The 121,896-nt window shown below is 37.2% G+C and overlaps 2 protein-coding genes across 7 annotated transcripts; both read left to right on the forward strand.

Moving 5' to 3' along the window:
* Window positions 1-35,080: 35,080 nt before the first annotated feature.
* LOC135167885 (uncharacterized) lies at window positions 35,081-38,186 on the forward strand. 2 transcript variants are annotated; one of them, XM_064131543.1, is made up of 6 exons: window positions 35,081-35,379; window positions 35,501-35,669; window positions 36,013-36,076; window positions 36,186-36,448; window positions 36,633-36,757; window positions 37,004-38,186. In XM_064131543.1, exons 1-4 carry the CDS (start codon window positions 35,309-35,311, stop codon window positions 36,212-36,214), a joined length of 333 nt encoding a protein of 110 aa, XP_063987613.1. In that variant the 5' UTR covers window positions 35,081-35,308; the 3' UTR covers window positions 36,215-36,448; window positions 36,633-36,757; window positions 37,004-38,186. The 2 variants fall into 2 exon arrangements, with proteins under 2 accessions (XP_063987613.1, XP_063987612.1); XM_064131542.1 differs by lacking the exon at window positions 36,013-36,076 and having other exon boundaries at window positions 37,004-38,182.
* A 4,205-nt stretch (window positions 38,187-42,391) lies between these two features.
* On the forward strand, window positions 42,392-121,333 carry LOC135168165 (optomotor-blind protein). 5 transcript variants are annotated; one of them, XM_064132104.1, is made up of 7 exons: window positions 42,392-44,553; window positions 52,083-52,410; window positions 73,947-74,060; window positions 75,003-75,156; window positions 103,885-104,031; window positions 106,995-107,071; window positions 118,102-121,333. In XM_064132104.1, exons 1-7 carry the CDS (start codon window positions 43,812-43,814, stop codon window positions 118,919-118,921), a joined length of 2,382 nt encoding a protein of 793 aa, XP_063988174.1. In that variant the 5' UTR covers window positions 42,392-43,811; the 3' UTR covers window positions 118,922-121,333. The 5 variants fall into 5 exon arrangements, with proteins under 5 accessions (XP_063988174.1, XP_063988173.1, XP_063988171.1 ...); XM_064132103.1 differs by lacking the exon at window positions 73,947-74,060 and adding an exon at window positions 73,600-73,713 and having other exon boundaries at window positions 42,393-44,553; XM_064132101.1 differs by having other exon boundaries at window positions 42,393-44,553; window positions 75,003-75,165.
* The last annotated feature ends 563 nt before the right edge of the window (window positions 121,334-121,896 follow it).

The following is a 121,896-nucleotide window of genomic DNA, read 5'->3' on the forward strand; positions in this document are numbered from 1 at the left end:
TAGCTTTCCTAAAAACATCATATATTTACATTTTACGATGGTCTACATAATTTCCAGACGAAATGACACGATTGCAAAAATCATCGGTGATAATGCTTCAATTGAGAAGTAAAGAAAGAATTTGAAAATGTTTGTTAATCCTAAATCTGGGAGATAAATCCGTTTAATCTGGCGAATTTTGAACTTGGAGCGCACAAATGGGTGACATTCCGCAACTAAATAGGGAGATGTTTGAATATACGGCTGTTCCATGTACTCCCTGCATCGCCTTGTAGTCAAGAACAAATTTAAAATTCAAATTTTATTTGATTATATTTGAATTCAATTTGATTCTGCTATTTGTACCAAGTGCGGTTAGGGCACAGCAAGAGGGATGAGTGGGGAATGGGAATGAAAAATTCAAGGGTGGGTCATGCTAACTTACCGTCGCCCTCAGTATCATCCTCCCTAACACAGTGGAATTGCTAACCGAGCCAACCAGGATGTATTTCATTCTCGTACTTTCTTATTTTTATCACTGTATACATATACAAAACTGGAAAAAGGTATGGCCAACTTCCCAACCAATTGTCTTTTTCCGACCATAGGCTATGTCAACGAGAAGCACTAATGGGGCATTCCAGGTGAACTCAACGTCACCGAAACGTTTATTATCGACGATCATATTGTCAATAATTATTTCTATCATTATAGCTATGAGATGTCTTGTGAAATTTATTCAAATGTATTTGCTCGTTTTTTTTTAGGTTTTATTTTCAAATACCTGTAAATTCTGAAAAAAATCAATTTACTTAATTTTTCTTCTCAATTGACATTGAGTACGTATACATTGAGTGGTGATGAGTGGGAAGTGGTACAATTTTACTATTTACTGCTACAGATTAACTAGCACTCCCTAGGAGTCAGAGCCTAGATTTTCGCTTTGGATTTCTCTGAGACTCCTAAATAGGGTGTACCGAGGGGATTTATCTTGCTCCTAAGATTTTGCTTATAATAGAACTCCTGAATATTATATGGTTTACTTTGGAATTTTGTATTGAAAAGATTGCGCAGGGGCTTCTTTTTATCAGGGTCTTTCTTTCAACTATACCTATTATTTGTTTAATTCCGAGCCTGGAGTGAAAACATCTTGTAAAAGTTTTAATGATATTGCATTCACGCGAAATGTCCTTAATGTCCTCTCATCCAGTACAATATTATATGTATATTAATAGTATAGCTAGTTAATATAGATTTGCTTGTTTTTGTACAGAACGCTCCGTAAATAGTACGAAGCGAGTTGCGTTTTCACTTGACAATCACGGAACTTTGGCGTAATTTTTATTGAATTTGTTCTCTTGATCTTTTCGTTACGCTCAAATAGTAATTATGGCTATTGTATAAAAATAATTATCAAAATTTAAAATACAGCAGAAATCTTGGACATTTTTTCATACGATTGAGAGAAGGTGATAAAGTATTGAACTACACCAGACAGTAAATGCATTGCTATTATGAGTGAAAGTAATTAGCCGGTCATTTATTTACTTTGCTGATAAAAGCTCACTAGAAATATCGTACGAGAGAATAAAAAAATTATCAATAATTCATTATGCCAAATGAGTTTAAGCTACTGAACTAGTTTTCCTTGAAGAGAACACGGTTACCGTCTTCTCATAGCAATAATTCATCATTCGTGTCAAGAAATTATTTCAAGATATCAAATCGCCATTGATTGCAAAACCTTCCAAAAATCAGCGGCAAAAATGAATAATGGCACTAATTAATTTCATCATTTCTTTACTGATAATTCAAGGAATCCTATTTTTTTTTTTTTTTGGATACTTGGTAAAGCTGGAATGAAAATGTGATTGCAGAATGAAGAACTAAATCGAGTGGGCTATATATCCCATAGTATCGATGTTGAAGGGTCGACAGAGTGAATGTCGTTTGTATGTCGATCTTTAGAACTACCGTTGTGTTTGTTGGGGTATTCGGTATCCTATAAAAAAGGGGGGCACATGCGAGACGTGAAAGATAGAGAAGTGAATTGGGGTAGCGGATCTGTGTTTATTGACACAGGAAGTGATTGCTGAAGTCGAGGGGAGGAAGGCCCAGTGGTTTCACGGTCTTTCTATCTCTTTCTTTTTCCTAGGCTACATGGTACGTTCGGTTCCCTAGTCCCGTTGAGAGACATGAACACTTATTCGGGGTCGTATTTGCAGCGTAATCCCATGATAAATTATCCAACTAACGTCGAGGGATAGGCTCTATTAATTCGGAATTATAATGTGCTCGTGGCCATTAGAAATTGATTGTTCAGCCACATCCATGACTTGTGCTCTCTACTGTATGGATAAAAAAGCTTGATAAAAATTACTCTTCTCTTGTATTTTTTTAAACGTTCCGTTGAAATGATTTCCTGGACTTGTCAATTGTAAATTATTTTATGATGTTATCAATTGTACTAGTGAAACGATACAAACTAGATGGAAAACATATGAAGCGACAAGAGTTATTAAGAGAGTCCCTTGGTCTTCTCGGTCCGCTCTCAATTTTTCTAATGCTAATTTAATTATAGAGATAGAAAGGCAGAAAGAAATCTTTTGATTTTCGAGGTGATAAGGAAAGATCTTGCTCTGGTACTTCGTTGCGAGACAAAACATGAGAATGCTTTCCGATGATAAGACGCGACAAGAGGATGCATCTCAACTCGCTGTATCACTGAATTTTCCAAGCTCTCTCATAACCTGTGCGTATTAAAACTTTTGGACTAGTCTAATTTATACTTGTATTAGGTTGAACACTTTTCCACGATTTAGGGATAAATCAATCAGTCTCGCCAGATTTAAAATTTAAAAAAATTATAAACAGTTTCGATAAATAACTCTCTTCGTGATAGTGAATTCAACCATAACTATATGGCAAGCCTACTGCTAACATAGAATTATGGAATCCTAAGTCTGGAAAATATTTTTATTTCGTTCCATTATACGTTCAGGATAGTATCATTTCCAATCGAAACTTACAATAACAGAAAATAATAATAAATAATAGAAAGGAATTTCCTACTTTTATATTTCCAAGGGGATGGAAGATTTCTACTCACCTATATGTATGTTTTTACAATTAGCATTAACAATAAGTACGGTTAATACTTATTTCGAAAGGGAATCCGTAATATTTTTAACGTTCTCATTTTTGAAAAATTAATATAGAATGACCAAGACTTACGACAGCTACCGGTCGTGTGGTAGACGCACGCGATTAGCACTCACTGCTCGACATTATCTATCATTCCTGCTGGTGAATTACAATGACAATGACCGCAATAATGATACTCGAAGTGAGTTGGTGAATCCAATGTTCACACATAGATACTCACAATTACATACATCTACAGGAAAAGCACGGCACGTGTCATTCTTCAATGGGAGCGATTTATACGTGCTGACAGCTTGGAAAATTGCAAACAAATAATTATGTAAATAGGGGTGTACAAAAAGAAGAGAGAAGATCCTGATTATTTACGGTGATTTTTTTTTTCCTACCCAATGGAAACTTTATATTTTGTCGATTTTCTGATTTCCTAACATATGGATGATCTAAGCATCCCTTTTACTGCTAATTCTTCTATGAAATTAGTAAGGTAACTTCTGTGTGTATGAATGTACCGGCTTGGATTTTTGGTGATTTTTTTTTTATTTTAGAAATACTCAACATAAAAATGCTGAAATACTCAATGTTCAGTGATGATAAGCAATAAATATTTGAATTCAACTAGAGGATTAAACGGTCGGGATGTTAATTCTATCTTAGATAGTCTTTCCAAGTTCTCTTTGCAGGATTATTAACATCTTTGACCAAGGAGTATATGTGCAAAAAATTACCTAGCTTGCATTTTATGCCGAATTTCTCAGGATTCCTTCACTAAAATTCTCGTAATGATGTAGAGCGCTAAGCATTTTTTAAAGTAAATTACCGGAATCAAGAAAAAGCACCTAGCTCTCTCTCTCTCTCTCTCCATTAAATTATTGTGAACTATGATGAAAAGCGAAGCTTCAAATGCGCAAAGTAAACTAAGAAAGTTTGAGTACAGAAAAAAAAATTTCATATTGATTGATAATGGTAGGGCTCTATTAAGTTAGTCATTCACAGAAAAAAAATTCGGAGCAATGTTTGTAACACCCCCATCATTATGATTTTTTCACTAGTGTACTTTTACAGTTTGATGTTTCCAGCTTTTAGAAGTCGACTATGACTCTAGTAGAAATTCGGAAGAATGGGGTGAGATTGAAGGTTGTGACGAGATTCGTACCGCGACTATACATATGTATACTGCGGCAAATGCGCCGCGGGGTCTCTGGATCCGTTATATTAAATTTGACTTATGTATGACGGTGTGAGTGACAAATCGCTTAGAAGGAGCCTATCAATGTTTGCAAGAGAGGTTCTATCAGTGAAAGTTGCAAATGTGTTTCTTTATTTTTATTATTATTTTACATCTCTTCGATCCACTAAGAGTATGCTGTGATCTAGCTCGATTCGAAATTGTTAGTTGGCACTATTCTAAAATTGTACGTTTCTCTCACCTTCACGTGAAAAATGTGTGAAAAATGTTGGATTAAGAGAAAGTTTTTAATTTTCATTTAACAAATAACCATATGAGAAAGGAAAACGTAGTTATTTTTTAATACAAAACCTTCATGCAATTGTGAACTTAAATGAAATTATAAGAGGTTAGCGACGATCCTTGTAGACGATTATCCTGAAGCGAGAATACGAATTAGATGGCATTTAACATAAATCGAGATTCGGTAACTATCAACGGGTGCTCGCTTACATTGACCCATTCGATCTGTTCGTCCAAACAAGTGGGGAAATGGATTTTATTGGATTAACAAGATTTATTGTTACCTATGATGACGACAATGTAGTTCATCTAAATGAATTGGAAAAACAGATTCCACTGAAGTCATTGGACAACATAGACCGAATTCTTCTATCAGCGCATTGGCTCCTCTTAGTAGAAATTCAATTTTAGATTTGTCTCGCCGCTCGTTTGCCCTGCGAGATTACCCTTCGCGGCATTACTCATTTTAAGTGGCGCAGCAGAGCCGCAGTCTATAGGCGGTGCGCACTCGTGGGGAGAAAGCGCAGTCGGATACACATCTGTGGGATTTACAATTGGAATTAAATATCTGAACCCATATCCTAAAATCACTATTATAAAAATCCCTTCGCCCCTGTTGCTGATGTGTAATAATGATGAAAAAATAGGGGAATGGCGAAAATTGCGAAAGTGAAGAAGAAAGGAAACGGGTAATTATAGAAAAAATCCATTTTAGGAAAAAGTATTTTTTCAACATCTTCAAAAGTTCATTTAAAAACGTTTATCTCAGTGGCTTTGGACCGTACATTTACCTCCTTAAATGTGAAAAATGGCGGGTTCGAAGCCAGGCTAGTTATACGATCGTAATAAATATCCAAATTATTGCAACTGCAAAATCAGTCCCTGCTCTCTGTTAGGCAAACAGAAATTTCCGACTGACAAGAGGATGGCTATGCTTTATTATGCCACACAATTGCGTATCGGTTATAAGCCACGTGACCGGGCTCCTTCCGGCCGACGTTCGGGTTCCGCTTTGGTGACATCGCATCTTCCCTGCCTCATTTGGACCCCCCTCCCCCATCCCTCCCACGCTAGCTGCTCTCTTCATTGCAGCTTTGTTAGGGTGTGCATTTGGGGATGAACTTTTGTTGAGTTTTATTCTCATTCTCAACAATTTTTAATTCCATCCTGTTAGTGTTTTCCTCATTCAGTGAAGTTCGATTGTTTCCGGATACCATGATACTCCCATAAGAATACTGAAGATAGCAATGACGGGGATTTATTAGAAATTTTTTATATCTAACGATTACTATCATACATTGAATGAGTTCTGAAGTGGGGCGATGTGAAAAGGAAACATTAATTGGATAATTTTCAAGTGTATGAGAGAAAAATGAATTCATTTATCGCATCTTCTAAGCGGGAGGTATTAGCAACATTAAACAAACACAAATGTTATTTCTGACCCAAGATTTAATCCGATTTTGTTTTACCATGCTATCGAAGAGACGTCAGAACGTAGAAAATTCAGTGTGGTTTTTCTGGTAGACAAATTTGTGTTGAATCAAAACGGTATTTGGATATGAGCGCATATGGTTCAGTATAATTTTCAATAGCGTTCATTAGCGATACATCAACAGTCGTGGTGACTTTTCAATATACCCATATTGCATATCGCCAGAACACCAATTTATTCTTAGTATATCGGATCACCAAAAGAAACCTGTACCGATCAATTCGAAAATCTGCATCTGATACGGTAGAAAGAGAAATACAACCTCTCTTTCACTATTTATTACGAGATAAGGATGATTCGAAAAATTTTAGTGCTTCGATAAGAAGAAATGATAATATTGCTAGTGAAAATCTCACACCGCCCCGATATTTTGATGTATAGCTGTTAATATTAATCAGTATTTTCTAAACAACCGTATAAACAATAGCATTTCTTGTAAAAAAAATCATTATTGCAATTTTTTAGTGTGCAAAGTTATAGATCTTGTCCATTGAGAAGCAAACAAGCAAATACAAAATGTCTCTATTTTGTCCTTTGGAATCTGCCGACAGGATCAATACGAAAATCTCCGATTGAGTTAGTTTGTGTTCCACGAGGCGTAACAACCGTTTCACTTATATATTCACCATTTTGAAGAAGAAGAAGAATAAGGGAGACACAGACAGTCGTCATGAGATGCCGACAATGGGTAATGGATACGTTTAATCCAATTGGAGTTTGTAAGAGTAACAATAATGAAAGAAGTAGAGGGTATTGGGTCGTTTCTACTAGCGATAACTAGGGAGAAAATCCGTCATTGTCCACAAGAGAGGTACGTACCTGGCGTACGTCGACAATGCTGAAATATATTGGATAAGCGTGACGAATGAGGAAGGGCTCTCGCCAGGTAGGTGAACCACGACACGCTTAACCAATTTCAAGAGGAGTTTCTCTCCGCAAATTTGCTCAAAATTAGGCTTCTTTAGATCTATTCTCTTCTTCAAGTGTTTCGCCCTTGAGCTTGTTCGACTCATCGAGTCTTACCGCAAACAAAAATATTGAGAGGAATGAAAACATACAAATAAAGCTCGAGATAGGTGAGAACACTTGGAGGATTTATTGGAAAATAGCTATCATCATCTATCCACTAAGTATTTTATAACAACTCCAAAAAGTTGGTGAAAGCACATAATGTAAGGATCCGTAAATATTTCGCCCTTTTGTAGCAATAGTGTACACATTTTCTTCTATTTTGTTTTTCAATGTAAATTTTTAACCCGCTTGACCATTGGAACAAAATCTATGCTCGCTGCATGAGCGTGATTTCATGCCAATGAAAGACCGTTCTTTGACCCTCGGCCCAATATTTGGCCATTTTATATGACCCTATATGTATATGTATAACAAGCTTCATACCTTTTATTCTTCCGCCTAAAATAGTTGAGTGGGAGCGCTTATTCCTCTTCGGCTATCGATATTTCATTAATAACTAGTCTTTTCTTCGCAAAATCTTTGCAAGTATTCTATCTTGAATACTCATTTTTCTCAGTGATTTGGAGCATTTTATTAAAGTGCCTTCTTCCCACGGAGGGAATGGATAAGAGGACTAACAGGAAATTCCAGCATTGACTTATCACTGAGTATCTTTGGAGATTACTCATACATTATTCATCATACTTATGTATTTTTGAATATTATTAATAAGGATTGCGCGGTAAAAAGTAGTGACGTGTTTTAACAAAAAGATATCATAATTCTTACAAATCATTCATTACTATTTATTTTTCAAATTTCACTTGACCCTTTATTTCGTATCTATGTATGAATATATGAATATATGTTCGTCAGGATTAGCAGGCATATTCCAAATTTCAAGTGCTTAATAGTTATCCATTGATATCATGATTTGGGGCCCAATTCTATGATGATCCATTGAGAGATTATTAAATAATATTGTACATATCTTACGGCATCAAGCCAATGCAATGTGGGAAGCATAGCGCCGGCGTGTGTGGTCCGTTGGGGTTTCCTCCTCTTCCTCCTCATCGTCGTCGTCGTCGTCGTCCTCCTCCTCCTCCTCCTCCTCCTCCTCTTCGCATACCAATCCGTATAATACGAAAACGACTAACCAACAGCGGTGGCGCTGACGGGGAATTTTACCTGGCCGATAGGACAACGGTGGAGATGTCTTAACCAGATTTGTTGAAACACTGCGCATGCGTTCAGGAAGGGAATTTTCATTTACTTTTTATTTATTTTACACAGTTCACCAGTATCACACATATTTATGTAATTCTTTTTCGTCTCTTATGACGTGACGAATGGTAGACTTATATACATTTATATTCGCGAGTGATTCACTAGCAGGGGCAATTGTGACGGACGATTGTAAAAATGAAATAACGCTAAAAAAATAGAAAATTAATGCTTGCGCAATTCACAAAACATATTGAAAGAAAATCAAGAGGTAAATTTTGGTTTCTTCATTAGTAATGTATTTTTTAATAAACATTAGAAAAATTCATTAAAAAACAATAATACTGTTGATCAGTAGAAAAAATACTACTATTCTGTCCCAAGGAGTGCTGATCTTATTCGTCGATTATTGGAGGAAAAGACCACATTAAGAAGTATATTAAAGTTGTCATGCTACATAGGCGAAACTTTGGAAACTTGTTTAGATTTGAGTTAATTTTTTTTATATACTAGAACTTTAATAAAATACCATCGTCGATGTACCTAAAAAAAGTCTTTGCCGTCGCTACTATTTATGGCAAATTTTTTGTTTTTTCTTTGTCAATAACCCTCCGATCATTGTACTAATTGCATTTCATCTTGCACTTTCATTGTTTGTAGTTATGCGATAGAAATGAAATTGGACACAACCAATGGCACTGGATTCGCATGTATAAGAACGCATAATTTCACACTTATGGATAAACTCGTTCACCTATGATCGCCTCGATGGCTGAAATTGCCCAGCCACGCAAAATTCCTATAGGGCACTCTTACTTTGCAGCTCACTAATGATGCTATTGCTGGATATGCCGCCGGGAGGCTTGGTAAAATGGTAGTTATTAAATTAGCCTCACAATACAATGTATGTCCACGACTCAACATTGATGGCTAGCGAATATCAGTCAACTCATTTTCAGATTTGATATTATTGCTTTGGAATTTCGCGTTGAACAAGTGCTCTCTCTCTCTCTCTCTCTCTCTCTCGTTCATCTGAAGAGGGCTAAAGTCATCAGCTATTGTTAGTATAGAAAAGGTATACATATTTACCTACTGTAGCATACTCAAGCCGTTCAGAGGAATCCCTTGCATAAGATTTCCTCGTCTTTTTCTCTCGTATTCCTGAGAATATCCTCATGTTCTGTATCATGACCATGGCGTGTCCGACACGTGATGACAGCCTGTGGCGCCGGCAACCCCCCGCAGTTACCCAGTCGCGACGGGCGGGCCTATTGCGGAGGGTTATATACCCATTTTTCGGGGCTGTGTGTGCAGGAGAGAGATGAGGATAAACGAAATTCTTTTGTTTCAAGGCTCATTAACGTGTTGCCAAACCCCCGTAGGCCGCGACTGAGTTTATATATGTACAACTTAAGCGTTGGCCCGACTTCATTCTTCAATGCCCAAAAAGGTTAATCAATTTAAAAAATTATTAAATCTAGAGCCAATCATTGCATTTTTGTCACTTCACCTTATACCTCAGTGCCAAGTAATTATGATTTCAAAATACTGGATAACAGAAAAAGGAAAAAAAATATATCATAATTTGTGAATATATCTATAGCTGTTACAAGTACCGTCTGTTGAATGATATTACTATTTTCCATATTCTTCTTCTATAGAGTTTATTATAAACGGTGAGAACAGACAGATACTTCCATCTGCCAACTCAGAACAACACTTAGGGAATAACATAGTTTTATCAATGAAATATTCATTTGACAAGAATTTAAGGCAGGTTTTCGAATGGAAATCCCGTTCTCCCGTATCATTATGATTGGCCAAATTGACAGATTGGTACATTAGTAATTCCTAATAAACAAATTAGTCAATCCCGGGAGAGCAGAATTCCGCTGCCGGTAATTCCCCTCTCCTGGGCACGGGGTGTCAGTAATGTAAACCAATTGGATTTTTATTTTTGAAATCAGAATTGTGTTCATTTCTAAACTTATTACTTGTGAGATTGGATATTTATTGAACAATGAAGAAAATTTTAATAACCCACAAAGTAACGGACATATGGCTTTTGTCGAATGAATTCTATCCAAATTTCATCAGCGAGAGAGGATTTAGAATTAATCTCACTCTGTGTTTTTGTACATTGAAGACATAAAAATTACCATCTTACTTAGAATGGTTTAATTTTTTATGATTACGCGGTAAATTACAGGGATATATGTGTTGTCTTTAACATAATTATTTTGTTATTAGCAAATAAAACCTTCTGACAAAATATATATGGGGCTCTGAGGCACTTTATGATATAATTTTAGGCTGAACTTTCATGTATGTGTGGGCTATCCATCTTTTTTATTTTTGCTCAGTATTCATTTATTAATTACATAATATAAATGTATATTCTTGGGTTCTTTGCTCCTTCGTAGAGGCTCCCATTACTCACGTACTTAATTACGTCTTCAATTCTCTACAGCAATTAAGGCAACTAGTGTGAAAAGGTGTTTTTGATACTTGAGATATGTCTTTTCAGTTTTTCCAAGTTGGATATTTATATGTCGCGTTTTCACCTATTTTTCTAGTACGATACATAACCACGGTTTTATGTACACTATTTACCGCGATTATTCAATTTTGTTGTCACTTCATTCATAATTAATGAATGAAGTGATAATTAATGAATTATTAGACACAATGATTGTAATAAAATACTTGTATATTTTTCATCTCTCATAAATAAGTTTTCCAAAGTATTTTGAACCTTTGCGAGTCGCTTAGGATTTTACAGATCAGTTCGATTTAACATTTGTAACGGGCATTTCTCACTCATCCATCTACAGTCTAGACGTTAAATTTTATCGTATAAACTATCGATAGGTTTTACTCGGAAAATCTATATTGTCCAGTAAATGATCCTCCCATCTTCATTTTTATTGTACCCTATATTCTCCAATATTTACGTTCCATATAGTCTATTGAAGAAAAGGCCCAATGTCCTTTCATCTCTCCCTTTCAACGTCATTCAGGACCTTTCGAATTTTCTACTGTACTTTACCAATCAGATTATAGACCCTCCCATCTTAAATATTTTCCTCCAATCATTGTGCACTTTGAATTTCTACTTTCGTTCAAACCATTCCCATCCCCTCTAATTATCGAACCCCTATATAAGAATACCATCAACGATTATTTATCAGTATCGAAGAAAGACTTGGTCATACGGAGATGATACTACAGAATAGATATACAATAATTAATTCTACGTGCAGGATGAAATTTCAAATATTGCTCTGTGCTGGGAAGATTTCTAGAACTTATAGAAAGTGTAAAATTAAAACTCTACATTTTTGCAGTGTAATTCATTTAGTGTTTAGTACATACGTATTTTTCTAAAAAAAATTGCGGAGATGTACGAAGTTGCTATAAATAAATAATTTTTAGACAATTGACGGAGCTTAAGACTCATCAAGAACGCACTAAAATATTGTGAAAAATCTATCTCAATACATAAATTTTGATATTCCTTATTGTTCCCTAATATTATCCAACTTGTATAATTGTAACTGCACATAGGGTTTTAGCAGTGCCCATAGATTCAACATTATCTCAATTGGAATCATGTGATACGTCATTCTTAATTTCATTAAAAAAACTAATTCAGTCAATTCCATTCGTCCGGGGATTTAAATTGAAGACATTTCGATCGTTTTTTCGTCTTACTATCCCGATTCGATGCAGAATCGATAAATCTTGACTGGTCAATCTACATATCCCTTTCAGAGATTGTTCTCCAAATCTCTACCCCAACTACCTTTGAGATTTGTGATACTTTTCTGTCGTGACATATTCAAAACAGAAACAGAAAAAAATGAAAGGAGAAACGAATACGAATTCCCAGAGTCCTTTCCAAAAAGAATATACTGAGAACCTTTTGATTCATCATTCTTCATTTCGATGAGTGCAAAAAGATAATACCAGAGGTTTCCACTGAAGAATAAATATAAAAGGATGCTCTAATGCCCGGTCGAGCATGACAGTCCCAGAAATCATTTAACCGAAATGTCTGATAAAAAAAAAACTTGGGAAGAAAATAGACAGAGACGACTCCCATCGGGTGTAAGAAAAACTAAAGTGAAGAATATTGTTTGACAGAGGCATATTGGTGGCAAGGAAAACTCCTACTGAAGGACTGAGAGCCTCGGGATCCGTTTAACGAGATGATCTTCCAGTTGAGAATCGAGAGAAAGATGATCTTCCTCGCATTTTAGGGCTAATTTCATTTGCACAATGGGCTCGTGGGTTGCTTTACCCCTCCGATGTTCAGGCTTGCCGTAAGCCGTTTCTTTTTTTCTTTTGTTCATTGTAATATTTCTTGGTTTTTTCTAACGTTTTGTGTAGAGTAGATAAATTCGTGTCTTTTTTTATATCTTCTTCCTGAGCCGGCCGTACACGGTGAGAAATATTTGATGACAAAGTGTCCTGCCCTTTTATAAAAGTGTGTCATACGTCATCGATCCTTACCTTATCTCAATCCCGATACTTGATAAAGACCATTATTTGATAATTAATGGTTATACTAGATTAAGGAAATTATTCTCTAATTTATAGTAACATGCTGGTAGTGGTCCTATGAGATATTTTCTGAAATTCCTTCTCCATTACTTTCAGGCCTCTGCCTTGATAATTACATCCTATCAAATCGTCCTTATCCCAATAAAAATTGAATTCGTATTTTTCAAAAGGTACCAGCTAATCGCCTGCATGTTCTCAATGATCTGATAGAACTGGACGAGTAAAGTTTTCACGCGGGAATAACATCAAAGGGGAAATGCTAAACACAAGCCATCTCGAAAAAATTGGTTAAAAAAACACATTAATATGGTGTATTTACGTACTCAAATTTTATTTATATATATATATATATATATATACAGGTCAGATTGAGTGTTAAGAAACAGATCAAGCTCAAGGTGGAAGAGAAGCAAGTGGGAAAGACATAACTTGCAGCATTGCTGACACCTGTAATACTCTCGATGCCGACACATTCTCGGATTAAATTATTATCACTTTATTCCTAAGAGACTTTGGCGAATTCCATAATGCCCGGAAAATAGCTCAATGGCCGATGAGGGATAGACGAAAATATGGTAAAAGGTAAGAAGAGAAAGCGCCAATATCTAAAGAGGTAGAAGAAATTTACGTCAAACCTCAACGTATTCATTCATGATAAAAAATTTAAAAAAATAGGAAGATATCTGCAATATCGTTTGAAGACGGTTAAAGGTTTTAATGGTTAGAGACGGAAAAACATCCATACCGATTTATGCGTGGAGAATTATGTATATCCGGTAAAGAAGATTGTAATGTGCAAAATTCAATTTATTAATGTTGGGATGTTGTTTTAATAAGTGAAAACTTTGATGGTACCTTAGGGAATGTTCACTACCGAGCTTACGAATACCGCACATGAAGACGACCACTGTCAACGTCAAAATATGTTCTCCGTATAACAACGCATCAAGGTTGCACGTTCAGTGTTTTGATCAACCGAAAATCATCGCTGCGGCGCTTTGTCTCGACGCGAGGAACATAAGAATTTTCAGTCACCGGTGAATTACGAATGCATCCACGTAAGGAACACTATAGGAGCTCTTCTTGGATAGTTAAAACGCATCTGCAGTTGGTGAAATGTAAAAGATCTGCTCAAATATCAACTTTTGCAGGTAGTTTAAAAAATGGACATTAAAATGCTACAGTCGGCAGCGGAAAAAATTGGACGAGGTACTTTATGAGAAGAAGTTATTTAATGGTCAGGGGAGGCGGCAAGTTATGCTGTTCTCTGATAACGGGTGAAATTATTTTGCTTGCACAACATAACTTCCTTCTTTATACATATAGCTTATTCACTATACTTGGCTAGTTCGACACGTCGAAGATTAGTCTACTATTTAAATATCTTATAATACGGAATGTTTTCTCATGAAAAATGGGTCAAAATTAGATATAACTCTTAATAGAATTATTCAGAAAGATGGCAACACGCAAGGAGCCATTCTATCACCACGTCAGATCTGGTGACTATGGTTCTCCCTTGAGTGCACAATTGAATAATTAAGTTTATATTGTTGATATAAGAAGAGGTTCAATGATATCTTCTTCATCACTTTTTGGTCCTTCGTTATATTAAATAAAATCATTTACATGGCAGTACTTGTCACCAATGTCCACTTCCTGTCACTATTTTGTCGTATTTATCGAATTTTGTATTTGAAAGGATTTCAAGGGTGAAGTGATTGTTTTGCTACAGTAGTGTAGGAAAAATGAAGAAGCTCCAATTTTCGAACTCCAAGTTCACAGAGCACAAACTCGTAAATATGGCGTATGATACATACAAATAATTGCTCTATATACAGGAAGCCGTTTTGTAATGTCAACTATCAAAAGAGACATAAAAAAAATCTGGAACTTGACTCTCTAATAATACATAATTTTGACATAGGCAAAAATTTCATTTATACCTCCTCGCTGAACACAATATGCTATTTGGTGAGACTTACTGAGTCTACTTTTCCGACCGGTTACGGGAGGAACACTTCTTGTTTTTCCACACGCCGTGCGTATTAATGATTTAATATCCTGTGAACGCTTCGACAAAGGGCGCAGGTATTTTACAGGCAGGTGACGGAAAAAAAAAAATATATTTAATGGAGACAAAAACTATTTATCTAATGGCGGCATTTTATTACTTTCTCAACTCCAGCAGTTAAACGGTCCTGACATCCCTTGGAAGTGAATAGAAAATTTCCACAACCCACGTATTGTAATAGAGACCCTGGTCGCGCTTCTGCATATGACAGAAAGTTAACCCGCTGTTGGCGGCAGTGGACGATAGTAGACAGAAGAGAGGGAGAGAGAAGTTCGGATTTTCGTGCGTTGGAATCATAGAGTCGGTTGGCTGGGCTTTCTCACCCGTCGGGGGTTTCGGTTTCCACTAGGAACTGTCGTGGTTATTACACGCTTGAAAAGATCCTTGCTCTCTGGCCCTTAATAATTACTCCAATGTCTCTCGACATTGAGGAAGATTGTTAAAAAAAAAATAAGACAATGTGGAAAAGGGACAAAAATTGAGATAGATGCCAGCATCTTGTGGTAAGCCCTATAAGGATCGAGTTGGAAAAATTGAGGAGTAAAAAAAAAGAAGCAGCGGGCCACGAGCCTATGATAGTGAAGATGTCACGGAGGGTTTTTTATGGTGTTCGAGATGTTCTCTATCTGATATCTGGTGAATGGTGTCACAAAGCATTTCCATGTATGGACAACAATGTTCCTTATTGGTGCCTTGCGGCAAGTGATTGATCGATGATGTTTTGCCACATTTTTTGTATGGGAAACGCTATTGTTTGGTGCTCGATGAGTGATATCTGTTGTATACTTGGCAAACTTAAGTTAAAAGTTTGTACTGAGATTGAGGGCCAATGAGATACTTGAGGAGTTGCATCCTAATATATTACCTCGTCATTTTTCTTCCGTTGATTTTCAAAATTTTTGGCCAATCTCTTGATAGTTGAATTTTTATAAACAATAGTTACACAAAAGAATTGAGAAAAAAATATCCGATGACTTGTCCCTCCTCAGAATAAAAGCTAAAAATGATTTTCCTCCTCTCCCTTATTCATTCTCTATGGGGAGTAGAAACGTGCTGTTATAAGAGGGATGAGGAAATTCGTTTCCTCCTCTCCACTAGCCCTAGATTACATTCAACCAACAAGAAAGTCGGAAAAATTCGTTGAGCGTCACGAAGGTGGATGAAAGAAGATGAAGAGAAATGAAAGAGGGTGTTGGGGTGGGAGTTGATGGACGACGCGTGAGGCGTCTTGGAAGGACGCCTAACATCTTCCATCCCTATTTTCAACTACTTCTCCATCTAACTGTTGAGGGTATATATGTGAAGAGAAAAGATTTTCGCGTGAATGCGCATTTACCGAGGACAACACTCCCACGCGCTCAACAAATGCACATAAAAACTATGTACTTTTTTTTTATTTCCTTTCTTTTTTTCTTCTTTGCTCTACATGCTATATGTATTCACCCGTGGCACATCTATTTTCTCTCCCTGAGGGAGATACGTGGGACTCATCGTATCGTCTTTTATCAGCCTGTTCCAACCTTACCATTTGACATATGCGAATACATCTATGTGTATTTCTTGATGCTTCAACGGAAAATTCACCGCTCAGAGAGGGTATGTCAGTATATGAAAAGCAGGGGTAAAGGAAAAGGCCAGGGAATTTTGGTGTGTGGTGATTTCACATAACTCTGGAGATTCAATAAGTCATGGTGTCGTTTGCAGGACAATCACTCTTTTGTTGGAAGCATTTATGAGAACGTGATTTTTTAACATGGACAATAGTTTGGGAGAGGAATATTTTGCAGATCCTTACAGTTTGGAATATTTATTGTCTAAAATCAACATTTGCCGAATGGTATTTTATTCACTATACATATATATGATATATGTAGATGAAATTAGATTGTTTGAGAATTTGGTAAAAGAGAGCCGAGATGATAAGGAAAAACTCATCTCTCACCGTAATTTCATACTTACGTATACTTCGTTCTCCAAATGGTCGGAAAAAAATGTCATTCTTCAGAATGACAAAGCTAATATCAAGTGTAAGTTGTACAAGTTTATTGGTGATAAGAGAATAAAGTGATAATGAAATCTCAAAATACGGCTAATTTGAAAATCAACGCCGAATCAAATGGTCATTTTATATAGATTAAAGAATAGAAAAGAATTCTTTATGCAATTGAAATTAGTAAATAAAGGACCAACGTTATATTCGCATGGAGTTTTTTCCCGGTCTTTCTAGTACCAATGATATGCTGCATTTTGTGGTAAAGATCAAGCAATCTGAATGAATAACAACTTTTCATAATTAACCAAGTCATATAAAAAAGAAAGAGTTGCCTCCTAAGCATCACTAGGTGAAGCTTTCGACTATGCTGTACCTCGCAATTGCATACCAGCATTTGTTTTGTCTCATTCATCGGCGTGCTTTTTCTGCTGTTTCATGTTCCCACATACATACTGTTAATAGTTTGGCTATGGTGTTTATTTATCCTCGCATCCTCGTGTGAGAACACGAGTGGACCTACATTTTTTAAGTGGGTTCCGAACCACTGAAACCCAGTCATATAATTTGTTGTTCGTTTTAATACGAACGTTTAGCATGATTTTATTAGTCTTTTTATTGATATTTTATTATCCAGTTCAATGGAATGGACCAGTCAAGGGCTTTCAATTGACACAGAGATGACTGTTCAAGGATATGGGCGTCTTTTAGGTTGTGTCTGCAGTAAAGGCAGCAGTGAGGTGTGTAGACGTGTGGTGGCAGTTTTGTTTGAAGATGGGCGTGGGTGCGTTGGATGGTTTTCTCCGTGTGCAGTGCAATACACGTAACTTCGTCATACGTATATAATGTAAGGAGTGGGAGGGCGAGAGGAGGCAGGGCAATTCGCATGAGGATTAGGTGGGTCGGTTGTGTCCAGTCCACTCAACTGGAGCCCAGGGCAGCTCTCGGACATTCGATCGATAGAGGGTACAGACTATGGGTTCTATAAGAGGTGGACACTAACGCCACCAACTTGTATTTCATTACTTGGTACATAGTTTGATTTTAAGGATTACTTTTAATCGCCTTTCTTCAATATTCGTTATTTTCTGATTTTGAAAAATTAATTTTTCCCCACAATTTCACATAGGTGGTCGAATTACCCCCCTAAAACATTTGTCACTAAATAATGAAAACAAAAACCAGAAAAGTAATTCATAGATAATCTCTTTTAAAGAAGCTGATCTGATCATGATTGCCTGTGGTTAGAAGTCTAATCTTATATCTATTCAGGAGTTTTTGGATGGTCTTGAATTGTCGCTCTCTAAATTAATGCGCAGGAAATTAAACAATGGAGGGAAACATATGTATAATAAGAAGCTGGCTGAATAAAATGACGATAAAAATTGAAGGAAAGAGCAGAGTAATGGATAGTAACCGATAACCATTTCTTGAAATAGTAACTGCTCAACGATCGCTCAAATTGGATACTGACTAGGCGGATTTGATGGTAAACGGGTTAGGAAGTTCCGAGCTAGTATTGAACAAATAAATCGGATCCACAAATCCGAACAAGACACCAGCTCACACAAGCGTTACAAATCTGATCCAAAACCGATTAGAACTATGTTCTTTACTGATCGTTTCGCTAATCCAAGCTGACGTGAATTTCTACGAGGGCAATGTGGCCAGCTCATTGTTTAAATCGACTGCTTTGCAGAATCATCAAATACTAAGAGGGAATCCGCGGAGAAAAACCCAATTAACGACATACGACGCTTTGTCAGTATACAATTCCATCTTTTATATAATCTCGCATAATATTTCAATACGAGCAAGTCCTTGGAATATTATTTTTAAATGGATGATACAATATTCTAAATCCCTGAATATTATGGTGGAATTGAGAATGACGTTTCCAGAATGCAAAATGTAATATACCACATTTTCTTTTAATACCATTATGTAAGGATTCTGCCATGTTCTAAGTTAATACTTTGATAATTTGATTAGCAGCGACACTCCAGTAATAAAAAAAAAACTTTTTACAAATGGAAGTTTAATGTAGAACTGATCCTTATAACTAATTTACTCGTAGATTGTCACGCATGAGAGTGAAAATTTTTTTCAAATGTTAGATAAATTTGATTGATTTGGTAAAAGTGAAAAATCTTTCCCTCAAAAGTCTATCCACAGCATCCCTTGGTACCTTCTTAAAAATCGATCTTTCCACTTGTTTTTATTCTTCAATTCCGCGTTTTTCCTCTTTGGCTCCTCGGGACAAGTCGCCCGGTTGGGTTCTTGATCCAATTATCTCATGTCCCTTGTCGGGTATCGGGGCGTGCTACGCCATTGGTCCTTGCCGCCCGTTGAACGCCGGGCCGTTTGTTTTGTAAGTCTAATCGCAGGAACTGCCTCACCGGTGGTCCTTTTCTCTTTCCAAGTTTATCCCGAGCGCTCTCTTGTATTATACGAAACTCCCCCAATAATTCTGTCTTCATTCGACTAACACGTTTTACCTTATATCGCTCTTTGTACTCATCCTGTATATACACCCGGTTCTTTTAGTCTGTCTTTTCCTTTCACATACGTATCTTTCAGCTCTCAACTCTCTCTGAACGGCGTCCAACTGCCGCCATTTTATTTTCGAAAAATAAATCAACAATAAAAATTATATATGCACTTTGTATGTGTAGGCAAGTGAAAGGATTAACGGAGTTTTTCTAATACAAGCTTTCTTTCGTTGCACAATGTTCTGTACGAAGGGATGGCTAGAAAAACAAGTTGCGCGGAAGCAAAAATACGTAGATTGTAGCAATGTTGGTGCCATGAGAATAACCAAAGATTCATATACTTTAAATAAATGTGTAACAAAGCTAAAAATAAAGTGTAAAAATGGCCTGTTTAATTTGACAATGTCTTCACCGTGGTATTCCGCAACGGAACTACCCATAAGCCTATTCAATAAATAGGATAATTGAGCATTATCGGAGATCCATACATTTGCCTTAAATTTTCTGGACCTAACTACACGAATAATCATTTCTTCCGCTTCCAGCTTTGGGATAGAAGATTCCTCTATATTTGCAATGAGAGTAATCTCATCGAAATCCCGCTTATGACCATAATTCAAAGGTTATTACACATTTACCCCAAAGTTAACACTCAATTTGAAAACTCAAAGAACTGTGTGGAAAGGAGCAGAAAAAAATGGAAAAAAATTGAAAATCTCTGGTCGTTGAGCTCATCCCGCTCGAGTAATATACCTCAAGGAAGAGTTTGGCGATGGTTATATGTGTACCCTGGCGCCAGGTCTGAGGAGCGTGCCCGACCCGTTTGAAACAAGGATGGATTAATAGAGATTTTGTGAAAGAGTGGCAGAGACGGGAGATGAAGAATGAAGAGGGGAAGGTTGGCAGCGGGACAGAATAAAAGGATGTACACGGCACGCCGTCACGAAGATGAGCAACTCCTGATAGGTGGGCCTCTACGAAGAAAATCACTGGCTCGCATAATGATATTGCTTCGTCGTGGGGGCACTAATCACAGTTATGAAAATTAATCATCCACTGTGGTCTCGTTGTTGCCTCGCATACAGTGCCAAAGCTCACAGACTCCTTGCCACTTTCTTTCTTTTTCCTCTTCTTTAAGTTTTGGCGACAAAAATTGCAACAACCTTCGTCAATTGTTTATTTTGTTATGATGATCGATAAATATTTACAATGCTCGACGTTTTTCTAGTGTAGGTATGTGTAAATACAAAAAGCACAATAGCACACACAGACACCCCTAAAAATGGATTAATTTAATTTTGGCTTTCAAATGGTATTGTGCATTTCCTGGGATTTTTTTTATTGAAAATCCGCTGCAAAGGATCTTCCTGATAATTTCTTCAGATATGCTACTTGAAAATTAAGAAGTGTCATGTTGATGAATATATCCCATTTATGGTTCATTAATGTCCTGCAATGGATAAAGAGATTTGCTCATTCCATCTATGTATAGGGAAGCATCAGAAGACGCAGGTTTCTTGAATGTGTGCTGAGTTTTTAATCTTCCATTTCCACTGATGAAGGAGACGAAATAGGAATTGGAATATATGAAAGTTACGGATTTTACCAGAAACAGAAAACTAAATAGAAGACTTCATCCCCTTTTAGGTCGGACATTCCACAATCCCCGAATGTTCATCGACGCGAATCGCTGTATGTGTCAGATGAAGATAGAGCCAAACGACAAAGTGAAACGAAACATGGGGTCGTTGATGATGGAGTGAGAGGAAGGAGGGTTGAGTTAGCGTGTGGAGTGTGCAAGAGAGCCCCTAGGATCGATGTTTCTCTTCATTCCTCTGCGTATCGGATGTGGTTCGTGCGTAAAAGCCACCCCCGCTTGAAACTACCCCTCGCATTAACTCGCAGCTCCTTATGCTTCTTTTTCTTATTCCTTACGCTCTCGTCATTTCTGACAATTCGTCTTCCTTTATAACAAAATAGTGTCTGGAATAGTGAAAATAAAAACAACTACTTCATTTATTCCTGTCCTTGTTTGTCATTTAAGATAGTACTTACCAACCAAGGCATGGAAATGATCAGTAAAAACTTGGGTCCAAGTTGGGCCTATTCTCACATCAGGGTTTTCCTCAACGATGAAATTACGTCTGAAGCAGTGCTCACTATTCTTGCTAGATGGAGAATGAGATAACGGAGAGGCAAAACGTGCTAATATTCAACATTTTTAGAGTTTTCGAGGGGAAGATTGTGCGTTGTAAAATTTCATATGTTGTGGTCCATAAATTAAAAAAATCTTTCAACAAAACAAAATATTATTTTCTTGATTTTTCATTTTAACTTTTGTTCTCTTATTTCCATCTCAAATATCATTGAAAATTTAAGATATTTGATATTCCAACTAAAAAACATAGAGAACAACCACAGTGGGTTTAGGTAACTCCGGGAAAACACTTGGTCGAATCCTTAACAAAAGTTTCACAGCCGAGAAGCTGTCGACAATAGAAAGGGAATAGTTGGAAGCCCAAACCCATGGACAAAGTGAGCGAGAGAGAGAGAGAGAAAAGGAAAAGGACAAAAAGGAACAGTCTTATGATGATTATGTAGGGACGGGGGAGGAGTCGGGGGAACAATTTAGTGGCCAACGCGGATGTGACTAATTTTCTGGGTTGTCCACGCAACCGTTTCGCGGGCTAACCCACGGATATTTACATCCGGAATGGTTTAAGTTCATCTGTTTCCTCCGAAAGAAGATGAAAAAACTGGAGCATTGCTAGAGGATAACAACAATGACAAATTTTAAATATTAAGATTAAAAAAACAAATTAATAATGGTAAATCTCTAATTTTTTTCTGCCATCTTTAATAGCTTAAGCTAGTTATCATTCAATTAGTTGTGCTTACGGTTCTGATGAAATAGGAGTCGTAGATACAACATATTACGCAACTCCCTCCTGTGCTATTAACACCTCTCATTTGTCATTTTATAATTTCGCATAAAGTCACATGTTTTTTATTTTTATTAAAAGATGGAACATTGATGTCGTTCTGCATATTATATAATTACTGTGGCTAATAAATTTGCGGTATCATTTCGAATCGTTATTGTGCATATTTTTCGATTCCGCCACTTGGATTTCATGAAGAAACTTCATTCGTCAATGGGTATATTCAAATTTTGTTCATTCGGTGGAATTTTGTATATAAGTTATGGTTCGGCAATTCCATGGTCATTTCATTCCGCACTAATATTTATAGGAATTTTCAGTTTTCAGTTATTACAAGTAATCGGGGTGGTGAGGGATTATAAAATTACAATGATATATTGTTGAAATGTAGTCGGCCCTATTTGTGGAGCATTTCGATTTTTACTTCATTGCCAATTATTTTTTAGCAGTTTTCGCAAAACTAGCTTCATGAGAGTCTGTGATGATGACACATCTTCACCTCAGATTTTTGGCTGAAAAATCTTCGTGATTTATCGTTTTGTAATTTCGGAAGGATAATTATTATCGTGTGACGAATATATATTTTCTAACCCACGATTTTTTAGTTTAATTCTTTCTGTTCCCATAATGTTGCTGAAGAGATTTCTTAAATGAAAAAAAACTTTTGTTCAAATTTACAACCTAGTTGAATGTTTTCATAAATCAAAGAACATAAAATAATGAAACAATTTAGATAGAAAACAGGCAAAGCAATGCTCATTTCGATAGGAGTTGATTATTCAGGGTTAGTAATACAATACGGGTTATCTGGTGATGGTGGTGGCGGTACATATTTTGCTTCCTTACTATCTTTTCTCCGAACCATTGGAGGAAAAAAGGATCTTCTGTGACATGGGCGCGCATCACATAAACTTTATAATGGCGACTGTCTAGCTCTCATCTGCTATTCTAATAAAGAAAACCCGGTAGTATAGTTATTTTTTGATGCTACACCCAACTCAGACATTGTCGTGCACTATCACATCTGATTGAGCTTATTGTCTTATCTAGTAATGGTACTTGACATTTTTTCCTTCATCAGTATTGAAGGAATAGCTCGTGAAGTATGTGCATACCGGTCTTTGGGGAAGGTGTGAAAGAGAATGACAATTGATTGATAAGAATGATATTGATAATTTCCAGTGAAGTACGTGTTTCCAAAGCTATGTTACGTGTTTCTATGTCATTTACCTAAAATAGTTCCAAAGTCTGGTATAGAGGGCCTGAAAAACGTACTTCGGGAAACTAGGCTCAATTACAATCGTGATACGAACGACACTCTCGTTCTGGATGGACTACCGTTTCGTGTTTAGCTCGGGCGTCAGCAATACGGGGCGGGGGCGGAGGAGGAGAGCAGGGAATGTTAGCCAGCCAACATGCTCCTCTCACCACTTCAACGTATGGGTTGCAAACACAGTATATATAGACTGGTCGTTTTATACCAACCAGTATACATCCACTACCAACCATAAATGATCTCCGTGTCTGTTAAGTATTGACCTTGACCAGTGATAAAATATTTTTTAACGCTTAGAACAAACGATGAATCTCTTGGAAAAGCTGTGAAAATTTTGAGCAATCATTCAGTGAAGTGGCAACATTTTTTGAAGGGAAACTTTGATTGAAGTTATGCACAGGAAAAGTTGGTATGTGGAGAAGTGGACTATTGTTTTTAGGCGATCCATAGTGTGGACATACAAGTGCATGGTTAGTTGAAATGGCGCGGGTGTATTCCCGTGTATACGTTATCGACTCCGAGGGTTCCTCTCTCACTCTCCCCTCTGGGTTTATCGAACGTGACCGTAGTAGTTGGACTACGTACGTGCCTGTACTCCTTCGTAGATTGGCCACGAGTCAAGTCGATCGTTGAATCGAATGAGACAAAGCCAAATGGAAAGGATTGCAGTGGGTGCAACGAATTATAGATTGCGGTTATTTCAGGTCTTTTTTTAAGTCTACTTTTTTTCATTTTTTACAGAAAATAATTGATGATTTTACGGAACCTGTGAATCAATGCTAAAGGGATGAGAAAATACAAACTTGCTATATCTAGTGAAGAACCAAACCCAAATTCTACACAGAATTTTCTAACGGAAGTCGTTAGTTATCTGAAAAGCAAAACGGAATTTTCGTTTCCGGGTATTTGTGTACATATTGCCTTCAAGCATAAAGAAAATTTTCACTTACTATGAAGGAACTCAAAATGCAATTAAGCCAATTAATAAAATCAAAGTATGGTCAATGTACCTGTGCACCATTATGTAGCAAACTAATATATTTCCTAGCCAGGGCAGAAAAGTATTTTTTGGTTTATGAGGGATTTAAAGAACGAGCTGAAGACGAATTATATAATGCCGCAAACCAAAAACTATTTTTCTGCCGAACATGAAAGATTTTTTTTCATCAAAATGTGTGGGAAAACAACTTGATATAGGCATAAGGAATATAGTGTTGCATACTATAAGTTACTTTTCGGCACACCGATGAAACTTATATGATTCCTCTAGCCCTCGGCACTGTTGCTACCTCATTACTGGATCCTACATGTACCGAAGGTATAGGGGAGTGAATAGAACACTTTCCTCTTTGCGACATTGTGAACAATTTACAGCGCTAATGAAAACACTCATAACGTTCAGATGATCCAACTAAAATTCTCCATATTCTGGGTAACTTTTTCCATAGAAATAAAATCGTCGAATGATTTCGAGGTATATTTTTTTTCCCTTTTCTGTTAAATGGAAATTCGATACTCACATTTTCGGGACAAAATGTGACCGACAGGAAGATGGTGGATATAATTGTACTCGGATCTCGGTATTTTTTCGTTTGATTTCTCTTCCGAACGTCCAGCACAAATCATAAGAAGCAACGGAACATTTCAAAATGAAAATGTCCCTCGATTACGACGAGACAAACAAAAAAAGGTGTTCTATTATGGGTTAGACGCTCCTTTTGAAATGAAAGCAGTGTTAGAAACCGGCACAGTTGTGTATTTTATTTCCATCCCCATAGGTACAATCTTTTCACCGTGGTAGTTGGAGTAAAAATCCACCCCTAGAGATTGCAGCCAATGGAACTGGAGGCCAAGGGGAACTTCGCGTTGGGCCCCCTCCCGCCTTCTCCGATTCCTGTTGTACCCATTACAATTCATACAAAAAACCAAAACCAGCCCCACTACCAATCGATTTTTCTTTCGTTTTATCCCATGTGCCGCCATCAAAACGCCTATTTTCAAACGTAAAGAATAATTTTTCCATCTTCGTAAGTATACATATAATGGTAATGCACTTTTACCAACTTGTTCAGGTTTTTCACGCAATTTTGACCATATCCAGGCAATGCAAATTCAATGTTAACTGGGAAAATTCAATGGAACTGAAAATTCCCATCCCTTTATCCCTGTAAATGAAAAAAGCGGAATATTTAGTGAATTGGGAGAAAACAGTGCCATCAAATGCGAGTTTATATGGAGAAATAACCCTATTTTTGGAATATTTAGAGGATTTTTGCGAGGCAAGAAAAAAAAATATATATATACATGAGTCAATAGGGAATGGTCTACCCGAAAATCACATAATTTTGATCTTCATCATTATGAGACACATTGGAGTATACATACTCATTATAAGTAATGTGTTCAATTCTCACTAATTTTACTGCTCTCCCTTTTAAAAAATTTATTAACCCTAGAACACGCTATTTATCACTTGTGACAAGTGTTTCAACTGGCCAACTTTTCTTTTACGCGCCGATACACGTGCGAAGTTGTGTCTCTCTTGTTATATTTCCATTGTTTCTTCTCGTCCGTTGCAATTTCCTTCGAGATACCCAACATTTCCGGTTCCCATATTCTGCAGAGGCCAAGATTTTTACATTAAAAGTGACGGAGGCTTGAAGTGAGGTAAAAAACACAGTCGTTAATCAAATTGTTACTTCTGTATTTTTAGGTATATATTTAATTTTTTTCTCAATTTAAAAAAGATTAGTTTTGTCATGCCGGAATAATTGTGAGACTCTTCTTGAAAAGTATGGAGAACCACAAGTGCTCGCCTTTTGTGGCTAATCACCAAAATTCCTAATCGGGCCAAATTTTGGCCTGTACTGAGAGAAAAATGGTGCCATGGAAAGTGAAAAGATTATGTTTTCAACGGCGACTTCATATACCTAAACCAAAGCCCTTATATGAAGAAGATAGTAATTCTGAATTCGATTACTGAGAAATCATAAATCCATCAGCAAACAGACGACGGTCAATGAAACCACTTACTTATTAAAGTTGATTGGAGATGATAGAATGTTAGAGTTGTGATATTGGAAATTGATTGGAAAGTCTCAAGTCCAACGAAAACTGTGCCTAGTTGAGGCCCAATTTATTTTTATATTGATAAATAGATTATTAAAATGTAGATTACATTAAGATTAATCTGCATCCAGTCTAGTCGATATATACCCTATAGATTTTAATAAATAAATTTCCAAGTAGTCGGAATAATAATGAAGCAAATACGGAACTGCCTATACCGTCTTTTTCAAAGAGGAAATTCGGAAAGTCATGAACTGAATTAAATTTGAATGTTCGAATGAACCCTAATAGATATCTGTAAAATTTCATTAATTAAAAGTGAAAAAAAATAGCTCACAGTTCTTCTAATTAATATGGTAAAGAACCATCGGACACTCGCATAATCCTCCTGGCCTCTGAAAGGCTGTAGAACTTATAAGGGGTTGAAATGTTTTGTGATAGATTGATTTTTGGGCTAGCTCGTAATGTACCAACTCTTGAGTTTTTCACATATGCCATTTGAGAATACATGTGAACTGTATATCCCTCTAATGTCTATCTCGCCCGCTGTCCATTTGATTGTAAGTTACCCTCCATGATTTCATGAAAATGTTCCACTCCATTTGATTCATTGTTAGAGGCACAACAAAAGTCAATGATACATGAACCCCCAACTAAAAATATTCAGAATTCATTTAATTTGAACTGAAATTTCAATACAGTTCGATATACTACGAGAAACTGGTGGCGAAGGATACAAATTCTAGCAGTAAATTTGCTTCCTCGCCCTATTGATTACCACCCCTTAGTATTAATTCAATCGATAAAAGATGGAGTATTGGCAGCAAACAGCGAAATCTAGGGATCAATTCGGCCGCACTTTCTATAAAGACAAAATAAAAAGATATGTACTGATAGATAAAAATTTGAGAAAGATCCTCAGTAGTTATCTAGATTCTCGGCGGTCTTCACCCGAAAATTCCGGTAAGGTTAGAGATTAGAGAATGTGGCATTTTATTTTGTTTTTTTAATAATGGATTTTCATTGTTAATTCCATGTATCGTTGATGCACTTTATATTTGCATTTCTATTATATGTTTATCTTTATAGTAATAAGAAGCATTTGCTTTTTGTATACCGAGTCTAATCCGCTGGTGGATGATAAAGAGGGAAGTATGAAGATTGGTGCAAGCGAATGTGAAAATAGGATTTAGAAATCTTCGAGTGGCTGGGGACTCACGGATGTGGGATTTTAGATACTGCATAGTTTTTCATATACATACAGAACTACATCGAGGCAAGCACAGAATCAACTCGAGTGTACATAATACACCTCACACAAGCCCCCACCCTTACATTTCAGATTTGTGTATATATTTCCAATGGTATTAGGTGGTGTTCCGTTACACGTCGACAGATGTATAGATCTGGGTGATCTCTCTGAGCGCTAGCTATTTTCTCTCTTCCTCCCTCTGTTGTACATGGAGATAAAGCGGGGTGGTATAACATTTCGGGGGTGGGTTTAGTTGCAATTCGAAATGGTAGAGAGGCACAGCTGCATTGGGCCACAGACCCGTGTTAAATGTACGCAACGTACCGTTTTACCCGGCAGGCATCGATTGATAGTTTGGACAAACGGAGACCTGCATTTGCACGAAGGGGGAGTGATTGAACCATTCCAGTGGTTTTGTATTCAACTCGTATACAACTTAATCATGATGTTATGCGTTTCGAGAGAAAGAAATTTCTTTTTTTTTTATCGTTTTGAAATGATTAGGCTCATATATTCGATTCGATTATTTACTCTCCCAAATATTTCTCACATAATACCCTGTTCTACGTAGGTGGGGGATGTAATTGCATCTAGTTCTAGATTCAAAGAAAGAAATACTACCAAGAGATCATTGGTATTTAAATTGTTGAATTAATTATGTCATCAAAATAACTGTACCATCTGACTCATGATCATGAATTGCGACTATTGTAGAGTTCGGTACCAACTTAAATCGCCCTTCACACGAATGAAAACACCCCCTCGCTCGTGTATCCATACTAAACTTTTTGTTACTGTAAGTAACAAAAATTAACTTTTGTAAGTAAACGAAAAGACAGTTTTGGGCAATGGCTGAACGTATGGCAGTAGTGACGAAATAGTGATTTTGACAAATGTCGCCGTAGCGATTCGAAAGGCAATTTTATTTGCACAATAATTACATCAGTAAAAGACAATAAGGTAATTCACTAGAACGTAAAATGGGATATAACACGGAAATAAAAATACTGACCATCAGAAATGAAACGTAAAACCTGTCAAGTATGTATCGATCGACAAATGTCCTAGGAAAATTGTTTTGTCTGTAGATCAATTTTTCGTTAACATTCCAACATCAAGTAGGAACTTTTCAGACGTAAGGACATTTTTCACTGAAATTTCTTCACAAAGATTATCTAACTTTTCTCTCTGTACATGTTCTACCACATATTTTATGCTTATTTATAGCAATTTATAATTTTCTCGGTTTCTAAGTATTTATATGCCTCACTTGCATATTTTTTGTCCGATACTTCTGGGGAATTTGTTGTATTAGAAGGTCCAAAATAGTTCCAGTTATTCAATCGAACTGGGAATTCAAATCTCTTTGGATCGCAATTCGAGCAGTGCCATATTATATCGTCACAAATTGACTTTCTAGTCCCCAAGCACAACTAGGATTATGGGTTATCCCAATTCTAGCCAAGACGGATGTAAAAGGATCGTGATTGGGACTGCTGTCTGCCTAAAAAGTTTATATTTTTCAAGTCAGATCAATATGTTTATTTCTACCAGCAGTTGTTCAGATAGTGAAAAAATAAAACCGAATATTGCAAAAAAAAATAAACTTATTCCTGCGAAGTGAGATTAATCAATTTTCTATTAATGCCCGGGCAGCCTATACATATAGCAGCATGGAATAACGAACTAATTTAGTTAATGGGGTAATATGGTGTAGCGTGCAATTCACTAAGAAATCGCTTTCCTGTATTTGCCTCGCTATTCCCTTCGAAAACCACTATTCGATATTACTTGACCATCCATATCGTTCGCTATTCAGTTCACCCCACTACCCGTTTGACCTTCGTCTGGGCACGACCCTTGTGAAAGATGATCCTCATTAGGTATAATCTGTGCGACTTACAAACTTTGGAAAACATGACTATTGTGTCGTTTGACTCTCATAAAGCTTCATATTCGAAAAATGTGACCCTTCTGACACTTGGCCCTGACGAGATATGAACCTTGGAACGTTTGGCACTTATGAGGAATTATTAATGCCGCCTCTGACCCTCCTCAGGTACACACAAACAGACCTCTCCGTTAGTCACATTTTTTTATACGTAAAATATATTTTAATAAACATAGTTGATAATCTATTAGCATATAGGATTTGTTATGTTTGAATGAAAGCTATAGGAGATGGAAATGAGGGACTTTGTTTATAGATAATCTTAAAAGTATAAAGAAGGATTTTATGAGAATCTGATAAAGAAAGTGTTTTTGCAAATTCCCGCTATGTTTTCAGCATTCAATGCAATTTATTCAATGAATGAGTATTTACTTGTTATTGACTGTCATAAATAAATAAATATACATGATTAATAAATTTTGACAATACGGAACCGCAATGATTTTCATTTTTTCCGCCTCTATCTATAAAGACAGAAATTGGATTTTCAGTCAATTACAAGCATTCCCACAAGTATATTCTTGTAATTAAATCTAATCTACGAATCTCTTACATCAAATGTGTACATGTTGTCGTAGAGCCAGAAAAGATTTTCATTGGATATTTCGTTTTATAGGAAAAATTCAAACTTATCGTGTGGCACTGGGGTTGAAGTATTTTTGGATCTATTACTAATTCAGACCTCCATACTCACCACAGAACTTTATCAAGTAGTTTCCTGCCCCTTCCAACTGCCATACAGGGAAAGGTTGGAAAAATACAAGAAAAAAATGGAATAAGAAGTTCTTGGGTAGGTTACAACCCTTTTCACTTTTTCCAATATGCCACGGTAATTATTGGTTAGCCCAATTGGGGTGAGATTCAATTGACAGTTTGCCAAGTCCTGAATGTTATTTTTTTATCGCTAAAAAACAATGAAAAAAGTATCACCGAGAGATAATTCAAGACCAATAGTACAGCTCATTATGCATTCATAATTTATCAATAGCATAATTGTTTCATAAAAAAATGGAAGATCATCCTCCCTATTAAATTTTTAAGAATATTTCTCAAATAATCCTTTGTTTATGCCGCGAGTAATTGTGATATTTTTAGTGTCATCATTGGAAAACTTTGATTCTATTGTTATGATTAAACAACTTGGTTATCCTTGCGAGAAATTATTTTTTTATTCAATCACCCACTTTATAGGGAGTCAAACTTGTTTACAAAAAAATATCTCTGGGGCATTTTTTTGATTAACGTTATACATATTTCACTGTGTTATTCAATTGGAAGCATCTAATGAATGCAATGTAATGGGAATAATATCGCTTGGCATCCGTCCAACACCGATCACTTCGTTTTAATGACTTATTTGAGGAATAGAGAGCAACTATTTTTACCGTTTTCATCCTTCATTGCCATTTTTTTCGAAATTATCTATACATTTAATAAGCACCAACGGTATTCTTTTCCTACCAAAAAGCTCACAAAAGTTATAGAAATGTATAACCAACATATATTTGGTATTTGGTATTTGGTATTTCATTAAATAAAGGGCCAATTGAATATTTGAAAAGTCATGGTTTGAACTAAGTAAATTGATAATTCCTGTTTAAATGACTTGTTGTTATCAAATATTCTCCTTGAAATAGAAAAATCTTTCAATCAATCGGGAGAAATACGTATAAGCGATATTACCCGCTGAGTGGTACAGGCACTAGCTCCCTCTATACTCTTTCCTTAACAACGTCGATCCGTCGTAATCAAACATTCGTTATTAATCATTTGAAAGTTATTGAACTTGTAATTGTTTTGCTTCCCAATGAAAGCTTCATAATCCTTTATTTTTACTATTCTTTACTGATGTAGAATCTTACAAAATGTCGAGATATTATGTTTTTAGAAGATGTATGTGTGCAGACGCCTAATGGGTAGTTTTTCTGGATTCCATTTCTTTTTTATTTGAACTCAACAAAGAGTAAATTATGAACTAAAAAGCTGAACTTTGATAAAATAAGTGGCATTATTTGCGGTCTCATCTAGCGAAATTTCAATAAGCCGTCGAACAATTCTTGAGATATAACGAATTTCTTTAAAAAAATCACTTTTTTGCAATATCTCTGATCGCCTGATTGCTTCCGATTTTTCCTGCATTCAAACGTTTCCTATGTACGACAATCTATTCGTAGTTGAAAAATGCGGTTTGTATACCACATAGAAACTGGTGACCTATAAAATTATACCAGTCAAAAGTATGGTACTAATATATTAATGAAAAATCTATAATTATACCTTATGTAAAAGTAATTTTTCGCTCGTAATAATATTTGCCATTCTAGCGGTAAATCATAAGTATTTGACCATGTTTCGGTAAAGGCTCCCATCAAGACTATATGTATACTAAAATTTATATGTTGATAGAATGCGAAGCAAAGTTGGAACGGTTGTAAATTTTGGTTTTGAAAAAGTTTAGCACCTTCTCTTTGTGGCTGGCCACGGCGTCCATCAACACAGGGATAATATATCGATCCCTAAATGGTGGGACGGAAAAGAGATCAGAAAAGTATTCAGATGAGCCACGGAAAAATTCCAATGTGACATCCTGATTTTTGAATAACTTAGCCGACTTTTTCATGAGATTCTCTCCAAGATTAGTTAATTACGCCAGATATGAAGTCTTTGGTGACGACGAGTTGATTCCAATGGTCGCTGACTAGCATATTAATTGATAGTACTGTTTCATCTTCGTATAGTAAGCAAAATTGCAGAGTAAAATTATGAAAAGTTGAGAACAATTGGAAATATGACATTAAATTAGTGAACGGTTTTGCGTAAAATGACCTAGCGGTGAAGTTGGAAAGATAGAAAATATTGAAGTTAATGCTAGATTGAATGGCACACATATAAAAATAGATAATTGACGGTTAAAACTAGTCATATAAGGGAGAATATGGAAAAAGCCTTCCTGTACACTTATGATTACCCAGTTGTCAATTCTCATGCTCCCTACAATCCAAGTATCATCCGAAATATATACGCATTTATCATCCATGCACATTCATTTCTATGAAGGAGCCATAGTTATCGCAGGTTAAGTCCATAGATTGTGACGGAATTCAAGTGAATGGATTTTTTAAACGATAGCTGAGAAAAAAAACGTACTCCGCACATGTTGGCAGCTGCCAGTGAGAGCAGTCTGAAATGGAAGGGGGTCATATATTTTGTTATGGATGGACAAATGTGGAAGACCTCTCTTGATCGACAACCTGTGGGTATAAGCACGGCAAGGTTGAAGCGTGTGTTGTTCTCATTCGCAATGCAATATGACGCATTTCTAGGACTGGAAGTAGTTTACTGCTGGACAGAGACATACCGCAAGATGTATTTTTCACACGATCACGGCTTTTCATTAAAAATAATACTGAGTCGCTGAAAGATAGTGCGCTCACTCCCCCTCTCTTGCTTTTAACATTGATTTCTACTTGTGCAAACCGCCGAAGGGGTGGAGGACCCACGCAGCCCTTGTACTCTATTGTCGCCGATGATGTTTTGTCCCGTCAGTCCCAATGCGCAACGAGATATCCACCGGTTCTCCTTTTAGGACTTTGCCGGCACTGAAAAAAGCCGCACCGTGTCTTTCGGCATTCTCCATATGATTCTTTGCTACCATCGGATAGCAGGAAGAGGGAGATGAGAAGTGATGAAGAGAATGAGAGGCTGATTATTAGAACTCCGTCTTATGACCATTTGAAATGCATCAGAGATATACCGCCTTAATGAGAAAGTTCTCTCAGTCTGATCTCCTTTCTTCTGTTGAGACGTTTATGATATTGAGATCGGTGGGTCTAGGCATGTACACTCAACATGTGTACATAAACCCCCCTTCAACGGAATCAATCAAAATGGTTGCTTGGTTGCTTCTTTATATTTATTTTCAATCACACAACACGTTACTATAATTATTACAATTATAATAATTTGTGGATAAATTGTTGAAACTGCGAGTTAACCACCGTATGTACCATTAGTGTGTTTTTTAAGGGGAAAATTGTTCGACTGGCCCCTTCAAGATACTCAGTCATTAGTACTTCATTATAATAAGTGAGATAAATTTTCTCCTCATAAAAATCAAAGTTACACACTGAAATTTGGAAGAAAAATTAATCATTATGTAATTGATGATAGACTTTTTGAAAAATGTCTCTCTATGGAAAAAGGCGAAGACGGTGCTTGAAAAAAATGGAAAATTTCAAAAAATAAAAGCCATTTAAATTCAAGCTCTCCACCTCAGCGTATTTATTATTACACCCACAAGACATTCTTGATTCCTTCAGCCATTAGCCAGTACCACCACGAGTGGGAAGACGAGGGTCATAAGTCATTCGCGCGTCGTTAACGCAAAAGAGCGAGAGACGTGAAACTCCACTCACCGAAAATTCCGAACAAAGGAAGAGAGGAGGAACGGGAAAATTCGCATCCATACGTCTATTCTCGAGCAGCATGTGCCACCCATTCTCCCACGTAAAATAAGAGAGATGCTCCGTCATTTTGGTGGTGGAGCGATCATGGCGGCGTTAAATTTCAGTGCCCCAAGACTTTCTCTAGAGCTGTACAACGAGTCAACGAAACTCTTGCAAGCAAACCCAATGATATTTATATACACTCCTCCCTCTCATTCTGCTCCTCCTAACGCACACTCCCGTGCATTTCGCTTTCCATTTCCACGCGGTCGTCGTCACCACGACGATTTCTCACAACTCAAGTCCATAGAGCAAAATATCAAGCGTCTACGCTCGTCACGCACATGCTACAGCTCGACCTTTCGCATCAAAAGCTTTTGTTTATGACCCGAGGAGATTTATAGGCAACGCCGAGAGTCGCGTACACTGTGCAATATGAGCGTACCAGAGGCAGTTTATCCGTACACTGGCATCTATAACCACCCACTGCTTAGTTCAACTATAATGAATTTCCAATTTTTCTCCTCTCCTCCTTTGAGATCTTTATGTGGATAGAACTTTAAGGGTTAGTGTGAGGTGATAACACAGAAGGCCATTACTTGTTTTAACACAAATAAATCAATCATCGGCTTTTAAAATATTTTTTCATTCAACTTTTTCAATGCTAAATTTCATTTTACTCCACACTGTTGGGACAGTTTTCTATAGAATTCTTCATTGGCGAATGAGTGACTCTCTTGAATCCTATTATAAAAAGGAGACCCGTGTACAGATCGATATCGATATTTCTCGAAGAAATATCTCGAAAATGCGTAAGCGTAAGACAGAAACCGAAGCGACATCTGTCGATTATATTAGTCGCACATTGGGCTGGAACAAATGAACCGGTAAAAACCATCACATTTGGCAACGTGTTTGAGTGTTTTTATCCTATTATAAAAAGGAGATAATTTATAATCGTGAAACATCATGACATCTCCACCTATTAAATATACGACCAACAGAGCCATTGATCATTTCAATGTTGCAGCTACACTCATGTAAGTATTCCTATTATTATTTTTAAAAAATGAACATATTTCAAAAATTTATTATGCATTCAATCATCATAACCTATCATTGACACGTGTTCGGAGAGTAATTTCATTTTTTTTTTCTTAGGAAAATCATCGGCTACGTCGACTGCATTGAAGGCCTGAGAGAGTTGCCAAAGTCTCCATCTAAGTGGATTTACAAGTGCATTTTAAATAACAATGATGGCAGAAGGGTTCGCATACTTTGCTCGGGGGATGATGCTCTCAAATACAAGGATGAGATCAAGATGTATCAGGTACAGGTGATTTCCATTCAAAAAGAAAAAAAGTGAAATTGTCACATATAATACCACAAGAGTGGTAGGGAACCTAGAGGGAAATACTCGATAATGTTGAAGCTCGAGTGGTATTCAGGAGATTATTTTTCCTATCCAAATTTCGGCAAAGAGAATTGTGCCATGAAATGAAGAGAGGTTTATTTGGTTAAGTTATCGTTTGTTTTTTTTATATATAGCCTACCCGCAGAATTATGAAAAAATTATCGCATATAATACCACAAGAGCTCCGAAATTATCGAATATTTCCCGATAGGTTCGTTGCAAACAAATGAACGTAAGAACGTACGTTATTTATTTGTAGGGAACCTTGAGGGAAAAAAAATATCAACGAATAAATAACATAAATGCCCAGTTCAGTTTTCTAGGTCAGTTTTCTGTTTTGGAAACAAAATGAATATCTATATGAATATCTATGCGAATATCTGTATGAATATCTATGAGAATATATGAAAAATTTGAAATTTTACTTTTTAGATAATAAAAATCACTGGAGGGATTATTAAAGCGGCCAATCCACAGTATCGGCGATCAACGGACACTGTGAGCGACAAAGAATTTCAATTTGCACGTAGGAGCACTTTCGACATCTTTGGCACATTTAACATTACGAATGGAGCTGACAATGGAAGGTCGAAGGTCATCTCATATAAAAAATTGAGATGGAGAAAGTTTGTGCTGCTCGCGGGCCAGTCCAGATCACTGGATGGCTCAAAGAGCCATTCAGAAGCATTACCATGGTAAGTGGTTCGAGTTATGGATCTGGCATGTTTTGTACAAGGGTTCATCGCATGACCATTCATGTGGTAACATACATCCCGAGAGAAGATTTGATCGAGGGAATCAAAATGACCATTAAAGGTCGAGTTGATTGTCGTGGGGATGGTTTTGTTCTGAATATTAACAGCATGGATGACATTGCAGTCCTGACTGAGGATGTAGCCCTCAATGAAGATGAGTTGGATGATGCTGTCGAAGCACCTCCTCTCATTCTCAAACGAGGGGCAGCTGAATCTGCATCTGGAGAGGCGATGGACGTCGCGAATAAGGTACTTTTTTTTATTAATGGTTATGGTTATCCAAATTTAATTACTTTTAATTTTTCACTATTCTCCCTTCAATGCAAGAGAATATTGCAATATTTTCATCTAATGTTGGCTTAGTTTCAAGCAGAATTCAGTATAATATTTTCATTAGAACATTAATAAAAAAAATTTTCTATGGAAATATAAATGAAAATGCATTGAATCATTCATTAAACAGTTATTAAGAACAGATAATCTTTTTTGTTTCAGAAACTGAAAGCTGAATAGCTTTAATGACGGGCTATTTACTCTGGAAGTTCAATTGCAAAATTGAAAATTTTTTCTATAACAAGTTCTAAACTGTTATTTTTTCACACAAAAATTGAGTTCTATAACAAGTTTAACACTGTTATTTTTTTACGCAAAAATTGAATTCTATAACAAGTTTAATACTGTTATTTTTTTACACAAAAATGAAACATTGACAAGCTTGAGCTCTTTAAGAATCTGATTTTTTACTTTTAAAGACTGCCAACTTCATAGCAGTAACGTTAATACTCATTTAGCTTTAACAACCAAAACAGATGGAATTATAATAATCTATTCATGAACATTAGTATTTATTCAGAATTTATTTCAATATATGGCCCTGTTTTTGAAGAAAAAGTATTACTAAACATTTGTATTTTTTATATATAACAGAGAAAACTGAAGACTAATTAATTTTATGATTAAAGTAGATAAAGCTCTCCGGAATCACAGATAAGTGATACAAAGGATGTATTCATGTTAATGTTTGTTCATAGTTCTTAACATATGTTGTAATGTCAATTATAATTGTTGGAACATTATTTTTGTTTTCATTTCAAAATCCGTCCCACTCCTGTAAATGTTTATTGAACGCAAGTGGCATAGGTTTGGAGTTAATGGTTTCATTAATAAAAATTTAAAACGCGATTTTTTTGCAGACATTCAGTTTGAACCTTCCCTACGGTTGTAAGTCGCAGGTATACACCTTAGTGCGGCAACAATGTCTCCTGCACTACTACTCACGAAAAAAAATTCGCAAGCAGCGATGTTCTTGGTTATGTGAAGGGAATAAATAATCTCAATCGCATAATTTGATGTTCACAAATAATTAGAAAATCTTTAATTATTAGATTAGATTATTATGAGACTAAGAACGCCCTCTTCCTGACTTGACTGATTGCTGTCGCTATTATAGCTAAATCTCGAATTTGCGGAAATGTTCTCGATTCTGTATACCGTATGCTGCCTCGCACTGTATAGTATATGCAATCTTAGAGCAATCGAAATATATTAAGATTTTCCCAATTGTCTTTTTCCATGAGTTTTAATTTTAACTTCGAAGATAGAATAAGAGCATTCATTTTCTAGAGTTTTCAATTCTTATGATTTGGAAAAGATGGCGCGTGCGTAGCACGCGCGGACGATCTCGTAATTAAAAATTATGAAGAATTACAAAGTTAGGCAGTGACATCTCTGAATTTTCCCGCCATTGCAAAATTCAATGATTTATAAGAAATTAAGTTTTTTTGGACAAACCCATAATTCTTTACCACTAAAAACTCCATTTTTCACAATTGTCAAGGTGAATGAGAAATTTAGTGGGAGTTGTTATTGGGAATTTAACTGAATCTCACAATATTGTAAAGTCAAATAGCGTTGTAAGTGAAATTTCAAAAAAATATTAACTCTCTTAGAATCAAGTATATTATTTTGATCTGCAGTATAAAATATAACTGTCCTAAGTTTATAAATATACTTTACTTTGCCGAGATAAAAATACAAATTCCAGTGTTTTTACTCTGAGCTATCTATTTTGTAATTCATAACTTACATATCAACGGTTCAGGATTGTTTGAAAATGTAAATGGAAATTATTGTTACATTATTCATCATTAATAATTGGACAAGCGAATTATTAAATAAACTAAATAAATATATCATGTAAATCCAGCTAATTCATGAATTCATCCCTCTATCTGTTAAATTGAATATCTCTTTTTCTTATGTTATTTAACACTTTGATGTGGTCGCAATTTTTCACTGTGCATAGTTTACCACACACTAAGCGGATCCCGCCTTTTTACGCCGCAAAAATAATCCATTCCTTGTTTATGAATAATTTTGAACATTCAAAAAATATAAAATAGAAAGTTTTAACTTAAATCTAGAATTTAATCACATTAACTTGAGTATTTCAAGGACAAATACGGATTAAAATCTTTTCCTGCGTGTCAACTTTTCCAAGCACTTAAATAATTTATCGGTTTTCGTCTGAATAAAACATTACAATATTATCAATATTATTATTTGAAAGTAGGAATATCAATTTAGTGTAATCTTACGACCCTAGGAAAGGGTGCGCGCGCATCATGGGCTGCTCATTGTTACATATCATTACTGGTCATCATGTATTCGTATATACATTGAATGAAAAGACGTCAAGGGTTTCTCTTATTATATTTCGATCGGAGAAAAATGTTGAAAAATGGTCCTTAAAAATCTTTAAAATAAATAAATCCCGCTGTTAAATTAAGTAAGGTACGAACCAAAAACATTTCATCATTTCCTTTCAATAGAAAAAAAAATGAAAGAAAAACTTTACAATCACCCAAGAGTTGAATAAGATAGAGATTTTATCCAAAACTTGAAGCAAATTGCCCTTCAAGTAGCAAAAATTTGGAGCTGTCAATTAAAACACGAAACTTTCGAGTATATCTCACTGTAAAAACTTGCCATGTAGATTTTTGCCGGAAATGAAAAATTATTAGATTTTCTGTAACGTCTGCATTAGCAAAAGATAGCCCTAAATGCAGATGCTAGGTGGAAGATTCGACGCCTCACAACTCGGAAAAATCCATCGAGATTAATCCTCTCCCACATCGTTCCACAACTTTCATCAATTTTTCACTCATAACCATAAAATTTCATTTGTTTTTCTTTTTCGTTAGTCTTTTACGCGACTCGGCCAGCACACCAACAGATCTTTGGGGCTTCATCTACCCCCGCGTTCAGTGAAAATTCAGCCCCCTCTTGCCGCCCCACTCTGGCCCATCACCAACTTAGCTCTTCTTCACTAATATCGAGTTTCCAGTTTTCCCTCTTCGTTGGACTTGAGTCGATTTGAGTTTATCAATGTAGTCCTCTCACTCCAACGAATGGCTTTCAACCATCGGATTGTCCCCACTTCTCCAATTTTCGACGAATGACAGACCTGTGGTGGGGATGTTGAGGTTTACCTACGGGCGTGGCTCTTCACAGTCCTCGTGTATTTCACTGAGTACACGCCCATTTGTGTTTCCTTTTCTCTCACTCACTGCCGTCAACCCCGGAGTTTTACCTTTTTACCATTTGATCGTCAAATGTTTTTCGCCACGGATTATGACGCGGTCTGCGCGATTATGACCACCGGTATCCTATGCTCCCGCATATATATATATATATATATGTGTCGCGTGTATACGACGGCTACATATGTACATATATATATATATATATATACATATAAGATACTTTTTCCCGGCCAATACACATATACTGGGATTTCTTGTTTTATGTTCCTTTTTTAAGAGGGTGGGATTTGTTTTTCCACGGTTCTCGGTTGTGATGGGTTGAGTCAGCTCTACGAGCCTGTGGGGATTAGGTTTACGTATAGTTTGGGTTATTTTCCTTTGCAATGTGGTAATTTTTTTTTACCAACTTTACTCGGGGGATCATTATGCTTTCTTATTTGTGGATTCTCCTTCCATGGACAGTTTTCACAAAGTTCAGGAATATGATCAATTTGATAAAATCCAGTAAAATAGTATATATTTCATAATTATAATTTGCAGTTGATAAAATTTATAAATAGCTTTTAAAGTGTACTGATTTTTCACAATTCTTATATTTAATTTCTTCTCAATGTTTTACAGCAACGATTTACCCATATAATCTAGAAAAAAATATCTTCACCCAATAATTGAAAGATAATAATAGTCCCCTTGCGTCCTGTTAACAATTGAGATCCATCGCGATTTCACACAACTTGGGATGTAAATTAACTCTTTCCTCCTTTGGGAATATCAATAATCGTGAAGGTGCTAATAGTTTAATAGTTGCCCATTAATTAACTCAAGTGCTTTCAGAGATCCGGCCTTTAGCTCAGTCATTTAGAATAGTCAATGAACCTTCGACATTACCAATGTCTATTTCTTACATAATTACGGTAAAACTTGCCGCCTTCTTACACATATACAGGTGTATAAACTACTGGAAATAGTTTTATTTATTTACTGTTCTTCAAACAGCTATCGCCTCAACATACAACGAAAATTTTCCCCACCACGCGCGCACATACGCACACATATATTCACAAAGGCTTTATACCCTTTCGACCATAAACTGACACATATACTATGAAGATAGCTCGCACGGACGCTCTGGGCGTCACTGTGACACTCTGCGCGCGAAGGACGACGATGTTGAAGAAGCCTTGCGCGATATTACAAGTTATTTGTACTTGTGTATGCCTGTGAAGGAAGGAGCTTGTGTTTGTAATGTGCTCGAAGTAGGGATGGCTTCCTAGGGTGGATCTTCCCGGTTATCAAAGCGGTAACATAGTGGGAGAGTGTTGTAGGAGTGGGGATTATGGAGGCGGAGCCTGGGGACACATATTGCCTCCCCTATCGCGCTATTCCTGACGGAGATCAACGCTCTGTTTTCTCAATGCGCTAGTCACGCCTGTACGCGTCAATTTTCACACCAATTCCCTCAATTATACGTCCTGTTTGGTCTTCCTCATCATTATTATTGATTGATTATTGAAGCCCAAATTCGCTCACTTGTATTTTCGTTATTGACCTAGTCATGGCATTTGTTAGGAAAATTATTTTCTACTGTCGTCATTTATTCTTGAACAAATAATTTTTCGAGATATTTGGAATTTTGGAAAAATCACTTGTTACACCCAGAAACATGGCAATGAAAAATTTCAATGTATCAAGTTTATTATTAATAGAGTTGAATTATCCAAGGGATAATCCTGAAAAACCTGTGGGGTTAAAAGTTGGAAGCCGTAGAAAGTAGGGATAACTCTGGTGTTAATGGGCGTACTCGTGGTTAACACCCTTAATATCCATGAAGTGGATATCAGTAGTGGGGATAACATCGGGATTAATCGTATATTTTCGGTCCACAAGTCGGTGGAGCAGCCCTCCCATACACAGAAGAATTCTAGCATCAAGCGCAAGCCATTTACGAGAGGAAGATGGTGAAAATGTGTTGGGATGAAAGCGTGGCGATGCTGTAGAGAGTGGGGTGAAGCTAACGTTGGAAAAGGCGTCGCGTTCAACGCCACCCGGATTGGCGCTGGAACGCCAATCGGGGCGTCGAGCCCTCATTATCGCCCCAGCTATGGGCAGTAGGAGAGGTCCAAGTCCCTCACATTCGCATCCGCACGTCTACATGTGTTGATATGTGGTGGGGGTAAATCTAGTCACTGAAGCGCTCCCCTCCCCATCCCGACCGGGACACTATTTCGTACACGACTGCATCGTTTTCTGGCGTCAGCAGCGCCGACTTCGGGGAGCAAACGGCGGTAAGTTAGGGATAGGGGAAGGGAGGAGGAGCTCCGGCTCAAGTTCTATCTCAGTCTTTGCCTTGCTGTTCGCCAGCATTCACGCCTACAAGCTTTTCGTGCGCCCGCTCCGTAGCCTTGTTGCTCTTGAGACTCACCCTCGCCCTCTCCTCTTCTCCCTCGCCCATCGCCCATCGCCAGCATCGTACACTTTCTCACTCTTGCATACACACTCACTCGCCAGTCCGGTGACTTCGACACAAAGATTGCACGGGGCTTTTTTGTGTTGAGTAATCTGTCTCACTCCAACCAATACAAACCGGACAACTGGTGTATAACGTTTGGGTAGTGGCAAGCGGCCCTCTCTCCCCACCTCTGTGCTGCTGTTAGTAGCGAAGGCGATACTACTCGGGGACTTTAGCACACCAACACCTCCGCGCGCGCTCCTGAGCGTGAGGGAGGTGTGGGGGTGAGCGAGAGGAGGAGGTGTCAATCCTAGCGCTGCTCAGTGACCATCGCGGCGCCACCCAAGTAACACCTTACTCTGCTACGCGGCCACTAAACTTCACGTCGTGAAAATTATTTCCAGAGGGAGATGAATAACGGATTAACAATAAAGCGCTATTCTAACGCAGTGTTTCTCTACCTAACTCACTACCCTCATTGGATTTAACCCTTTGTTTCTTTTCATTTTTTTTTCTCTTTGGTTTTTCACTGTTGATGTAATTCTATTAAGCGAGTGTTCATTTATTCTGTGGCAGACATAAGTGAGAGTTATTGAGACGTATTTGTGAGAATCGTGTGGTTAATTTGGGAATGGAAGATATGGTATGTAAAGCCACGAACGCGCACCATCAACTGACGCCGGCCGTCGGACACTTTGAAGAAGGTGCTCGAGAGTAAATCGTTCTCCCATGATAATTTCTCACAGATTTACTGGGAAAGTTGTTGGGAGAATGAAATTGAGATAAAAATCCTACTGCCACTGGATTTTTTAATCATTAAATGACGCAATCTAAATGTGGAACAATATTTTTTCGTGTGAAAGTGTCACACAGTTTCCAGCGTGACAATTGATAAACAAAGTGAACCCAATAAGTTAGTGATAAAGTGGATTGTAAATAGATGTGAAAATGTGCAGTTAACGAATAAATTGTTTGTAATCAAATGTTGAAAAAAACACACCTGAAAGATGTCGAATTTGTTGACGTCAAGATCAGGGGGTGTTTTCAAAAAAGAAATTTATCTACTTCGTCCAATATCGCGAGAACGTACGAAAAGACCATCGTAAGCGTGCTAGTTGACATATTGACAGCGAAATTCGAAACCAAAAGGAATAACTCCAAAAATACATAATCCAACACAATTCCCAATAAATATTGATCGAATAAAAATTTAATGTGAACCAGCTCTGAGGGAGAGAGGAGTATTTGGAGGTTATTGAGTCACTCGAAGAGTAATCGACTCCATTAAAAAAAACTGAAGCCAATCTCGATGAGATTCGAACAAGACACGTCGTGCAGGGGTACCCACTGCGCCAGTACACCATTACAGGCACCGCAGCGTATTCACCCAAAGATAGAATTTGAAACATCAATTGAGGAGCTGTCAGCCGATCATACTGACATTCTAAATAGTGATAAGCCTATTGCTAATAATTATTACGATTCCTATAGAGAAAAATTTGATTTTTTGAATAACGAGCCAGTTGAGGGTGGAAAAACGGGTCACAGAGGGGTGACGGGGGGGCCTGGGATGGCGTACCCCGCACCAGCAGGGCCAACAATTAATCAACACTCGCCATTTTCAACGATAAGTAGTTCGGCGAGTCAGGGTAACGGGCATATTGCAACGAGTCATTTACCGGCACCGGCGGCACCGAGGCCAACTGATTTTAGTGTATCTTCGTTATTGACCGCTGCCAATACACATTCGACGCATTTGGGAGGATCATCCTCACAGGGTAGTGCATCACCACCCCCTGGTGGACCAAGTAGTCCAGCTGCTGCGCCTGAAACACCACCACCCCATAGTAATCAAAGGGACTTATCGCACAATTCAGCAGAGGCCGCGGCTGCTAATTATTTTAACGCTTTGGCGGCTGCCGGATTCTGCAATCCAGGGGCACAATTTCCACCCAACAATTCACCTAACGCACATCATTTGGCAGCTAAGGGGCTAATTGGAAGCCCTCATCATCATCCACAATTTAATCTTCACGGGCTTGCGTCTCAAGGTTTGTTATTTTCTTTTATCACCTACCAATATTACTAATATAGCAAAAAGACATTATGGCATAATATCTATAGTAATGGAGGTCAAGGGCTGAATTTAACGCAAATATTCCCATTACTTATACCTAAAAAATTAGAAAAAAATTTGTCGTTTAACAATTTTTATGAAGCTGCTGAATTATTTCTCCGTTTCCGTTTGTAAAATTTCTAAGTTGTGAAGAAAATATTGTGGCAGGACATGTTGTGCTAGCATCGATGAGTCATAAGACGGCAGCCTACTTTTTACGGAATAAATCATAAAATTCACCTGGTCATTGATATAATTTCAACTCCGATTTTTTGTAAAACTCTACTTCGCTGATAAGATTGTAGGGAAAAAATTTGGTCTTCCGACGATACCAAACGCTGTATGAGGTAACCCTAATTGAATTTTCTAACCGTTCTCGTGTTGAAACATAATTTTTGTTTTTTTTTATGCTAAACTATTTTCTTCATCTGCACAAATAAAATCCGACACGGACCGTAGATTTTACCAATTTAAATAGGTGTCATATTTTTAGTCCATGTACATCTTGAATTCCTTTCTCCAAGTATACATATAATTCTAATTTGTGAAAATACATCCATCTTGCCATATTAGTATATTTATTTTTCACTACGAATTGAGAAAAGCCAGCAAGCTAACTATTCCATGTAGGGTTTGCCGACGTTCACGAGACGGTCACTCATCGGCCGGTGTCGGTTAATATTTGGCCGTTTTAATCAGTCCTCCCTAGCCTGCCAGTCTCAAAAAGTAATCGAAAATTCCAATTTTCTTTGGCAGGACGTGACAAGTTTTTCCTGAATTGTTGATCGTAATAGCAAAAAAACAAAACTACCTTAAGTCCCACTATTAGTCATAGTTCGATACATTAGGTATTATTACAGTGATTCATTTGAATATTCTTGTTTTAATTTTTCTATTAATTTGATTCATCAGACTATGCTCACGGCAGACATTTATTTTTCGTTGCTTTGTTCAGATACGAAAATTTATTAGCAGTGATCATAACATAACACTGATTATAATTTAGTCTCATCGTGTCGTTATATACATTGCGTAACGTCCGGACAACATGCGAATTTACCACGCAAATAAGAGTAGAGACTCAACAGAGTAGGTGAAATCCATCGGTTTTTTTTTCTTGCCATTCTCTCGTCTGTTATTGTATAAAATAATTCTCGAGTAAAGTCATCTCGGACTTCACATAAACGAATTTAGTGAAATAAATGTCAAGTGTATGATTATTAGATGTGATGGGGGCCCAACGAATTCAAGGTTCAAGCTAGGGAGAGAGGTTTGAGAATTTTGGTGATCAACGCATAGTCACCAGTCCCTGATTTGTTCTTCTAGCTTCTTCGCAGAAATATGTATATAGAAAGTTCAACAGTCACTATCGGCCATCACGATGGTGACGTTTCTAGTATTTTTTTTATGACTCTTCATTTTTTTTCAATGAATGCAAAAGATAGAAATTATTTGAGAAATATCAAATATATGAAAGAAACTAAGTTAATGCAAATTATCATGCAAATCAGGAATATTAATAATTCGACATGGAAGCGCTTCCCCAAATTTGGGACTCAAAAAACACTTTTCTAGACAAATTAGCCTGTAAGCAATGTGGCTGGTAACAGAAATCGTACCATAAGAAATAGCATACATATATGTATAGTCAATAAAAATTACGTACCTTTTCAGTAGTTCTACAGTGAAATGTGTTGGTCTAGAACATTTTAAAGAGCTCTTACGTAATTTTTACTTAAAATCACTGAATTTTTTCAAAACATTTCGTCATTTTTACCTCAATCGCTCGTGGAAGATAAGGATACCGTCGACTAAATTTTCTAAAACGATTCCGTAATCACTGAGTTTAGTGAATATTTCTCTCCGTGCATTTTAACATTTTATATTCATCATAAATATAGAGATTGCAATTTAAAAGTAAATATTTGAATTATCAGGAATATTTAATATAGTTGTTAATATGAAAAAATGTCTTATATGAACACATCTAGACGCGATAAAAATCACTTAATATGATTTCTTTATTAATTTGATGAAATTATCTGAAAAAAAAATATCCATGTGCTTTTAAATAGAGTTATGTCCAGCAGTGTTTTATTTGTGGAAATAATGGTTACTTCCCTCGAAAAACAAAATTTTCAGTGGCACCCAAAAATGAAAAATAGTGTAAATTTGCCGGCAATTTATACGTGTAACCCGTAAAATAGCGGAATAAAGAGAATGAACGGGCCATGTAATGCCGTCTGAATGTCGTCGATCATAAACTTTAGTATTTGTCTTGGCGTGACACTAAATAAAAATTCTTCCGTTTTGGTGAGATGCAAAATATTAGACCAATAGAATTCCATGTATTTTGTGGTTGATACCTTAAATATAAATTACACACGTTCTTGGCTAACAATATTCTGCGATATGGAGCTCGATATAATCGGAAAATCGGAGATTCAAATCCTGATCTGCACTATCCACCTTTTTACTTGATTTTTCTACTAAAAATGATATCAAAGGCCAATCTCTACTCTGTTATACAATTTCCTGTGATGTCACAAGATGTAAAACTCCATATAAATTCCTGTCTTTAGTGTACAATGTGTACCATGAGACTGACGTTGGTGGAATCAGGAATTTTTAATCTCATAGACTATTCTTAAAAATGCAGATCTACACGTAGTAAAAATCATATTATAATTGGGGAAGAGGATGTCAAAATTGGTGTAGATTACACCTCCCAAAAGATTTAAATCGTTCACTAAGAAAATTTTTGATGACACGGGAACTGGGATGGTTTCTTCATATATTCTTTTAATTCCATTCTGGGATAAGACGACACATCGGACCTTTTTGGTATGGTTCTGGTGTGGCTCCACGGGTTAACGAGTAGCATACTAATTTGTGTTAGAATTTTCTCTCGTCGTATCTGATATAGAATTGTGAATCAGCAAAGTTCAAGGAAATTTTACTACTGTGAGGACGAAAAAAAATTGTATCAGAATCAGGCTATACGCGAAAAAAGTAAAAAAAAATCCTATAGGAGCTTATGAGGAAAACTTCAGCCCTCAAAGAGAAACCCAATGTGCGCGTGCAGCTCGTTATGATGTTGGTGTGCAGCATTGCCTTCTGTGGCAAAGCACTCGATAAAGGTCATTCCACAATGAAGGCGCTGTAGAATTAATTATTCAACTGTTTTCCGATCATTACGTCGATTGGAAGCGATGCCTTCGATTGTGGAATCTCCTTAAAGGTTCTGCCTAAAAGAATGCAGAGCAATATCTACGGACCCCTTGCAGTTGTCAAAAAACATCGATGATCAATTGAACAACTGCTTCACGCATTACGTAACTTTCCATTACGGGGACATCGATGAAAAATTCAACTAGCTATGTCTTTTTCGACCTCAAATACCTTAGATTCAGAATTAACAATATTGAAATATACGGTGTGAATGAAACATTTTCTAAATATTAATAATGGTCTTTAACTGATTCCGTAGTGAAGCTATAAAAGGAGATAAATGCATTTCGTTTAGGCCAAGTTGTCGGCGAATATCTTATAAAGGAATGGAAATGAGAAAATTAAACAAAAAATTTTTTTGCAGTTCGCATTTATCTTTTCAAAAAGGTTTTTACGGAAAATTTTACTATCTCTTTTCATTCATAATTTATTGATCACTGGAAAACTTGGGCTTGGCAAAATGCACTTACCTCGTTTTACCACTTCTCTACTAAATTGATAATTATTGATATTGGTTGTATGAAGCACTAAAAAGCCTCGTTAGTGTCGCATAGAACTCCAGCAGCAATGTCTGGGCGGCATTTAGCGGCGCTCCCCGTGCGTGAATGTCCTCCTGGGGGTGAGACAAAACAGTTAAACATCGGTCCTACATTGCTCCCAATTTGCTCGATAATCGGCACTGGGATTCGGCCGATGATCTACCTGACATCCGAGCACATTACCTCGTGCGTGTCCGTTACAATTAGTGATGCCGCGCGAGACGAGACAGAAATGGGAAGACGAGATGAGACAAGAAGGCTCCTTTCAGAGACCAAACACTTGTTTTCTCCAATTTTTTATAAATATTATTTTTTGAATCTTTTCTTTTCCCATTATGATTTGCACAAGAATTCTTCGAGTTTCGACGATACCAGTAAACTCTACATGTACATGTATACGCTCTATGAAACGAGACGCGTAAAGTCCATTTCTCGTCTCCCGACATCACTAGCTACAATGTCTACGTTTATTATAAACCAATCGTCAATTGGAACAAATTATACTATATTATTATTTCTCCTCTTTTTGGAAATAAAAAAAACGTTGATTGTCATTCTCCAATGTTTGGGAATAGCCTCCTGTCTGGCGCATCTCTGTTTCCCAATGGATTTTCAAAAAATCTCAATAGCTACGCCTCTTTGATTATTCTCAAGTTATTACTTCGTTAAGTATAAGAATATTTTTTCAATATTCGTAATTAATGATTGATTATTTGTCATTATCATAAATTACTTTTTCAATAATTTTTTTAACTTGGCAGATTTAGTCGGATAAATATGATGTGGTGTTTCTCAACTCTGATGTATGTAGAACTGCAATCATCAATAATGAATTGAATAATAACACTGATGCATCGATAAGTTGAAAATTAATTGATTTATTCGTAATAAATGCAAATGATAATTACTATACAATCTAAGCTATGACCAAGCATAATCTGATAGTGTGATCTAAAAGTGGCGGCGTGCTTCTGAATTTTTCAAGTTCATAAAAAATTATAATAAATTGATAGTAAATAAAAAAGTAACCAACAAGTTCGGACTTGATGTTTCTTAGAGAGCAATCTGCGGTTTGTAAGTTCATCGCTTAAAAAACTCAATTAATATGAATGATTGCAAGAATTTTGATTGATTTTATAAACCGCTCTAGTTGCTATCGACACTGGCAAAAATGTATATATATTTCAACCAAAGATTGATACTTATGACAATCGTTCGCCGCGATAATTACTAAGCTAGACATGGATCTTGTCGGATAGGTTTTATTATGTTCTAGATTTTTCAAATTTGAAATTTACTTAGGTAAAACGATTTTGAATAATTCCCCATTTTGATAATCGTAATCGGAATCCATTAAAGGCTATTTGTAGGAATAATAAAATATATATGAAAAATATATTTTCGTTTGCTGGAAACATCAAAACGCTATCCGCTATATCATATTCTTATTAAAAACCTACTTTTTCCCCAGTGGATTTTCTAATTGATCATTGAATATTTAAAAAGGCATTATACTCATCACTTGTATAATGTAACTTCATTCAATTTGAATTAATAAAGGAAAAAAAATGATAAAAATAGTCCATTGAAAAAGCTTTTGGCTGGCATTAATTATTGTTAATTTAAACTGCAATGGGAAAGGGGTTAGAATGCGTGTGGTCTTTAAAAATCCGACCTCAGTGACATAACCGTCGCTTACTCTTAATTTGCATCGGCCACACATTGGAGATGACATATAACAAGTGATGGTGACTAGTCATTGCGCATGAATAAAAGAAAGGAAAAAAATAAAAATTATAATAAAGGATAATAGAAGGAAAGAAACGATAGCAGATGTTTTTTGGTGTTGAGAAGAATTGAAAAGAGGAGTAATCAATGCTTACAAGACCACGATGTCCGCAAGACATGAGCGATGAAGAGAGTGAGTGTGAGTGTTGATTGAGTTTCAATTTTTCGGTGTTACTGCGGTTGGGCATCCGTCCGCAGGACGACTGCCTCTGGCATCGTGTGATATCCGTTCACGCGTGTACGTATTTCATGTACATTTAGCACTGTGCAGTGCGTCACTAACTCACACGAAAGAGCGCCTTTTCCCCGAAGCATGACGAACCCGTTGATGCGAGTCTATACACAGAGCGATTTGACCGTAGTGGACGAGCAGAACAAATAGAGCGAGATAGTCCATGCCAAGCGCATTTCGTTTGTTTTCCTTCATGATGATTGATCATCCGTTTAAAAAAGCCGCATGGGCGAGACCTTTTCGATGGATTCACTGAGATATTAATATTTTTAGGTAATTCATCTCTCAGTCGCCTTTACTCACACAATCTGCGAGACATTGTTTTTATATATGACAGTTGTTAATATTTCAATAATAAATCACCGCATCTTCGCAAATTCATGATAATGAGAAAGTTTCAAACATTAAAAATGGCCATTCTCTTGCAAATAATATCGTATTCTTTAAATATTCTTAGCAATCCAAATATTAGTTGAACGGCTGATGATAGTTGCTTGCTAAATTTACTTCAGTTATTGGGTTGGAAAGCGTAATCAATTGTGAAATTCACAGATAAATATATTGACAGCAGTAAGAGAAATGAGAGGAGAATTTTCCACTGACTTTTGCTAATGGATTCAAATGCAGGAAGAACTAATTTTTTTCTGAAAATAAAGAGATAACATTGGTCTCATAACCAAGCCTTTCATTAATTGGGATCCAAGACAAAGCTCTGTCATCGAGTAAAAAAATTATTAGGCTAGTAAAAATTATATCTAGTACGTAAACTCAAATGGTGATTAACAATCGATTTTTTTTCTCCTCGGGTGACTTGTATCATCACATTTATTATAATCAGATCAACATGAATCATTGAAGATAAATTCCGAATAATTTCAGCCAGTATTGTATTCAATAACTTTGACTATTGACCACTCTTCAATACAACCAACAGCCAATCGAGAGCCACAATAATATTTCTCTAAGATTCGCAAGTATTCTGAAAAACATCGACTGACAGATAACACGATTTATCTCGGTTTACCACTTCGCTTCTGAATTCAAATCGCGTGGTTCAGCCACCACGGAGTTAGTGAGTGGATTTTGACAAGCGAAAATGAAATTTCCTGACTATTCATTAAATTTAGTTCCATTGCAGTGACAGGAAACGTCACTTTTGATTAGGAGTGAAAAATTGTTGTACGATTCCACATAAATCACTTTATATAAGATTCTTTACACTTTTTCGACAGAAAAAATGAGCAATTGCATAAATACAAGGGGCATTCGTTTAGATTATTCCCATATTTGACCTATAGAAATACCGTCCTCAATGTATTTGTGGATTAAAATCGTAGTTATGCCACTACTTTATTTATATTAATAGAAAATTTTTATAACTCTAAAGATTACATTACAATGGGGCTCAGGCAGATGTAAACAATCCATTTATTTGCCGTATCCAATTTTCACCGCCCGAAGTCGCTTTCAATTTTTATAACATAAAGAGATATAGAAAATAGCTGATACATTCAGCCTCCCTCTTCCATAGATATCATTATCAGGATGGTCTCTATCAATGGATTTTGGATTTTGTAAGTCCGTAAAGAGCGATAAAAGCATTGAATGTAGTTTAGAGGGTTAATTCCAGTGTATTAGCTTCATTTACCTTGACTTGCAATTTTGTTTCTTTAGGTCTCGGGCTCGGTCCTCACACGCCTGAAGAAGCGAACGCTGCCGTCCTGGCAGCCGCAGCAGCAGCTCTACATCACCACCATCAGGGTGGGCCAGGTGGTCCAACCATGAGGCCACTGAGGTTGCCACTGCCTCCGGGTATGATGCACTCATCACCACTACCTCTGGCACCCCATCATCCACTGGCTGCACCCCATCATCTCGTACCACCTCATCCCCCTGAGGACGATGGTGTCGTTGATGATCCCAAGGTCACCCTTGAGGGTAAAGAGCTCTGGGAAAAATTCCACAAACTTGGAACCGAAATGGTCATCACTAAAAGCGGCCGGTAAGATTTTTTTTTATTTCACCACTACTCCGTTTATTCTATTTATTAGAATAGTTGATTGGATGTAACTATTTGCTTACCATTAAGGTTCTCCAATCATTCAATTCTCGAAATGCAAACATAAATAATAAATCATATGACTTAATGGAGAGTGAGGCTAAATGAAAGTGGTCATTCAAATGGTAGATTTTTTTCTTCTAAAAACTATAGGACCTCTTTGTTGCTACACGATAGGGCGATCAGCAGAGCCCAGTGACAACTCGTTGTAATCACACGTTTGTAACTCTTGAGCTTCATTACAAATAAGATTCCTATCCGAATTGTCTCATCTCGCTAACTTTACAATATCCTAAGCAAAAATTTCAAAGTGGATTGTGGTCACCGCCTATCCACGAAACCGATTGCGAGCTCCGTGCGCCGGATTTGAATTTCCCGCGTCGAACATGAACATATGGCGATTCTATTGACCAATGAGGACTGAGTCTTACTCACGAAGTTGGCAAATATTTTAAGTGACTAATTTAATTCATGTGCTTGTGCTTTCATAGATAATATTGCAAAGAGCCTATTGGAATAATCGATTCAGATTTTTCATAAACCTTGAAACTCTCTACAATGTGGGTGGGTGTCAGCAAAAAACTTTTCTCCTTCTATAATCATAAAAAGTAAAACTACCCAGTAATTTATTGATACTGACTGAACTTTGAATTATCATTTTTGAGCTTACATCGGGTGAAAGAAAGTTGCCTGAATAAGACTCTGTATCCTCTCCTATAAAAACTACAAAAATATTCTCTTACATCTAGGCTCTCATACTGTTCGTATGTTCATTGTCAATAAAAAAAAATATAGAGGTAGAGGGAGAACCTCTAACTTACTCTAAATATATCCTATCGAATTCTATTATTGAAGAAATCGTTGGCAAACTCACACTTCTCCGGATAATCGTTGGATTCTTTATTTTTGTCACACGAAGCCTATCAATAATTCAATGGTCATAGTCTTAAGCAATCGCCGATCGAAATTCGGTTCCTCCCCTATGCTTCTGATTTCTCCGGCTTTTGTCTCCGAATATTTATACATTTCTGCATTTGTACTCGAGGAAAAAAATTTTAGCTGCGTAACTACAGATTGGAGTTAAAGATAGAGGAAGGGGAGTCGAAAGACATGAAAAAAAAAAAAAAGAATGCAAGTAAACCAGGAAACGGGATAGGAATGGATCTACACCTTCTTCCCTTTCGTGCGGTGTAAAGACCTGCTTTTGCGGTTGGTTACAAAGACGTTGGGAGGTGCTCGTGCGCGCTCTTCGACGCCCGATTGAAAACTTTTCCTCTCATATTTTCTTTCCTTTTTTCATTTTTTTGTACATTTTTCCGTCTCTCTCATCACTCTTCCCTTATGATCATTCGTGTATAAGCATAATAAAAGAGGAAATCCAACGTTCTTCAAGCATGCTAATTTTTGTCCTACGCTTAACTCTTATAATGTACTTCACAGTCTATTAAAAATAAAATATTATGACTTTAGAATGTTAAAGGATCTGTACTTAACATTTCCAAGCTAATAAGACTTTTTTCTTCCCGTTTGATTAAGATGAAATAACAAGCCAGTTGTGCGCTCATCATAAGAGGCAGGTTAAAGTGTGTGACTCATTATGAGTTAAAGACTCTTTTCTTACTTAGATTAATCCAGTAATCGATTAACTAATCCTATTGGTTTGTTAATCAACTCTTTACAGGACAAGTAAAATATCAAGTAGTCAAGCTTCTTTATTTTGTGTTGGATCTTGCAAGGTTTGTGCCTTGTAAGACAGATATGCTAGAGTAATCTCGATGGTCAAACAATAGACGAATAATCACGGAGTTTGAAGAATCATTAGATACATCAAAGATTTTATGATATTAAGAAATACAATATGTACAGTAGATTTTAAAAATATACTAGATATCTAATACTCAATATTACTGTATTTAGTTTTTTTTTTTATTCGTACACTGAGGTAAATTCGAAATATCTTCAAGTCTAGTATATACCTGGTAAAATCAATGATGACTCATAATATTTCATCCATTTTTTAATAGACCAATACCTCATCTTACTTTCAAATAACTTAAAACGCTATTCTTTACACAAATTTTTTTTTTCTTTCTAAATTCGATTTTCGCCAGTTTTATTCCAATCAATAACGAACCGGTAAAATAATTAGTTTGAAAATTTAATGAGATATAGTTTAAATGAGAACACATGTCCCTCAGGATATTTCTAAATGTGATAAGCCCGGGACGAACAAAATTTTCCCAAAATTATAGAATTACTACGACAGTATAATACGAGGTAGATTGTAGTTAAAAGGAAGGTATCGCACAAAAGGGTGAGCATGCACGTTCACCTCTGCATGTTTAATGTGGTGACAGACAGGTGCGTGAGAGTTGGGCCGCGTCTGAGGACGAAGAGGATTTCACAACCCCTTGTGATAGATGTCACGTTAGACTTTCACTCTCAATTATTATTTTTATCTCTCTTTAGTCTATCTTAAAATGATCACATGAATATCATTACTTATCATGAAAATGCATATTAATCAAGCAAAGGCGATAAAAAAACAGCAATCAATCCTTGACTAATGTTTGTATTCTTTATTTTTCGTAAATACATGCTTAAGTTCGTTATCACCATCTATCCAAGTACGTTACGTCTTCCTTGGCTAAAATTTGCGCCGGCGGGCGAGGTGTAATCTTGCAACACTGGTCGAAGCTTCAGCGCTCTAAATCAATCTGCATCGATAAATCGGTCTGGACGCGTCTTCTGACCATCTTGACATCAACATCGACTATACCAATAACATATGTATGATACAAAGAGAGAAGAGAAGGAGGGGGGGGGGGCGCCAATTGCTGGGAGTTTGGGTTCCAGTCAATGATAATTACGGTTTGGCAAAATTATACTTGCGATACCCAATGGTATTTTATCTTCGGAGAAATGATGGGTAGGTCTCAATATATTGGAGATAAAATATTATCGACTTTGGACTAGAGTTGTAGTGGTGACAACAGCATCAATCTTCAATGTTTTTTTTGGTAAAGTGAAAAGTTGAAATGCAAAGAATTCATAAGACGGCTACTTCGTCTACCAATTTTGTTACGAAGAACAAATTTAAAGGCCTCAATTGTTGGATATTTTTCGAAAAAGTAATTAATTCAAGAAGTGAGCGTCAGTATTGTTGAAAAGGGGTTCTTGTGACCCTAATTACCTCTGCTCTATGCTTATGAGCAATATTTCAATCAACTAAAAAATTGAACATTCTATCGAATCACCATTACAACTATCTATATTAAATTTTTCTCCCAAATAATGGCAATACTTAATTCCTAATATTAATTGAAGGAAACACCGGGATGAAGAAAAAAGTTGAGTAAATAAAAAAGGATAACAAATGTGTAGAATGAAATCGCAGACCTCCGGAGATGGCGTCAGCCATGGAAAAGTGAGAGGTCTAAAATTCACCTTCGAAGATGCACATATTTGAAGGGTAAATAATGCAGGATAGAATGAGAGGTCTTTAAGTATAGGGCACGGTTAACGATGTTTGTTTTATACATTGGCAGCCTCTTCGAACCTGTAATCTTTCTAAACGAGATATTATACCCGCGTCTCACCGTACCCCCTCCCTAAACCTGTATTGGTACCCAATCGTCCTACGTGTGTACTACCACGTTGCATGCGATTTTTTTCTGCTCTTTCTTCATTCTTTTTTGTTTATGCCAGTGTGCAAATGCGAATACTAACCATAGCGACACAAGCTTGTGAGGTTTCATGGTGGAGAAGAGGAGTGGAGCCCCTGAGGACCCAAAATTGCTTCCTCCCCTTTCTTTCAGTCTTGTTCTCTCCCGTTCTTCACCTTTTCGTTCGGTAAAACTCTCAGCTGGATCACCCGAAATTGGCCGGCCATTCAGAAAAAAATCACGTACAGTGGCGCTGGAATCTGCAAAAAAATCACCAACCAAAGTATAGAACTTGATTAAACGAAAAATTCTACTTGAATCCGGAGACATTATTTTTGTTAGGTTGTGCGATGAGAAATATTCAATGAAAATTGGAGAATAATTCCAACTAATCCGTAATTATCACTCTCGCTGTCCAATAGACCGCGTTATTTTTTTGAAAAGGATAATATTTACCCAATTTATTCAAATAATTATCCATATGCAATTGGAAACCTTTAATCGTTCAATACATTTCTGTAAAATTGGTTAAACATTGTATAGGAGAATAGATTGCGGAAACTTACTTGGTGATTCATATACTTTTTGTTCCGATTCACTTTTAATGGAATTTTACGACACTTCGCAATGCACTTTTTACGTTTACTTTTATTTTTTCATATTTCCATAAATGGAAAGTACTTCTTGATTTTTTTTTTAATGAAAACAGAATATATGTCATTTGTTCAAAGTAGAAAACTTCATTAATACCAATAAACCTAAAATAAAACTTTATTGAAAAGAATGATAATTTTCGCATTAGAAGCTCAATTAAATTTCAATTCTCAAAATACTCCGCCGCAATCGCTTAATTTCATAACCAGTGTTATAAAAACAAAAGAAAGTTGGAGAAATTTATCTGTTTGATAAAATTCTTTCTGATAGTGATTTTATTACCCTTGTAGAGTGTTTCTCGGAACGCGTCACAGAAATTTCATCCAAACAAGAACGCAGTAATTATAGTTTTATGATCCCACGTGATAATTTCACTACCTTTCTATTTCAATTTCATTATCTGTCTCAATTATTGGTTCCGAATGGAAGCTATGTAATCTTTGAAATTAGAGTTTCCAATGTTTTGGATTATAGTGACTAAAAAAGATGTGAAATTTCGGATAGACGTTGAGTTTTCTAGACAGTGTATATATGTAGTGTTATTTCACTTTTTCAAAACTTTCATTGGAGACATCTAGCAACCTCTTAAGTACGGGGTCCATGTATGTATGTATATGGAGCCGCCAGCTTGTCTCGTGAGCCGGGGTCTCTGTACTGTGAAGACCTTACACACATGTTTGCCATCTACCGCTTGGTCGAAGAGACAGTTGAGACTTAGAATAGCCCGCGCACTTGAGAGTTTAAATTCCCTACCTTTTTTCCTTCACTACATAGTCATAATTACCACACACTGGAGACATATTACATTGCTCAAGATATAGATAAACTTGTTGAAAAGTCATTGTATTGTATTGTCCATGGTAATATTCAGAATGTTTCGTTAATATATTTTGGCGATGAAATTTCAATTCTTTTGGCAAGAAAGTGACAGCAGTACTCTTTCATCCAAGTTATATAAGTTTGTCTAATTTATTGAACTTGTAATTTCGACTGAGGAGGTCTGGATGATTTACTGTTGATGACGTGTATTGTTCAATAACGATTTAGTGCAATATGTTTATATGAATTACTTGGTTTGCCTGAAGAGCAATAATTTTTGAAAAATCCTATCTTTCGAAAGATGATTTCTTCCTATAGTTGTATTTTCCTTCTCTCACTTTAATGTCAAGATGTGAGAAGTCAGAGATATCCACTTTGCGGCACGCGAGACCATAAAGATGGAAAGCGGCTTAATCTCCACTGATTTTCAAATCAAACAGACACTCTCTGGTTTAAACGCGCAGGACAAGGGGGTGGAGTGGTGGAGGCCTATGGCAAACAAACCGTGAAGCCGGAGGAGATGGTTAGTAAAACGGGAAGATGTATAGTACGAGACGTTTGGAGGAACGATAGGGGCGCGTGGGCTGTGTATAATCGCTTTAACAAAACTTGTCCTCACGGGCCTCGTTAATCTCTCGTCGCCTCTGTCAAGTCGGAAGAGTGGATTGAAAACCGCCTACCGTTTTGAGATTTACATCGCGATTCAACAGTTTGGGATTATCACGTCGTTATGTATGTCTTTTACACCACATGCCATCGAAAACTTGAAGGTAAAATACATTATATTGTTGATTAAACTATAATGATATCACTATTTATACCGCCTCACGTCATCAAATATTTTCTACAATTTCCAAATAAGGCGTCACGGTCAATCACACCAGGTGTCATACCGGTGCTGTCCTTCGCGACATCCCTCTCTCTCTCTCTCTCTCTCTCTCTCTCTCTCTCTCTCTCTCTGTCTCTCTCCACTCGAACACTAACGAGTACAGATGTTGTTATTATCCCTTACTGGTTATACACCTTTATTAAAAAGGAAAGCATCAAAAACAAAAACCCGTCACACTATTTTATGTTGGGGCTTTGATTTGCCTTACTTTTATTATATTTGAATTTACTAGTGAACTGATCAAGTTGTTTAAACCACCTTAGCTTATCTAAGACAAATAGTAAGATTTTCATTACCACTTTTTTGTAGTCATCAATGCTGTTCATAAAAAGGTTGTGAGAAAAAAACATAATCTTGCTGAGATTCCTGAATATTTATTAAAAAAATGACCAAGTCGAATTGAAGAATCTTGAATCTTTCGATCTGTTCATGTTTATTCTTATGATTTTTATCCTCTTTTTTGCCAAGCCAGTTATTATTAATGATTACATTGAGAAAAAACTAATATATATCCTCTGTTCAAATGTTATCATATTTAGCGAATACAACATGAGGTGTTTCACGGAAATTGCCACGCCACACACTTCAGTATAAACCCTCACGCTTTCTTACTATTTATGCTAACGTGTGTGAGAATTTACGAATTTTCCCAATCGTATGCACGTAACAATTTTAAATAAAAAGCAATATCTTGAAAGCGGGCGAATTAATCTTTCTTGAGATATCATAATATAATTAGTTGAGAAAATGAATAATTAACACCCGAGTAGTGTTCGTCTTTCTGTTCCCCAGAAAAGTAAAAAGTTAAAATCATTGCTGTTTTCATGAAGAGAAAACGAATGTGAAAATTTTTGTTAATTCCCGTGGTGTTATAAGCTTTCTGCTATGTCACACAAGTACTGGGAAACCTGAAAAATATTGTGTATGTCGTATAAGGGGATGGCGACCCTTTGGGGGGTCCCAGCGCGGTAATTAGCCGTAGTGGGGCTATCCCTGTGCTACACGCGCGTGTGAGCTTGAAAATCGCGTTTGTACCGAGTGAGGAAGTGTAGCGCTGTGTCCCACGCTTCTCTCTCTCTCTCTCTCTCTCTCTCTCCCTCCCTCATGCTTTTACTCTTTCTTTCTACCCTTCTCCCTCTCCCATCCCGTCCACATCTTTTTTTTTCTCCCCTCTTTTCTCCCATGTATCGACGTTTCCTGGCGCGATGATGCCGCTGCCGGGGGTGTTGGTGAAGTGGACGTGAAGTATTCGAAAGAAAAAAATGGGGATGGGGGAGAGACGGAAGACGAGCGTGCGTGTGTGACGGAGGTCAACACCGAGGCAAACTTGGGAAGGTTACTGGGATTGTGGTTAAGTATTCATGCACGCGTGGACGTATATAAGGGCTCTATTGCGACGTTGCATTGTGGGGGTAGGTGCCTTCTTTTCTCCATCCTTTTTTGCCTTCTCCAAGAATGATAATCATCATCACGTCGCTATTATGACTTCAACGGTTGAGGTGTTTATCATCAGCGACATTTTCATCATGGCCATTCATTCGTATTTTCAAGCCACTTCTCTCCTATTTGTTGGATTCAACAATAATTTATCCATGAATATATAGATATATACATATATATGTATTGTTTTTTCACCTATAACGACTTCAGTCAGACATTACTACAATTTTCATTTACACCTTTTATATCCAGAGAGTGTAAATGAAAATGGTGAAAATTGTATTTCTCCAGTTGTACATTTTACTCGACTCGTTACCTCAACCTATACACGGGGCACTCTGTGGTGGTATTCTTTCATTCAAGGCTACAAAAGACTCCAGCTTTGGTAACACACGCGATTATACAAGATAGCACATCAGCGCATCGGTTTCATTCTGACACGCAATGGGAATTTCAAGCGTACGTTTTCGCGCTTCTTTTAATATTTAACGTCACTTTAAACACCTCCCTCTTTTTTCTCCAACAAATTACGAAATTATTGAAGGTTAATTCCTTTAATTCAGGGTGTTATCATTTCTTCTAGTATATTAAATAGAATGAAAAAAAAAATCAAACGAAATAATGGCATAAATTTGACCAAGTATAATAAATTAAGAGAAACTGATGTACTTTATTCTTCAAGGCGCTACCTCATTAAACCTTGATATTGGGCTGTACTGAGTGAGATATTAACACGGACGTGTATATTCATCTAACTTTATCTAATTCATTGAGAAAAAAAATTTCTCAAGGGGATAGAAAGTGAAAAAAACTGAGCAAAGGTTATACTATCGTTCACGACTATTGGAGCGACACCGATCTTCCCTTGTCCATGCAATTCTTCATTTTTGAGGGCATTGGTCGTCAGCGTGTCTCTTCTTATTTAATTTGTATGGTCGATGCCCTCCGGTTCTAGTACGGAGCCTTGCAGTAGTTTTCCTTTACGATACTTTCAATCAAATACTGTAGAAAGTTGCATGGGAAATGCAAGCAACGACCACCCACCAAATGAGTTTTATCCCCTTCCCCTTCCATCACCATGAACTATTTTATCATTGACAACTGGAGACCAAAATATCCATTGAATTTATCTTCGAATAAAATGAGAATTTTCAATAATATCCCTGCAGATAAATCAAATAATTCAAGCATGTCTAGACATTTTGAAGAGTTCTCGTGATGGTCCCAAAAGATCTTAATGTAAGATTTCGAAAGTCGTGATATAGGATTTGCTAAAGGGTCAATTCAATACTTGTAAACATCTCAAGTTGAAATTGGATTATTTTGAGTGGAGAATGCTAATCATTTTTGTGAATGCTCATCTCCCCTCAATACCGATTTAACACATATTCACCCTAAGCCACATCATTGATTAAAGTGGAGGTGACGAAATAGTATGGAAACTCCATACTTTGCCATTTTGGCCTATTGTCCACTGCACCCCTGTTCATTTTCCCCCTCTGCCCCGGTGCAGTCTGTTCTCCTTAATTAATTGCTAGGGACAATTGACCGGCAGATAGAAGGAGTTAATGTAGTTATAAGCTCAATTTGCTGATCACGTTTCACGGAAAATTTTCCAATTATTGCAAAGTCCCTCTTCCACTCTGTCTAGTTTACCCTCTCTTACTTTACTCCTATGTCGATAAGGTTATCAGTAAAGTTAAACGTTTGTCTTTTCGTCGGCCAGCTAGGGCCATTTATTATAATAGCTCTTACTGCATAATGCCAATGGACATGTATAATATTACATGTGCAGTATCATGACGGTTGTAGGCACCTATCGGAGGTTCCTTATCGTTAATGTGTCACGCCAAAGAACCGGTGAAAAACGTGTATATTACATCTCCGCCAGAAAGAGACGCTGATAATGTAGTGCTAATTATTATTGCGGGCAGAACCGACTAGGGTAATTAAATATACGTTATGACGCTGGGTGTATGAATAATATCATCACTTTATGCCTGCGTGGATGTATTTGAATTTATGCACTTATTTTTTTTTACGGTTTGCCATTATCCGTTGAGTTCACTGCATTGTGGCGTTTGGGAAGCCTTTAGAGGAATCACCTAGGCGAGACAGAACTTCACGCCTTATGTGTAAATACTTAAGATTTTCATGTACTAAGAAAACGAACATGCAATCTCCCATATATCCATTAAAATGCTTTTAAATTAAAAGAGAGAATTTTGGATAAAAGTTTTAACTGAATAAAAAAATCCTGACCTATTAAATTTTGGGAGATTATATAGTAGAGCTATACTCTACTTTGCATATCAAAAAGGCATATTATATTATTATGTGTTGAAATGATTGATAAATGAGTGCGAAATCAATATTATTCTCATGGCCACATCGACCACTATATTTTGCGGTATTTGGAATATCAATGTGAAAGAGGGAGGTAGGGCTTTGATATTTGTTCCATCTTACTTACTTTTTTATCCACTTATCGCACTATTCTCGGTTACACAACAGCCACCAGGAGGTGGGGGGGGGGAGGGAGGGAGAAAATGCTCTTTTTTTATGAAAAGATGAATAAAATTCGAAGAGGTAAAAATTAGAAGGAAAAGGAAAACTTACAGTGTTGATGAGGGAAGTCCGTCATGCAATTGCAATGATCGTGATAATAGATTCATATGTTCAGCACATACCGCTAATAGCTATGATCATCAAAATAGTCGCATCTATTACAAAAAAAAATTTCATTGGGAAAATGACGTGAAATGTGAAAATCTTGATAATCCATTTTTGCCGAATGTGTGACCCGCTATATTTCTCTACAATGTCTTTTATCTTCCCTTGTTCGTTCAACTATACAGTGTTGACCAATTGACGCTGACGGTATACACTCGGTTCGCCACTTAGCATTTATATTGGCACGCTAGTGGCGTGAATAGATAATGACCGTTTACCATGGGTTGGCTATCTCCGTACGTCGCTTTAATGCCTAGCGCCAGTTTTGCGGCGAGTTGAGAAGAGAGAGACTGAGAGGACGCGGTGACACATATATCAAGCGATACGATTTATAAAGAGTTAGAATATAATCACATAATTCATCGGTCCTTTTTTAGTTTTTATTTTTTTCAATTTCCAAGACTTTTTTTCTATCTCCACTTGGAGATGAATAATTCGAATGACTACCGTTTGACTGGTCAGTTGAATTTATTCACTCTTTATCGTGTACCGACCAACACCAACTCATTATGTAAGTCTCCTAATATTTTGAGATTTTTCCATTATTCGTAAGGAAAATGTCTTATTAGAATAATTCGTTGGGTCAAGAAGGTTTCTCATCAACTTTTTGGAAATGTAAGAATTGATCATTTTTATTCGGAGGTGAATGTTTCAATATATATTACATATCTATTTGCTGAGGGGAGGAGTATGAGATTGATGAGAGATAAATAATTGAAACAATAACAACGTGTACATGGAGAAGACACGAGAAACACGTATTGCCGGTGAAATGAGTGCGATGAAGACATGACGCGCCTCTATTGAAGCATACGGGTGTGAGTGTGATAATCAAAAGGGTGCATACTGCACGCGACTAGGGTTCTATATATATTGCCTCTCTCCTTCTTTCGTCTGCACCCTTCTTCACGTTTGTATGTATATATCCATCGATGTGAAATCATTTGAGCCTCATGTGCAACTCCCTCACTTTTACATCGACGTGGTGGTTGAAGAGCCAATGCTCTACCTTCAACAACCAGGAGTATATTTAAATATATAAATAAATGAGCTTGCAAAATTGCTTGATAGTTGGCAAAATCGATGACTAGCATTGATGACTTGCGTACTGAAATGAGCTGGGAATGATTTTAAAAAGATCAAGATAAATGAGAATCAATTTGAAGAAATAGTGAGAATAGAATTTTTTAATTGCTTTCTCTGACCGCCTGAGGGAAAATACTCGAGAAAATGTCGGCGTCAAGGGAATCAGAATAATATCTCGATTCTATATTCAACTCCATTCTTTGACTTTATTCAGGCCGATATCAGTTTGATAGGTGCTTTCTTGTAATAATCCCCAAAATATCATTGTTTTGGGCTTATCCACACCATTCGAATTCAATATTGCAATCTTTAAACATTCTCACAAAAACTATTTCGCTAAAAACTAGTTTTACTTCAATATGACATTTTTATTCATCAAAAATTCATCAAAATTTTCGGTGGTGAGAGGTCAAAGTGAAGTAGCAGTTGGGGAGAGGGGGATAAATTTCACTCTAGCGCCGCTGGCGTAGTTGGCGGCCAATTTCTCAATGCAAATACCATTGGTGTCGAAGGGCGAGGCTGAAAAGGGGGTAGTATGCAAATAGAAAGCTGTTACAAGGCTCCTGCCACTCCTCCTCCTCCTTCCCCTCGCACCGCTGTTCCGCCTTTCCGTTTTTCTCCCCTCCAACCCCCTTTCCCTTACGAGATCGCTGGCATCAACCCCTCTCCATCATCACACCAGCACTGATCTTTCTCTGCTTCTCTCCCTTTCCCTCCCTCGTCCATTGGCATTCACCCCAAAAGCCTCTAGACCCTAGCTCGTCTTATGCATCAGCAAAACGCACGGGAAGGGAAAGTCTAGGAAAAAAAACCTGAAAATGCGGAAAAAACCTGAAAAACACGGAACTTGTCTATGTATGAGTGGAGAGACACGTCAGAAAGACGTATATGCATATGTCGAAGCAGGGAGGGCAGTGAAAGAGAGTGGGCTCTTTGGCTATCTCAATGAGACATTCAGTCGTGGGGTTGTTCATTCAGTCTGTGCACTTATTTCCGCTCGTCGTTCTCTCTTTTCTATTTGCGCGCCTTTCCTTCATCTTCGTTAGCCCTCTATGTCCTCTACTTTTGTTCATCCAAAAATAGATTTGCTTTTAGGATACAAGGTGAGAAAGATTTTCTTCTCAATGATCCAGATATCACAATCAGTTCTTGTCTCCCGACAGACATTTTCTAGAAAAATTCTAGGACGAGTACTGGAAAAAATAACAATTCATCAATTGAGAAGGACGTCTTGCGCTGTTTTAATGTTCAATTATTGCATTGCAACATTCAGATTAAAATGAATTCATAATGTAATAACTTGTATAGAAATAATTGAAAAAGAGTGTGGACTTTTTTAAAGTGAAAATTGGACAATTTTTTCGTTTTTAGTTTTCCGCTCTGAGGACACTTTTGACCGAGACTAATTTCCCCTTTTGACTATTCATTTGTCACGCTCCAGCGTGGGGATCATGGGGCAACAGAAAAAAGTAAAAAAAGAAATAAATGGGGAAGAGGGACACGGAACCCCCGAAGGCAACTCTCGAGGTAGCCACGGTATAATTCAGGCGTTTATGGCTCACCAAGAACAAATAATAATTTAGTGGGCGGCGAGACCCGTCAGACACCCCTTCCTCCTTACCCTTATTTTTCGTTGGTTTTTATCCTGTTTCGGTTTCGAGGGATAAATAACGAGTGGCGCCAATGGAAGTTCTACTGTTGCCTTATCTCCCGCGGTTTACACCGTTTCTTTGGGACTCGTGAGGCTCACTCAGGTCCTTTTAGGTTCTGGGAGGAGTGTTTGGTGAATGTGTGTTTTCAACGCCATTCAACGAGTATGAGTGAGAGCATATGGTTATAGAAACTCTTTAGCCATTCTTATTAGACTGTTAAATATTTCTGTCAGAATTTTTCATGGGAAATCCCTAAATGTTTTATCAACTGAAGAATCAACCATATATTTTCATGATTTTAAGCATAATTTTCTTCGACATTTGTCCTCAATGGTGCAATATTTTAGGTTAAATAGAACGAAATTAGTAGATGGAAGGACATTTGAAAACACTAATTCATTGTTGTTATTGCAAATTCTTTTTTGAATTTTAAGTCTTTGTTAAGCGAACAGGTAATAAATATTTTTAGATGTTTTGTACCATTGCTCCATGATTCGAAGAAAACGAAAATTTTTCGGCATTTGTTTTTCTTTTAGATAATAGTTATAATTGACAATTCCGGCGAATTTTAAGATTTCCATCTCAGTTTTATTGCCAGTTTCTTAATCATTTTTACCCTCGGTACAATTCAAATTTATGGTTATTTTATTGATTTTCCAAGTCCGAACTGAAATCATCACTACGCTTGTTGAGATTTTTTTTTCATTACGGAGGGCTGCCCTCCTTTTATTGACACATCAGAAAATCGATGGGCTACACTGTAAAATTGTAGGGGTTGCCTATTCTGGGGTTAACGATGATAATTCTTCCACGTGCCGGGACAATGAATAATTTTGAATATATAAGCATGTTGTATTCAAATTTCTTTATATTTTAATGAATATAACTTTATGGATGGTACAATTTTAACTCCAGTTTTCATTAAAAATTAACCATGATAAGGCATCACGAGGAAATTTCTCATATGAAAAAATAACGAAAAAGAAAAAAAATCCATTTAAGAAAAATATATAATGACGTTCGTGTGAAATTTATTTATTAACAATCAAGGTCATTATTTCTGCATAGAGGCATATGACAATTTTTTCTCTCTTGTATATATAGAACTACGTTATCACCTGAGCTGACAATACAGCTTCATACTGATTGCAAACATCACCATAAACACATAATGATTGGAGTCTTCAAAAGTTCTGAATAAAAATATCCATAACCTGATAGGTTTGATGAAGGCAAAAATGTTAGGGTTTCATGTTCAACATACAATATAAGACGTTTACATTTTTTAGATTTCAACCGTCATTCGTAGAACTTGAGTAGAGGACGGCTGGATGGGAAAAAATGAAAAATTCATTCATTCAGGCAGATGCATTGCTTCCGGAAATTTTTTATTATATTTACTTCAGGAATTTAGATTAGAAATGACGTAGTTTTAACATTTATCGTTATCTGTAGTTGTAAAAAACTAGAGATATATTGGGAAAGAGGTAATAATTTGGCAGGTGGCGATGGCGGCTAATGAAAATTCTATAAAGGAGAGCTTTGGAAGCAGAGCACTTCACGGTAGACCGGCTTGAGCCTGAGGTAGAAGATCAGACACCAACAGACACTTGAGAAAAAAAATAACGCCAAAAATGCAAGAGCGAGACGAGATAAGTAAACTTGGAATATTCAAAGAAGTGGAGACAAAAAAGAAGAAAGTCAAGGATGTTTGAGCGGAAGGAAATGAGAGGTCGGAATATGAAAATGTGGATAGTTAATGTGAGAAAGTATAAGTGTATAATAGAAATTGTGCATTAAAGGGAAAACTATAATTAAATTAGAGCAACCGCGAAAAACAGAAAATATAGACCTTTAAGAAATTTAGTAAAATATTCTCCATGTTGGAGTGCGTTTATCCCGATTCGCTTGCCTAAAACTTGTTAATTTTTTCATACAAATGGATGATAAATGTCTAAACTGCTAGATGACAATCTTTTAGATAATACTGCTTTAAGCTATTTATTGCGGGTTATTAAATGTTAGCTAATGACTTCTTGTTAGTGAAAGGAAAGCGCGCTGAAACGGGGGTGAAGGGACTGTGAGTGTCACTTTAGGTACGTTTTTTCGGGGGATCCAGAAAATCTTTATGGATCTTATAATTTTAAAGACATTAGGGATAAGTGGTTCTGTAATGCTCGAGGCATCTGTTTGTGCTGGATTGTTGAGAACTATTTGGTATTCGGTAGTTCATGCTGAATACTGCCGTAAACATTCATTACCAGTATTGAGATAAATTTTAGAAACTTGACCAATTATGTTATGAGACGGTTAAAAGTTTCAATGGTTCTGAATATTTCATCTATATTTTTGAAAATGACATTCTATACTCTCCAGAAAAACAGGCTCTGCTTTGTCAATATAACCATTGTACAAGATAAATTGAACAAACCGTGTTCATATTTTTGTTTTAAATTTCCCAGTGCTATTGAGTGTCATTTGTGTCGCGTAGGGTAGATGATTTGGCAATAAATTTCCAAAATATATTCACAAAGTTATATTAAACCAAAGTACGATCAATTATTTTTATCTATATTCGACGATCTGATTCCTCATGTGCAGAAAAATATGATGTCTATCTCTCTTAAGAGATTTATTACAATTTTATTCAATTCATTTGACATGCATAATAAAAGTAACATTCAATATAATGGTGAATCATAAAAAACTAATTAAATTTTTATATTTGTATATTATAATACCATCGTACTAAGTAATAACGACCTTTAAGAAAACTATAAAAATTATGTTCTAATAAATCTAAGTGGTGAAGAAAAGTGAATTCCTACCGCTCGAAAAGACATTAGTCTTCATTGCGATATTGTTTTATGATTGCTAGTTAGCTCAAGAGTAAACATTTAATTCATGGACTTTCGTCTACTAGTTGTTCTGAATAAATTATTAACAATAACAGGCTCGGTTAAATTTCGGCTTAGATTTTACTAGAAATTTCTATGTTGAAAATCCAAGTTCTCTAGATATAATACTTAAAGCTCATTAAAATAATTTGTAACTGAGAATATTATAAATGAAAGGATATATTCTATTGGGGATTTTGTGGTTACGAAATAGCACCTTCAATCAAGCCCACTTCGATGATTGAAGAAGACCCACAGTGACATAGTCAATGTGTCATCGAGTACATATTACAGATAGAGCTTTGACTCGGCTGAAGGTTAACCTCGAACGGTTTTCCTCGCCCCTTTTCACACTGACCGACATTGACCGACGATGTCTTGGACTTGTACAGATTAAATCGTCTCCAGCAGCACTTCAACTTCAAGGACAGTTGGGCACTCCTAAAAAAATGAAGAATATTACTGGTGAACGTGACTCGGAAATTTCGCGTAGACACTGCGGGGGTCCATTCTGGTCAAGTTAGAGAAGTGAGGCACAAGGAGGAGGAGGAGGAGGAGGAGGAGGAGGAGAAAAACCTCTGGGACTATCGGTTTCCCTATCGTTGCTGTTCATCTGCCTTTGGGGGCTGCTGTTGGGAGAACCTCGTGTGTTGCCGCGAGAGGAGAAGCCACATATAAACTCGGTCTTAACTGCTTTACGACGATCGTTTGTACCGATTTGTTCGACAACAGTCAAAAAGACCACGCCGGCTTATATTTTTTATTCTCATTCTTCTCCTCTTTACTCGCTTATTTCATGAATATATTTCTTGGAATTTTTGATGCAATTGTAAAACGTGTCGCGCTATAAATGTTTCTTACACATCCGAATAAGAAATAAACTTTTGAAAAGGGCAAAAAGCCTGCTAGGCAGTAATGTACTTTGATATTGAAAATTTTCATCGTTGAAAAATTCAACAACAATAAACTCCCTAGAATAAACGAGGACACGAGGATAAAACGAATCGCTGAAACGTTTCGAGCGATAAAATAAATTGAGTCTTTTGATGCTACCGGGTTTCGCGTTGCGATTCTTTATTCTGTAAGACACACTTCTATCTCTCACTCGACGTTTTTCTCAGCTTTAGACTTCTTGTTTTGCTTGCAGTGGCCTAATGACGCATCGTAAATAACAATTCCCCCATCGATTTATCGATGTACTTTTGCACGACGGCACAGAAAATGATTGTGATCTCTGATGGGACGCTTGCTTACAAACCGTTGTTTATTGTCGTGGTATATAAAGTTAGGTGGGGTAGGGGGTTGTTAAACATTCAAATGTATGCAATTTTTCATTAATTTCAATGAGTCTTCTTCTCTTTCCTTTTTGCATAATTCACTGAATGAAAAATTTCACACGGTGAGATACATTCTACGGAAAATCTTATACGAGTTATAGAAATAATTATCATTCACTGCTATTAAAGCCAAAATCGGAAAATTTCTCATTAAATTATCGATACCGACATTTTATGCCTCTTTTCACCTGATGGCACCAGATTTTTTCGAAAAATCTAAATTATTTCGATGAAATATTTGGGTTTAATAAAAATGCAAATTCAACGTATAAATTCACTTGCCAAATTTTTATCTCCTGTCAAAAACGAACATCAAATGCTCATCATATTTCAAAAGTATTATTGATAGTTCTAGAAACTCCAATGTAGTTACAATCTCTCATCACGAAATTCATAAAGAAGAATAAAAAAAAACAGAAAAAGAAAGAAGGGACTCCAGAAGTTTGGAGGCTGCAAGTTAATTTCTCACTTTAGCTGCTCAATCCCCTATAATTCAAAAACCCTCCTAAAAATTTCCGGCCCCCCCAAGAATCCTTGTTAACTTCGATAGAGCCATAACACCCAATTAGCCCTAGGTTTCATGGATTTAATCTCCTATAACCCTCGGGATGAAACCACTCATCTCCGATGCCCGAGCTATCATGTTGTGGTGATAGAGAGAGAGAGAAGGAGAGAGAACGAACGATGAGGTGCTGTATCGTGAAAATGAGCCCCTCCTATGTTACACCGGCCACAAACAAATCATCATAGTTAGTTGGAAAATCATTTTTTTGACCAGACATTTTTTCAATTTGACTTTGTTTTAGTGACTAAAGCTGTAGGGGTCGAGCGGATTTGCCGGTTTGCATTTCTTCGGATTCGCCATGGTTCTTATCGTAAAGGCGTTTTTTTTTTTGAATTACCCCTCCAATTGAATCATGCAAGTAACCTATTGGGTTCTTAAAGTACACTCAGGAAAAAAGTAGTGATTTAATCCAAGTGGAGTTGACTCTCATTAATTCTCAGTTGGATTCAAGTTGAGCGAATCAGACTGAATTATTTAAATTTCGGGCTTATTTCAAGTACAAAAGTAAATTATGATTAAACTCCTCTATTGAACTCCATAAAATTGAATTCAATGACTTAATGCATTTGAATTAATTAACAAGAACAACTGGAATGAAAATAGCATTGAAATTTGTCCACGTATATTTTATAAACATTAATATCATTGTAGAAAAATCATTAAATGGGAATTCCATTGGGGATCGATGGGATGTAATCTGAGTTGTTGCGGTGGTCCATTAAAAGAGTCTGGAGAGAAAAAAAATTCTTGAAACCATCACCGCCGATTCTGATCTGTGTGAACGGAACGCCCGGTATGCTCCTCCGACGAGCGTTATCCCAGCTGGAGCATCACGCTCAACCGTCTCACTGGCGCCTCACGTATATTATAATACCCGGGCCCTCGTAAAACAAACGATCAGAACCAGAGTGGGACTCGCGTCGCAAAAGTATTCATGACTTCATAATTAGGAAAATTTTAAAAACGATCATATGAATTCCCCTAATGGTGCAGGAAAGATGATAAATAGCTGAATTAGTTTTCCGTCGTTGTATATAACATGCTTGTTATTATTATAGCTTCATTTTGATTTTTTGTTTTTTTAACATCCATAAAATTGCGCAAGGGGAAAGTAGTGACGCTGCGAGACCAAACGAGAAATGCTATTTTATCGTTTCATCGCAAGTCCCAGAATTCTCTCTCAGTCTTATCTTATTTCGTTTCGTCCTGCGTGAAAAAAATAGTAGGGAGCAAGAAAATACCCCTATACACATAAGGGTTAGAACATATAAAGGTTTTGTCTTGTACTCCATATTGGTCTAAATAGGTTAACTCTTAACTTCAGTCGATTTATCAATTGGTTTCGATGATTCATCCGCAAAGTAATTAATTTACCATGAAGGTATACATAAACTTGATACGCAGTGAACAATTGAACAAGTAAAATTTTTTATTAACCCCTAGCTAACAAATAACATTTGCTTTTGATGAGCAGTGGAATTAGGTTATTGAGGTGATCAGAAAGATAATTTTCCCTTCCACAGGAGTGACATTTCATATTAAGGAATGAATTATCGATCTCCGATTAGATTTTTGCTTAGTTCGGTGTGCGGTAGTAGGAGATTTTGAAAAAGATGGAGGTGGGGATGAAAGGAACGGTGACAAGAAAACTCGTGTGGTTTTCCCGTCAGCCAGAAGTCCTGGCGGTATGTTTTTGCTTACAACGGATAATCCGGCTTAGAATCCTCTCGAGTGTCCCTTGGGTCATGAATGAGAACTTGGCTGACGATGCGATTTCTCTCGCGCTCCCTTTTTTTTTAACATTGAGTTTTTTCTACACGCGCTCTTTGCCGCCTCACCTCGTTCTTATTGGACACCCGCGGACATTTTCAGCATGTTAAAACTCGACCAACAGTGGGCAGATGGACGGGAAATCCCTATTGACGGGATTTTTCAGGCCAACTGCAGTACTCAGGGGTTTCGTTTTCACTCGATTATTCTGCGGTTTATGACGCTTACAATGGGTATCACAGGGGCTACACAATCTTTCTAGACTCATATGACTGCAAAATGCTAGTCTCACACATGAGAAAAAAAAAATTTTTTTTCAAATGAAAATTACCGTTGCTGCCATACTCTGAAATATTCAGTAAAAATTATGAAACAATTCACGTAATCTCCAGTGCGAAATGGTTTACCGAACAAAGTATGAAATTGTCAGATAATTACTTCCGAATAAGAGAAATCTTATAGAAACTTACCAACTTATTATACGAAAAAAAAAAAATAATTCGTGAGGATTGGATAATTTTTATCCAGTTAGTAAATTTCACAAAATTTCTGAATTGTTGGTAAAAAATTACGGGATGGGTTGTTATCCCTACCGCGGTGAGTCATGAAGCGAGTAGTTTTGCACAGTTTTTATAGAATAAATGGTCGCAACTTACGTGGAAATTCGTACAATTCAAGTTCTGGGGCACCCTTTTTATTGAATTTTACTTCGCTTGCGACTTTTGTTCGGGTAATTTCCCCTGAATTTTCTTTGGTGTAGATAAGACAATCCAATATTGTGAAAGATAAGATAAAGGATAGAAGTTAAATAATCTATAAATTGAATATAAATTTTGAGATGGAGTAGAAAGCTCAAGGAAATTGTTGCGATAAGAATAGCTGTGAGGTGTAGAAAATGAGAGGAGACCAGTGGTTTGTACAATTTGAGATACCACAGAGACTTAGAGATCTCCAAGTTAAAGAGGAAAAAGGGCTACGGGGGAAAGGGAGTAACCCCAAGGAGAAGCAAAACGATCGCCGGCGGTCTCGCCGTGCCTTCGTGAAACGCGCTCCATTGATTTGTTGGACGTAGAGGGTGGTCCAGCACGCTGGGGAATCAACGTCAAACCAAGGACTCCACCTCACCAATGAAAGTCGTCGCCTCGGCAATTTTATCATCTCGTTACTCGTTTCATTTTTGTTGTAACATCAACTTTCTTTCATCGCTTTTCGTTTCCGTTATGCTTGGATATTTCATGTCCCATGATTTTTTTTTGTTTTTTTTTCTCTCCATTTGGGGAGGGGCATGCCAAGATGGCTGCCGTCGGGTTGGTCAGTAGCGTGGTGTGTACTCAGTAGAACGGAACATGCAAGGAAAAAGGGGAAGAAATATAAAAATTTTTCAAGTGAATTGGGAACTTGACTGACCCATTACTTTTATTGATTTCCTCCAGTGAGAATGCTACCTAATGATAAATATGGTTTAATGAAATCCATATGTATGTGCCAAGTGCAAACAGGATTACCTGTCTGATTAAGTTGTCGTTGAGCGTCATTCTGATCCCCTGCTAATGGAAGCATTAGCATGCGTTGATGATTAAGGAAATGTTTCTAATTAATGTGTAAATGTTGGTCCGGGCTTCTAGGCAGATGTTTCCTCAGATGAAGTTCCGAGTTTCCGGCCTGGACGCCAAGGCCAAGTACATACTGCTCTTGGACATCGTGGCCGCCGACGACTACAGATATAAATTTCACAACAGGTAGATGAGAGTTGGCGATAGAAACGAAATTACCGAATTATAGAAAAAACACGAAAAGTACCATAACATTGCCACTCACCGAAGTTGACCAGGATTCGTCCACCATCGGTTTTCATAAATTAATTAAATATTAAATAAAAAATGTTACTTTAGCTTTGACAAAATTCGGTGGACGAAAGAAATCAACTAATCGGCAATGTTTTGCCCTTTTTGCAATTGCAAATTGTTCGCAGACGCATGTTTCCCGCTTATAAAGTGAGGGTGTCTGGGTTAGACAAAAAGGCTAGCTACATACTTCTGATGGACATCGCGGCAACCGATGAGTACCGATATAAGTTTCACAACAGGTGATTATCCTGAATGAATTACACCATTTTCCAATTAGAGAGTATTTTTGTTCCTTTTGAAATTATCTTTTCAATTAATAACCTGAATGCTCTCTGGCGTCAATAGCGAAGCGTGCGCTGCGAACAATTCCTCATACTCGTCGAAAAATTATTATTATTATTATTATTAGTATTATTATTATTCAAAAACAAACTGCAATAATATTTGAATAGTAGCAGGGAACAAATACATAAATTGTTTGATTTTTTATTTAAAAATTACTAGTCAAATTTGCATCGACAAGGGCTTATTATGAGTTTCATTTTGGTGATATTAAACCGAGATAAGGTTAATGACTTTTTATCATTTAGGCTAATCAATTATTTCGACTGGTATGGGGAACGCAAAAAGCCTTGGCTGGCTCTTTGATGGAGATTGAAACTATCTAATCATTACTTTTATTCAAGCCGTGCTGCAAATGAAGACATTACCTTTCAATTAATTCCATCGTAATGATAGTCGGAGGATAGTTACTAGTATCATGAATTATTGATTGACGTTAGTTTTTTTTTTTCTTTTAATTCGATCTCCATCCTAAGCAAGTATATAAAAGCATGTTAACGTTGGCTTCGATTAGACAATTTTTTGAGAGAAAAAAAAATTATATTATCCCAAGAACATTAATCATAATCACTGAGACTGCATTTGGAATGATTGTGAACACACAATCACTGGCCGTCACTCTCATCACCAATCGCTTTTGTATCGTCACATTGCAATGGCGGTTTGGGTAATAAATAATCCATTGAAAATACTCACAATCTTTATGAATTTTTTTTTCTCTCCCTCTCTCGCTCTGCATGGTATCAATGGAAAGTCGAAGTCAAGCACTAGAAAAGTAAAATCTCAAAATGATGAGAAAGAATGTTTTATTAACATATTTTTTAAAATTTGATGAGTAGTAGATGGATGGTAGCTGGTAAAGCGGATCCCGAAATGCCCAAGAGAATGTACATACATCCAGATTCACCGAGCAGCGGTGAACAGTGGATGCAGAAAGTAGTCAGCTTTCATAAACTCAAACTCACCAACAACATGAGCGACAAGCACGGCTATGTAAGTACTGTACGTAACGCCAACCAAACAATCACTTACTAATAGTTATTAAGTTTACTGTTAACAATCTAACAAAACATTACACCATATTATATTCAAAATGATCATTTCATCAAAAATATGGATTATACCGTATTAAAATCGGGCTAAATGAAATCGAAAAATTACTCGGAATCGGAATGCAAATTCGCGAGCCAAGTGAAATTTAATAGAAAAAAGTGACTCGAGACAGAAATTGTACGAATAATCACGCAGATCTTACAATATATTCCGCTAAATTCAACTATTCGTTTGATGACTCATAGCTGTGGGGATCACAAGCTGTACCATCATTTTTCACCAATGGTTGAAAAGTTTTGCGGAACAAAATTCACCAAATAGGATATTTTTGGTGCAATTTTACTTCTTTGGGAATTATTCTTTTCTTCTATTGCGGGCTTTGTAAATAGTTTTGTCTTTTTTACTGACTATTCCTCTTCGTATACTTAAAATAAAACAATCCACATATTGATTTATATGAGATTGGAAATCCAGATTAGAAGTTCAAGTCAGAGAAATGAATACTAAGAATCAAGCTGGGAGCGACTTGAATTAGCAGTGTTGGTGTGAAGTGCATATGTAATGTATGTGATTCTGTATATCAGATAAAATGATTTATCAGATTGTTGTGATTTTTGAAAATGAGAGTTGGAGGAGTGCACGTATAATGAGATGGAGTTAAATTGCGCTGATTTTTAGTCTCCCGTCTTCGCACTTGTCACTTTTCCCTCATTCTCCTGAGACGGGGTTGAATTGGGCCGGTACGAAAGCAAGGGACTATCCATCGGCGAAATATCCACCACCCACACCTTCCATCCTCCCTCACTCGAGCTATTCCCCCTTTAGCGGGCGCGTCGGCGCTCTTTGAAGCATCCTGCATCGCTGGCTCGTGAAATCTAGTCCTCCTTTTACCCAACCTCGATGTCAATGCCTGGCGGGACTGGTGAACAGTGTGCGTGGCAGCCGACCTTTGTCAGGCCACTCTTTCTGTTCCTCCTGTTTGTTTTTTTCCTACTCTACTCTACTCTCCTCTTTCTCTCATCGTCCTCATCCTCCTCTTGGTTTTTTCCTTCATCCTTCCGTTGTTGTCGCCACGCTCTTTCTATGTCTCGCCCTTCTCCCTCTTTCCCAAGGCCCCATCTCCCGCGGGATGACGAAAAGGAGAAGGAATAGAATGGGGAGGGGATATGCACACACACACACACACGCACACACACATCCCCCTTTCTCTTCTAACCTCAACTCCTTTTCTTCGCTCTCCGTCCTCACCCTTCTATCCGCCTCGTTTGCTCGTTTACTTGGTGAACGGTAATGTGGCCGTGGAAAAATGCTTCACCTATATAACACCGTGGTAAAAAATATATTATATATTATGGAAGAAAGGAGAGTCTTTGGCTTTAAAAAGCGCCTTCAAGATACTCAGCCCCCTCATGACATCGAGTTTGCTCACGAGCCCAGAAAATGTGCCGAAAACCCTTTCACTATACAACTCCTCAGCTAATAGAGACGCATCTTCCTCACCTGGCTCCTGCCAAGACGCTTGTTCTTCCTCCTCCGTCTGTCTCGTCCCAGGGATCCGCATTAAGCCCGCCACTCTTGCGTATCCTATTTATCTCAGACCGATGCTTATCCTCCCCGTTCTTTTTACGTGATTGCCAGGGAATTCCCCAAGGCATTTCAGGCTTGACTCCATTTACGCCGTTTCGAGGGCTTTCACATCTTCACGTCAAGTATTTTTCCCATTTTTTAAGCAAACTCCCTTCAGCTCCCAACTGATTAGCTGTACTCTAAAGCTGTGCTCAACTGAAAATCACCGATGGGCATTGACTATGTCAATTGCATTGATATTACGAGGCGAGGCGAGGTGAGGCATCCTTCTCCCAATTGGCGCAAATTCTGTGTCAATGTCGAGAGTCAAAATTCACCGTCTCTAGAGTAAACAATTGTACTTCCTGCATCTTTCTCATCTCATAAGGATTTACTTTTTTCGGCCCCGTGGCCTCTCTATTAGTAAATGTTGGCGGTCCGAAAGAAGCACTCGAGAGACACCAAACATGGGTGATGGTGAGTGGCTCCAGGACAAATATTCTCTTTGAGGAAGTTTCAGTAAAGAAAAACGCCGACGCCTTGGACAATGTAAAGTTGAACATACTCAAGATGCCCGCAGCCAGTGCATCGACAGGAGCATAATGAAGGATGAGACACGAAGGTGGAACAACAGCTGCTTCCGTTTAAAACGTTCACCTCTCCTCTGTGGCTTGGCGGCTTCTTGTAAGACTCTCAGGTATAGCCATCCCCACACAGGCGCCACTTCCCACATCCTCCTCAAGAATGAACACACATTCTCTTTCTCTCTCACTTGTTCTCACTAGTGAATTTGATCCTTGTGGAAAATACTAGACTCAAATCTCCCCATAACCTTTCATTTATGGATAACAAGCATTAATGCTTGTTTTTCTTTTGTCCTTCGACCCCTTAAAAAGTCACCAAAAACACTTGACCTTTTTGGTTTTTCCCCAACTCAGGGGGTCGAATGGTTAAGATCGAGAGATTTGACTTTCGGGATTTTTTGACGTTCAGACATTCTCAAGTCCCACTTGACATGGGACCAACCCATTATCCTTATTTTCAACCTCTCTACCTGGTTCACCATCATCAATATTAATTTTTCCCCAAAGTGAGGCGACAGTTGAGCCTCCTCCTTTAAATACTATGACAAGAGTTGGCAAAAATCAACACTACATACGCTTGTTACTTTATGAGACGTATCAGTCAGACAGCCAGCTACTTTGTCAAAAATCTTCCACTGCACTCGTTGAGTCTCGTGATCAAGTGCCGTTGATGTGTCTCAGGTATTTTGCATACCGGTAACCTCACATGAAGTGCATACATGAAGCTTGCGTGGGCATACGTGAAGGGGGTACTTGCTTTGTTACATGAAATCGCGTGCCGTGAAACAAGAAGAGACACCGTGAACACTCGGAGATAGTTGGGAACCATTTTGGCAGAATGCTGCTCTTCAACATCTACACGTTCTTGGAGGAATATTCGCCATCTACTAGTCCCAGTTGTTGAAGAAAAAACTCATCATTGTTGCCATTTGGAGAAATATTTATTTCCCTTCAATGAAGACTCGTGAAAACTTCATGTGTCTTTCATTTGCTCAATTATCTTTACTTCAATCAATCTTTCTACTGGCTCGATACCCCCTGGTTTTTCATGATGAATATGATTCAGTAACATGCGATACTAATCGCGGTCTATAATGAAATTTTTAGGCAGTTTCATGTAGAAAAAATTCAAACCTCAAAATGGCATTGTCCACTTTTCTAGCTCCTCGAATTTTGCTAATGTGTTTTACATCGAACGTAGTCTTGTTAGCCGATCACCATTAGATAAAACATCACCAATAAAATTTAATTTCACATCTCCTAATAACAGCTGCAGTATTAGAGTATAGTGATTAAGTATTAAAGTAGTGGTTATAGAATTCTTTTTTTGTGTTGTATCGCATTAACTTTCGGGATGAGCAGAGGCAAGGGAATAGCTTCCTCGTTGAAACGATATCCTAAACCGGACGTAATATATAATATACACCTTGGAGGCACCAATAGAAAACAAACCGGGTGGGCAACGGTTATGGAGATAATCGTTATACAGCAACAGAGCACTGTTGCGATTATCTCTTCTGGTGGCTCGCGTGAGTCTCAACTATATATATATATATATATATATATATATATAGATATATACACACCAGGCATTATAGTCATTGGAAACCCATATGAGAGGTGATAAAGGAGGGGTGGGGGAGTGTAGAAAAAGAGGTATAAACAGTGTGCAGTGGCTTACATGCTATGGAGGATTAAAAGCACGATTAACGACGAGGCCTCTCCTATCAAGACATCATGGTGTTGGACATCAGCGATGGGAGTTTTAGGTGGCTGTGCATGTGAACAACGGAGATAGCAAATGGACATGTGATGAAAATTGAATGGTTACCAACCAACGAGAAATAGATTATTTCATGCAAGTAAAGGACATATGGTGCAATTTACGTATAGTGAAGAACGAGCGTGAAGGAATCCACTGCTGACACTGTGATCGTTTATTATAATCAATGAGATAAAGATATTACAGAAAAGTAACATCATAACTATTAGAGGGAGCTGAATGAGGGCTTATCGGAACGCTTCTCTTGTCTCCTATCAGGGGGTTGGGGACTATGATAGCGTAACATCATGAAAATGCTATTAGATTAATTGGTGCATTTTGCTGTGTTTGCTCATGCTATGCCCCAAAATATTATTGTGATATTGAGAAATAAAATAAGTGCCTCATTTTCAGAACTGGTTACCACTGTGGTATCGTGCCAAACTTAACACTTATTTTTTTAATCATCTTATAATTTCAACGTAATTATCCCACCCGGACAATGATGAGCTAGTCAGATAAAGCATTATACTACTTTGTAAGGAGTGAATCACTTTGAAAATCTGATTTTGAGTAGGAATTAAGGGTAATTGATACTGGTAATTTTGATGAATGTTAAATAGATGTCGTAGTGAATGAGTGGTTTCTGATCAACGATTGGTATATAAAATGGTTTTATGTGCGCAAATAATCCACCGTCCACAGCACATCTCGCAAAAGATCATATATATGATCAATGATGATGAACACACAGAGGCTGTTTCGTGAGGCGGTTTTAGAGTGGAGGAGGAAAAAAAAATTGAGAAAGAGAAATAGTGGAGGGAGAGATGGTACGAGGTGGTGATTAGTCGAAACGAGTTCCGGACGTGGTGACCCAACGGCCTGTCAAACCGTTATCTTCTTTAACGCCTCGCTCAGCAACTGTCGCTGCGCTCCTCGTTAATCATTTGAAAATGCTTTCGTTTTGCGTGAAGCAAGATAAAATGAAAAAATAGTGGAGAATATCGAAGAAATCGAAATACGTGTGAAGTTTGGGGGAATGAGGGAGAGCGAGTATTATGAAAATGGTTAGCTGAGGCTTCTGATCCGAACCAAGATTACACCGTCGCCGCGGCATGATGTAAATGTTAGACGGATATAAAACTTAGCTTTGAGGGTTCATATATATTTTATCGACTAATTAATCCACCGGGTGTATCTTCTTCTCATTCTAATTGAATGATCAAAGGAGGCCGAAATTCGATGGCGGTGTAATAAATATGTCTCGTTAAAAAGTGTATACATTTCATGGTGTTTCAAGGTTATGAATATTGCTGGAAATCTATCATTTTTTCAATTGGCTCACATTTTTTGCAATTTTCTTTCTCTTCTCCGAGTTACCGAATTCTTCTACTTTTCATTTTCGACGGGTCGAGGCGTAAATACCACGCTAGTTTAAAAGTTGTGAAAATTTTCAATTTATTTGCATATCAATATATTCAGCCGTCTGCTTCAAAAAAAAAAAAAAAATTCCATCAATTTTTTTTTCTAGTAATTAGGGAAAGAAATTCCCTTCGTTTGTGGCTTATTCATTTTCTGTAGAAGAAGCAGAGATTTCTTCGCCTCAGAATTAATTATATCTTCGGTTGAGCAAGTAATCCCACAGAGATACACTCGAGCTATGGGAATGGATTTTATCGAATCGGAAGGAAGAATGACTGAGCCCTAGGGCCTAAAGCCTCTTTCGGGGGGTTGTTTCCAGCAGCCTAGGGTTAGTTTTAGTCCAGTACCCACTCACTTTAATAGAACCAAACAGTCTGTAAGGCGATCTCCAACGATCTATCTTTCACTCCTGAGCGCTCCAATTGAGAGCACAACCACTCTGATATCTTGTGATCCCGGCACATCCCTCCACATCCATAAGCGCAACTCTCCCCTCCTCCTAAACTCAAAGTCCTCCATTACGCAGTAGTATGTGTGCGGTAGAATTGCGGGTGCGTGTTTACGTGAAATGTTTTTCACGAGGGGTTGTCGTTTCACCCTCCCCCAAAAAGTGATGGATTCCAGGGCTTGTGTTCCAATGAGGAATTACTTCAAGAATTACTGTTGGCTTCCTTGTATCTTTCAAGAGCTGTTTTGGAAATTGAGTTTTCATTTATCGATTTTACCTTCTTTTGTAGGGAAACGTGGAACAAAATGGAATAGTAGTGAATTTTGCTCTTCAAAAATTGAAGAAATTGTTTTTACCCGCTCGCCTTTTACAACAACTTCTTCTGTAACCCTTAAAACGGTTCTTATATCTCTTACTTTGATTTATCATTTTCTTCACAGAAAATATCAACATTATTATAATGGTCTTTTTAATAGACCTTGAAATTCTGCGTAAAAAAGTCTTCAGTGAAATACTCTTATCTTCGTTAAATCATAAGATAATAAAGAGTACAGAATAAATTGTGGTCACTGACTCGGCATGGATTCATTATTTTGGCGTTCACATTAGGCGTAAAAAAATAGTCTGAGCTTCGCTCTATATTGGTTTTCCGTTTTTGCCCCATCCTCTCCTAGATATAAGACTTTGTTTTGAGTTTTCAAGCGAACAGATTGAATATCGTTGCTGGGAAATTGAATTTTGTGGCGATAGATTTTTTCGACAACTGTGGTCAAATGGTTAAACGAGTGGACTCTATTTTGTTGGAAAAATTCGCGATGACAACCGCACTCTACTATTTCCCTGTGTCGATGTGTATTTTTTTTCATTTTTTTTTTATTATTGTTGTTATTCTGAGGGAAATTGAAAACAAAATTCACTTTTAATCGAAAACCCATCGCCAAACGAATTTGTACATTCTCGCTCCTCGCTACCTCGCTATCTCTTTCTCTGATACTTTTTTTACTCTCTTTCTCTCAGGTTGTACTCGAACGACACGTAGACTCACATGTATAGAGCACATGTAAGCTCTCTGTCCGCTGGGCTCACATGTACACACGTACGACATGAGAGCTGTATAAAAGCCTGGCGAATACGCGAAAGGGGGGAAGCTAAAGGGCGTTTCTCGGAGGCGGTCGTGTCGAATCTCCCCCCGCCACTGCTGGGTGCCGCATAAAATGCGCATAAGGTTGTGTGTAGTCGCGCAACGATCGACAACACTCTTTTTTTTTTCTTCTTTCTTTTTCTTTTTTTCTTTCATTTCTTTCTGTAGATTAACTCAGGGTGGGGATAAATACGTTATGCATTCGCACGGTGGTTTCACGGACTTTTTCGTAACGTTTTAATGATCGCATGGCAGAAAAATCAACTAAAGATATAAAAAATAATAGTGACAATAAGAAGAGATTTTTTCATTCCTTGTACTGCACCATATTTGCGATTGTATAATTACGAGAAAATCATCCAAATTGTATAGACAGTGAGAATAAATGAGAGAAAAAATAACAACAACAACAACAATAATAACAACAACAACACATAATGTGAATTGAATCTGTACAAAGTCACTGGCCATGGTTTTGACATTTCTTTTTGAAACCAAAATATTCCATCTCGTTAAGGTTCGTTTGAAAACGTAGTGAAACAAGCCCCGGAGGGTTGAGCTGCCGCGGGGAGGTTGGTATAGAGAACGATGTTTCACTGTCGGTGTTACGTTGGCGGTGGGCAAATATTAATTAGCCCATTCCTTCTCTCTCGCACTCTCCAACACAGCGTTTATTCACTTTCCACGAGCTTTACGCGACTGCAAAAGCGAGATATCTCTCTCGTTTATGTTCACAAACTCCGATCAACCTAGATGACGCTCACACTGTTGTATAACGTTTTTGGTTGCTATACATATAGCTATGACAGAATGAGGGAAACGCGTTTCTGGTAGCGTGCGTCGCTCCAAATGGTGTTAACTCGAATAAACACATTTCGCCGAGTCCAATCACACCTTTCCGGGAGTTGTGACTACCTCTATCCAATAATTAAATCGTATCGGGGGCGGGGGGGAGAATCATGTGTGCAATGTGTTTGGGTGACTTACCAAAATCATTGCCAATTTCATCGGCACATGCTAATGTTCAATGCAACTTTTTATTTCAAATACCTATGGTGTCATCGCCGCTTCATTTGATTCCTTCTAATTCAAGTCATATTCTGAGTAAATAAATGGCATGATCTCATTGATCTGAGAGAAATTCCGACCGTCTATTAATTAATTCTTAAAATATAAAAGTCTTTCATCTCTTCTAAAACTGAAAACGTATATTTCAAGCATTACAATGCTTCTTTTATTTCAATTTTCTTCAGCTATTGGTTCTAATATTTTTTTTTTTATTATGCCTGAATCCTCGTAATGAAAGAAAACCCAAGAAAAATAAAGAATAGTAGATAGTTAAGTTAATGTTTTTGTAATTTGGAAAAAAAAATTATGCGTGATGTGTCATTTGTGAGGGAGTGTTGAAGAATGATGAAGCTTCGTTAACGCTTTGATGATGGTCGCTTATAAATAATCGAAGACACTGTACTTGCGGAATCAAGGAATACCTCTAACGTGAGAAAATAAAAATAAAAATGAGGCCCAACGATTGAACTGTAAGGGTTTGTCGCCCATTTTTTGACATACTTTTTTCATACTTTCTCGTCCATCTTTTTCCAGCATGAATGAGCATCTTCTTATGCTTCTTGTCATTAGTTGGGTTCTTTGTTTCTTTGGTTTACAAAACGGGCGACGGCTAAAATTCTGATTCACGCAAAGGGACGAAGCCGACGGGGCTAAGCGAAGCATGAGGCTGACAAGCTCATTGAGTCGTCCTCAACTCGGGACAGTTTGTTCGAACTAAGCTGGCGCGACATCTCGAAAAACCTACACACCCGCTTTAAACGAAAGGCCAAAAGGGCCACCTTCTCTCGCTGCATTATTGCTCCGAGTTTTTTTTTTCTTTCAACTTGGTTATGCAATCCTCTTACTTTGATGTCTTTCATGCGCAGAACTAAAGACAATGACAAAAAATTGATAAAACTGCAGTTGTGGACACGAAAGACCAATCGTGTCTATCGTACGTTAACTATGTAACATGAAAAAAAAAAAAAAAAAAAAAACAATTGGAGGTTTGATATCCGGTTTAAATGTCACAAAATGAAACCATAAATACGACACGATAATGCAATTCTTTTTCCATCAAGGTTTTTTCAAATTTCAATAGTGTCAATAATTTGTATAAAAATATCATAACAATAAGTGAACTATACAGGATTGTGTATCTGAACTTTTCACGTCTTCATGCATTTTTAATGGAAAAATGTCTCGGTAAATTAAGCCGGACTGATGATTTTATGTATTTTTCCGTAAAGAAGTAGTGTCCCATATTCCGGTTCTTAGTTTTCTTCGCGTGACTGCCTCTACAACAACTTTTACAGATACACATGAGCGTGTGCTGATATTCGCGCGGACGGTTGACATCGAAACATCCGCATGACGACAAAGAAATAGACATAGCCGAGAAGAGGCTCTAACGTACATATATTGTATATATATATATATATATATATATATATATATACAATATATGTAGCAACTCCACAGACATACAATAAATGATAGAGAACAAGGGGCGAATATGGACTTACGAGGAGCGGAATATATAGTTGTTTTCATGCCACCAACTGAGAAGGTGTAGTTTTGTCTCAGCTATAGGCAAGACGATTGCTGGGTGGCGATTTTGCTTTATACCGTTTCCAGCATGAACCATAATTTTTAGTTACCACAGCGGAAACTCGATGGGCTTCGTTACTCACGCGTATATTTATTCACAATATATACGTGTTTCTATGATGCTAAAAATATGCTTTATACTCGTCCCTCATTTTTCCGCATTAAGCATGGTAACAATATAAAATAATTACATATCGAAACATAAAATTATTCGCACGAATCATCTTGCTGAATTTGAAAAAAAATATTGAGTATTATTCACAGTAATTACAGTGAAATTCCTAACAGATTCCAAAGACGCCATTTTATAGAGAATTTCATGGAATTAGTAGAGAAGTTCAAATCTAGAGAAAAGCAAGTTTATCAATTCAATTCCATTTAGATATAATTGATTACTCATCAAATCACTTCCAGCTTCATTTTTTTTTAAGTAAAGATACAACTTTTATCTGAGAATGGAATTGAACTCGCCAACTTTTCATCCTCACTCCAACTGTCCCAATTGTTACATTCCGAAGCCAGAATCCCTTAACCTTATAGTATATCCTCCCTACCTGGCTTCACTTTGACTCTCTATATCTTAAACACGATAATGACACTCTTCTCCTCCCTCTGCCCACTTCTTGGGTCTTCCTCTCCCTCCACTTGCAAACAATTCTATAAATCATTATCAGAACTCTTTCAAATCCAACTCACTCCCAATTAAAGATGACAAAAAATGCAAAGTTTAAATTTTACAGTTTCGCGTGATCGTAGTTGACGTAGGTGATTTTGAGATTCTCCGATTCTTCCGTCAATAGCAGATTACAGTTACAGTTTGAGAAATGCCTTGAAGCGCCAGTAAATCCACGGCACATCTCCCATCAAATCTAAAAGAAAAGCCCCTTAAAATGAAGATGAATGGGTTTAGAAGTGTCCATGATTATCGAGTGATAAATGACAGCCAGCTCTGATAATTAATCTCGAGAATCCAATGAAAAGCGGAAAAAAAATATTTTCCACCTTGAAAATTTCTAACGATGATTATTGAGGAATGGACAGGGTCTCACTGGCGCCAGGTCGAGTAATCAATTTCACGGGAAATCTTGAGGGTTCTGTATTTCGATATTTTGACGTGGGACTCGTCGGTGACCTCAGGCCCATCATTTTTTCTCTTCTTCTGTTTTATCAAATTCTTCTCACTCCTCTCATTTTGTCCTGAACTTGTTCTTTTTCTAAACCCATAATTCGAATCTCTTCAAACGATATTCCCAGAGTCCCGTGTCCTCCCATTCTCAAGACGCTTCAGAACCTATAATTTAACCTTCGCACCTCCTTGAGAGCGTGTTGCCGTGTGAATAAGTGGTCCTCCCCCCTGCTTCCTTTACCCCTTTGAAATACACTTGTGCAAACATACCAAAGACTTACACCCACATTGAAGACCAACCGAACTATCTCACATGGATGAAAAATGTGTGGCGCACACACAGAGACGCTTCCTCGTCAGTCTTCTTGCGTGATGAAAATAATCCAAGTTTCATCGCCTCTTGGATCGATGTAATTTCGGGTTGTTCACTGCATGGCAAAAACGTAACTCAGGGTGATGGTGAGTAGGAGTGAGAGGAGGAAGGGACAGAGGCCCCTCCGGGGGGGGGGGGAGAGAGATGAACCGAATGAAGTGGATCACTGAGTGTTAACCATCAGACATATGGCTCGTGCGGCGATCCAACCACTGATAGGTGACTGAAATAATGAACAATTTTAGGATGGATGTCTGGATATGCGGTTGAGATGAGATTTTAAGATAAGATTGAAATCGCTGAATAGATCATGAAAAAGATACTTTGAGATACACGCTGACAGTTTTCGCCAAATAATCCCGGTACTTTTAAAAATTTCATGACATTTTGATGACAATCAGATAATATAGTAATTTCCAATGCTGTCCAATGGGGAGTTGATAATTTACGGTTAGAAATTCAAAGAAGCATTTTGCTTTCCAATAGATGCTTCATAATCTTTGAAAATTAGAGAGGGAGAGAGAGAGAGAGAAGTTGAAAAAGGTTGAATTATTCTAATCACTTCGCCAAGAGAATGAGAAATTGAAGGCTTTAGTTCCTTCCTACCCCCAAATGTATTATTTTCTGCACCTTTTCGAGCATCTTGACATGTTACAAATCTCAGGAAGAGGGTGCCCAAACAGAAGAAACTCTTGAATTCCTGACAAAGTCCTACTCAAATATGCGACGAATTTTCAGTTAAAATTCAGAGTAAAATTTTTCATCAGCAGAGAGCATGGTAAAAAATTTGTTTCACTGGAAAAAAAAATTCGAAATATTTTGGGGAAAAAATGTAATAAGAATGTTAGTCCCAAGCCCATCAAATTCTGGAATCGCATAACCCCCGAATTACCCGCTCTCCAGGTTCGTGAAAAGGAGACCAGAGCAGAGTAAGAGAAGCTGATGTTCGGCATACCTTCACGCGCACCACAAAGGCGCGAGAAGACGTCTCAATCTCCCTCTTCTCTCTCAATCTTTTTTTCCTCCCTTCATGTTTTCATACGGGTAATTCAATGTACCTGTATCCCAACGAGATCCAGAACAGAAGTGAGGAAGAGAGAAACTTTTGGGATTATATACACGGAAGGTTTTGAGCTCGTAACGAGCGCGTGCGTTCACGTACGAAACGTGGAGACGTATCTTTAACCTTCGGTATCTTTAAGCGTCACGTGCATCACCACCAACCGCCGTTCCACATTTCATTTCTCAAGAATACATTCTCAATTCTCACACCGGTGACGACCAAATGGCTTGATACGTGAAAAAACTCTACAATCAAAGCAAAATAAAATACAAATAATGATAAAAATATGTAGAATTTTATCTGCGATAGTTCCAAATAAAGTTCATTCATCAAAATTTTCAAGTCCTCGAGAGAGATTAGTGAGTAGGAGTAGGAGAAACTGGGGCAACATGACACCTCAAATTTGGGATTTCCCATTAAGAATTCATTTTTTTTTTTATGGACGTGAGTTGGTACATGACGTTGCATCGAACAAAACACTGAACTCAAGTTCGGTGAAAAAACAAGAAGCCCCTTTTCCAGCATTTTATTCCGGTTTGGCCAATGTCCTGTCCACACATCAAATACGTTAATAGCAAATTTCGTGCTCGGTATTGTCAATGAAGCTTCAGCCAGGGATAATGTAAAAATTCCCAAGCCCACCACAGCATAATAGTTTGCGTATTTTGCTATCTATTGTTACGTTTATATTTCAATCTGCTTTTTTATGGCTCAGTAATGGGGAAGCGTAATATGGAGTAGTTCCTCAGCAGTTCCTATACCGGTATATTCAAATCACCACTCTTGGCCATCGGTATTCATGCAGCGATTTTATAACGTATCGACGTGGGTCAAGAGTAGTGCCTTTTCAACTGCTTCCTCTTTTGCAAAATGTGCCTTGGACAGGGGATACTCCCATTACCGAGGTCATTATAGTCCGACATATTTCCATAACGAGTCGTTAGAAGCGATCGTGAGACGTCTGCGTTTTCATGGATTCTTTATATGTGGAAAGAAAGTGTGTATGTGTGAGAAAGCTTGGAGAGGATGGTTCGGTGCTTCTTAATTCTTCACCTCTATATGGCGAGACTCTCGCCGTGGGTGGCGTCATACCAGGGACTCGTGGGAAAGCATCAGTATTATTGGCAAAACAGTTTCTTCGTATACGAAATCCTCGAAATGATTTATTTTCCTCAAAATAATTTGTTAATTATTAATCATTAATTTATAGAAATTTGGAAATATACCATTTTTCTACAATTTCCCTCTATCTATAATTTGTACTCATGAAAAATACTTCACTCGACTCTAATGCACATACAAACACTCTGAAATTCCATGAAATGCATTATCTACTCCTGATCGGCAAGCATAAAAGCAACTTTTATTCACATTTTACTCTTGGAGTGTTATCAGTGTGTGCCTCAAGAATTCCAATGCACCGCGTTTAAGATAGATCTTATTTATTTTCACCAAGGCACATCTACAGCTACTGATTAAATAACCTATAGTCCGCGCACCTTCTCTTTCATTCTTTCACCAGGTGTAAATTCCTTGAAACCCCACGAATTCCCATAATTTTCTAAAACCTAACACGTAAATAAGGAGGAAAAAAAAAATCAACCGAAATTAGATGATTCCACCTGCTTATTTCATGTAACCAGCGCCTTTCTCTCCCCCCTCAGACTATTCAGATACTTCTAGAGAAGGTTGAAAAAAAAAAAATGTTTCATCGATTCGATTCGCTCCTTAGATGCCAAAATCGAGATAAGAAGCTCTTGGTTTCGTTGGCAGGACGAATCAATTCGAACGGAAGGATCTCGAAGGACAAGTCCTCGTTACCTGGACCAGGACAGGAGAAGTTGAGTCGAGTGAGGAGAGGGAGTGGGGATTCTTGGTGGCCTGAAACAAAGGCTCAATCGCTCCCCACTACTATATCTTTTTTGGCAGAAGATGACGCTGCCCCTTGGGCTGTAACCAAAGGGCCTCATCTAAATCACAAATCTCCTCCAAACAGGCACACCTTCCCACTTTGGTTTTCTCCATCGATGTATGAGTGAGACTAACTTCTATCTGTGTTTTTGTATCCCTCCCTACTTGGATGTTAATAAGCGTGGAAGCGTGCGTGCCACAGTGGAGATCTAAAGGGAGCACCCGTGTTCGGTATATATAATGCTTTCAACTTCTCTCTCTCTCTCTCCCTGTCTTATAATCGACGAGGTACTCTTCTCCATTCAACCTTTCTCCTTTGGTTCTGCTGTGCACCTTGGTACCGTGGTTAAGACCCCCCGCGATATGGCGCCAAAGTGGTGCTCCGCCTTGGCCGAATGGCGAGACTCGAGAGACCGGATTCAATCTCCAGAAATAAGCTAAAGGGATATCTGCATGAGTTGGTCAAGCGTGAAAATTATTGTGGTGTACTCTACGAAAATTTACTACATACTTTTTTCTCTAGCAATTGATTTTTTTTCCAAGGGCGTCATTATTGTTGCTGACCGTACTAACAATTAAATTTTTACTACGGGAATGTTATTTTGTAATTATTGGAAAGTACATTGTTATCTTTAATTAAGTAATCTCCATTATATTGAAGCTGTCAATCACTCTCTAACCAGCCTACTTTAAATTGAACAAAAAAAAAACCCCAGAACCCTCGCTATCGGGATGAAGTCCCTGCAACTGCCGAATCCCGTTGCTACTGCATCAAACCTAATATACAAAAGATCCATCACATTTTTACAATGGAAACACATGATGTTTTATGTTCGTTTAAAGCGCGTGAAATCCGGGACCATTAATGCTTACCATAAAGAGAGAGAGAGAGAGAGCCAACGATAACTCAGACGCTCATCCATCATCACTCTCAAACCGAAAGGTGGAAAAAAAGGGTCAGGGAGAGAGAGAGAGAGAGAGAAAGAGATGAACAATGTAGTGTTATATCTTGGTTGACCATGGCTCGGGGTGGGCCATGGCCGGAGGCCTTCCAGGGTGGGCGAGTGAGAGGGAAAATAGGGGGTGGGAGGATAGAGAGGGGAGGCATATCCAGCTTGGATGAGGGGTTTCGGAGGTTAAACAAACATGTGATTACCGCTGTCTACAGCTGGCTACATTATATCTGGCCTACCAAGCCAATTCTCATCTCTGTTTTTCATTTTTTTTTGTTCCCTGCGTCGATTTTCTCTCCTTCTTGTGCTCTCACTCATTCGCTTTGTTTCTGGTATCATCAGAGGAAGAAAGAGGTAAAACTCTCTTGTGCTCTGTGGCTAGAAGGCAAACGCTTTACGAGCGACCATTGCCTGGGCTCTCGAGAAGATGAAGAAATAAGAAGAGTTGGTGGATTTTTACCTTTTTTTCGTTGCCTCATTTTTTCAAGTTTTTTTTTTCCTCGATGTTTCCGTTGGTGAAGCATTTTATGGTCACTGAGTCGATGGTCGCGTGCATAGGATGCTTAGGTACGGGGACCACCTCGTGGACTTCTCCCGCGGTTATCGCCGTTTTATCGTCCAGCCACGCCTATTTCTTGGGTGCGATGAGAGTACCTTGTGTTGAGCCTTACTCATTTATTTTCCCTCATTCTTCTGGTTTCCGAGGAGTTACTGGTGATTCTATGTTTGAGATGATCTACTGGTTCTTAATTCTTGTTATCTGTTCTTTTATGTTCGTTAGGTTTTCTTGCCTTGTAAGTACAATCATGTGAAACAACTTTTCATCCAAATCTTCACTTCTCCCATAACTCCCAGAGTAATGACTAATTGCCATATTATCAACTTATCGCCAAATTTACAAATTGATGCCTTATTTTTTGGCTTATCAATAGATGGATGAAAAACTTGGCATACATAACATCTACATGGATATGTACAAACAAATTTGTCACTATTAATTAGTTTCTCCTTCACTTATCGTAATTCCATTGATAGGTGTGAGTAATGAGGGATTTCAAGAAGGATCATTTGAAATCGTCTACTGGTTCTTAAATCCGGTTATCTGTTCTGTCAGCATGTTCGTTAAGTTGTCTGTAAGTTTCGTACCACCAGGCACGAATATTCATGGGTTACCAAATTTTCCAGACTTATCAATGGCAATACAAAAGAAAAAAGAAAATCACAAGCCATAAGGTTTACTGCTGGTATCGATAAATGACATTAGTCTTTTTCAGTGGCTTTTGCTTATCGTAATTTCATTGACAGCTGTCAGTAATGATGAGATGCTAATAAGGATTTGAAATTATCTACCGGTTATTGATTCCTGTTATCTATTCAATCGTGTTCGTTAGGCTTTTTAGCGTTGTAAGTACAATCATGCGTGACACCTATTCATTCCAATGATTAGTTCTTCCGTAAACTTGAAAATAAGTACGAGTTTATTATGAAATTTGTAAGTAGAGGCAAGGTTTGAAAACCTTCCCGGAAAATATCTAAAAATGCATTTGCCTTCCTTCATTAGCTTAGTTTGTTTGGATCCCGAGGGTGATTTCATTGGCAGGTATCAATAATGAGGGAATCCAATGCGGATAAGCCTGTAGGAAGGCATTAAAAATGAATTGATATGATAAAATGTGTTGAAATGGCACAAAGAGGAATGGTAAATGGCTTTCTGGCACGGCGGGACGGCTTCCTGCTTAACGCAGTGCCACTCACTGCACGTCCGTTCCTATCTATATGGTTGGGTTTTAAACCAACGGCTTGACCGTGCCAGTTAAATTCACTCGTTCGATCAATTCTACCAATCATACCTTCTATGATGAGAGCCACCTCCGAGTGACGATACTGGGCTGGGGCCTCTGTTTACACCGCCCTTATGTCATTTAGCCCATTAAAGTCATTCAGCGAATTAAATTATCTTGATCAAAGGAAAAATGCTATCTAATGGTAATTTTCTTGATAATTTTTTTTTTCTTCTTCCCTACTACTTCTTATAGTTTGAGAATTTCTTTTCTCTGAGCTTCAGAGAAAGACTCCAGCATCTTTTCTTCTTATGTATTTTGCACTTCTTTGAGGAGCACAGGCGCCCCAGGAAGCCAACACATAAAAACTAACTCGGCGCATATAAGCGGCGCCTTTGAGTAAATTGAAAACACCCGTTGGATTCGGCTAATTACCGAAACATAATGAGCCCACTCTCTGTCGCGATTTAACCGTCACGCTGCATCCACTGCCGCAACCCTCCTTCCACACCTCCTGTCCCTTTCTATCTTCTTAGTTACTATGAAGGAGGAATAACGTTTTTTTCTCCAAGCGCTTTCTGGGTTACTTCTTCTTGTTGTACTCATCTTTTCTCTGCAGTATTTTGCAGAGAAAACGCCAACTATGGAGTTTTTGCTCAAGAGTAGCTTGGCGCCACCCGCAAGTGAGTGTACACGGAATTCACCAAAATTTCCTGGATTTCCGGCTTCAAACCATGTGAGAAAGAAACGATTTTGAGAGAACGTCTGATGAATTATTGCCATTGATTTTTTATATAATTGCTTTGGGAATGGGATGACACGGTGGAATAATGCCATTCGATAATGTATTTGCCACCACCTTCTAATATTTTCAATTTCGATGACAAAAATTCTCTTTTTTCTGTACGATACGGCAGTCAGCATCATTCAAAAATTTACAAAATGCAAATGGTGATGTACAACAATTGAAAAGACGTACGATACAAAAACTCATGTGGATATTTTATGTATTTCCGTGAATTTCCAAAAGTCCAAAATCCCCGTCGACCACTTTTCGTCTGGGTACCCATGTCGGTTAAAGTACAGTCTCGTATCTTATTGATTTTTAGAAACGACCAGTCGCCTAGCATCTCTGCATTGTCACTCTACTGTCATTATATCGACAACTAGTTTTTGTATTCCGTTTACCCTCCCTGTCATAATAAGAATTCAATTACTTGGAAATACTGCAAGTTCCTGGCACACGTCGATGAAAAGAATACTAGATGATGGAAATGATGTGGCGTTGACGAATGCGTTGACACGATTTCTGGCGCCCCAGACATCTGTTTTGCATTGCTGCATGTTCCTCTCGATATATTTCAACAGGTTTAAGCAGAAAAGATTAAGTTCACGAGAGCGAAGTATAGATCAGAGTAAAAATAAGAGCCCTTCCGGTCGTCGTCCGATGCAAATCTCGATGTTGTTGGGCCAATTGGAGCTATTTCGAGGTGACTCGTACTGAGCTTCCGAGAAGTGCACTCTAGGAGTGAGTTTGTGGCGACCTACAATAAATGAAAACAAATGGGCCAAAAACTACCAAGTTCCTAAAAAACAAAATTACCAGAAAAAAATATACAACTAAGAGAATGACTTAATTTCGAAGTATAATAAGTGTCGTATATTCTGTAGAATTTTACTTCACCAGGACTAATAGTGTGGCCCTTTCGTACTTTGTCGTTACACTCAATTTACTGAATGCTTCAGATTTAGTTCGTTAACATTAGCTGAATCCGTCTATCAAGGCATGCACTGTACAAAAATCGTGTAACTCAACATCTTTTGGTTTCCTAATAAGATCATACTATTCGTGGTGGAAAAATTGGATTGTCAAAATTACATTGTAGCATATTAATGCAACGGTAAACGATGTTTCAAGAAGTCCACACCAATTTCTTATTCCTATGCATTATGTCGTTATTTTAATTCTCAGCAATTCTCCTATGTCACCTACAGACGAAGATTACTAATTACTTAATCATCATCCACTTTCATTATTCTACTCCCAGATCGCACGGCCGACGTGTCCTGCCGCTTCGAATGATAAATTTCCCAAGTCAGGTAAAATTCCTACTAGCGGGCATTTTGTTTGTTTATTCTATGGGGCCCTCACAAATATTAAATCCTTATAATTATTTTTATCCACACTATCGTGCGATCGTCATGACTGCTGCGATTAACTCGTAAGATTTTGCCGTGCTAATCCAGGTATTTAACGGATTGGTAATCATATTACTGGAGTGGTGATTAGCTGATGAGATTATGAGGTAATCCTTTAATTCCCATGTCAACACAAACCTGATTTCTACCCAAGGGAAAATGATTTAACCGACATTCTATCATTTATCTTTTCATTCATCTTTCTTTTCCGTAATTCAAAGTTAATATTTTTTCTTGGGCCGTCTTTCAAATATCATACGTTTAGACTTGTAAACCATCCAACTCTTGAGCTGAGTTCTTGAAGAATTTAATGTGAGCTTTTGAAAAATCTTGAAATAAAATTTTAGTGTTCTGAATTGTCTGTAGAGAGTTTCGGGTGTTGGCAATTTTTTTTCTCCTCATATAAGTGCACCTTATACACTAACAATAGTTTGATTGTCAGCATTGGAAAATGATATTATCTCCATTATCGAATGAGCACATTGCAATGCTGAAATCTGAAAGAACAGTCGTTGGCAAAACTCGTGCAAATAAAAGCGGCTAATCTGCACTTTCGCAGAGGCTGTTGACTAAGCTGATTTAGCGGAGATCCTAGAGCATTCGAGCGACAAACATTGGAAGGAAGTATGTGAGTCCATTCCGCTGATGTTCTGTCTGTACAGCGTACTATGTGCCGCCCCTTCCCCGCCGGTCATAGAGAAAATAAAATTTCTCCTCTTTATTTTTTATTTTTATTCCACTCTGGTGCTGGTGCGCTCATGTCCATTAGTAGAGTTTGCGCGGCGGCACCTCTGATGTCATTGGATCACACACACGGCACACCGTTCGTTCCGAAACAAATAACCGCTAACCAATTTTCCCTCCCACCATAGTCCTATTTGCCCCTCTCCCTTCATCACCCCCACCCCCACCTCCTTTCTACGAAGCTTAGGAAGCCTTGCTCACATTATACTGAGACCTCTCTGCCCCTTCTTTGCAAGTACATTTGAGTCCCTCGAGAAAATTCTTTTGAATTCAGTGGCGCGGATACGTTCCCACTAGGATTTGTAGCCATTGTTATCTCGATTTTTAATCAGTAAATTCTTGGAGAAGTGCAGAAAATATAGGCTCTATTATGAATAAACCTTCCTACTACTGATTTTCATGATCCATCGCTTCACTTTCTTTCCATAAATTTCTAATATTTATTTCTCTTAACCTTCTCAAATTGACAAAACGACTACAAAAAAGTATTTAGACATTTGGGTGGGACAATATTTATGAAATGAGATAGTGATCAATATGCTTGACAGTAAAATGATAAATAATAAAAAGCTCGAGTATTTCCTCGTTGTATGATCATTTGGAAATAAAGGGGGGAGCGTAGATGAGTAAAGGTATTAGATGGAAAAAATAAATTCGTGGGTTTGTTGAAAATAATTATTTTGAAGAATGGTGAAGGAAGAAGAGTATTTTAATTAGAAAATTCACAACTGTTGCATGAAAATATATGAGTGATTGGTCATAAGATAAGTCGAAAATAATTCAAGACATGTGTTCAGGTTAACTCACTATCTTCAGGGCCCATAGCCATTAATACGCTACGGCATCAAAAATAGATAGACTTACTCTTCTCTATTTTTGGGTGAAAACATAGGATGGAAGAGATTACGCTGGGATACTCGAGAGATATGTATACCGGGGAGTTAAGAGTGGTTTAGTTGTGTGGAAATGTGCTATGTAGAGATGGTCGCGAGACGAATTGTGACGGAGCGGACTAATGTCAGGGGTTATCTCGCGGGTGACACTCAATACCTCGGTGCTCGGTACTCGTTGAACTCATAATAATGAATTATCCGGAAAATATAAACTTGTTTCTGAATAGGGCCTTATATACATATGTTGAGCCCATTGGTTTGATTGGCGAGCTTAGGATTGAAAAAAGAATAGCATAATGCTTCATTCTCCCTTTCGTCCTCCGTGGATTCTCGACGGGTGATTTTATTGATTGTGCATGTTATCGTGTTTTCGTATTACTTATAAATTTTTGTGGCATTGATTTTTCAACTCCTATTTTTCAGTAACCGAAGACAATTAGTAGAATATAATTAGGTTCCTGAGAATTCGCAGAGATGTTTTTTTTGGGAAACAAAACTGTTTTTTGCGGAGAACCTTCCCTTCACCTCATTTACAATTGAGAATCACTGAGGAGATGAGAAAAATGAACTTTCAAACGAAGTTTGAAAAGTAACAACAATCCATAACAACAATGCGTAATTTGCATACAAAGAGAATTAGCTCAATAAAAATTGCGTAAAAGTTTCGTAATTCGCAAGTGGAAACAAGGGTCCGATAAAAATTATGGAGGGTTCAGTTAAAAGTACCGACAACCCCATAAAAATAATCTAATTAACGGCGTATTATTTACGGAATGTTCTTGATTTTTTAGCTCGTGTTCCGTAATTTTTATCACAACTTCATTCTCTCAGAGAAATTACGGGCATTCGAAGAGATTCAAATATTTCGGAAGAATTTTTTTCTCCGTGTTGAGAGATGGATTGAAAATTTCATTCAAACACATTTTCCCATCCTAATAACCCGGTATAACACGACAAATTTCAATATATAAATATGTAAGATGAGAATATCTCCATTTAGAAGGGAAATCGTCATTTCTGATAAAAGTAAAAAAATTGTGGAAATATGTTTCAGTCGATTTGTATTTGATAGGTTTTGTCAACCGTACCGATTATTCTTCAAACCTACCATTTCAACCCTCCCTTCCTCTTCCTAAAAGAATCCCTTGGGGTAGTTTTTCTCCGTGGTCTTTACGATTTGAGGACACGTTACGTTTTTTTTTTCTACGTTTGACCCGCGACCGACAAATTACCCAGTTGAGACGGACCGAGCGGAAGCGAGGACCCCCGGGTGTCATCCCGGGCGTTTCAATGTGCTGCGACTTGCAAGAATAAAAGGCAGACCACCAAAAGAAAAAAAGCTAAAAAAATTGGCGATGGCCTTCAATCAGCGTTACCATTGTCAGCAGAAGCGATAATTCCGGTTGAAAAAAGAGCATTGGCACGCCTGCGGTACAAAATTAATTATTTATGAGATCCCCCTCGATTTTCTATTTATTTCCTCTCATGTTTTTCGATTCACTACATTTAATTTGTTTTGAGCTTTACGGTATGATAATTCATAACAGCTCGTGTCGTTGATTTTTTTTCTCGTTCTCATTATTTCGCAATCATTAATTTTTTTCGTGCTTATTCTCCCGTGTTTAACCGTGCCATTAATTGGACGTGAAATATGTAGAGACATATTTCTCTGGTTATTTGCCACCAAGAACTGGAATAATTATTCACTTTCAGTGCACACTCATTAGAATGTGATAATTGGCTATTGAAAAATGGATTAACAATACTTTCTTCATAACATGCAGTGTTATAAGAGTGCGCACTCCACCAGAAACAGTGTTGTGAGCAGTTGCCGAGTAAAAACCGATGACTGCATTTAATGCATCTTTTGTAAACTGTTCTCAGACATCAAGAAACCTCTGAATGAAATGAAATGCGTTGTTTCTAGCAGTCAGACAAACCTCCTTATTTAATAGTTAATTTTTCAAATTTTATTTCATTGATCAATAATATTATTCAAATGACTTTTTGGACACTCCTTACCCGAAAACTAGACCGTTTTATTTACTTATAACTAATACCTTGTACACAACATTCCTAACAAAGAGTGTAGTTCAACCACATGTGCGACGGGATTTAAAAATGTGTGTAATTGGCAGTGGTCAGCATCACATCGATCCACCAATTTCACATATGTTACTTTTTTATTGGAGACATTAGAGTTTACTACAACAAACTACAAAATCAACGGGAATATTTCAATCAGTGTTAGCTTCAGTACACATATTATTGCCACCAGCCGGATTCATAATATATGAAATGGGGGATGAGAATAGAAGAGTTATTCGAAACAATGACAGAAACGAGACTAGACAATAAGACGTGATCGACAATGCATATTTTTGCCATATCAATTGGATTGAAACAAGACGAAATTACTCTCGCATGTCGATACGAGACGAACCAATAGGGTTTCTTGTCTTGTATCGTCTCGTCGGGTAGGAGTTTTGGTGAGCTTTATTTTACACCCCGCAAATGAAGATTTTCCTATGTCGAAGGGCTTATTGATGCAAAAAAAAAATCCTGATGTCATAAGTTAGTAAATTAGTAGATGCCTACAAGATTCACTCAAGAGATTACCCCGGTAGCAGGGTTAAACCTGAAAGTAAATAAAAATCCATTGCGAAATATCGAGATTATGGAAAGAACAACACCCAAGTTTCAGCACCAGGTCAATCTTCAGCCCCTTCCATCCAAAGTAAATTAACGCAACGGAGGCGGGCTTGCGTAATTGCTCTGAAAAGCTGACGGAAAGTGAAAAATGACTGGCCGATCTTCTCATAGATTTGGAGCCGCTGTAAAAAATAGAATGTCACTTGACATTTCTCAAATTGTTATTGAGGAACTGGAACAGCGGCAAGTGAAGCTACAACTGGGATTTAATTGAATTAATTGAATGTTGGAATCGATCTCGATCTAACCATCAATGAGGGAAAAGCTCATCAAATTTCATCATTCCTTCGGATTAAGCTCGAGCAGTTTCTGGTTTTACATTCCATGAATATTCATCAAGGCGAGCGAATAGAAAATTTAACAACTGCATTTACCGGATGCATAAATAAAATTCTTCTCTATATGTTTTCACACTCAGCAATGATTTTCTTTAATTGCCTGTTCATAGCAATGTTTCTGGCGTTTTACATTTAGATTTTCATATCTCTTTGGTTTTTTTATACACGTAGCAGAGATATCGCAAGCTCGGTTGATATCACCTCAAAGGAATTTTTTGTCCCTATCGCGACTCCAATAGAAAAGTGGCCGAGACAGTAATGGAAGGAGAGGGAAAGAGACGAGAATAGGGCCTTTGTGGTAGTCGATGTAAACGGGCTGATTTCCGTTTAACGTTTCTTCTCGCAAGGGTGTGCACCTCTATCCCTTTCATTTTCCCCATTGCTTTCTTCATTTGTAAACGAGAAGAGGAGAAAAAAAATATGAAGAGAAAAATAAAAAATCGCGGTAACGGTCTTTCCAATGTTTTTTCACGCTTTGCTCCCTTGGGGATCATGAAACGCTCATTAATCCTCCTGTTAGTTAATCTTTGATGAAAATTTCTTTCGAGGATTAGCCCCTGTGGATAGGGCGGGGGGGGGGGGGGAGTGAGGAAAATAGAAAGCGCTGAATGCTCTTTAACTTTTAGATGTTCTTGACACCCGCAGCCGGGAAAAAATCGTGTGACGAAAAAGGTCTAATGAGTGCCCCAGCGTCTCGGCATTCTTATGCCAAGTCTGAAAGACCTCTAGAGCTCTTTTAAACTGAGGAAAAGTTGCTAACGTCGGCGGGGGAAGGAATTACATTTTATCACTAGCATTTTTTTCTTATACCAGCGCCAAGCCAAATGCCAGAAAAAACTAGAGGATCTTTCTTATTTTATATGATCTTAGGAGAATTACTACAGATACACTCACTACAAGACAGCCTTATGAATAATTAATAACAATAATATAGATATTCATTCCACAGTTATTTCTCTACAAGCGTTCATATTTGCTCGTTTGTCCGGCATTGCTAAATCGATTCATTGAATTATGGACTACGTTTTATATACTTTTTTTCGCTATTGATGCTCTTATTTTAGCACAAGCAGTACTTCCAGACAGTTTACTCTATTCACTTAACTTTGTGATAAATTTGTTACAGAAAGAGTAACATTTGCCATATCGATTACAATTTATTTGTAATGCAGAATTTATTGGATGTGAATAAGTTGGGAAAATGTCACTGGAACGCGAAAAGGTTTTCGTCTATTTAATGAAATCGCTGTTAAGCTCATCTGAGGAATTACAAATCCTGCACCTCAATGAAGGAAATTTATAGGAAAGAGATAATAGAATTTCTTTGGAAAACGGTTCGACGACCCGGCGTGTGCGTCATGGCGTCGATTGACTCTCTCCTTCGTACACACTCATGACTCGCGTACGTCCTCTCACCTCACCCCCACCCCCTTGACGTTTCACTCACTATCGAATGCAGAACATGTCGCCTCCGCCTTCTGCTTCTCACTCACCCTCCTATCCCTACCTTCTATAACCAGCCCAATGTTCACCGGAAAATCCAACCCCTTTTTTGGGCGGTCGATATGCCCGGGGACGCCTCACCATACAACCCCCACAGACCGCTGCCTTCGCCACCCACACACTATGTAACCTCTCCGCCTCGCTTTTTCTTTCCCTCGCATATATGTATGGTATTTTGCTATTTTGCGCCACTGCCGGCGGGATGGCGCCACTGCTTTATGTAAACTCCTGATAAAGGAAAACAATGAGCCTATCATCTCCTCTGAGCTTTTCTCTTCGAGTAAATATCAAGTTAGATGACATTTTATAGTTTTATATTCCATCATTAAGCTCAAATAGTTATCGTTACTATGAGGCTATATCCGAGAGGAATATTTTCAATATATTATGGAATTCCTCATGTAAAATCACTCTTCGGCAATTTTTATGGGAATAGAAGGAAAGACCTCCGAACGGTCTGAATTTTCTACTGAATTTCTCTCAAACACGTAAAATCTTACAGAAAATTTCCAACTTACTGTATCCGAAAAAAATCAAAAAATTTTCATGCCGATTCGTACAATTTTAATTTCGAATGGTATTAATTGCTCAATTTGTGCCTTGCTTCTAGTAATTTTGATTGACTTTTTCTCTTCATTTCCAAAATAATAAAGTCGACTGTATGATCAAGAGACAGAACAGACAAGCTGGGAAAGACTCTCCTATATGAACTCAATAATACTTTAATGTATTTTCAAACATATGATATTTGCAGGAATACTAGAGAGTAAATTTCTCCGAAAGCAACGTAAATTCAATAAAATCGAGGATAACTGAAAAATTATGCTCTTAAAGAAATGACTACACTCCACGCGAGTTTTCAACTAGCACCCTGGGAAAATTGTGCTTCAACGCGTAGCCATTACGTTTCGATCAATACATTTTCCAGAACGCAAAAGTCTTTTAGAGTCCGTAGAATAGAATCCTCACGAAAATACAGCCGCGTATAGACAATTAAAGTCGAGCAAATTGAATCAGCGGGGGAAACCTTTACGATCTAATTGGTTGCACGAATGCGCTCTCGTGTGAATTCTGTTGCATGGCTATTCACCTAATTTTTCATCTAAATATTTCTGGGGGTATGAAACGAATTTGGATGTGCCCATCCAAATTTAACGGCGGATGTGCGCTTGTGAAATCCACATTACTAAAAGAAATCCTCAACTGTAGAGTAATAAAAGTGTAGGCATATGTACGCGCATTATTAAACAAGAAGAAATGCAAAAACCTCTAGAAAAAATTTTTCCTTCTCATGTTTGTAGAAATACTTATCACATGGAGAGAGGCATAATAAAATATTCCGTGAAAATTATGATCGCTCACCAATTGAAAAATCCAATGGGAAAAATTATGTGATGATAAGATAATGTCTCAGAGGGAAAATTCCTTGCCTTCCGTGACTTTGCTCTGGAATTATAGAAAAGATACGTCGCATTCGCTATTCCATTTTTTATTATTAGGGCGAGAAAATTTGTGATAACGGTCCAAAAACCATTTATAAAATTTAAACCCCGAACTTACCATGAGTAGTTGAGTATTTATTAAGTATTAGTAGACATTCTTCAGATCACATTGAACTGCTTCATTTTACATGCTTGATAAGAAATTAATCATTTTGTATGTGTATAGAAGGCAATAGGAAACCGTATATTTTCAGACAATAAATTAAGAGATTTGACTCATTCAGAAAAGCGAGCAAAGTGGTAAAGACACAGATTTTGTCCCTCGTTTCACATTAGTTTCTCACTCGTGTTTCCAAGTAGGTGGGCCTCAGGTAGCTGGGACAGATAACACCCCGAGATTACAACGGACAGAGTCATTAGCTGCGTCGGCTTCTGTGTTTATATGCTATACGGGAACTTTCCCCTTTTCGTTTCATATATTTCTATAAACTATAAGTAGAATCAAAACAATATCATGAATTGCAGAATTTCAATGTCATGTTAATCAATGATGAATTAGAAAAAAAATGATTTACTTTTTTGTCTAAACGTGAGAAAAATTTTAGTCAGAATTGCAGAGAAATTTCAAAACATTTTGACTTTGTAAATTCAGTAAAAAACAGAAAATGTTGATGAATGCATTCTTAAATTTGGAGGATAGTGACAGTGAATGCTATTTGATGACCAAAAATTCATGAAATTCTATTGGCAATCCGATTAACATTCTGGAATTGTGGAAAATTTTCCTTGACACCTTCAAATTTCATGAGTTTTTAATCCATAGAACATGTTCAGTAGCACTCTATCGAGAATTGACTGTCAACTATTTATGAAATCTCTGGAGAGTTATTGAAAAGTTATTATAATGCTCACCGGCAAACATGAGGTCCTATTATTGACACTCGACTCCACGTAACACTTTACATGGTCTTCGATTTGGAGCCCCCTCCTCCATGCACCAATCTCTTGCTAATTTTCCGACTCTGTAGCTATCATTCATGGGGGAAAAAGTGGCGGAACATTCAGTCCTTCCTCTGGTTGAATTACTAGACAGAAACATGAATGCTCGATGGTCTCATCATTCACTGAGTGGTTGGGGAGAGGTTATTGTATTGGAAAAATGGCTTTTCACAATGTGCGATGGAGACACGTGCGATCCACTAGGAGCGTATGGTCGTCTACTTCCGTCACTATAAATCAGAGAAGGGAAGTTTCTTCGGCTTGTTTATATAAACTTTAACAATGCAGCAGTTTCTCTTGCTCACATTTTCATTCATCTTTCATCACATTGATTTTCCTCGATGGAAATTATTTGTCCAAGAAGTATTGATTAAAATTACGGCAATAATAGGCTTGATGAATTTTAATGTTTTGAAATTAGTGAATGCCATGTGCGCTCAATGAATTCCACTTCTAAAATGGCGGCATGAAAGGGGGATAAAGAGAACGAGTGGAAAGGCATTTAACCCATTGATAGGCTAATGACAAACGTGTAGATTAGACCTATCTTAGTCAGGGACTAATTATTTACCCTTTGTAGTGTGCCGACCACCAATAGCTTCTCGCTCAAGCGGCTCTCGAATATTTCATTTATTGCCATTCATCTGACTACCCATTTTTTTTTCTTATCTTCAAATTGGATCCAAATGGCCACTACAAACTCGCTCACGTATCGAACTTGGCATTTTGCAGCACCGGAATCCATTTTACCTCTGTTTTTTTTTTATTCTCATCAGTGTCATGCCGATTGGGTACAAAATTAAGAAAAAAAAATCGTCGAAGGAGAGTTGGGGGAGAAAAATAATCATGATATGAATAAAATTAGAGAGTGGGAATGAATTTTTGAAATTGGTGAGAACACATAACTCAATTTAAATTGAATAATGGGGCTTACACTTATTCTCTCCCTAAAATTTATTAATTAATGCTCAAAATTAATGGAATGTTTGTAGTATAATAAAAAAATGTAAAGCAGTCTATCCCATAAATGGTCTTTTTTTAATTTTTCAGACGATATTGAATTCGATGCACAAGTACCAGCCAAGGTTTCACCTCGTTCGAGCAAATGACGTACTTGCGTTGCCGTACTCAACATTCAGAAGTTACGTATTCAAGGAAACGGAATTCATAGCCGTAACGGCCTACCAGAACGAAAAAGTGAGCAGTCCTCAAATTTTGTACTTTTCTTTTTTTTCCTCGATTGTCTTCTCTTCCCCTCGATTTTTTTTCTTTTTTCTGCTCAACGCTGGAAGTAGAATTCAATATTGACCTGCCGGGGAAAGTTAAACAGTGAGGAAGAACTCGGGGCGTGTAAAGTACAAGTGAGAGAGAGAGGAGGAAAGGGAAACGGAAAAGTGGAGTTCGAAGGATTTTAGCGCGAGGGTAAAGTTTTATGGAGACACCTTTGGAGTCACTCCAAGAGGCTTCTTCCAACTGAACTGCCTCCGGCTGCTGAAGCTTCTGAAAGAATTATCTCTAATTTTTGGGAATATTTATTTTGCCTTTTGGGGGAACAAAATTTGTACAAAATCTAATGGGAACTCGACTTAAAACCTCTCAAACTAACCGTCAAGAATAACTTGAATGACAATTACTTTTTGGATTATGTGTGGCTGTCAAAACATTTCATCAATTTTTTTCCATTACCGCCAAGTATGCTCTAGTTAGCGTTTTTTTCCCACTAAGGATTACCGAAAACCTATTCTTCCCATTTTTTTGAATATAAAACTGGCCTTTAATATATCAACAGTTTACTAATAATCAAGAGTAAGGTCTGGAAGGTCCCTGCGCTAATACACTGTTTTAACATCAACTATTAAAAAACTTGCATTTACATTTCAAGATTCATAGAAAGAAATGCAACATATTGATAAGATTAGCAATATTTCGAATAAAAACTTGAAACAAAATTAAATTTATTTTATACCAAAATCAAATATATTATGGGAGTATAAAATGTAACTGACTCAGGTATATTATACATTTATTTCGCGCATGGGTTCATCAATTTAGAGATGTTTGTTTTATATTTACTGGATTTCAATAAATCCTATGAAGGGTAATATAAAGGACAAGCACTAATTGTACGTGTCAAAGTATGAAGGTAAAAGAGTAGAGGTTGAAAAATGAGGGACAGAATATTATAATTAAAACATTAGAGTCAAACTATCAATGTCAAACCCTCCCTCTGCCGCCATTACTGTTTGCAGTCCCATCGATAGACACCCAATTTTTCACCTGTAATTTCTGATCCGCTTTTTGACCCTGACAAAATTGAAAAAATGCCAATTATACATGATTCTTTGCTTTTTTTTATTGTAATGCCGCTATTTGTAACTCCAATAAGCTACAAGTACTTCTCATACACTGATCCCAGAGTAGTTACCCGTCCTTTCAACTTGAAAAATTTAGAAACATATCTTTCTAGAGAAATTAAACAATAATCTATCAAGGCACACATCTCAAGTCAGATAGAATGAAGTTTCAGAGAAATTTAAATCTTTGAAATGAGTCATAAGTGCTCAGATTGTATGAAAAAATATCAAAATGTTTCCCAATGACTCCGATATTGGACCCCATCGCAAGAAATGATACATCAATTTCTTTAATGAGCACGATGACTTCATTTCAAATTTTGTATTTCTCATCTACCCACATTATCGACATCAATATCATCATCTGGTTCTATCGATATAAATATTCAGATAACAATTGTAAGGTAATACCCATTCAATTCTATGGACAATCGCTTCAATCAGTTTAATACTCGCCGGATACACAGATGAAACAGCCCCAGATACCTTCAGCCATTCACCTATGTTATGGTTATTGCTCTGTACTTATAGTTTCAACCCCAACAATCGATACTAGTGATCTGAGTTTAATCGGGTTAGAGTTTTTCATATGCTTCGGTTGCAAAGCATCGATAACAGATATACCTGGTATGAGCTCGTGCTAATCAAATGTATGTACATCATGTAGAAATGGCGAGAAAGAGAAGAAACACTTTCATTCCTTTTGCCTGAATTCTGTCATTTTTAATCTGTATCCGTTTCCACTCGAGGAGCCCTCAGATTTTTTTGGAAACTCAAACAAGTCTTTCTCTGTTAGGTTTTTTAATTACTTCGGCGACATTCTCGTGGCTATCAAAGCGTCTCCCTTGATTATCTTCTGTGTCTCATTCAAAACGAAAAAAAAACACGAAAATATTTAATCTGCATCAGTTTATTTTATGATGGAGATTAGCGGCGATCATAAAAAGAATAATATGACTGATTTCCGGAGTAATAAAAGATATAGAGAATAATTATGTCACGAACCAAATGGGAATAATAGCTGGTGAGCTCAAAGATTTTCCAAGTATTATTAGGGCGACCTCGGGAAATGTTCTCTACGTTAACCTCCCTCAAATTTCGCGCTAATCCTTTGGTTAATTTTCATGAAACTGACTTCTATAAAAATATGTCTGGAACACCTTTTAGTCCAATTACTGAAGAATTTAAGGAATTTATCAGATTTTTCCCTTCTTTCAACTCTTTCGTTGAGATTTTTTTGGGACTTGTTTAAAATTTTACGCTCGTCTTTGTTATCTTGGCTTTCGGCTCGACACTTGTTCAGGGACGGGAGACTTTTGCTGTTCGAATATTGCGCGCTACGTAAGATATTTAGCCTAATGCTCATTGTCGTCTGATATTTGCTTCTGGTCTCTATAAAAAAAGTCGGAACATTGTAAGTCCTAAGGAACCTACTTTGTAGGCAGATCTTTAAAGTTAATTGTACAGGGTCAATAACAAGAGCTTATGTATATATTAAATGATTAAAAAAAATATTTATCTAGTTTAAACTATTCGTTTTTATTGTGTCGCGTCTGTGGGATGATGTCTTCAAGCAAAGTATGACCCCCGTGAGGGGTTGGTGGTCTCTAGCAAATTCTGACCAGAATTCTCACCCTAGACGCTGGCTCTTCTCGGTATTATGCGCAGACGCCATTCAAATGACCTCGAACCCAGTGATCTAAAGCTTTTGCAATGAATGTGTACGAATAGGAATACCCATCGCGAAATTAGATATAACCGATTGAAAGGATTTTACGATTTTACGAAATACTATTTGTTTTCCAGATAACGCAACTGAAAATTGACAACAATCCCTTCGCCAAAGGATTTCGAGACACTGGTGCGGGGAAACGAGAGAAAAAGTGAGTATCGCTTTCAAAATTTAGAAATTTATAATTGAATTGACAAATGAATGGTACGATGATGAACCATATGACCTTTCACTCCAAATGAAAATTATAGCACTATTTGACAGAAGTAGATTTAGGACCACTATTTTAGGGGCTCATTTATTACAAATTTGACAATTGCGGATTTAAATAAATTCCGCCAATGGGTAGATGGCTTGCCATTCACTTCGTGGAATTCGCTATATTTGCAAAAATGATAATAGGATTATGCAAATCCTCCAAAATGTTCACAATATAATTGAGCTATATCGAATTGCCTTTATTTAAAATTCCCGCAAAAGGACTTTTCTAATAATGCTAAACGATTTATAGAGAAATTTCTTTTGGCTTTAATCATCTCCTACAGAAAAAAGATTCTCAAAGAATGTAGATAGTACAACTGATTGCTTTTCTAAAAATGGCATCAGTCGAACTGATGGATTAACAAATGAAACTCATGCAGATTCCAATCATGGTTACATCGAAGTAAAACTCAATTTTTTGTAAGAGTTCTGAATTTAACGACTCATATATTTTCACTCCCTCACCATGAATCCCAGCGGGTAGTTACCCAAACTCTTCCTGAATCAACCCTCTGTGTCCCGGGTCTCATTTGCACCCCCCAGCGAGCCGTGATCCGTCCATTTGTATTCAATATTGCAAGTTTATGGGCTTATGTCGACTCGCCCCTTGGGGCCATTGTTGGGTTATGCCATCAACCACCATGGTGTAATCTATAACACAGTCATACGACATTATATTCCTATATAACGCCCAAACGAATTGCTATTTCAATTTGATAGTGCCTGCTAAACTTCGAGAGTGAACTCAAGTGGACTTTGATGACATTAGTGGTGACTATGTAGAAGACACCCCGTCGCTTTTTTTTAGGGAAGAATTCTTGTGGTCGTAGGACGACATTGAGGAGGGGTTAATGCATCATTCCATTATCATATATTAGATTGAATTTATCGGAAGTTATACGGAATTTTAGATTCGTTAGAGAATCTTTGGAATTATTAAAAAAAACAATGTTCATTCGAATCTTGTCGATTTTCGGGTTGAGTGGAGTCGAGTGAGTTCAACTGAGCCACTTCGAATTTTTCATTTTGATTTGTTTGAAGAGTGAATTAGTCTCAGACGAAGTGTGTCAAGCTGACATCGACGTCAATTAAGTCGATTTCTCAAATATATGGAAATAAAACCGGTGAAGAAAAAACAGCATTATAGAAACGCTGACGTCACGTAGATTAAAATTGTAGCATGTCATTGGTACGTGGTCTTTTTATTTCGTCGTTTTTTTTTTTCATGTCAGGTTTCTACTGGAAAAAAGTTGAACGCTAATTTTGACTGGAAGGGAGCTGTTAAGAAAATTACATTGATATTGCCAATAAAAATAGTTGATCCCCAGCCTGATTTAAAACAGTTTTTTACATAGAATTTTTGTTGATCATTTATACTTGTATGATCCATTGCTGTCGATAATTTGTTTATTCCAAAGTGTGAGAAAAAGTTTAAAGAAAGTCACAACATTCCATAGAATTCTATCAACCGCAAGTAAGCTGAATGCCAAATGGGAAGGGAAGTGTAAAGAAAAAGAGCTTCTAACTGACGGGAAAAAAAACGGGTGCGGGGTCAATGGGGAAGTTGGGATAGGATGAGGTTGGAACATAGCCAATCATGGGATTAGCATACTGATGCATCAGGGCGGTACTATCGTTAACGTTGAGGGTGCCACTATTCACCGCTTTGAATTTTATATTAGCACACCACAAGCCGCTGCGGCCACATAAAGATCATTTTTTTACTCCCTTCATCCCCTCAATCCGGGCGTCTAAAGTTAAAAGGCACTATCTTTTTCTCCAATTTTTTTTTCTTTTTTCCTTTACTTTCTACAAGAATTTTCAAGAACTTCAATAAACTTGGAGGAATTGGATTTGAGAATTTTTTGTCGGCGTGTCAGAGATATTGTAACTCAAAGGATAGAGTAAACCGCTAGCTACCTCCCAGGGTGGTATAAATTACACGGAGACAAAAATTCAATAAAAATTACCAGAAAAAAAATCTAAAAATTATGTTCCAAAACGAATCCGTGGGGGAAATATAATTCAATACAAAAGTCTGAGTTCGCACTGAAACTGCACGAATTGCCACGTAAATTTTACGATTTAGTCCGTGAAAATTTACCACCCATCTGATGATTCACCACCATGTGAAGTCGTTACATAATTTTGTCCCCAATGGTTGAAAAATTCTTTCCGGAAAAAAAGCCTAGCTCAAAAAAGAGATTTACATGACACTATCCTTGTTCTGCCGGTGTATTATTTCGGTAGGGTCAAATTTCATGAGTATATTACAATAGAAACGGAAGGGTATTTTTACAAAAATTTCTATAATTTCTTTATATTCTCAATTAATTTATGATTATTCATTCGTTATGATACCTAACTTTCAGTGAATATTTGGTTATGTATGCGGACCGTAGAAAAAATCCACTGGCTTTATAAAAATTCCTGGGAGCCGATGGTCCAATGAAAAAGAAAAAGTCTCAGTGAGAAAGAATGAAAAATGAGAATAAACGTGAGGGATAAATTGAATTTTGCATTTCAATAAAAGTGGGGTAAATTCAACTGCAAATGATTGAAGGAAATATAAGTTCAAGTCTTTCTCTTTGTCGGGGTTAAACGCAAGTTGAGATCACGGGAAAAGCGTTGAGAATGATTCTCCCCTTGTTGTCACTGTAACAGAGGAATGAGGGAGCAATGTAGAGAGAGAGAGAGAGAGAGAGAGGAGGGAGTGGATGAGATTCGGGAGTCGTCGGAAACGCTGAAAGGGTGGATTATAATTCCACACGACGAAGGGTACAGAGGGTGGACGATGATACTAATAGTCAGCCAAATCCGGGTGATGTCAAAAGCCTCGACATTCCCTTTTTCCCCATTCACAACCCCAGCAGCACTCAAATGTGTCAAAATCTACACCACAAACGTTTTGCGGAGCTCAGTTCGATTATGTTCAACATATTTTGCTCTTTTAGAATTAATTAGACAGGTAGTAAAAAAAATATTACTGATCATAACGAGCACTTATACAAACAAGCCGGATATATTCAAATAAACGGGCAAATTGGCATTGCACAAAAGAGAAAATAAACAATATAGTGAGGGGACAACGATTCCTGGTAAATTTGGTCTTTACTTATATCACGAAATTCTTGGCTTGAGTAATGCTCACAAAGCAATGCTCATAACCTTACACCAGGAGATTTTATATTTATCCGAATGATGAGAGGAATCTTTTTATTTCCTCTGAAATGTTCATTTACTTCAGGCAGTATTTATTTCCTCAATGAAGTTACTCACGAGTGATCCTTATTAAATTTAAATTACGTCTCCTGATTCTCATGACAAATTGTTATCAATTATTGAATATGTCTTATGGTCTCACTCATATCTACATATCTATGATCTACAATTGTAACTTCTTAGTTTCTTTTAATTACATCGATTTCAGAAAATATTTATCTAAGAGGCTGTTCTTCATAGTAAAAAATTAATTTTTTTTGCTTAAATTTTCTCCGAATGCAAGTTGTAAATTATAGGAGCTTTGATCGTTCAACTTTAAGTTTCGGAATTTATATATCCTACCAGTCCATCAATAATCCAAAAGTCCAAGGATTCAATTTTTAAACCGTGTTCATATATGAGTGATAAAGCTTTCTTTCAATTATTCGCCAATGAATATGCATAATTAAATTACTTTCTTTTCCTCAAATGTAAATTTTGTTTAACCCCATCGACGGACGTTTATTAAAATGCAGATTATTTTTTCGTTGTCTATTTTTTAACCCCTCAAATATGGCGCCCATATGGCGCAATGCATCCTCGTCGGCCGGCGGCCTCCTGTCAACTTGAATTCGTCGTTCAATACGCAGCAACTTTAGACCTGATAATCGGGAATATTCTGACCTATAACTTCATGATACTCCCAAGTTTTTATGAAAAAAAGCTGTAGCTCAAAAATTTCGAAGATAGTGGCGGGCCAGTAATAATTGTTGTTATGATTTATCTGAAAATTTGTAAAAACTTGAACGACCACAATTTCAAGAATATCTTTGAATATTCTACGCTAAATGAATACAATCATAGCTTCAAATGTTTTGTGTCAATGCCAATGACTCGAAGATAAAATATGATTACGATAGCTATATTAGTTAATTTGATTTTTATGATTGTTAAAACATTTTGAACTTTTCATGAATTTTTCCGACAAGTGGGCATTTTGATGATTTCTTCATATGTGATATTTTGAATTCATTCTGCTTTATTCGAATAAATTTTATTTCAACTTTTTATCGAAGATTTAAGTTTATTCAATTTAATAAAATTAGGTAAACAATGAATAGTACAGGACTGAAGAAAATGACGTGTAATATAACCATTCGGGAGCATATGGCTAATTTATTTCCAAAAATAACTATACTATATTCAATACAAGAGCAATTTTCCACTTGTTATTTATTATTCATGTATAAACCTACCGTGGGTTATTTACAAACGTTTAGATGAATATTACACTAGCGAACAGGCACTTCGTAGTTACTAGATTAAGATATACTGTTTTATTTCATTTAATGACATTTGCCATAATTTCATCTTTTGACGTCTTATTCTCATTAACTATATTGTCCCCCTTAACTTACGAATTCCCGCATTGAATGGAGAGGGATTCTACTAAAAATAAATGAGACACCTGACCATTTCCCTAGTATATTTTTTTCCTCATACCTTAAAAGGATATCAGTGCTCTTCATTCCTAGAGTAGAATTCCCGTTATCATTGTGAAAAGCAAAAGAACAAAAAAATATAATGGAACAATAGTGGAATAGATACTGTTCCATGAATGGAACTGCTAACAAAAAAATCTCATTCATACTTTAGAAATTAAAATTCCATTGGAATGATATGAGTAACTAAATTTAATTGAAAAATTATTGCTCTCCAATTTTGTCTCAGTTTTTGTAACCGATGGTATTTCCATTTTCACTAGAAATAATTAAATAGTAAATAAAAGTTGATTCTTTATTGAACTGCTGCAGATGATTGAGAGAAATCTTTACCTGGTTTGAGGTCTCTATCATCTAAAGATCTAGAATCTTCATTCTATCAATCTGCAGTCATCCCAATACTTGACTAAGGGTTGTCTATAATTTTATCAATCGCAGGAATCTGAGAGATGTTATTGTTATTCTTGTCACTATTGCGACAATTTTCGACAATGGGGTCTTGTTATTTCCCAATGAAGAAGGCAGTAGTCTCAGTCATTGATAACCAGTACCAGTGCTTGTTTGGGAATTTCATGTCATTAATCCGCGCCAGCTCTTTTGTCGCAAATCCTTGGTGGATCATCGTGATAGGAGACATGATTTGCAATGCGCGTTTTAGTAATTCTATTTCTAGAAACTCATTTCCAATCGTGGAAAGATCTGTGAGAATATCATTCTCTTATTTCTCGAAACGGGCAATCGAATGGGTATGAATTTACCTGGAACTGTAATGTTTGCCTTCCGATTTAGTACGTCGTGAGCGAACTGCATATACTTTCAAGCCAGGCAATAATTCGATTATTCGAAATTTGCTCGGTACACACAAATTTTGATGCTGGAACCACACAACTGAGCACAATAATTTATTCGTCTTTCAATGCATCAATTGTTCTATCCATCAGGCTGATGGCTTGATCATTATGCTTATTTTTTCTACTGGTGAATAACTTGTGTAGGATCAGTGTATAAAAAGGATATGATTGGTTTATTTTATGAAGGGAACAGTATATTATAAAGTAACACACAGTCAAAATTATATTATTAGTAGGAGACGAGTATCCTCACGCGTAAACGGTCAAGTCACAACTGAAACTCATACCACTGTTCAAAACCCGAAAATGCACTGTTTTTTCTCCTTTTTTTTTATCACTAGTTTTTCTCCCTGAGTCCTCAACAATGCAAGGTCTGTCCTAAGAGTGACCCCATATGGCCGGACAAAACCCACCGTTATGCTAGACAAAAAATCCTTAAGACTCGAAACATTACTATCATAAACCTGTCATGTTCGACACACACGTCTCCTTTTCCTCACATTCCTTATATTAAAACAAACACATAAATCACCTTAAAACTTAGCGTCTAAACAAATCTTAATGTTCACTAGAGTCACATTGTTCTTTTACACGTGCGCAAATATCCAAAATAACAATGAACTCGCTCATTCACTCTTCATTAATTTCACACTTCCACACTTGTATGTGGAATGGTGACACTCCTTACTTGATGTGGCACTGCTCTTTAGCACTTGTACTGTTGTTGGTGTTATATTATCTTGTTCTCTTCTTGAGTTGGCTTGAGTGAGGGAGTTCATCTTTTTACCGTATACCCTGCATCCAGGGATGGTCACTCATCTCTTTTAGTATTCATAGATTTTGGGAGAATCTTCACGTATTTCGCTTATCTTGCTCAGATATTTGGTGTAAAAAAATCGTTGGTTCGAGTTTTCTGGTAAAAAACGTTATTTCCATCGTTTCTTATGAAGAAAATAAACCAAAAAACTGGAAAAATGTGAACAGCGAATATTCCTTAGAGATGATGTGACTGAAATGAATTTTATACAATATTAAAATTATCTAGGGAGCTCCAAAGTTGTTTTCAATTTTGTATCGGTGTAGAATGACTAAGAGCCTTCTTCACTTGCGAAAATCCCGTATATTCATTGCCTAAAGACGGAGCTCTCTCATTTTTCACATCATGATGAAAATCATGGAATTGAGTTGTTCCGGAGATGAGAAGCAAAAAAAAAAAAATATAAAACAGGGTCCCAAGGTTGATGATTGAAGTATCGATGCACAGTGATACGTACTAGCTACACAATGGCTTAGACCCATTTAACCAAGTGAATCCCATTCCCCTGTGTAGAAGAGAAGCGCTATCGATTTGTTAGCCGACCGATGTATTATACGTATGTGCACACATACGATAGACTTACCCAACCCCCAGACGTGTTGCAACTAAGACATAACCAAAACGTGCATGAGCTTCACGCTGATCGCATTATACGGTATTAGGGAAAAGAACAGTGGTAATCTTGTTCATTGGACAACAGAATTAAGTTTTTTTTCTACTTATAGCAGACACTTCCATCCTAAAGAGAAAAAGAGTGGAATTTAGCCAGATTGATTGAAATATTTTATTCATGTAAATATTATAGAACTCACAGACAATTTACGCCACCATTTGGCAATTGTTCTCAGGCGACTTTGGGGAAAATTTTGGAAGGTTCAGAAAAAAATTTCGTGATATTAAATAGAAATTATCCGCCATTATTTTTAGACCATGCCAGTTCCGTGGAATGTCCTACAATGACGTTTTCCTGGGGAAGTGTCAATTATGCTTAAAATCTCTCAGAATTAGCAGTAGATAAAAGTAATTTATGATTTCTGCTTCGTAAATCAATTACGGCTTTTCGTTTTTTACATTTACTCATCCTTAATTTATGACAAATTTTTCGTCTCTTGAAATGCAATCATATCATTTTGCACCCTTTCCTTGCATTTCTTTCGCGAATTAGTAAAGAAATGCCGAGGCGGTAGTCTTCACAAAATAATCGGTCCTTAAATGTACCAAGATGTAGAGATTGAAGAAAAAAAAATTAATTGAATCTTCGAGTCGAGGAAGTTGGAAATTAATTTGAAGAGCTCATGCGGAAAAAAGTTATTTCAGCCAGAAAACATTTTTTGTTCCGTAAAATACGCATAAGAAAATCATTAAATACATTTCTTAAGATTATAATTTATGATTTGGTGAATACAAATTACGTTCAATGTAATATAAGAATAAAAACTATGAAATTTACAAAATTATTTATGATAATTGACTCAATCGCATTGTAGACTACGTCACTTGATAACATTTTAGAGTATATTACGGTTTAGTCATTTTCTTGCTAAAACACTATACTGTTGTAAAATTTAATTGACAATTTTAATTCCGATTTGATTTTTTATTATATTGATATTTCCTTCCATCCAATTCGCTAATTCAACAGAAAAATACTTTACAAATGAATTGGAGCAAATAACCGCGTATTTTAGGACGTTTTAGTGCTGTGAACTCAAATTTGATGGAAACGTTTTATAACGTTTCTCTGTGAAGAGAAAAATATTCAATGAGTTAAAAAGCAGAATATGCAATATCACTCAGGAGAAAGCGTCATCTGACATTCCAACGGAATTTTTGAGTTATTGAATTAATAAATTTTCGTTTGCATTCGTTAATTAATCAGCTCTCTACGCTTAATTTTTCATTTGAAACAGTGCCATGTTGATGAATCACAAGAAAAAAACAAACACTATTCAAATTCTCTCCAACATTTAAATAAATATAAAATTAACCCTCGGCAAACAGCATTCCTTATCAGCGTCACAGTCACGATTTTTCGTGCTACACATCAAACGGAATCGTCAGGGATTGTGTCAGGGGATAGCAGGACAGTTGAATATGAAGACGAAAAAAAATAAAAATAAAATAACACTCATACGACCGCGCGCGTCGTCGAACCAGTGTAATCGATCTGTCGAGGAAGGCGTCACGCAGTATACGGCATAAACACGAACGAGTCTATCGCCAGATCGACGCGCCCCCGGGGCTAACCGGGGGTCAAATAAAAATGAGAGGAGGAAAAAGTGAAACAACAACGGTCGTGAAAAATAAAACAACATAGGAATAAATAAATAGTTGGAGGCGAGACGCGGGACTAACGACGGGGCGTGCGTGCGAGCCGCTTGTTTGCACAGACACGTGAGGGCAGGAATTGTGTGTATATGTGTGTGCCGCGGGAAAGAGGATTGCAATTTGCGATGGTTAGAGGTGTGAAATGACTGGTTGATTAAAGGGTGGAGTTAGGTGGTAGTGATCAGGGGATGATCTGATTTTCAGTCGAGAGTTCATCTAACAGAAATAAACCAAATAGCAAATGTAAAAGGGTGGAAATGGCAATAAAAAGACGTCAATGAAAGCAAAAGGTTAAACGAAAAAATCTAGAGACTCACCACTTGAATCTACCGAAGCCACTTCTTTTGCAACTTTACCAGCAAACTTCTGTTAGAAAATAGATGAAACATTTTTCATTAGCATAGTAGCATATAGAAATACACAATGTCTAGACAAGAAAGCCACGTTTCCGCACTCTCGGAATCTTCCTATCAAGTCGACAGCTCTTCACAAAAAGCAATAATTTCTCTTTCCCTGAATTTTTAATCGTTAAAATTTTGAACCATCATTTTTCACCTTCTATTTCAAATGTAGAAATAATAAAATCCGGCATAAACTTCTTTTTAATGAATAGATAATGATAAGAGAAATCATTTGCATAAATCAGTAGCCAACCATACGTCTGTGGGACACGCACGGCTATGGCATTAAAGGTGATTTTTGTCATTCATCACTTGTGAATGAAATAAATTATTGTGCGTTTTGAGAGAAACTATTCTTTGACCTGTCGATAAATTCCAGACATCTTCCACTTTAAAGGTTCACTTTTCGAAGGAGTAATGACCCGCGTATAGAATTCCCTTTATGCGCACCGTCTGAATATTACACATACCGCATCTAAAATAAGCACTTTACGCACACTAATCCGTTTCAATAACTGAACTTTGTAGGATTTATTAAATTACGCACGCAAAGAGTAGTACTTTACGCCCTTGGCATACAATATACAATTAAACTCTCAATCAGTACATACCCAATTAATCGCATATCCATGCATTTTATTATGCAAACAGCATCTTTTTGATCATGAATGGAGGGTATTACTAATAAAAGAAGAGGATAATGTAGTATAATAATTGTCAGCCCGGATTATCCCACTCTATTACATAATACCGTGGGGATAAGTAATGAAAGGCCCTCGTCCAACCGTGGTTTATGTCATCCTATCAAAAACGAATCAATGGTAGAGCTCTACAAGGTTTGAGGGAGACATATACATTCGATTGCGAGGTCGTGACACGCGTTTTTCAACAACATGAGAAAATTTACACATAATCGTTGTCACTGGGAGCTATAGAAAACAACTGGATAAATACAGGGGAAAAAAATTATATGAAGGCATAGCGGGAGGCAGTCTAACAAGACGGATATAGAGCTGCCCCAGGTTTTGCACTGTGTTAGGAAAGGCGTTCGCAGTACGATTAAGACAATTAATTTAATGCCCTGTGTACGCCGCAGGGCAATCGATGCTGCCACAACGTCACCATAAATCCTTCTTTCATACTCTCACTAATACTTTTGCGAGATTGTGTTTATTCCACTGACAGCCCGAGAAGTACCGAGTAAATGAGTGCAGTTATCATTACGGAGAAAACTGGTTGATAGATTTGCGGTTACAATTCAACCAAGAATATACAATAGTATCTTGTAACGTTGACGAACGTTTCGCTTGTAAAAGTTGTTGGAATCTATTGCCGTGGCCCGTTATAGCTAACAACTTTATAAGTCACTAATCTGTGACTTTGTAAAGGACATTTGATTTATAGGGAAACTGAGTGTTTTTATTATATTGCAAAAGTAGTATAATTCATAAATGATGGATACCCTCGAGGCACCAGCTCCCGAACGCGTGAAATGTTCCTCTAATAAAATGCATTTTTCTCATTCACATATGAAATGGCCGAACAGAAGATTTTTATTGTAAGCCGCCATATTTATCGCATAGAAAGAAGTCAATGGTGAAGTAAAATTGACAAGTCCATTGAAACCTGTGTATCTGAATGATTGAATGACTCTTTAGCCAACAGCCAAACAAACGGATGCCCCAAAACCGTATATTAAAAATATCGTTAGAATGACAGTAATTTTTGTACAGATATTGTCATTCTCTTTTGTTTATAAATAATGAATAATGTATAATGCTAATACCTTCACAATTGCTAACTCTGAGTCGTTGTTGCAGAAGACAGGCGCTGTTGACCGTATCAGGAAGTGGTTCTCGCTTGACCTCAGGTGCACCCGCGTCACCAGATAAACGCAGATCGTCAAACTCGGTGAATGATATGCTAGATGATGAGGACAAATTACTAGATGTTGTAGGTCCTGACACACCGCACCCGGCGCATCATCGTGAGCATTCGAGAGAACGGGATGATAGAACGAGTGAGCGCGAAGGTAGTGAGTCATCGGGATCGGAAAGTGGAGGAGTCGTTGGTGGTCCAGGTTCGGAGGGTCCGAGAACTGATATTTCAGTAGGTCCCCCAGTGCTGCATCCGCCATTACTACCATATTTCTATCCCTCGGTACCGGGCTTATATCCTGGACCAGGACCTCTCATACCTCCAAATCCGCTGGGACTTCACAGTGGAGTGACTCCTAGTATGTTGCTGAATGCTCAATTAGCATTGGCAGCCTCCCAACACCCAGCATTATTCGGTCATTATCCTCACCCCCTTTCAAGCCCTCTTCATCAACTCAAGGGGCACAGGTTTGCCCCCTATGCACTGCCAGCGCCATCTCACGGATCAGCCTTTGAAACAGTGACACCTGGGAGCAGAACATTGAGTCCAAGGTCACCACCTCCAAGACCTCCAACAGGATCTCCGACTCCCGGGAGTGGAGCTTCATTAACATCAAACACGGGAATATCAGCCGGTGAGCTTAAATCTATTGAAAACATGGTGAACGGTTTGCAGGAGAGGCGAAACGTAAAAAGGAGGCGGAGTCCGAGTTTAACTCCTGGACATAGAAACGAAGCGGACGGTGGGGGTGGGAGTCCGTGACAAGAGAACGAGCCCGTGAGTAGTACCAAGATTGATCCCGAAGATGAGGATCTTGATGTTACGAGTGGCGATGGCTCTACCGAGGAAATTGAACTGGAGCCCGACTCGACCTCGGAGCCATCGTAGCCGATGCTTCGACATTCACGGACCCCACTACAATATCAATCCAACGAATGATGCAGAAAACTATTATCAAAGTGCAATTTGAAGAGAGAAGTGATGGTTAGGATAAAATCGGCAAAAAATGTCGATTCCGATACTGGGGAGGAAATAAATTTTAGATTGAAAAATTCTCAAAGTTCGCGTGTGACGTGTGTACATAGTTTTAATTAAGTGCCTGGAATGATAATTTTCCAGGTCTCAAAAATTAAGTTTCCATTCGATGGCACTGCAATTTTTGGTTTTGTACTCTGCTAACTGTCTCTTCAAGGTCATAAATACCTAGCAGAGTTTGATACCCAAATTTCTACCACCTCTGTATATTTTAATGTTCTATAATTTTTCGTCAACAAAGACAGACAAATCGATGGTGAATTATGCCTTACATCGCCTAAAACTTGCGTTTACGAGGATAAGGACAAACAAAACAAGGCTTAAGGAGGAATTTACGTAATTCATTATTAATTATTGCAATATGTAAGAGTAAGGAGAGGCGAAGAAAAAAAACAATTAAGATTATAATGTGAGTACTTTTGACTCTATGCAGCTCCCCCTCCCGCCCCCTGAATTGTACATATGTACCCTAGTGATATATATATATATACGTATATACGTATGCATACGTATACATATATATATCTATATATATACGTATATACGTGTATAGGTATACACATAGTCTATATAAATATTAATATTATATATATAAATATTATAAATACAACTATCCCCTCCATATTAATTATTGAATATGATTAAAGTAATTCATTAGAGCGGAGATGGAAAATTCATGTAAATGCATAAAGCGCACGCTGCCCTGATATTGCGCAAAAGAATCAGTGAAATAAAAGAAGCGATGATATGGTAAAATGGAAAAGAGACGCTGCCTCGACCGACTCGCAGTTTTGTTCTGTTCAACGAGATCGCCCCATCTATTTTCCTTTCTTTTCACTCAGGAATAATCGTGTAATAATGATTTAAATTATTGAATAATGAGAGGGAGGAAAACGTTCATGTGATAGTGGTAAAGTGAGTGAGCCTACGACTCACCGTTTCAAATATTAAAGATATGTTTCCCTTTCTAAGTTTTCCCCCTCTTTCACTTTTCTTCGTTACCACCCAGTTATTTTCTTGTTTCTTTCCATTACTGTTCATTGGAAACAATTTTCCGGTTTATGATATAGATTATTTCTTGCGTCTCATAATCGGTATGGCTTTAAATTTTTGCTCGTAGAACGAGAGTTGCTGTTTCAATACTCAGTTTATGAAATTTCTCATTGTTAAGAATTTTTACGGAAAATCACATCATTACATCAGCCATTTCCATGGAAATCAAAATGGCTGAGCTTTTTCATTAATTTGGATAATCGCTCAGATGTTTTGAGAATAATTCAAATGAATGAGGGAGCTGTGATTAAGATCTTTTAAACGCTGAACAATTTGTCACTTTATGTTGAATGATCTCTAAATTACATTCTCTCCCGTACAGAAATGGTACTAAAATGACGAAATAGAAATTTTCAAAAAAAACCTATCTTGCATTAATTTTTTTTCATCGTTTCATCTTACTTTATGCCACCATCACTCATATCCAAAACATTATAGACGTTATTAATGCGACTGAAAAAATCACATTTTTTATTCTCATAATGCAATGTTTTTTCATTAAAATTTTTTCATCAAATGACATTAATTGAACTCTATCTCGATGAAGAACAAAAAAGCGTCGATCAACAATGGAACATAAATTACGCCATTCTGGAATCAAACGCGGAGTTCAAAATTGACATAATTAAAAGAAATAATGTGTTTGGAGGGGAATGATTAGGGCTCGATAGATCTGCAGTGAAGGTTTCAATAATGAAACGTTGAGATTTACAAGATAAAATGCATGATATTTGTGAATACATTTGCTCAAACCCCATGTCTTTTCTTCCAAGAGCATATGTGGTGCTGCGTCAGAACGGCAGCGTCCCTCTGGCGGTCGATAGAAAAAGAAAAAGAAAAAGAAAAACAAAAAAGCCTAGGGAAATGAAATAATAAAATAAACATAAGAATGCAATAAAAAAGGGGCCGTGAGCGGACTTATCATTTTTCCGAATCATAATTCCTACGGCTTGTGTTGTATATTGTACACTCTTAGAGCCAAACAAAAAATATCCCTACCTCCGCCTATTCTCCCTATTACCCGCCCGCCACCCTTGGAAAATTCTACATGACTAAAAATTATATATTAATTTAAAAACATAGAAAGCTTGTTTTTTCTTTGAAATTCACCTCTCACCACTATTCACTAAATAGTAGGAGCAAAGTAGTTGGTGAACCTTCGCGGAGGACGCTTCCTATACATATACATAGAGTGAAGTATTTATTGAGTCAAGGTAATGGACGATCGAGATTATCAGTCAATAATAACTTGACAGACGTAATTGCGTGGCGAAAACTTGAATAAAAAGATCTTCAAATAAATAATACTTTTCTTGAGTATCTAGAATAAAATCTCAAAATTTCAAAGTCTCTAATTGCGAATTTTGAAAGTTTGAACTTGAAACGTTGAAAAATTTTAACTCAAAACTATTAAAAGTACACTGATGAGTTGATTCCATAAATTAAATTTCATTCAGTGCACGTTAATTAACCTACATAACGGAACTTTGAAAATCATTAATTAATTTTCATCAACGTCATCAGTATTATTATTGAGACATTATTGCTAATATATAATAAATGTCATAATAATTTCTCTTGATTGAATCCATTAAATTTTAACTTTCAAAAGTTCGGATTTAAAATCATATGTCTCAATTTGAAAAGGC

The sequence above is a fragment of the Diachasmimorpha longicaudata genome, chromosome 12 (assembly GCF_034640455.1).
Source record: "Diachasmimorpha longicaudata isolate KC_UGA_2023 chromosome 12, iyDiaLong2, whole genome shotgun sequence".
Classification (NCBI taxonomy): domain Eukaryota; kingdom Metazoa; phylum Arthropoda; class Insecta; order Hymenoptera; family Braconidae; genus Diachasmimorpha; species Diachasmimorpha longicaudata.

Bases quoted from the DNA above. Each gene is read 5' to 3' on its own strand.
- LOC135167885 (XM_064131542.1), top strand. From the start codon at position 35,309: ATGACATCTCCACCTATTAAATATACGACCAACAGAGCCATTGATCAT. The intron at 35,380-35,500 runs GTAAGTATTCCT...TTTTTTTCTTAG, and splicing joins AATGTTGCAGCTACACTCAT to GAAAATCATCGGCTACGTCG. The intron at 35,670-36,185 runs GTACAGGTGATT...TTTACTTTTTAG, and splicing joins ATGAGATCAAGATGTATCAG to ATAATAAAAATCACTGGAGG.
- LOC135168165 (XM_064132101.1), top strand. From the start codon at position 43,812: ATGAGATTCGAACAAGACACGTCGTGCAGGGGTACCCACTGCGCCAGT. The intron at 104,032-106,994 runs GTGAGCAGTCCT...TTTGTTTTCCAG, and splicing joins CGGCCTACCAGAACGAAAAA to ATAACGCAACTGAAAATTGA. The intron at 107,072-118,101 runs GTGAGTATCGCT...TCGTTGTTGCAG, and splicing joins GCGGGGAAACGAGAGAAAAA to AAGACAGGCGCTGTTGACCG.